Source organism: Condylostylus longicornis, unplaced genomic scaffold (assembly GCF_029603195.1).
Source record: "Condylostylus longicornis isolate FDR11 unplaced genomic scaffold, ASM2960319v2 ptg000130l, whole genome shotgun sequence".
NCBI classification, from domain to species: domain Eukaryota; kingdom Metazoa; phylum Arthropoda; class Insecta; order Diptera; family Dolichopodidae; genus Condylostylus; species Condylostylus longicornis.
In genome coordinates this window covers 1,977,593-2,121,771 of record NW_026578098.1, presented here as the reverse complement: position 1 = coordinate 2,121,771, position 144,179 = coordinate 1,977,593, and the positions used below count along the sequence as shown (strand labels likewise).

At 27.9% G+C, this 144,179-nt stretch overlaps 4 protein-coding genes across 7 annotated transcripts; 2 read left to right on the top strand and 2 right to left on the bottom strand.

Annotated features, from left to right (window-relative positions):
• Positions 1–59,903: 59,903 nt before the first annotated feature.
• LOC129614950 (uncharacterized) lies at positions 59,904–61,486 on the bottom strand. The gene is made up of 3 exons (XM_055529934.1): positions 61,338–61,486; positions 60,395–61,275; positions 59,904–60,327 (listed from the first exon to the last, which is right to left on the bottom strand). The coding sequence occupies exons 1-3, from the start codon at positions 61,413–61,415 to the stop codon at positions 59,949–59,951; spliced, it is 1,338 nt and encodes a 445-aa protein (XP_055385909.1). The 5' UTR covers positions 61,416–61,486; the 3' UTR covers positions 59,904–59,948.
• Positions 61,487–72,825: 11,339 nt separating this feature from the next.
• Positions 72,826–74,039, top strand: LOC129614955 (methyltransferase-like protein 22). Its single transcript, XM_055529939.1, has 5 exons — positions 72,826–72,982; positions 73,081–73,188; positions 73,240–73,425; positions 73,480–73,647; positions 73,702–74,039. Exons 1-5 carry the CDS (start codon positions 72,913–72,915, stop codon positions 73,977–73,979), a joined length of 810 nt encoding a protein of 269 aa, XP_055385914.1. The 5' UTR covers positions 72,826–72,912; the 3' UTR covers positions 73,980–74,039.
• Positions 74,040–75,595: 1,556 nt separating this feature from the next.
• On the bottom strand, positions 75,596–142,761 carry LOC129614958 (membrane-bound transcription factor site-1 protease). Of its 3 annotated transcripts, XM_055529943.1 has the most exons (7): positions 142,109–142,761; positions 79,029–80,229; positions 78,853–78,975; positions 78,547–78,774; positions 77,725–78,467; positions 76,675–77,671; positions 75,596–76,347 (listed from the first exon to the last, which is right to left on the bottom strand). In XM_055529943.1, exons 1-7 carry the CDS (start codon positions 142,412–142,414, stop codon positions 75,881–75,883), a joined length of 4,065 nt encoding a protein of 1,354 aa, XP_055385918.1. In that variant the 5' UTR covers positions 142,415–142,761; the 3' UTR covers positions 75,596–75,880. The 3 variants fall into 3 exon arrangements, with proteins under 3 accessions (XP_055385918.1, XP_055385917.1, XP_055385919.1); XM_055529942.1 differs by having other exon boundaries at positions 78,547–78,975; XM_055529944.1 differs by having other exon boundaries at positions 76,208–76,347; positions 76,670–77,671; positions 78,547–78,975.
• On the top strand, positions 117,868–124,113 carry LOC129614959 (cytochrome P450 6g1-like). 2 transcript variants are annotated; one of them, XM_055529945.1, is made up of 5 exons: positions 117,868–118,291; positions 120,141–120,288; positions 121,284–121,550; positions 123,199–123,726; positions 123,792–124,113. In XM_055529945.1, exons 1-5 carry the CDS (start codon positions 117,975–117,977, stop codon positions 124,077–124,079), a joined length of 1,548 nt encoding a protein of 515 aa, XP_055385920.1. In that variant the 5' UTR covers positions 117,868–117,974; the 3' UTR covers positions 124,080–124,113. The 2 variants fall into 2 exon arrangements, with proteins under 2 accessions (XP_055385920.1, XP_055385922.1); XM_055529947.1 differs by lacking the exon at positions 121,284–121,550.
• Positions 142,762–144,179: the final 1,418 nt, after the last annotated feature.

The following is a 144,179-nucleotide window of genomic DNA, read 5'->3' as shown; positions in this document are numbered from 1 at the left end:
CCTTTTATTGCTGCCTTTATTTTTATTAATCTTGTCATTGTTTTTCCTATTTTTATTTCTGTTATTGTCGTTTTTTAAATTAGTAGTACTATGATTTGTATTAATTTTGTTAGTATTGTTATTGATAAAATTTGTGTCTCTATTGTTTTTCTTTTTTCTACTGTCAAGTCTATTTCTATTATTATTAATAAAGTTACTGTTAGTAGAATTAGTGTCGTGGTTAGGCAGTTTATTCTTAACTTTAATGTTAGATTTATCAAACAATTTTTCCAAAAGAGTACCTGCTTGCCAATGCTTACGATTTAGAATTTTCCTTAGTTAAGACCTTGGTACGCTGGCTTTAAAGGTGAGATATTTTGCCTTCTGCTTGAGAAACGCCGGCGTAATTTTCTTACAAACTACCTCTGTACATTTGAATTTGGTACGTAAGAAATCCTCCAGGCTATTTTCTGTGGTATCTAAAGATAATTTGGAGATCCAACAGTTAAAAATAGGCAGGGCAACGGTGGCAGGAGGTTTAGGGCCAACCAGATCATTTTTGGAATGAGCAACGCTTAATGGTTCGCTTGGGTTGATGTCAGATTCAGTGTTTACTTTCGTCGCTTCCTTCGATACCTCAAGCAATTCGGCATGTAGGGACTTGTCCATTGTTTTGGTAATTTTCTCATCATTGAATTTTATCAACTCGTCAAATTGAGAGCTAAGTTCCCTTATCACGCCTCCGAGGTTTGCGAGACTGTCGATTTTGTTCTTGATCAAAGCGATGTCATCCTGGGCAGAAGCTAGTAATTTATAAGAAGTATCGTCAATACGATTGACACGTGTATCCAGAGCCAATAAGATTTTGTCCATATTTTCGGCAAGAATTAGCCCAACCCCATCAATCTTGTTCTCAAGGATTGATGAGTTGAGATCCGGTGTCTGCTTTTTGACTTGACTTCTCACAATCACCTTTATTTCATCCATGAATGTCGACATCGATTTATTCAACATTTCAAAATTACTCTCCATCTCGTTGAAGCTGACCGCGTTATTTTTTATGCAGTCCACATTCCTGGCTATTGAACCCTGGAAATTATTATTTACTGCATCGATCCGATGTTCAAGTTTGCAGAAATACTCGTCCAACGATTTGTTGACCGAGCAGCAATCCGTGCAGATGAAATGGTTCGCCAAAAATGCATTGTACCAACCACGTGGAGCTCCTAGGCATGTACCATGGAAGGAATTTCTACAAAATCCCTTGCATGACACTATACTTCCATGCCTTTAATACCATGGCAACTAGCTGCAGAACATTTGGAATCCATTCTTCGTAATTTATGAAACGAAAATTACCAGTGTGCACTGTATATTTTTTTATTTTGTTTTATTATTTTGTTTTATTATTTTGTATTTATTTATTTGATATTTGTTATTTATTATTATTTCTCTTCTTTAATTGCGAAAGAAAAGAAAGTGTAAAGTGAATAAAATTTTTGTTTTATAATATTTTAAAAAAAAAAAAAATTTTTTAATATTGTTATTGACACAAGGTTATAAAGATAATTGGGTCAATGTAAAAAAAAAAATTATTAAATTAAATAAAATTAAAATAATGACTCGAGTTGTAAAACTACGAATGACTTTTACGTCTGACCACGTTGAGAACAGAAAACAGAATGAATTCATCTACTGAATTCAATTTCTTAATCTTTAATATCCTGATTTCAATTTTTCTTTAAAATTTACTTTTTTTATAATATAAAAGAAAATTATGTTACGTCTTCAGTTGTTTACTTCATAATGTCGCTTCATTGCTATATAACGGTAATGCACATTAAAAGTAATTACTTAAAGGAAAATTTTAGAATTTCTCTATGAAATTTTACAATTTTAAACTTTAATTTTTGAACGCAAGATTAATAATTTAGAAATGTGTAATATTATACTTTTTATAAATTTAGTAAAAGTTTTCTAAATCTATACAGATTTTTTTGTTGTGAATACCAAAATAACGCTCATAGCTTATTTTGTATTTGGTGATTTAGTTATTAGAAACTGTAAAAATTTATACAAAGAACTTAAAAAACTACATCTTTACAAATACGATCCAATAGAAGAATGGATTGAAAACAAAATTGAATGAACATATTCCATCAAAACTTATAATTTTTTATGTTATTCTTATTTTGCTTTCCAAAGAAAAAAAAGAGTAGAAAAAACACGGATGTACATGATAGGTACATAATATATCATTTGTATGATAGGTACATAACTATGCATATCCAACGAAGAAAAAATTGTCACAACATTCATGAAAAAAACTTGAAAAAAAGTGACATATTCTTGATCAAACGGATATAGTTGAACAATACTTCTATAAGATCATAATTTTTTTCTATATGATTATTTCTGTGCAAATTTGCCAAAACCCGACAACCCATTTTTGACCTGAGTTGAGAATAAAAATAAAACGATAAAGAACCAACATTCTATATTATTCCTTGTTTCTTTCTGTATTAATATTACACAATACAAATAAAATTGAACGACATACTAAATGAAGCATATGCAAATCTTATAAAAACGAACAACATACTCCTATATGCAACATGGATAAAAGCAAATGAGAAGTAAAATAAATGAAATGCTATACATACTAAAGTAATCGAATCAGTTGCCAATATAAATACAATACAAGTAAAATTGAACTATATACTAAATCCAATATTCATAAAAACGAACGACATACTCCAATATGGATTATTGATAAAAGTAAATGAGATATTGATAGAAGTAAATTTTGAAGAAAACAATATGTAATAGGTTTGTAAATTAGTAATAAGTTTTGAACCACAAAATGTCTCTACTTATATAAACCAAAAAGTTTAAAAAGTAGAGAAAAATTTAAAACTTACTTAAAAAACTGTTATAAGAAATTATAAGTAATTTCTTAAATTTAAAGAAATAAAAATTTTAAACCATTTGAGTTTAAATTTATTATTCTTTACAAGAAATTTATGGAATAAAAATAATTATAATTATCTTTATTTTTAATACTCGAACGAAACTGAAATCCTATCCTAATTTTTTTAAACTTTTATTTAATTCACTTTAATATTTTGCTTTAATCCCTAATGTTAACTTATAATGATTAATTTTTTTAGTTTTTTCTTTAATTTAAAATATTTAGGTAAAAAAGCGATCATATTTATTACCATTTTTAAATATTTTACGCATAAGTATAAGCCATATAGTAGCCCAGTTAAATGCTTCCTTTTTTATTTCATACAGGTAGCTTTTCATGAAATCTTGAATGGTTTATAAAAAACTGTGAAATTTCCACAACTTTTTAAAATTTTTTTCAATATTATACGTCTTTTTAAAATTTATTTTTATTAGTTTTCATTTTATATTATATAAATTACAATAATTTTTCTAAACACTTTTTCCCGCTTCGCTTTTATAATATGAATACACCTTTTTCACCACCGTGTACTGGAATAAGTTAAAAAAATAAAACTCCCGCCTTTAAAATTCTAAATATTTTTTCCTATACTTTATATAGGGAAAAATTAATAACTTCCGCTTTTAAAAAAAACATTAAAAAAAAACAGGTAGACATCTATTGCGTACTCTTTGCCTCTCCCAAAAATTCTTATGTGTATAAAAATGAAAATAAGAAGGTATACTGCTGGACTCTTTTAACTAAGGGAATTTTTTGTATACAAATATTTGTGTGATGTAAACGGAGAGTCGAACTACTTATTAGTAGATATACTTTGATTAAAAATCACTATAATGATAAAGTTTATGCATAATTATTATATTATCTAATGCATAATTTTGTTTTAAATTTACTTTAAAATAAACAAAATAAAAATTTTGCATCAAAACTTTATTTTTTTCTTAATAATATGCACAGCACAATTTTTTTTTTATTCACTGTATGAAAAAAAGTGTTGTACCTTCGTAAAAATTCTGGAGCGCTTTTTTTTTAAAACTTTCATATTTCCTTTAAAAATTCCTCTAGAAAGTTGATTTTTTCACCAGTTCAAAGTACAAACTTTAAATTTTCTTTATTAAAATTTTTCTTCGACTATTTTCAGAAAAAAAGTTAGTTTTTAGTTTTTCACTTCTAATTATTTCTTGAAAAATAGCGCACATATGAAAAAAAATCTGTTGTACTATTTCGGTTTGTCGAACCAAGCTCTTTGCAAATAATCAAAATAAATTTCATCCCTCTTGGCTCCAACATTATTCTAGACGTTTCTATTTATATAAACGTAATTAATATATTAATATTATATATATATAGCTACTTCTCAGGTGGTAAAAAGTACGGGTACTTCTAGAAGAGCTAGAGACATGGGACAAAAGGCATTAGGTAGAGTTTTGCCTCTAGGGTCCCAGAAAAATCTGACATTGGAACTTTTTAGCCCCGAAATAGCTCTATTTTAAGATTTTCTGAAAAAATTTTTGTATAACAAAAGCACGTTTTTCTTTTATACTTTTTATAATTAGAAACACAAACCACGAAATAAATGATACGTTTTACGTTATTTTTATTATTAGAAACACAAACCGAGAAATAAATAATATTTGAAAATATAATGATCTCACATATTTTTGTTGCGGATAAACGAATTAATTTTAACGTAAATAAATGTCAGCTTTTATCAGACATCAGATGTTTTGTGATATCTGAATATTAATATTTCATTTGTTATTGTTTTGAACATTACGTTTCGTCAGCAAGCTTTAAAAAAATATATGTACATACAGAATATATGTATGTACGTATGTAGTTAGAATTTTATTTTTATTGTTCCAAACGGAAAACTGTAAAATGCTAAATTTTAATACATTTATATATACATACATATATTTGAATAAAATTATTATTTTGTTTTTGCCTAAACCTTTTCTTTATTTAAAAAAATTACATTCATATGTACATTTATATATTTGAATACAATTATTATTTTATTTTAACCTAAACCTTTTCTTTATTTGAGAAATTTATTTCTATATGTTCACCCGCAGTTTTAAAAAAACTAGGTATACATTCATAATAACGTGTGTTTGTGTTAATAATTTTATTTCTAATTTTTCCAACAGCAAAATTTCAAAATTTTCGATTCTAATACATTCATATGTACATACGTTCATATGTTGGAACGAAAAATTTCAAAATCTTCAATTCTAATCCATTCATATATACATACATACACACATATATTCATATATACATTCATGCACATATTTTTACATACATAAATTATTATTTTGTTTTTGACTAAACCTTTTCTTTATTTGAGAAATTAATTTTTGTAAGTTTACCCCCATGATATAATAATTATGCGTTTAAAATTTATTTCTATTTATTCTACAGTTTTGAATATTATTAAATTCATATAAAAAGCTTAAAAAAATTACTCAGTAAGCTTTAAAAAAAATATACATACTACATACATATTTATGTACTTAAAATTTTTGCGAATTTTTCCAAACTATTATAAGAATATTTTTTTGGAAATTTTCTTTAAACTTTTATATAACATTTATCAGTTATATATTAAAAAAAAAAATAAAACACAAAATTTAAACAAAATAAAAAAAAAAATTTTTAAAATAATCCAAAAAAAGAAAAATACAACAATCCAGGCAAGCATTGATCCAATAACCTTCTGGCTATGAGACTACCACGCTAACCACTAGGCTACGCAGTACCTTGAATTTCCCTTAATAATTCTACATTTTATTCATATATCGTATAACTCATCAAAAACCATCATATTTTACATTATATATATATAGCTACTTCTCAGGTGGTAAAAAGTACGGGTACTTCTAGAAGGGCTAGAGACATGGGACAAAAGGCATTAGGTAGAATTTTGCCTCTAGGGTACCAGAAAAATCTGACATTGGAACTTTTTAGCCCCGAAATAGCTCTATTTTAAGATTTTCTGAAAAAATTTTTGTATAACAAAAGCACGTTTTTCTTTTATACTTTTTATAATTAGAAACACAAACCAAGAAATAAATGATACGTTTTACGTTATTTTTATTATTAGAAACACAAACCGAGAAATAAATAATATTTGAAAATGCAATGATCTCACATATATTTTAATTTCGAAAAATCGAAATAAACTTAAACAAGTAAAAACGTTTCAGTCGGTATGAACCGATTGAATTATACCCTGCACCTTTCATTGTTGTATAGCAATTACTCAAACCTGTGAAACTATTCTATAGAAACTTCACGGATATGTCTGATCTATAACTGAACACACAACTACCAAGTTTCGTGAATCTGACTTTATTATTTTTCCAAATATTTAAAATTAGCTTTTGGAGTTGTACGGCAGGTACCCGAACCTGCCAAGCAATTCCACTAAAACTTCGCTAATATATCTGATCTATAATTGGACACACAACTGCCAAGTTTCATGAATCTAACTTTATTACTTTTCCAAATATTTAAAATAAGCTTTTGGACTTGTATGGGAGCCACTCGAACCTGTCAAGCAATTCCACCAAAACTTCAGAAATATCTTTGACCTATAATTGGACACACAACTGCCAACTTTCATGAATCTGTCTTTATTACTTTTCCAAATATTTAAAATAAGCTTTTGGATTTGTATGGGAGCCACTCGAACCTGTCAAGCAATTCCACCAAAACTTCAGAAATATTTTTGACCTATAATTGGACACACAACTGCCAAGTTTCATGAATCTGTCTTTATTACTTTTCCAAATATTTAAAATAAGCTTTTGGACTTGTATGGGAGCCACTCGAACCTGTCAAACAATTCCACCAAAACTTCAGAAATATCTTTGACCTATAATTGGACACACAACTGCCAAGTTTCATTAATCTGACTTTATTATTCTTCCAAATATTTAAAATAAGCTTTTAGACTTGTATGGGAGCTACTCGAACCTGTCAAGCAATTCCATCAAAACTTCAGAAATATATTTGACCTATAATTGGACACACGACTGCCAAGTTTCATGAACCTGACTTTATTATTTTGCCGAATATTTAAAATTAGCTTCTGGAGTTGTATGGCAGGTACCCGAACCTGTCAAGCAATTCCATCAAAACTTCAAAAATATATTTGACCTATAATTGGACACACGACTGCCAAGTTTCATGAATCTGACTTTATTATTTTGCCGAATATAAAAAATTTGCTTTTGGAGTTGTATGGCAGCCACCCGAACCGGTGCAGATATCCCATTATAATTTTTAGAGCATATGTAGAATATAATTGGACACATGTATACAAAATTTTATATTTGTACCTTTATTAGTTTTTGAAATAATTAAAATAAACTCTTTGAGTTGTATGGCAGTTACCCGAACCCGTTGTCCGAATTGGTCCAATAACAATAGGGTTCGTCCTTGGCACAAAAGAAGCAACTTGTGAAAGTTTGGTGTCGATTGCATTATTCGTTTTTGAGTTATCGTGCGATCGGACGGACGGACGGACGGACGGACGGACGGACGGACGGACGGACATGTCTAAATCAACGCAGAATTTTACGCTGAGCAAGAATATATATATATGTCCATACCCCAGATGACTCCTTCAAGTAGTTACAAACTCCATACCAAAGTTAATATACCCTTCACGAAGTGCAGGGTATAATAAATGTCAGATTTTATAAAAGACATCAGATGTTTTGTGGCAACTGAATATTAATGCTTCATTTGTTATTGTTTTGAATATTATGTTTCGTCAGCAAGCTTTAAAAAAATATACATACACAATTTATGTACGTATGTATCTACCTAAAATTTTATTTTTATTGTTCGAGCGAAAACCTGTAAAAAATGCTAAATTCCAATACATTCATATATACATACATACACACATATATTCATATATACATTCATACACATATTTTTACATACATAAATTATTATTTTGTTTTTGACTAAACCTTTTCTTTATGTTTAAAATTCAATCCTATATGTTTACCCACAGTTTAAAAAAAACAGGTATCTATTCATAATTATGTATATTTGCATTTATAATTTTATTTATAATTTTTCCAACAGCAAAATTTCAAAATTTTCGATTCTAATACATTCATATGTACATACGTTCATATGTTGGAACGAAAAATTTTAAAATCTTCAATTCTAATCCATTCATATATACATACATACACACATATATTCATATATACATTCATGCACATATTTTTACATACATAAATTATTATTTTGTTTTTGACTAAACCTTTTCTTTATTTGAGAAATTAATTTTTGTAAGTTTACCCCCATGATATAATAATTATGCGTTTAAAATTTATTTCTATTTATTCTACAGTTTTGAATATTATTAAATTCATATAGAAAGCTTAAAAAAATTACTCAGTAAGCTTTAAAAAAAATATACATACTACATACATATTTATGTACTTAAAATTTTTGCGAATTTTTCCAAACTATTATAAGAATATTTTTTTGGAAATTTTCTTTAAACTTTTATATAACATTTATCAGTTATATATTAAAAAAAAATAAAACACAAAATTTAAACAAAATAAAAAAAAAAATTTTTAAAATAATCCAAAAAAAGAAAAATACAACAATCCAGGCAAGCATTGATCCAATAACCTTCTGGCTATGAGACTACCACGCTAACCACTAGGCTACGCAGTACCTTGAATTTCCCTTAATAATTCTATATTTTATTCATATATCGTATAACTCATCAAAAACCATCATATTTTACATTATATATATATAGCTACTTCTCAGGTGGTAAAAAGTACGGGTACTTCTAGAAGGGCTAGAGACATGGGACAAAAGGCATTAGGTAGAATTTTGCCTCTAGGGTACCAGAAAATCTGACATTGGAACTTTTTAGCCCCGAAATAGCTCTATTTTAAGATTTTCTGAAAAAATTTTTGTATAACAAAAGCACGTTTTTCTTTTATACTTTTTATAATTAGAAACACAAACCAAGAAATAAATGATACGTTTTACGTTATTTTTATTATTAGAAACACAAACCGAGAAATAAATAATATTTGAAAATGCAATGATCTCACATATATTTTAATTTCGAAAAATCGAAATAAACTTAAATAAATGTCAGATTTTATAAAAGACATCAGATGTTTTGTGGCAACTGAATATTAATGCTTCATTTGTTATTGTTTTGAATATTATGTTTCGTCAGCAAGCTTTAAAAAAATATACATACACAATTTATGTACGTATGTATCTACCTAAAATTTTATTTTTATTGTTCGAGCGAAAACCTGTAAAAAATGCTAAATTCCAATACATTCATATATACATACATACACACATATATTCATATATACATTCATACACATATTTTTACATACATAAATTATTATTTTGTTTTTGACTAAACCTTTTCTTTATGTTTAAAATTCAATCCTATATGTTTACCCACAGTTTAAAAAAAACAGGTATCTATTCATAATTATGTATATTTGCATTTATAATTTTATTTATAATTTTTCCAACAGCAAAATTTCAAAATTTTCGATTCTAATACATTCATATGTACATACGTTCATATGTTGGAACGAAAAATTTTAAAATCTTCAATTCTAATCCATTCATATATACATACATACACACATATATTCATATATACATTCATGCACATATTTTTACATACATAAATTATTATTTTGTTTTTGACTAAACCTTTTCTTTATTTGAGAAATTAATTTTTGTAAGTTTACCCCCATGATATAATAATTATGCGTTTAAAATTTATTTCTATTTATTCTACAGTTTTGAATATTATTAAATTCATATAGAAAGCTTAAAAAAATTACTCAGTAAGCTTTAAAAAAAATATACATACTACATACATATTTATGTACTTAAAATTTTTGCGAATTTTTCCAAACTATTATAAGAATATTTTTTTGGAAATTTTCTTTAAACTTTTATATAACATTTATCAGTTATATATTAAAAAAAAATAAAACACAAAATTTAAACAAAATAAAAAAAAAAATTTTTAAAATAATCCAAAAAAAGAAAAATACAACAATCCAGGCAAGCATTGATCCAATAACCTTCTGGCTATGAGACTACCACGCTAACCACTAGGCTACGCAGTACCTTGAATTTCCCTTAATAATTCTACATTTTATTCATATATCGTATAACTCATCAAAAACCATCATATTTTACATTATATATATATAGCTACTTCTCAGGTGGTAAAAAGTACGGGTACTTCTAGAAGGGCTAGAGACATGGGACAAAAGGCATTAGGTAGAATTTTGCCTCTAGGGTACCAGAAAAATCTGACATTGGAACTTTTTAGCCCCGAAATAGCTCTATTTTAAGATTTTCTGAAAAAATTTTTGTATAACAAAAGCACGTTTTTCTTTTATACTTTTTATAATTAGAAACACAAACCAAGAAATAAATGATACGTTTTACGTTATTTTTATTATTAGAAACACAAACCGAGAAATAAATAATATTTGAAAATGCAATGATCTCACATATATTTTAATTTCGAAAAATCGAAATAAACTTAAATAAATGTCAGATTTTATAAAAGACATCAGATGTTTTGTGGCAACTGAATATTAATGCTTCATTTGTTATTGTTTTGAATATTATGTTTCGTCAGCAAGCTTTAAAAAAATATACATACACAATTTATGTACGTATGTATCTACCTAAAATTTTATTTTTATTGTTCGAGCGAAAACCTGTAAAAAATGCTAAATTCCAATACATTCATATATACATACATACACACATATATTCATATATACATTCATACACATATTTTTACATACATAAATTATTATTTTGTTTTTGACTAAACCTTTTCTTTATGTTTAAAATTCAATCCTATATGTTTACCCACAGTTTAAAAAAAACAGGTATCTATTCATAATTATGTATATTTGCATTTATAATTTTATTTATAATTTTTCCAAAAGCAAAATTTCAAAATTTTCGATTCTAATACATTCATATGTACATACGTTCATATGTTGGAACGAAAAATTTTAAAATCTTCAATTCTAATCCATTCATATATACATACATACACACATATATTCATATATACATTCATGCACATATTTTTACATACATAAATTATTATTTTGTTTTTGACTAAACCTTTTCTTTATTTGAGAAATTAATTTTTGTAAGTTTACCCCCATGATATAATAATTATGCGTTTAAAATTTATTTCTATTTATTCTACAGTTTTGAATATTATTAAATTCATATAGAAAGCTTAAAAAAATTACTCAGTAAGCTTTAAAAAAAATATACATACTACATACATATTTATGTACTTAAAATTTTTGCGAATTTTTCCAAACTATTATAAGAATATTTTTTTGGAAATTTTCTTTAAACTTTTATATAACATTTATCAGTTATATATTAAAAAAAAATAAAACACAAAATTTAAACAAAATAAAAAAAAAAATTTTTAAAATAATCCAAAAAAAGAAAAATACAACAATCCAGGCAAGCATTGATCCAATAACCTTCTGGCTATGAGACTACCACGCTAACCACTAGGCTACGCAGTACCTTGAATTTCCCTTAATAATTCTATATTTTATTCATATATCGTATAACTCATCAAAAACCATCATATTTTACATTATATATATATAGCTACTTCTCAGGTGGTAAAAAGTACGGGTACTTCTAGAAGGGCTAGAGACATGGGACAAAAGGCATTAGGTAGAATTTTGCCTCTAGGGTACCAGAAAAATCTGACATTGGAACTTTTTAGCCCCGAAATAGCTCTATTTTAAGATTTTCTGAAAAAATTTTTGTATAACAAAAGCACGTTTTTCTTTTATACTTTTTATAATTAGAAACACAAACCAAGAAATAAATGATACGTTTTACGTTATTTTTATTATTAGAAACACAAACCGAGAAATAAATAATATTTGAAAATGCAATGATCTCACATATATTTTAATTTCGAAAAATCGAAATAAACTTAAATAAATGTCAGATTTTATAAAAGACATCAGATGTTTTGTGGCAACTGAATATTAATGCTTCATTTGTTATTGTTTTGAATATTATGTTTCGTCAGCAAGCTTTAAAAAAATATACATACACAATTTATGTACGTATGTATCTACCTAAAATTTTATTTTTATTGTTCGAGCGAAAACCTGTAAAAAATGCTAAATTCCAATACATTCATATATACATACATACACACATATATTCATATATACATTCATACACATATTTTTACATACATAAATTATTATTTTGTTTTTGACTAAACCTTTTCTTTATGTTTAAAATTCAATCCTATATGTTTACCCACAGTTTAAAAAAAACAGGTATCTATTCATAATTATGTATATTTGCATTTATAATTTTATTTATAATTTTTCCAACAGCAAAATTTCAAAATTTTCGATTCTAATACATTCATATGTACATACGTTCATATGTTGGAACGAAAAATTTTAAAATCTTCAATTCTAATCCATTCATATATACATACATACACACATATATTCATATATACATTCATGCACATATTTTTACATACATAAATTATTATTTTGTTTTTGACTAAACCTTTTCTTTATTTGAGAAATTAATTTTTGTAAGTTTACCCCCATGATATAATAATTATGCGTTTAAAATTTATTTCTATTTATTCTACAGTTTTGAATATTATTAAATTCATATAGAAAGCTTAAAAAAATTACTCAGTAAGCTTTAAAAAAAATATACATACTACATACATATTTATGTACTTAAAATTTTTGCGAATTTTTCCAAACTATTATAAGAATATTTTTTTGGAAATTTTCTTTAAACTTTTATATAACATTTATCAGTTATATATTAAAAAAAAATAAAACACAAAATTTAAACAAAATAAAAAAAAAAAATTTTTAAAATAATCCAAAAAAAGAAAAATACAACAATCCAGGCAAGCATTGATCCAATAACCTTCAGGCTATGAGACTACCACGCTAACCACTAGGCTACGCAGTACCTTGAATTTCCCTTAATAATTCTACATTTTATTCATATATCGTATAACTCATCAAAAACCATCATATTTTACATTATATATATATAGCTACTTCTCAGGTGGTAAAAAGTACGGGTACTTCTAGAAGGGCTAGAGACATGGGACAAAAGGCATTAGGTAGAATTTTGCCTCTAGGGTACCAGAAAAATCTGACATTGGAACTTTTTAGCCCCGAAATAGCTCTATTTTAAGATTTTCTGAAAAAATTTTTGTATAACAAAAGCACGTTTTTCTTTTATACTTTTTATAATTAGAAACACAAACCAAGAAATAAATGATACGTTTTACGTTATTTTTATTATTAGAAACACAAACCGAGAAATAAATAATATTTGAAAATGCAATGATCTCACATATATTTTAATTTCGAAAAATCGAAATAAACTTAAATAAATGTCAGATTTTATAAAAGACATCAGATGTTTTGTGGCAACTGAATATTAATGCTTCATTTGTTATTGTTTTGAATATTATGTTTCGTCAGCAAGCTTTAAAAAAATATACATACACAATTTATGTACGTATGTATCTACCTAAAATTTTATTTTTATTGTTCGAGCGAAAACCTGTAAAAAATGCTAAATTCCAATACATTCATATATACATACATACACACATATATTCATATATACATTCATACACATATTTTTACATACATAAATTATTATTTTGTTTTTGACTAAACCTTTTCTTTATGTTTAAAATTCAATCCTATATGTTTACCCACAGTTTAAAAAAAACAGGTATCTATTCATAATTATGTATATTTGCATTTATAATTTTATTTATAATTTTTCCAACAGCAAAATTTCAAAATTTTCGATTCTAATACATTCATATGTACATACGTTCATATGTTGGAACGAAAAATTTTAAAATCTTCAATTCTAATCCATTCATATATACATACATACACACATTAATTCATATATACATTCATGCACATATTTTTACATACATAAATTATTATTTTGTTTTTGACTAAACCTTTTCTTTATTTGAGAAATTAATTTTTGTAAGTTTACCCCCATGATATAATAATTATGCGTTTAAAATTTATTTCTATTTATTCTACAGTTTTGAATATTATTAAATTCATATAGAAAGCTTAAAAAAATTACTCAGTAAGCTTTAAAAAAAATATACATACTACATACATATTTATGTACTTAAAATTTTTGCGAATTTTTCCAAACTATTATAAGAATATTTTTTTGGAAATTTTCTTTAAACTTTTATATAACATTTATCAGTTATATATTAAAAAAAAATAAAACACAAAATTTAAACAAAATAAAAAAAAAAATTTTTAAAATAATCCAAAAAAAGAAAAATACAACAATCCAGGCAAGCATTGATCCAATAACCTTCTGGCTATGAGACTACCACGCTAACCACTAGGCTACGCAGTACCTTGAATTTCCCTTAATAATTCTACATTTTATTCATATATCGTATAACTCATCAAAAACCATCATATTTTACATTATTATATATATATAGCTACTTCTCAGGTGGTAAAAAGTACGGGTACTTCTAGAAGGGCTAGAGACATGGGACAAAAGGCATTAGGTAGAATTTTGCCTCTAGGGTACCAGAAAAATCTGACATTGGAACTTTTTAGCCCCGAAATAGCTCTATTTTAAGATTTTCTGAAAAAATTTTTGTATAACAAAAGCACGTTTTTCTTTTATACTTTTTATAATTAGAAACACAAACCAAGAAATAAATGATACGTTTTACGTTATTTTTATTATTAGAAACACAAACCGAGAAATAAATAATATTTGAAAATGCAATGATCTCACATATATTTTAATTTCGAAAAATCGAAATAAACTTAAATAAATGTCAGATTTTATAAAAGACATCAGATGTTTTGTGGCAACTGAATATTAATGCTTCATTTGTTATTGTTTTGAATATTATGTTTCGTCAGCAAGCTTTAAAAAAATATACATACACAATTTATGTACGTATGTATCTACCTAAAATTTTATTTTTATTGTTCGAGCGAAAACCTGTAAAAAATGCTAAATTCCAATACATTCATATATACATACATACACACATATATTCATATATACATTCATACACATATTTTTACATACATAAATTATTATTTTGTTTTTGACTAAACCTTTTCTTTATGTTTAAAATTCAATCCTATATGTTTACCCACAGTTTAAAAAAAACAGGTATCTATTCATAATTATGTATATTTGCATTTATAATTTTATTTATAATTTTTCCAACAGCAAAATTTCAAAATTTTCGATTCTAATACATTCATATGTACATACGTTCATATGTTGGAACGAAAAATTTTAAAATCTTCAATTCTAATCCATCATATTTACATACATACACACATATATTCATATATACATTCATGCACATATTTTTACATACATAAATTATTATTTTGTTTTTGACTAAACCTTTTCTTTATTTGAGAAATTAATTTTTGTAAGTTTACCCCCATGATATAATAATTATGCGTTTAAAATTTATTTCTATTTATTCTACAGTTTTGAATATTATTAAATTCATATAGAAAGCTTAAAAAAATTACTCAGTAAGCTTTAAAAAAAATATACATACTACATACATATTTATGTACTTAAAATTTTTGCGAATTTTTCCAAACTATTATAAGAATATTTTTTTGGAAATTTTCTTTAAACTTTTATATAACATTTATCAGTTATATATTAAAAAAAAATAAAACACAAAATTTAAACAAAATAAAAAAAAAAATTTTTAAAATAATCCAAAAAAAGAAAAATACAACAATCCAGGCAAGCATTGATCCAATAACCTTCTGGCTATGAGACTACCACGCTAACCACTAGGCTACGCAGTACCTTGAATTTCCCTTAATAATTCTATATTTTATTCATATATCGTATAACTCATCAAAAACCATCATATTTTACATTATATATATATAGCTACTTCTCAGGTGGTAAAAAGTACGGGTACTTCTAGAAGGGCTAGAGACATGGGACAAAAGGCATTAGGTAGAATTTTGCCTCTAGGGTACCAGAAAAATCTGACATTGGAACTTTTTAGCCCCGAAATAGCTCTATTTTAAGATTTTCTGAAAAAAATTTTTGTATAACAAAAGCACGTTTTTCTTTTATACTTTTTATAATTAGAAACACAAACCAAGAAATAAATGATACGTTTTACGTTATTTTTATTATTAGAAACACAAACCGAGAAATAAATAATATTTGAAAATGCAATGATCTCACATATATTTTAATTTCGAAAAATCGAAATAAACTTAAATAAATGTCAGATTTTATAAAAGACATCAGATGTTTTGTGGCAACTGAATATTAATGCTTCATTTGTTATTGTTTTGAATATTATGTTTCGTCAGCAAGCTTTAAAAAAATATACATACACAATTTATGTACGTATGTATCTACCTAAAATTTTATTTTTATTGTTCGAGCGAAAACCTGTAAAAAATGCTAAATTCCAATACATTCATATATACATACATACACACATATATTCATATATACAATCATACACATATTTTTACATACATAAATTATTATTTTGTTTTTGACTAAACCTTTTCTTTATGTTTAAAATTCAATCCTATATGTTTACCCACAGTTTAAAAAAAACAGGTATCTATTCATAATTATGTATATTTGCATTTATAATTTTATTTATAATTTTTCCAACAGCAAAATTTCAAAATTTTCGATTCTAATACATTCATATGTACATACGTTCATATGTTGGAACGAAAAATTTTAAAATCTTCAATTCTAATCCATTCATATATACATACATACACACATATATTCATATATACATTCATGCACATATTTTTACATACATAAATTATTATTTTGTTTTTGACTAAACCTTTTCTTTATTTGAGAAATTAATTTTTGTAAGTTTACCCCCATGATATAATAATTATGCGTTTAAAATTTATTTCTATTTATTCTACAGTTTTGAATATTATTAAATTCATATAGAAAGCTTAAAAAAATTACTCAGTAAGCTTTAAAAAAAATATACATACTACATACATATTTATGTACTTAAAATTTTTGCGAATTTTTCCAAACTATTATAAGAATATTTTTTTGGAAATTTTCTTTAAACTTTTATATAACATTTATCAGTTATATATTAAAAAAAAAATAAAACACAAAATTTAAACAAAATAAAAAAAAAAATTTTTAAAATAATCCAAAAAAAGAAAAATACAACAATCCAGGCAAGCATTGATCCAATAACCTTCTGGCTATGAGACTACCACGCTAACCACTAGGCTACGCAGTACCTTGAATTTCCCTTAATAATTCTATATTTTATTCATATATCGTATAACTCATCAAAAACCATCATATTTTACATTATATATATATAGCTACTTCTCAGGTGGTAAAAAGTACGGGTACTTCTAGAAGGGCTAGAGACATGGGACAAAAGGCATTAGGTAGAATTTTGCCTCTAGGGTACCAGAAAAATCTGACATTGGAACTTTTTAGCCCCGAAATAGCTCTATTTTAAGATTTTCTGAAAAAAATTTTTGTATAACAAAAGCACGTTTTTCTTTTATACTTTTTATAATTAGAAACACAAACCAAGAAATAAATGATACGTTTTACGTTATTTTTATTATTAGAAACACAAACCGAGAAATAAATAATATTTGAAAATGCAATGATCTCACATATATTTTAATTTCGAAAAATCGAAATAAACTTAAATAAATGTCAGATTTTATAAAAGACATCAGATGTTTTGTGGCAACTGAATATTAATGCTTCATTTGTTATTGTTTTGAATATTATGTTTCGTCAGCAAGCTTTAAAAAAATATACATACACAATTTATGTACGTATGTATCTACCTAAAATTTTATTTTTATTGTTCGAGCGAAAACCTGTAAAAAATGCTAAATTCCAATACATTCATATATACATACATACACACATATATTCATATATACATTCATACACATATTTTTACATACATAAATTATTATTTTGTTTTTGACTAAACCTTTTCTTTATGTTTAAAATTCAATCCTATATGTTTACCCACAGTTTAAAAAAAACAGGTATCTATTCATAATTATGTATATTTGCATTTATAATTTTATTTATAATTTTTCCAACAGCAAAATTTCAAAATTTTCGATTCTAATACATTCATATGTACATACGTTCATATGTTGGAACGAAAAATTTTAAAATCTTCAATTCTAATCCATTCATATATACATACATACACACATATATTCATATATACATTCATGCACATATTTTTACATACATAAATTATTATTTTGTTTTTGACTAAACCTTTTCTTTATTTGAGAAATTAATTTTTGTAAGTTTACCCCCATGATATAATAATTATGCGTTTAAAATTTATTTCTATTTATTCTACAGTTTTGAATATTATTAAATTCATATAGAAAGCTTAAAAAAATTACTCAGTAAGCTTTAAAAAAAATATACATACTACATACATATTTATGTACTTAAAATTTTTGCGAATTTTTCCAAACTATTATAAGAATATTTTTTTGGAAATTTTCTTTAAACTTTTATATAACATTTATCAGTTATATATTAAAAAAAAAATAAAACACAAAATTTAAACAAAATAAAAAAAAAAATTTTTAAAATAATCCAAAAAAAGAAAAATACAACAATCCAGGCAAGCATTGATCCAATAACCTTCTGGCTATGAGACTACCACGCTAACCACTAGGCTACGCAGTACCTTGAATTTCCCTTAATAATTCTACATTTTATTCATATATCGTATAACTCATCAAAAACCATCATATTTTACATTATATATATATAGCTACTTCTCAGGTGGTAAAAAGTACGGGTACTTCTAGAAGGGCTAGAGACATGGGACAAAAGGCATTAGGTAGAATTTTGCCTCTAGGGTACCAGAAAAATCTGACATTGGAACTTTTTAGCCCCGAAATAGCTCTATTTTAAGATTTTCTGAAAAAATTTTTGTATAACAAAAGCACGTTTTTCTTTTATACTTTTTATAATTAGAAACACAAACCAAGAAATAAATGATACGTTTTACGTTATTTTTATTATTAGAAACACAAACCGAGAAATAAATAATATTTGAAAATGCAATGATCTCACATATATTTTAATTTCGAAAAATCGAAATAAACTTAAATAAATGTCAGATTTTATAAAAGACATCAGATGTTTTGTGGCAACTGAATATTAATGCTTCATTTGTTATTGTTTTGAATATTATGTTTCGTCAGCAAGCTTTAAAAAAATATACATACACAATTTATGTACGTATGTATCTACCTAAAATTTTATTTTTATTGTTCGAGCGAAAACCTGTAAAAAATGCTAAATTCCAATACATTCATATATACATACATACACACATATATTCATATATACATTCATACACATATTTTTACATACATAAATTATTATTTTGTTTTTGACTAAACCTTTTCTTTATGTTTAAAATTCAATCCTATATGTTTACCCACAGTTTAAAAAAAACAGGTATCTATTCATAATTATGTATATTTGCATTTATAATTTTATTTATAATTTTTCCAACAGCAAAATTTCAAAATTTTCGATTCTAATACATTCATATGTACATACGTTCATATGTTGGAACGAAAAATTTTAAAATCTTCAATTCTAATCCATTCATATATACATACATACACACATATATTCATATATACATTCATGCACATATTTTTACATACATAAATTATTATTTTGTTTTTGACTAAACCTTTTCTTTATTTGAGAAATTAATTTTTGTAAGTTTACCCCCATGATATAATAATTATGCGTTTAAAATTTATTTCTATTTATTCTACAGTTTTGAATATTATTAAATTCATATAGAAAGCTTAAAAAAATTACTCAGTAAGCTTTAAAAAAAATATACATACTACATACATATTTATGTACTTAAAATTTTTGCGAATTTTTCCAAACTATTATAAGAATATTTTTTTGGAAATTTTCTTTAAACTTTTATATAACATTTATCAGTTATATATTAAAAAAAAATAAAACACAAAATTTAAACAAAATAAAAAAAAAAATTTTTAAAATAATCCAAAAAAAGAAAAATACAACAATCCAGGCAAGCATTGATCCAATAACCTTCTGGCTATGAGACTACCACGCTAACCACTAGGCTACGCAGTACCTTGAATTTCCCTTAATAATTCTACATTTTATTCATATATCGTATAACTCATCAAAAACCATCATATTTTACATTATTATATATATATAGCTACTTCTCAGGTGGTAAAAAGTACGGGTACTTCTAGAAGGGCTAGAGACATGGGACAAAAGGCATTAGGTAGAATTTTGCCTCTAGGGTACCAGAAAAATCTGACATTGGAACTTTTTAGCCCCGAAATAGCTCTATTTTAAGATTTTCTGAAAAAATTTTTGTATAACAAAAGCACGTTTTTCTTTTATACTTTTTATAATTAGAAACACAAACCAAGAAATAAATGATACGTTTTACGTTATTTTTATTATTAGAAACACAAACCGAGAAATAAATAATATTTGAAAATGCAATGATCTCACATATATTTTAATTTCGAAAAATCGAAATAAACTTAAATAAATGTCAGATTTTATAAAAGACATCAGATGTTTTGTGGCAACTGAATATTAATGCTTCATTTGTTATTGTTTTGAATATTATGTTTCGTCAGCAAGCTTTAAAAAAATATACATACACAATTTATGTACGTATGTATCTACCTAAAATTTTATTTTTATTGTTCGAGCGAAAACCTGTAAAAAATGCTAAATTCCAATACATTCATATATACATACATACACACATATATTCATATATACATTCATACACATATTTTTACATACATAAATTATTATTTTGTTTTTGACTAAACCTTTTCTTTATGTTTAAAATTCAATCCTATATGTTTACCCACAGTTTAAAAAAAACAGGTATCTATTCATAATTATGTATATTTGCATTTATAATTTTATTTATAATTTTTCCAACAGCAAAATTTCAAAATTTTCGATTCTAATACATTCATATGTACATACGTTCATATGTTGGAACGAAAAATTTTAAAATCTTCAATTCTAATCCATTCATATATACATACATACACACATATATTCATATATACATTCATGCACATATTTTTACATACATAAATTATTATTTTGTTTTTGACTAAACCTTTTCTTTATTTGAGAAATTAATTTTTGTAAGTTTACCCCCATGATATAATAATTATGCGTTTAAAATTTATTTCTATTTATTCTACAGTTTTGAATATTATTAAATTCATATAGAAAGCTTAAAAAAATTACTCAGTAAGCTTTAAAAAAAATATACATACTACATACATATTTATGTACTTAAAATTTTTGCGAATTTTTCCAAACTATTATAAGAATATTTTTTTGGAAATTTTCTTTAAACTTTTATATAACATTTATCAGTTATATATTAAAAAAAAATAAAACACAAAATTTAAACAAAATAAAAAAAAAAATTTTTAAAATAATCCAAAAAAAGAAAAATACAACAATCCAGGCAAGCATTGATCCAATAACCTTCTGGCTATGAGACTACCACGCTAACCACTAGGCTACGCAGTACCTTGAATTTCCCTTAATAATTCTACATTTTATTCATATATCGTATAACTCATCAAAAACCATCATATTTTACATTATTATATATATATAGCTACTTCTCAGGTGGTAAAAAGTACGGGTACTTCTAGAAGGGCTAGAGACATGGGACAAAAGGCATTAGGTAGAATTTTGCCTCTAGGGTACCAGAAAAATCTGACATTGGAACTTTTTAGCCCCGAAATAGCTCTATTTTAAGATTTTCTGAAAAAATTTTTGTATAACAAAAGCACGTTTTTCTTTTATACTTTTTATAATTAGAAACACAAACCAAGAAATAAATGATACGTTTTACGTTATTTTTATTATTAGAAACACAAACCGAGAAATAAATAATATTTGAAAATGCAATGATCTCACATATATTTTAATTTCGAAAAATCGAAATAAACTTAAATAAATGTCAGATTTTATAAAAGACATCAGATGTTTTGTGGCAACTGAATATTAATGCTTCATTTGTTATTGTTTTGAATATTATGTTTCGTCAGCAAGCTTTAAAAAAATATACATACACAATTTATGTACGTATGTATCTACCTAAAATTTTATTTTTATTGTTCGAGCGAAAACCTGTAAAAAATGCTAAATTCCAATACATTCATATATACATACATACACACATATATTCATATATACATTCATACACATATTTTTACATACATAAATTATTATTTTGTTTTTGACTAAACCTTTTCTTTATGTTTAAAATTCAATCCTATATGTTTACCCACAGTTTAAAAAAAACAGGTATCTATTCATAATTATGTATATTTGCATTTATAATTTTATTTATAATTTTTCCAACAGCAAAATTTCAAAATTTTCGATTCTAATACATTCATATGTACATACGTTCATATGTTGGAACGAAAAATTTTAAAATCTTCAATTCTAATCCATTCATATATACATACATACACACATATATTCATATATACATTCATGCACATATTTTTACATACATAAATTATTATTTTGTTTTTGACTAAACCTTTTCTTTATTTGAGAAATTAATTTTTGTAAGTTTACCCCCATGATATAATAATTATGCGTTTAAAATTTATTTCTATTTATTCTACAGTTTTGAATATTATTAAATTCATATAGAAAGCTTAAAAAAATTACTCAGTAAGCTTTAAAAAAAATATACATACTACATACATATTTATGTACTTAAAATTTTTGCGAATTTTTCCAAACTATTATAAGAATATTTTTTTGGAAATTTTCTTTAAACTTTTATATAACATTTATCAGTTATATATTAAAAAAAAATAAAACACAAAATTTAAACAAAATAAAAAAAAAAAATTTTTAAAATAATCCAAAAAAAGAAAAATACAACAATCCAGGCAAGCATTGATCCAATAACCTTCAGGCTATGAGACTACCACGCTAACCACTAGGCTACGCAGTACCTTGAATTTCCCTTAATAATTCTACATTTTATTCATATATCGTATAACTCATCAAAAACCATCATATTTTACATTATATATATATAGCTACTTCTCAGGTGGTAAAAAGTACGGGTACTTCTAGAAGGGCTAGAGACATGGGACAAAAGGCATTAGGTAGAATTTTGCCTCTAGGGTACCAGAAAAATCTGACATTGGAACTTTTTAGCCCCGAAATAGCTCTATTTTAAGATTTTCTGAAAAAATTTTTGTATAACAAAAGCACGTTTTTCTTTTATACTTTTTATAATTAGAAACACAAACCAAGAAATAAATGATACGTTTTACGTTATTTTTATTATTAGAAACACAAACCGAGAAATAAATAATATTTGAAAATGCAATGATCTCACATATATTTTAATTTCGAAAAATCGAAATAAACTTAAATAAATGTCAGATTTTATAAAAGACATCAGATGTTTTGTGGCAACTGAATATTAATGCTTCATTTGTTATTGTTTTGAATATTATGTTTCGTCAGCAAGCTTTAAAAAAATATACATACACAATTTATGTACGTATGTATCTACCTAAAATTTTATTTTTATTGTTCGAGCGAAAACCTGTAAAAAATGCTAAATTCCAATACATTCATATATACATACATACACACATATATTCATATATACATTCATACACATATTTTTACATACATAAATTATTATTTTGTTTTTGACTAAACCTTTTCTTTATGTTTAAAATTCAATCCTATATGTTTACCCACAGTTTAAAAAAAACAGGTATCTATTCATAATTATGTATATTTGCATTTATAATTTTATTTATAATTTTTCCAACAGCAAAATTTCAAAATTTTCGATTCTAATACATTCATATGTACATACGTTCATATGTTGGAACGAAAAATTTTAAAATCTTCAATTCTAATCCATTCATATATACATACATACACACATTAATTCATATATACATTCATGCACATATTTTTACATACATAAATTATTATTTTGTTTTTGACTAAACCTTTTCTTTATTTGAGAAATTAATTTTTGTAAGTTTACCCCCATGATATAATAATTATGCGTTTAAAATTTATTTCTATTTATTCTACAGTTTTGAATATTATTAAATTCATATAGAAAGCTTAAAAAAATTACTCAGTAAGCTTTAAAAAAAATATACATACTACATACATATTTATGTACTTAAAATTTTTGCGAATTTTTCCAAACTATTATAAGAATATTTTTTTGGAAATTTTCTTTAAACTTTTATATAACATTTATCAGTTATATATTAAAAAAAAATAAAACACAAAATTTAAACAAAATAAAAAAAAAAATTTTTAAAATAATCCAAAAAAAGAAAAATACAACAATCCAGGCAAGCATTGATCCAATAACCTTCTGGCTATGAGACTACCACGCTAACCACTAGGCTACGCAGTACCTTGAATTTCCCTTAATAATTCTACATTTTATTCATATATCGTATAACTCATCAAAAACCATCATATTTTACATTATTATATATATATAGCTACTTCTCAGGTGGTAAAAAGTACGGGTACTTCTAGAAGGGCTAGAGACATGGGACAAAAGGCATTAGGTAGAATTTTGCCTCTAGGGTACCAGAAAAATCTGACATTGGAACTTTTTAGCCCCGAAATAGCTCTATTTTAAGATTTTCTGAAAAAATTTTTGTATAACAAAAGCACGTTTTTCTTTTATACTTTTTATAATTAGAAACACAAACCAAGAAATAAATGATACGTTTTACGTTATTTTTATTATTAGAAACACAAACCGAGAAATAAATAATATTTGAAAATGCAATGATCTCACATATATTTTAATTTCGAAAAATCGAAATAAACTTAAATAAATGTCAGATTTTATAAAAGACATCAGATGTTTTGTGGCAACTGAATATTAATGCTTCATTTGTTATTGTTTTGAATATTATGTTTCGTCAGCAAGCTTTAAAAAAATATACATACACAATTTATGTACGTATGTATCTACCTAAAATTTTATTTTTATTGTTCGAGCGAAAACCTGTAAAAAATGCTAAATTCCAATACATTCATATATACATACATACACACATATATTCATATATACATTCATACACATATTTTTACATACATAAATTATTATTTTGTTTTTGACTAAACCTTTTCTTTATGTTTAAAATTCAATCCTATATGTTTACCCACAGTTTAAAAAAAACAGGTATCTATTCATAATTATGTATATTTGCATTTATAATTTTATTTATAATTTTTCCAACAGCAAAATTTCAAAATTTTCGATTCTAATACATTCATATGTACATACGTTCATATGTTGGAACGAAAAATTTTAAAATCTTCAATTCTAATCCATCATATTTACATACATACACACATATATTCATATATACATTCATGCACATATTTTTACATACATAAATTATTATTTTGTTTTTGACTAAACCTTTTCTTTATTTGAGAAATTAATTTTTGTAAGTTTACCCCCATGATATAATAATTATGCGTTTAAAATTTATTTCTATTTATTCTACAGTTTTGAATATTATTAAATTCATATAGAAAGCTTAAAAAAATTACTCAGTAAGCTTTAAAAAAAATATACATACTACATACATATTTATGTACTTAAAATTTTTGCGAATTTTTCCAAACTATTATAAGAATATTTTTTTGGAAATTTTCTTTAAACTTTTATATAACATTTATCAGTTATATATTAAAAAAAAATAAAACACAAAATTTAAACAAAATAAAAAAAAAAATTTTTAAAATAATCCAAAAAAAGAAAAATACAACAATCCAGGCAAGCATTGATCCAATAACCTTCTGGCTATGAGACTACCACGCTAACCACTAGGCTACGCAGTACCTTGAATTTCCCTTAATAATTCTACATTTTATTCATATATCGTATAACTCATCAAAAACCATCATATTTTACATTATATATATATAGCTACTTCTCAGGTGGTAAAAAGTACGGTTACTTCTAGAAGGGCTAGAGACATGGGACAAAAGGCATTAGGTAGAATTTTGCCTCTAGGGTACCAGAAAAATCTGACATTGGAACTTTTTAGCCCCGAAATAGCTCTATTTTAAGATTTTCTGAAAAAATTTTTGTATAACAAAAGCACGTTTTTCTTTTATACTTTTTATAATTAGAAACACAAACCAAGAAATAAATGATACGTTTTACGTTATTTTTATTATTAGAAACACAAACCGAGAAATAAATAATATTTGAAAATGCAATGATCTCACATATATTTTAATTTCGAAAAATCGAAATAAACTTAAATAAATGTCAGATTTTATAAAAGACATCAGATGTTTTGTGGCAACTGAATATTAATGCTTCATTTGTTATTGTTTTGAATATTATGTTTCGTCAGCAAGCTTTAAAAAAATATACATACACAATTTATGTACGTATGTATCTACCTAAAATTTTATTTTTATTGTTCGAGCGAAAACCTGTAAAAAATGCTAAATTCCAATACATTCATATATACATACATACACACATATATTCATATATACATTCATACACATATTTTTACATACATAAATTATTATTTTGTTTTTGACTAAACCTTTTCTTTATGTTTAAAATTCAATCCTATATGTTTACCCACAGTTTAAAAAAACAGGTATCTATTCATAATTATGTATATTTGCATTTATAATTTTATTTATAATTTTTCCAACAGCAAAATTTCAAAATTTTCGATTCTAATACATTCATATGTACATACGTTCATATGTTGGAACGAAAAATTTTAAAATCTTCAATTCTAATCCATTCATATATACATACATACACACATATATTCATATATACATTCATGCACATATTTTTACATACATAAATTATTATTTTGTTTTTGACTAAACCTTTTCTTTATTTGAGAAATTAATTTTTGTAAGTTTACCCCCATGATATAATAATTATGCGTTTAAAATTTATTTCTATTTATTCTACAGTTTTGAATATTATTAAATTCATATAGAAAGCTTAAAAAAATTACTCAGTAAGCTTTAAAAAAAATATACATACTACATACATATTTATGTACTTAAAATTTTTGCGAATTTTTCCAAACTATTATAAGAATATTTTTTTGGAAATTTTCTTTAAACTTTTATATAACATTTATCAGTTATATATTAAAAAAAAATAAAACACAAAATTTAAACAAAATAAAAAAAAAAATTTTTAAAATAATCCAAAAAAAGAAAAATACAACAATCCAGGCAAGCATTGATCCAATAACCTTCTGGCTATGAGACTACCACGCTAACCACTAGGCTACGCAGTACCTTGAATTTCCCTTAATAATTCTACATTTTATTCATATATCGTATAACTCATCAAAAACCATCATATTTTACATTATATATATATAGCTACTTCTCAGGTGGTAAAAAGTACGGGTACTTCTAGAAGGGCTAGAGACATGGGACAAAAGGCATTAGGTAGAATTTTGCCTCTAGGGTACCAGAAAAATCTGACATTGGAACTTTTTAGCCCCGAAATAGCTCTATTTTAAGATTTTCTGAAAAAATTTTTGTATAACAAAAGCACGTTTTTCTTTTATACTTTTTATAATTAGAAACACAAACCAAGAAATAAATGATACGTTTTACGTTATTTTTATTATTAGAAACACAAACCGAGAAATAAATAATATTTGAAAATGCAATGATCTCACATATATTTTAATTTCGAAAAATCGAAATAAACTTAAATAAATGTCAGATTTTATAAAAGACATCAGATGTTTTGTGGCAACTGAATATTAATGCTTCATTTGTTATTGTTTTGAATATTATGTTTCGTCAGCAAGCTTTAAAAAAATATACATACACAATTTATGTACGTATGTATCTACCTAAAATTTTATTTTTATTGTTCGAGCGAAAACCTGTAAAAAATGCTAAATTCCAATACATTCATATATACATACATACACACATATATTCATATATACATTCATACACATATTTTTACATACATAAATTATTATTTTGTTTTTGACTAAACCTTTTCTTTATGTTTAAAATTCAATCCTATATGTTTACCCACAGTTTAAAAAAAACAGGTATCTATTCATAATTATGTATATTTGCATTTATAATTTTATTTATAATTTTTCCAACAGCAAAATTTCAAAATTTTCGATTCTAATACATTCATATGTACATACGTTCATATGTTGGAACGAAAAATTTTAAAATCTTCAATTCTAATCCATTCATATATACATACATACACACATATATTCATATATACATTCATGCACATATTTTTACATACATAAATTATTATTTTGTTTTTGACTAAACCTTTTCTTTATTTGAGAAATTAATTTTTGTAAGTTTACCCCCATGATATAATAATTATGCGTTTAAAATTTATTTCTATTTATTCTACAGTTTTGAATATTATTAAATTCATATAGAAAGCTTAAAAAAATTACTCAGTAAGCTTTAAAAAAAATATACATACTACATACATATTTATGTACTTAAAATTTTTGCGAATTTTTCCAAACTATTATAAGAATATTTTTTTGGAAATTTTCTTTAAACTTTTATATAACATTTATCAGTTATATATTAAAAAAAAATAAAACACAAAATTTAAACAAAATAAAAAAAAAAATTTTTAAAATAATCCAAAAAAAGAAAAATACAACAATCCAGGCAAGCATTGATCCAATAACCTTCTGGCTATGAGACTACCACGCTAACCACTAGGCTACGCAGTACCTTGAATTTCCCTTAATAATTCTATATTTTATTCATATATCGTATAACTCATCAAAAACCATCATATTTTACATTATATATATATAGCTACTTCTCAGGTGGTAAAAAGTACGGGTACTTCTAGAAGGGCTAGAGACATGGGACAAAAGGCATTAGGTAGAATTTTGCCTCTAGGGTACCAGAAAAATCTGACATTGGAACTTTTTAGCCCCGAAATAGCTCTATTTTAAGATTTTCTGAAAAAATTTTTGTATAACAAAAGCACGTTTTTCTTTTATACTTTTTATAATTAGAAACACAAACCAAGAAATAAATGATACGTTTTACGTTATTTTTATTATTAGAAACACAAACCGAGAAATAAATAATATTTGAAAATGCAATGATCTCACATATATTTTAATTTCGAAAAATCGAAATAAACTTAAATAAATGTCAGATTTTATAAAAGACATCAGATGTTTTGTGGCAACTGAATATTAATGCTTCATTTGTTATTGTTTTGAATATTATGTTTCGTCAGCAAGCTTTAAAAAAATATACATACACAATTTATGTACGTATGTATCTACCTAAAATTTTATTTTTATTGTTCGAGCGAAAACCTGTAAAAAATGCTAAATTCCAATACATTCATATATACATACATACACACATATATTCATATATACATTCATACACATATTTTTACATACATAAATTATTATTTTGTTTTTGACTAAACCTTTTCTTTATGTTTAAAATTCAATCCTATATGTTTACCCACAGTTTAAAAAAAACAGGTATCTATTCATAATTATGTATATTTGCATTTATAATTTTATTTATAATTTTTCCAACAGCAAAATTTCAAAATTTTCGATTCTAATACATTCATATGTACATACGTTCATATGTTGGAACGAAAAATTTTAAAATCTTCAATTCTAATCCATTCATATATACATACATACACACATATATTCATATATACATTCATGCACATATTTTTACATACATAAATTATTATTTTGTTTTTGACTAAACCTTTTCTTTATTTGAGAAATTAATTTTTGTAAGTTTACCCCCATGATATAATAATTATGCGTTTAAAATTTATTTCTATTTATTCTACAGTTTTGAATATTATTAAATTCATATAGAAAGCTTAAAAAAATTACTCAGTAAGCTTTAAAAAAAATATACATACTACATACATATTTATGTACTTAAAATTTTTGCGAATTTTTCCAAACTATTATAAGAATATTTTTTTGGAAATTTTCTTTAAACTTTTATATAACATTTATCAGTTATATATTAAAAAAAAATAAAACACAAAATTTAAACAAAATAAAAAAAAAAATTTTTAAAATAATCCAAAAAAAGAAAAATACAACAATCCAGGCAAGCATTGATCCAATAACCTTCTGGCTATGAGACTACCACGCTAACCACTAGGCTACGCAGTACCTTGAATTTCCCTTAATAATTCTATATTTTATTCATATATCGTATAACTCATCAAAAACCATCATATTTTACATTATATATATATAGCTACTTCTCAGGTGGTAAAAAGTACGGGTACTTCTAGAAGGGCTAGAGACATGGGACAAAAGGCATTAGGTAGAATTTTGCCTCTAGGGTACCAGAAAAATCTGACATTGGAACTTTTTAGCCCCGAAATAGCTCTATTTTAAGATTTTCTGAAAAAATTTTTGTATAACAAAAGCACGTTTTTCTTTTATACTTTTTATAATTAGAAACACAAACCAAGAAATAAATGATACGTTTTACGTTATTTTTATTATTAGAAACACAAACCGAGAAATAAATAATATTTGAAAATGCAATGATCTCACATATATTTTAATTTCGAAAAATCGAAATAAACTTAAATAAATGTCAGATTTTATAAAAGACATCAGATGTTTTGTGGCAACTGAATATTAATGCTTCATTTGTTATTGTTTTGAATATTATGTTTCGTCAGCAAGCTTTAAAAAAATATACATACACAATTTATGTACGTATGTATCTACCTAAAATTTTATTTTTATTGTTCGAGCGAAAACCTGTAAAAAATGCTAAATTCCAATACATTCATATATACATACATACACACATATATTCATATATACATTCATACACATATTTTTACATACATAAATTATTATTTTGTTTTTGACTAAACCTTTTCTTTATGTTTAAAATTCAATCCTATATGTTTACCCACAGTTTAAAAAAAACAGGTATCTATTCATAATTATGTATATTTGCATTTATAATTTTATTTATAATTTTTCCAACAGCAAAATTTCAAAATTTTCGATTCTAATACATTCATATGTACATACGTTCATATGTTGGAACGAAAAATTTTAAAATCTTCAATTCTAATCCATTCATATATACATACATACACACATATATTCATATATACATTCATGCACATATTTTTACATACATAAATTATTATTTTGTTTTTGACTAAACCTTTTCTTTATTTGAGAAATTAATTTTTGTAAGTTTACCCCCATGATATAATAATTATGCGTTTAAAATTTATTTCTATTTATTCTACAGTTTTGAATATTATTAAATTCATATAGAAAGCTTAAAAAAATTACTCAGTAAGCTTTAAAAAAAATATACATACTACATACATATTTATGTACTTAAAATTTTTGCGAATTTTTCCAAACTATTATAAGAATATTTTTTTGGAAATTTTCTTTAAACTTTTATATAACATTTATCAGTTATATATTAAAAAAAAATAAAACACAAAATTTAAACAAAATAAAAAAAAAAAATTTTAAAATAATCCAAAAAAAGAAAAATACAACAATCCAGGCAAGCATTGATCCAATAACCTTCTGGCTATGAGACTACCACGCTAACCACTAGGCTACGCAGTACCTTGAATTTCCCTTAATAATTCTATATTTTATTCATATATCGTATAACTCATCAAAAACCATCATATTTTACATTATTTATATATATATAGCTACTTCTCAGGTGGTAAAAAGTACGGGTACTTCTAGAAGGGCTAGAGACATGGGACAAAAGGCATTAGGTAGAATTTTGCCTCTAGGGTACCAGAAAAATCTGACATTGGAACTTTTTAGCCCCGAAATAGCTCTATTTTAAGATTTTCTGAAAAAATTTTTGTATAACAAAAGCACGTTTTTCTTTTATACTTTTTATAATTAGAAACACAAACCAAGAAATAAATGATACGTTTTACGTTATTTTTATTATTAGAAACACAAACCGAGAAATAAATAATATTTGAAAATGCAATGATCTCACATATATTTTAATTTCGAAAAATCGAAATAAACTTAAATAAATGTCAGATTTTATAAAAGACATCAGATGTTTTGTGGCAACTGAATATTAATGCTTCATTTGTTATTGTTTTGAATATTATGTTTCGTCAGCAAGCTTTAAAAAAATATACATACACAATTTATGTACGTATGTATCTACCTAAAATTTTATTTTTATTGTTCGAGCGAAAACCTGTAAAAAATGCTAAATTCCAATACATTCATATATACATACATACACACATATATTCATATATACATTCATACACATATTTTTACATACATAAATTATTATTTTGTTTTTGACTAAACCTTTTCTTTATGTTTAAAATTCAATCCTATATGTTTACCCACAGTTTAAAAAAAACAGGTATCTATTCATAATTATGTATATTTGCATTTATAATTTTATTTATAATTTTTCCAACAGCAAAATTTCAAAATTTTCGATTCTAATACATTCATATGTACATACGTTCATATGTTGGAACGAAAAATTTTAAAATCTTCAATTCTAATCCATTCATATATACATACATACACACATATATTCATATATACATTCATGCACATATTTTTACATACATAAATTATTATTTTGTTTTTGACTAAACCTTTTCTTTATTTGAGAAATTAATTTTTGTAAGTTTACCCCCATGATATAATAATTATGCGTTTAAAATTTATTTCTATTTATTTTACAGTTTTGAATATTATTAAATTCATATAGAAAGCTTAAAAAAATTACTCAGTAAGCTTTAAAAAAAATATACATACTACATACATATTTATGTACTTAAAATTTTTGCGAATTTTTCCAAACTATTATAAGAATATTTTTTTGGAAATTTTCTTTAAACTTTTATATAACATTTATCAGTTATATATTAAAAAAAAATAAAACACAAAATTTAAACAAAATAAAAAAAAAAATTTTTAAAATAATCCAAAAAAAGAAAAATACAACAATCCAGGCAAGCATTGATCCAATAACCTTCTGGCTATGAGACTACCACGCTAACCACTAGGCTACGCAGTACCTAGAATTTCCCTTAATAATTCTATATTTTATTCATATATCGTATAACTCATCAAAAACCATCATATTTTACATTATATATATATAGCTACTTCTCAGGTGGTAAAAAGTACGGGTACTTCTAGAAGGGCTAGAGACATGGGACAAAAGGCATTAGGTAGAATTTTGCCTCTAGGGTACCAGAAAAATCTGACATTGGAACTTTTTAGCCCCGAAATAGCTCTATTTTAAGATTTTCTGAAAAAATTTTTGTATAACAAAAGCACGTTTTTCTTTTATACTTTTTATAATTAGAAACACAAACCAAGAAATAAATGATACGTTTTACGTTATTTTTATTATTAGAAACACAAACCGAGAAATAAATAATATTTGAAAATGCAATGATCTCACATATATTTTAATTTCGAAAAATCGAAATAAACTTAAATAAATGTCAGATTTTATAAAAGACATCAGATGTTTTGTGGCAACTGAATATTAATGCTTCATTTGTTATTGTTTTGAATATTATGTTTCGTCAGCAAGCTTTAAAAAAATATACATACACAATTTATGTACGTATGTATCTACCTAAAATTTTATTTTTATTGTTCGAGCGAAAACCTGTAAAAAATGCTAAATTCCAATACATTCATATATACATACATACACACATATATTCATATATACATTCATACACATATTTTTACATACATAAATTATTATTTTGTTTTTGACTAAACCTTTTCTTTATGTTTAAAATTCAATCCTATATGTTTACCCACAGTTTAAAAAAAACAGGTATCTATTCATAATTATGTATATTTGCATTTATAATTTTATTTATAATTTTTCCAACAGCAAAATTTCAAAATTTTCGATTCTAATACATTCATATGTACATACGTTCATATGTTGGAACGAAAAATTTTAAAATCTTCAATTCTAATCCATTCATATATACATACATACACACATATATTCATATATACATTCATGCACATATTTTTACATACATAAATTATTATTTTGTTTTTGACTAAACCTTTTCTTTATTTGAGAAATTAATTTTTGTAAGTTTACCCCCATGATATAATAATTATGCGTTTAAAATTTATTTCTATTTATTCTACAGTTTTGAATATTATTAAATTCATATAGAAAGCTTAAAAAAATTACTCAGTAAGCTTTAAAAAAAATATACATACTACATACATATTTATGTACTTAAAATTTTTGCGAATTTTTCCAAACTATTATAAGAATATTTTTTTGGAAATTTTCTTTAAACTTTTATATAACATTTATCAGTTATATATTAAAAAAAAATAAAACACAAAATTTAAACAAAATAAAAAAAAAAATTTTTAAAATAATCCAAAAAAAGAAAAATACAACAATCCAGGCAAGCATTGATCCAATAACCTTCTGGCTATGAGACTACCACGCTAACCACTAGGCTACGCAGTACCTTGAATTTCCCTTAATAATTCTACATTTTATTCATATATCGTATAACTCATCAAAAACCATCATATTTTACATTATATATATATAGCTACTTCTCAGGTGGTAAAAAGTACGGGTACTTCTAGAAGGGCTAGAGACATGGGACAAAAGGCATTAGGTAGAATTTTGCCTCTAGGGTACCAGAAAAATCTGACATTGGAACTTTTTAGCCCCGAAATAGCTCTATTTTAAGATTTTCTGAAAAAATTTTTGTATAACAAAAGCACGTTTTTCTTTTATACTTTTTATAATTAGAAACACAAACCAAGAAATAAATGATACGTTTTACGTTATTTTTATTATTAGAAACACAAACCGAGAAATAAATAATATTTGAAAATGCAATGATCTCACATATATTTTAATTTCGAAAAATCGAAATAAACTTAAATAAATGTCAGATTTTATAAAAGACATCAGATGTTTTGTGGTAACTGAATATTAATGCTTCATTTGTTATTGTTTTGAATATTATGTTTCGTCAGCAAGCTTTAAAAAAATATACATACACAATTTATGTACGTATGTATCTACCTAAAATTTTATTTTTATTGTTCGAGCGAAAACCTGTAAAAAATGCTAAATTCCAATACATTCATATATACATACATACACACATATATTCATATATACATTCATACACATATTTTTACATACATAAATTATTATTTTGTTTTTGACTAAACCTTTTCTTTATGTTTAAAATTCAATCCTATATGTTTACCCACAGTTTAAAAAAAACAGGTATCTATTCATAATTATGTATATTTGCATTTATAATTTTATTTATAATTTTTCCAACAGCAAAATTTCAAAATTTTCGATTCTAATACATTCATATGTACATACGTTCATATGTTGGAACGAAAAATTTTAAAATCTTCAATTCTAATCCATTCATATATACATACATACACACATATATTCATATATACATTCATGCACATATTTTTACATACATAAATTATTATTTTGTTTTTGACTAAACCTTTTCTTTATTTGAGAAATTAATTTTTGTAAGTTTACCCCCATGATATAATAATTATGCGTTTAAAATTTATTTCTATTTATTCTACAGTTTTGAATATTATTAAATTCATATAGAAAGCTTAAAAAAATTACTCAGTAAGCTTTAAAAAAAATATACATACTACATACATATTTATGTACTTAAAATTTTTGCGAATTTTTCCAAACTATTATAAGAATATTTTTTTGGAAATTTTCTTTAAACTTTTATATAACATTTATCAGTTATATATTAAAAAAAATAAAACACAAAATTTAAACAAAATAAAAAAAAAAATTTTTAAAATAATCCAAAAAAAGAAAAATACAACAATCCAGGCAAGCATTGATCCAATAACCTTCTGGCTATGAGACTACCACGCTAACCACTAGGCTACGCAGTACCTTGAATTTCCCTTAATAATTCTACATTTTATTCATATATCGTATAACTCATCAAAAACCATCATATTTTACATTATATATATATAGCTACTTCTCAGGTGGTAAAAAGTACGGGTACTTCTAGAAGGGCTAGAGACATGGGACAAAAGGCATTAGGTAGAATTTTGCCTCTAGGGTACCAGAAAAATCTGACATTGGAACTTTTTAGCCCCGAAATAGCTCTATTTTAAGATTTTCTGAAAAAATTTTTGTATAACAAAAGCACGTTTTTCTTTTATACTTTTTATAATTAGAAACACAAACCAAGAAATAAATGATACGTTTTACGTTATTTTTATTATTAGAAACACAAACCGAGAAATAAATAATATTTGAAAATGCAATGATCTCACATATATTTTAATTTCGAAAAATCGAAATAAACTTAAATAAATGTCAGATTTTATAAAAGACATCAGATGTTTTGTGGCAACTGAATATTAATGCTTCATTTGTTATTGTTTTGAATATTATGTTTCGTCAGCAAGCTTTAAAAAAATATACATACACAATTTATGTACGTATGTATCTACCTAAAATTTTATTTTTATTGTTCGAGCGAAAACCTGTAAAAAATGCTAAATTCCAATACATTCATATATACATACATACACACATATATTCATATATACATTCATACACATATTTTTACATACATAAATTATTATTTTGTTTTTGACTAAACCTTTTCTTTATGTTTAAAATTCAATCCTATATGTTTACCCACAGTTTAAAAAAAACAGGTATCTATTCATAATTATGTATATTTGCATTTATAATTTTATTTATAATTTTTCCAACAGCAAAATTTCAAAATTTTCGATTCTAATACATTCATATGTACATACGTTCATATGTTGGAACGAAAAATTTTAAAATCTTCAATTCTAATCCATTCATATATACATACATACACACATATATTCATATATACATTCATGCACATATTTTTACATACATAAATTATTATTTTGTTTTTGACTAAACCTTTTCTTTATTTGAGAAATTAATTTTTGTAAGTTTACCCCCATGATATAATAATTATGCGTTTAAAATTTATTTCTATTTATTCTACAGTTTTGAATATTATTAAATTCATATAGAAAGCTTAAAAAAATTACTCAGTAAGCTTTAAAAAAAATATACATACTACATACATATTTATGTACTTAAAATTTTTGCGAATTTTTCCAAACTATTATAAGAATATTTTTTTGGAAATTTTCTTTAAACTTTTATATAACATTTATCAGTTATATATTAAAAAAAAATAAAACACAAAATTTAAACAAAATAAAAAAAAAAAATTTTAAAATAATCCAAAAAAAGAAAAATACAACAATCCAGGCAAGCATTGATCCAATAACCTTCTGGCTATGAGACTACCACGCTAACCACTAGGCTACGCAGTACCTTGAATTTCCCTTAATAATTCTATATTTTATTCATATATCGTATAACTCATCAAAAACCATCATATTATATATATATAGCTACTTCTCAGGTGGTAAAAAGTACGGGTACTTCTAGAAGGGCTAGAGACATGGGACAAAAGGCATTAGGTAGAATTTTGCCTCTAGGGTACCAGAAAAATCTGACATTGGAACTTTTTAGCCCCGAAATAGCTCTATTTTAAGATTTTCTGAAAAAATTTTTGTATAACAAAAGCACGTTTTTCTTTTATACTTTTTATAATTAGAAACACAAACCAAGAAATAAATGATACGTTTTACGTTATTTTTATTATTAGAAACACAAACCGAGAAATAAATAATATTTGAAAATGCAATGATCTCACATATATTTTAATTTCGAAAAATCGAAATAAACTTAAATAAATGTCAGATTTTATAAAAGACATCAGATGTTTTGTGGCAACTGAATATTAATGCTTCATTTGTTATTGTTTTGAATATTATGTTTCGTCAGCAAGCTTTAAAAAAATATACATACACAATTTATGTACGTATGTATCTACCTAAAATTTTATTTTTATTGTTCGAGCGAAAACCTGTAAAAAATGCTAAATTCCAATACATTCATATATACATACATACACACATATATTCATATATACATTCATACACATATTTTTACATACATAAATTATTATTTTGTTTTTGACTAAACCTTTTCTTTATGTTTAAAATTCAATCCTATATGTTTACCCACAGTTTAAAAAAAACAGGTATCTATTCATAATTATGTATATTTGCATTTATAATTTTATTTATAATTTTTCCAACAGCAAAATTTCAAAATTTTCGATTCTAATACATTCATATGTACATACGTTCATATGTTGGAACGAAAAATTTTAAAATCTTCAATTCTAATCCATTCATATATACATACATACACACATATATTCATATATACATTCATGCACATATTTTTACATACATAAATTATTATTTTGTTTTTGACTAAACCTTTTCTTTATTTGAGAAATTAATTTTTGTAAGTTTACCCCCATGATATAATAATTATGCGTTTAAAATTTATTTCTATTTATTCTACAGTTTTGAATATTATTAAATTCATATAGAAAGCTTAAAAAAATTACTCAGTAAGCTTTAAAAAAAATATACATACTACATACATATTTATGTACTTAAAATTTTTGCGAATTTTTCCAAACTATTATAAGAATATTTTTTTGGAAATTTTCTTTAAACTTTTATATAACATTTATCAGTTATATATTAAAAAAAAATAAAACACAAAATTTAAACAAAATAAAAAAAAAAATTTTTAAAATAATCCAAAAAAAGAAAAATACAACAATCCAGGCAAGCATTGATCCAATAACCTTCTGGCTATGAGACTACCACGCTAACCACTAGGCTACGCAGTACCTTGAATTTCCCTTAATAATTCTACATTTTATTCATATATCGTATAACTCATCAAAAACCATCATATTTTACATTATATATATATAGCTACTTCTCAGGTGGTAAAAAGTACGGGTACTTCTAGAAGGGCTAGAGACATGGGACAAAAGGCATTAGGTAGAATTTTGCCTCTAGGGTACCAGAAAAATCTGACATTGGAACTTTTTAGCCCCGAAATAGCTCTATTTTAAGATTTTCTGAAAAAATTTTTGTATAACAAAAGCACGTTTTTCTTTTATACTTTTTATAATTAGAAACACAAACCAAGAAATAAATGATACGTTTTACGTTATTTTTATTATTAGAAACACAAACCGAGAAATAAATAATATTTGAAAATGCAATGATCTCACATATATTTTAATTTCGAAAAATCGAAATAAACTTAAATAAATGTCAGATTTTATAAAAGACATCAGATGTTTTGTGGCAACTGAATATTAATGCTTCATTTGTTATTGTTTTGAATATTATGTTTCGTCAGCAAGCTTTAAAAAAATATACATACACAATTTATGTACGTATGTATCTACCTAAAATTTTATTTTTATTGTTCGAGCGAAAACCTGTAAAAAATGCTAAATTCCAATACATTCATATATACATACATACACACATATATTCATATATACATTCATACACATATTTTTACATACATAAATTATTATTTTGTTTTTGACTAAACCTTTTCTTTATGTTTAAAATTCAATCCTATATGTTTACCCACAGTTTAAAAAAAACAGGTATCTATTCATAATTATGTATATTTGCATTTATAATTTTATTTATAATTTTTCCAACAGCAAAATTTCAAAATTTTCGATTCTAATACATTCATATGTACATACGTTCATATGTTGGAACGAAAAATTTTAAAATCTTCAATTCTAATCCATTCATATATACATACATACACACATATATTCATATATACATTCATGCACATATTTTTACATACATAAATTATTATTTTGTTTTTGACTAAACCTTTTCTTTATTTGAGAAATTAATTTTTGTAAGTTTACCCCCATGATATAATAATTATGCGTTTAAAATTTATTTCTATTTATTCTACAGTTTTGAATATTATTAAATTCATATAGAAAGCTTAAAAAAATTACTCAGTAAGCTTTAAAAAAAATATACATACTACATACATATTTATGTACTTAAAATTTTTGCGAATTTTTCCAAACTATTATAAGAATATTTTTTTGGAAATTTTCTTTAAACTTTTATATAACATTTATCAGTTATATATTAAAAAAAAATAAAACACAAAATTTAAACAAAATAAAAAAAAAAATTTTAAAATAATCCAAAAAAAGAAAAATACAACAATCCAGGCAAGCATTGATCCAATAACCTTCTGGCTATGAGACTACCACGCTAACCACTAGGCTACGCAGTACCTTGAATTTCCCTTAATAATTCTACATTTTATTCATATATCGTATAACTCATCAAAAACCATCATATTTTACATTATATATATATAGCTACTTCTCAGGTGGTAAAAAGTACGGGTACTTCTAGAAGGGCTAGAGACATGGGACAAAAGGCATTAGGTAGAATTTTGCCTCTAGGGTACCAGAAAAATCTGACATTGGAACTTTTTAGCCCCGAAATAGCTCTATTTTAAGATTTTCTGAAAAAATTTTTGTATAACAAAAGCACGTTTTTCTTTTATACTTTTTATAATTAGAAACACAAACCAAGAAATAAATGATACGTTTTACGTTATTTTTATTATTAGAAACACAAACCGAGAAATAAATAATATTTGAAAATGCAATGATCTCACATATATTTTAATTTCGAAAAATCGAAATAAACTTAAATAAATGTCAGATTTTATAAAAGACATCAGATGTTTTGTGGCAACTGAATATTAATGTTTCATTTGTTATTGTTTTGAATATTATGTTTCGTCAGCAAGCTTTAAAAAAATATACATACACAATTTATGTACGTATGTATCTACCTAAAATTTTATTTTTATTGTTCGAGCGAAAACCTGTAAAAAATGCTAAATTCCAATACATTCATATATACATACATACACACATATATTCATATATACATTCATACACATATTTTTACATACATAAATTATTATTTTGTTTTTGACTAAACCTTTTCTTTATGTTTAAAATTCAATCCTATATGTTTACCCACAGTTTAAAAAAACAGGTATCTATTCATAATTATGTATATTTGCATTTATAATTTTATTTATAATTTTTCCAACAGCAAAATTTCAAAATTTTCGATTCTAATACATTCATATGTACATACGTTCATATGTTGGAACGAAAAATTTTAAAATCTTCAATTCTAATCCATTCATATATACATACATACACACATATATTCATATATACATTCATGCACATATTTTTACATACATAAATTATTATTTTGTTTTTGACTAAACCTTTTCTTTATTTGAGAAATTAATTTTTGTAAGTTTACCCCCATGATATAATAATTATGCGTTTAAAATTTATTTCTATTTATTCTACAGTTTTGAATATTATTAAATTCATATAGAAAGCTTAAAAAAATTACTCAGTAAGCTTTAAAAAAAATATACATACTACATACATATTTATGTACTTAAAATTTTTGCGAATTTTTCCAAACTATTATAAGAATATTTTTTTGGAAATTTTCTTTAAACTTTTATATAACATTTATCAGTTATATATTAAAAAAAAATAAAACACAAAATTTAAACAAAATAAAAAAAAAAATTTTTAAAATAATCCAAAAAAAGAAAAATACAACAATCCAGGCAAGCATTGATCCAATAACCTTCTGGCTATGAGACTACCACGCTAACCACTAGGCTACGCAGTACCTTGAATTTCCCTTAATAATTCTACATTTTATTCATATATCGTATAACTCATCAAAAACCATCATATTTTACATTATATATATATAGCTACTTCTCAGGTGGTAAAAAGTACGGGTACTTCTAGAAGGGCTAGAGACATGGGACAAAAGGCATTAGGTAGAATTTTGCCTCTAGGGTACCAGAAAAATCTGACATTGGAACTTTTTAGCCCCGAAATAGCTCTATTTTAAGATTTTCTGAAAAAATTTTTGTATAACAAAAGCACGTTTTTCTTTTATACTTTTTATAATTAGAAACACAAACCAAGAAATAAATGATACGTTTTACGTTATTTTTATTATTAGAAACACAAACCGAGAAATAAATAATATTTGAAAATGCAATGATCTCACATATATTTTAATTTCGAAAAATCGAAATAAACTTAAATAAATGTCAGATTTTATAAAAGACATCAGATGTTTTGTGGCAACTGAATATTAATGCTTCATTTGTTATTGTTTTGAATATTATGTTTCGTCAGCAAGCTTTAAAAAAATATACATACACAATTTATGTACGTATGTATCTACCTAAAATTTTATTTTTATTGTTCGAGCGAAAACCTGTAAAAAATGCTAAATTCCAATACATTCATATATACATACATACACACATATATTCATATATACATTCATACACATATTTTTACATACATAAATTATTATTTTGTTTTTGACTAAACCTTTTCTTTATGTTTAAAATTCAATCCTATATGTTTACAGACAGTTTAAAAAAAACAGGTATCTATTCATAATTATGTATATTTGCATTTATAATTTTATTTATAATTTTTCCAACAGCAAAATTTCAAAATTTTCGATTCTAATACATTCATATGTACATACGTTCATATGTTGGAACGAAAAATTTTAAAATCTTCAATTCTAATCCATTCATATATACATACATACACACATATATTCATATATACATTCATGCACATATTTTTACATACATAAATTATTATTTTGTTTTTGACTAAACCTTTTCTTTATTTGAGAAATTAATTTTTGTAAGTTTACCCCCATGATATAATAATTATGCGTTTAAAATTTATTTCTATTTATTCTACAGTTTTGAATATTATTAAATTCATATAGAAAGCTTAAAAAAATTACTCAGTAAGCTTTAAAAAAAATATACATACTACATACATATTTATGTACTTAAAATTTTTGCGAATTTTTCCAAACTATTATAAGAATATTTTTTTGGAAATTTTCTTTAAACTTTTATATAACATTTATCAGTTATATATTAAAAAAAAATAAAACACAAAATTTAAACAAAATAAAAAAAAAAAATTTTAAAATAATCCAAAAAAAGAAAAATACAACAATCCAGGCAAGCATTGATCCAATAACCTTCTGGCTATGAGACTACCACGCTAACCACTAGGCTACGCAGTACCTTGAATTTCCCTTAATAATTCTACATTTTATTCATATATCGTATAACTCATCAAAAAACCATCATATTTTACATTATATATATATAGCTACTTCTCAGGTGGTAAAAAGTACGGGTACTTCTAGAAGGGCTAGAGACATGGGACAAAAGGCATTAGGTAGAATTTTGCCTCTAGGGTACCAGAAAAATCTGACATTGGAACTTTTTAGCCCCGAAATAGCTCTATTTTAAGATTTTCTGAAAAAATTTTTGTATAACAAAAGCACGTTTTTCTTTTATACTTTTTATAATTAGAAACACAAACCAAGAAATAAATGATACGTTTTACGTTATTTTTATTATTAGAAACACAAACCGAGAAATAAATAATATTTGAAAATGCAATGATCTCACATATATTTTAATTTCGAAAAATCGAAATAAACTTAAATAAATGTCAGATTTTATAAAAGACATCAGATGTTTTGTGGCAACTGAATATTAATGCTTCATTTGTTATTGTTTTGAATATTATGTTTCGTCAGCAAGCTTTAAAAAAATATACATACACAATTTATGTACGTATGTATCTACCTAAAATTTTATTTTTATTGTTCGAGCGAAAACCTGTAAAAAATGCTAAATTCCAATACATTCATATATACATACATACACACATATATTCATATATACATTCATACACATATTTTTACATACATAAATTATTATTTTGTTTTTGACTAAACCTTTTCTTTATGTTTAAAATTCAATCCTATATGTTTACCCACAGTTTAAAAAAAACAGGTATCTATTCATAATTATGTATATTTGCATTTATAATTTTATTTATAATTTTTCCAACAGCAAAATTTCAAAATTTTCGATTCTAATACATTCATATGTACATACGTTCATATGTTGGAACGAAAAATTTTAAAATCTTCAATTCTAATCCATTCATATATACATACATACACACATATATTCATATATACATTCATGCACATATTTTTACATACATAAATTATTATTTTGTTTTTGACTAAACCTTTTCTTTATTTGAGAAATTAATTTTTGTAAGTTTACCCCCATGATATAATAATTATGCGTTTAAAATTTATTTCTATTTATTCTACAGTTTTGAATATTATTAAATTCATATAGAAAGCTTAAAAAAATTACTCAGTAAGCTTTAAAAAAAATATACATACTACATACATATTTATGTACTTAAAATTTTTGCGAATTTTTCCAAACTATTATAAGAATATTTTTTTGGAAATTTTCTTTAAACTTTTATATAACATTTATCAGTTATATATTAAAAAAAAATAAAACACAAAATTTAAACAAAATAAAAAAAAAAATTTTAAAATAATCCAAAAAAAGAAAAATACAACAATCCAGGCAAGCATTGATCCAATAACCTTCTGGCTATGAGACTACCACGCTAACCACTAGGCTACGCAGTACCTTGAATTTCCCTTAATAATTCTACATTTTATTCATATATCGTATAACTCATCAAAAACCATCATATTTTACATTATATATATATAGCTACTTCTCAGGTGGTAAAAAGTACGGGTACTTCTAGAAGGGCTAGAGACATGGGACAAAAGGCATTAGGTAGAATTTTGCCTCTAGGGTACCAGAAAAATCTGACATTGGAACTTTTTAGCCCCGAAATAGCTCTATTTTAAGATTTTCTGAAAAAATTTTTGTATAACAAAAGCACGTTTTTCTTTTATACTTTTTATAATTAGAAACACAAACCAAGAAATAAATGATACGTTTTACGTTATTTTTATTATTAGAAACACAAACCGAGAAATAAATAATATTTGAAAATGCAATGATCTCACATATATTTTAATTTCGAAAAATCGAAATAAACTTAAATAAATGTCAGATTTTATAAAAGACATCAGATGTTTTGTGGCAACTGAATATTAATGTTTCATTTGTTATTGTTTTGAATATTATGTTTCGTCAGCAAGCTTTAAAAAAATATACATACACAATTTATGTACGTATGTATCTACCTAAAATTTTATTTTTATTGTTCGAGCGAAAACCTGTAAAAAATGCTAAATTCCAATACATTCATATATACATACATACACACATATATTCATATATACATTCATACACATATTTTTACATACATAAATTATTATTTTGTTTTTGACTAAACCTTTTCTTTATGTTTAAAATTCAATCCTATATGTTTACCCACAGTTTAAAAAAACAGGTATCTATTCATAATTATGTATATTTGCATTTATAATTTTATTTATAATTTTTCCAACAGCAAAATTTCAAAATTTTCGATTCTAATACATTCATATGTACATACGTTCATATGTTGGAACGAAAAATTTTAAAATCTTCAATTCTAATCCATTCATATATACATACATACACACATATATTCATATATACATTCATGCACATATTTTTACATACATAAATTATTATTTTGTTTTTGACTAAACCTTTTCTTTATTTGAGAAATTAATTTTTGTAAGTTTACCCCCATGATATAATAATTATGCGTTTAAAATTTATTTCTATTTATTCTACAGTTTTGAATATTATTAAATTCATATAGAAAGCTTAAAAAAATTACTCAGTAAGCTTTAAAAAAAATATACATACTACATACATATTTATGTACTTAAAATTTTTGCGAATTTTTCCAAACTATTATAAGAATATTTTTTTGGAAATTTTCTTTAAACTTTTATATAACATTTATCAGTTATATATTAAAAAAAAATAAAACACAAAATTTAAACAAAATAAAAAAAAAAATTTTTAAAATAATCCAAAAAAAGAAAAATACAACAATCCAGGCAAGCATTGATCCAATAACCTTCTGGCTATGAGACTACCACGCTAACCACTAGGCTACGCAGTACCTTGAATTTCCCTTAATAATTCTACATTTTATTCATATATCGTATAACTCATCAAAAACCATCATATTTTACATTATATATATATAGCTACTTCTCAGGTGGTAAAAAGTACGGGTACTTCTAGAAGGGCTAGAGACATGGGACAAAAGGCATTAGGTAGAATTTTGCCTCTAGGGTACCAGAAAAATCTGACATTGGAACTTTTTAGCCCCGAAATAGCTCTATTTTAAGATTTTCTGAAAAAATTTTTGTATAACAAAAGCACGTTTTTCTTTTATACTTTTTATAATTAGAAACACAAACCAAGAAATAAATGATACGTTTTACGTTATTTTTATTATTAGAAACACAAACCGAGAAATAAATAATATTTGAAAATGCAATGATCTCACATATATTTTAATTTCGAAAAATCGAAATAAACTTAAATAAATGTCAGATTTTATAAAAGACATCAGATGTTTTGTGGCAACTGAATATTAATGCTTCATTTGTTATTGTTTTGAATATTATGTTTCGTCAGCAAGCTTTAAAAAAATATACATACACAATTTATGTACGTATGTATCTACCTAAAATTTTATTTTTATTGTTCGAGCGAAAACCTGTAAAAAATGCTAAATTCCAATACATTCATATATACATACATACACACATATATTCATATATACATTCATACACATATTTTTACATACATAAATTATTATTTTGTTTTTGACTAAACCTTTTCTTTATGTTTAAAATTCAATCCTATATGTTTACAGACAGTTTAAAAAAAACAGGTATCTATTCATAATTATGTATATTTGCATTTATAATTTTATTTATAATTTTTCCAACAGCAAAATTTCAAAATTTTCGATTCTAATACATTCATATGTACATACGTTCATATGTTGGAACGAAAAATTTTAAAATCTTCAATTCTAATCCATTCATATATACATACATACACACATATATTCATATATACATTCATGCACATATTTTTACATACATAAATTATTATTTTGTTTTTGACTAAACCTTTTCTTTATTTGAGAAATTAATTTTTGTAAGTTTACCCCCATGATATAATAATTATGCGTTTAAAATTTATTTCTATTTATTCTACAGTTTTGAATATTATTAAATTCATATAGAAAGCTTAAAAAAATTACTCAGTAAGCTTTAAAAAAAATATACATACTACATACATATTTATGTACTTAAAATTTTTGCGAATTTTTCCAAACTATTATAAGAATATTTTTTTGGAAATTTTCTTTAAACTTTTATATAACATTTATCAGTTATATATTAAAAAAAAATAAAACACAAAATTTAAACAAAATAAAAAAAAAAAATTTTAAAATAATCCAAAAAAAGAAAAATACAACAATCCAGGCAAGCATTGATCCAATAACCTTCTGGCTATGAGACTACCACGCTAACCACTAGGCTACGCAGTACCTTGAATTTCCCTTAATAATTCTACATTTTATTCATATATCGTATAACTCATCAAAAAACCATCATATTTTACATTATATATATATAGCTACTTCTCAGGTGGTAAAAAGTACGGGTACTTCTAGAAGGGCTAGAGACATGGGACAAAAGGCATTAGGTAGAATTTTGCCTCTAGGGTACCAGAAAAATCTGACATTGGAACTTTTTAGCCCCGAAATAGCTCTATTTTAAGATTTTCTGAAAAAATTTTTGTATAACAAAAGCACGTTTTTCTTTTATACTTTTTATAATTAGAAACACAAACCAAGAAATAAATGATACGTTTTACGTTATTTTTATTATTAGAAACACAAACCGAGAAATAAATAATATTTGAAAATGCAATGATCTCACATATATTTTAATTTCGAAAAATCGAAATAAACTTAAATAAATGTCAGATTTTATAAAAGACATCAGATGTTTTGTGGCAACTGAATATTAATGCTTCATTTGTTATTGTTTTGAATATTATGTTTCGTCAGCAAGCTTTAAAAAAATATACATACACAATTTATGTACGTATGTATCTACCTAAAATTTTATTTTTATTGTTCGAGCGAAAACCTGTAAAAAATGCTAAATTCCAATACATTCATATATACATACATACACACATATATTCATATATACATTCATACACATATTTTTACATACATAAATTATTATTTTGTTTTTGACTAAACCTTTTCTTTATGTTTAAAATTCAATCCTATATGTTTACCCACAGTTTAAAAAAAACAGGTATCTATTCATAATTATGTATATTTGCATTTATAATTTTATTTATAATTTTTCCAACAGCAAAATTTCAAAATTTTCGATTCTAATACATTCATATGTACATACGTTCATATGTTGGAACGAAAAATTTTAAAATCTTCAATTCTAATCCATTCATATATACATACATACACACATATATTCATATATACATTCATGCACATATTTTTACATACATAAATTATTATTTTGTTTTTGACTAAACCTTTTCTTTATGTTTAAAATTCAATCCTATATGTTTACCCACAGTTTAAAAAAAACAGGTATCTATTCATAATTATGTATATTTGCATTTATAATTTTATTTATAATTTTTCCAACAGCAAAATTTCAAAATTTTCGATTCTAATACATTCATATGTACATACGTTCATATGTTGGAACGAAAAATTTTAAAATCTTCAATTCTAATCCATTCATATATACATACATACACACATATATTCATATATACATTCATGCACATATTTTTACATACATAAATTATTATTTTGTTTTTGACTAAACCTTTTCTTTATTTGAGAAATTAATTTTTGTAAGTTTACCCCCATGATATAATAATTATGCGTTTAAAATTTATTTCTATTTATTCTACAGTTTTGAATATTATTAAATTCATATAGAAAGCTTAAAAAAATTACTCAGTAAGCTTTAAAAAAAATATACATACTACATACATATTTATGTACTTAAAATTTTTGCGAATTTTTCCAAACTATTATAAGAATATTTTTTTGGAAATTTTCTTTAAACTTTTATATAACATTTATCAGTTATATATTAAAAAAAAATAAAACACAAAATTTAAACAAAATAAAAAAAAAAATTTTTAAAATAATCCAAAAAAAGAAAAATACAACAATCCAGGCAAGCATTGATCCAATAACCTTCTGGCTATGAGACTACCACGCTAACCACTAGGCTACGCAGTACCTTGAATTTCCCTTAATAATTCTACATTTTATTCATATATCGTATAACTCATCAAAAACCATCATATTTTACATTATATATATATAGCTACTTCTCAGGTGGTAAAAAGTACGGGTACTTCTAGAAGGGCTAGTGACATGGGACAAAAGGCATTAGGTAGAATTTTGCCTCTAGGGTACCAGAAAAATCTGACATTGGAACTTTTTAGCCCCGAAATAGCTCTATTTTAAGATTTTCTGAAAAAATTTTTGTATAACAAAAGCACGTTTTTCTTTTATACTTTTTATAATTAGAAACACAAACCAAGAAATAAATGATACGTTTTACGTTATTTTTATTATTAGAAACACAAACCGAGAAATAAATAATATTTGAAAATGCAATGATCTCACATATATTTTAATTTCGAAAAATCGAAATAAACTTAAATAAATGTCAGATTTTATAAAAGACATCAGATGTTTTGTGGCAACTGAATATTAATGCTTCATTTGTTATTGTTTTGAATATTATGTTTCGTCAGCAAGCTTTAAAAAAATATACATACACAATTTATGTACGTATGTATCTACCTAAAATTTTATTTTTATTGTTCGAGCGAAAACCTGTAAAAAATGCTAAATTCCAATACATTCATATATACATACATACACACATATATTCATATATACATTCATACACATATTTTTACATACATAAATTATTATTTTGTTTTTGACTAAACCTTTTCTTTATGTTTAAAATTCAATCCTATATGTTTACCCACAGTTTAAAAAAAACAGGTATCTATTCATAATTATGTATATTTGCATTTATAATTTTATTTATAATTTTTCCAACAGCAAAATTTCAAAATTTTCGATTCTAATACATTCATATGTACATACGTTCATATGTTGGAACGAAAAATTTTAAAATCTTCAATTCTAATCCATTCATATATACATACATACACACATATATTCATATATACATTCATGCACATATTTTTACATACATAAATTATTATTTTGTTTTTGACTAAACCTTTTCTTTATTTGAGAAATTAATTTTTGTAAGTTTACCCCCATGATATAATAATTATGCGTTTAAAATTTATTTCTATTTATTCTACAGTTTTGAATATTATTAAATTCATATAGAAAGCTTAAAAAAATTACTCAGTAAGCTTTAAAAAAAATATACATACTACATACATATTTATGTACTTAAAATTTTTGCGAATTTTTCCAAACTATTATAAGAATATTTTTTTGGAAATTTTCTTTAAACTTTTATATAACATTTATCAGTTATATATTAAAAAAAAATAAAACACAAAATTTAAACAAAATAAAAAAAAAAATTTTTAAAATAATCCAAAAAAAGAAAAATACAACAATCCAGGCAAGCATTGATCCAATAACCTTCTGGCTATGAGACTACCACGCTAACCACTAGGCTACGCAGTACCTTGAATTTCCCTTAATAATTCTACATTTTATTCATATATCGTATAACTCATCAAAAACCATCATATTTTACATTATATATATATAGCTACTTCTCAGGTGGTAAAAAGTACGGGTACTTCTAGAAGGGCTAGTGACATGGGACAAAAGGCATTAGGTAGAATTTTGCCTCTAGGGTACCAGAAAAATCTGACATTGGAACTTTTTAGCCCCGAAATAGCTCTATTTTAAGATTTTCTGAAAAAATTTTTGTATAACAAAAGCACGTTTTTCTTTTATACTTTTTATAATTAGAAACACAAACCAAGAAATAAATGATACGTTTTACGTTATTTTTATTATTAGAAACACAAACCGAGAAATAAATAATATTTGAAAATGCAATGATCTCACATATATTTTAATTTCGAAAAATCGAAATAAACTTAAATAAATGTCAGATTTTATAAAAGACATCAGATGTTTTGTGGCAACTGAATATTAATGCTTCATTTGTTATTGTTTTGAATATTATGTTTCGTCAGCAAGCTTTAAAAAAATATACATACACAATTTATGTACGTATGTATCTACCTAAAATTTTATTTTTATTGTTCGAGCGAAAACCTGTAAAAAATGCTAAATTCCAATACATTCATATATACATACATACACACATATATTCATATATACATTCATACACATATTTTTACATACATAAATTATTATTTTGTTTTTGACTAAACCTTTTCTTTATGTTTAAAATTCAATCCTATATGTTTACCCACAGTTTAAAAAAAACAGGTATCTATTCATAATTATGTATATTTGCATTTATAATTTTATTTATAATTTTTCCAACAGCAAAATTTCAAAATTTTCGATTCTAATACATTCATATGTACATACGTTCATATGTTGGAACGAAAAATTTTAAAATCTTCAATTCTAATCCATTCATATATACATACATACACACATATATTCATATATACATTCATGCACATATTTTTACATACATAAATTATTATTTTGTTTTTGACTAAACCTTTTCTTTATTTGAGAAATTAATTTTTGTAAGTTTACCCCCATGATATAATAATTATGCGTTTAAAATTTATTTCTATTTATTCTACAGTTTTGAATATTATTAAATTCATATAGAAAGCTTAAAAAAATTACTCAGTAAGCTTTAAAAAAAATATACATACTACATACATATTTATGTACTTAAAATTTTTGCGAATTTTTCCAAACTATTATAAGAATATTTTTTTGGAAATTTTCTTTAAACTTTTATATAACATTTATCAGTTATATATTAAAAAAAAATAAAACACAAAATTTAAACAAAATAAAAAAAAAAATTTTTAAAATAATCCAAAAAAAGAAAAATACAACAATCCAGGCAAGCATTGATCCAATAACCTTCTGGCTATGAGACTACCACGCTAACCACTAGGCTACGCAGTACCTTGAATTTCCCTTAATAATTCTACATTTTATTCATATATCGTATAACTCATCAAAAACCATCATATTTTACATTATATATATATAGCTACTTCTCAGGTGGTAAAAAGTACGGGTACTTCTAGAAGGGCTAGTGACATGGGACAAAAGGCATTAGGTAGAATTTTGCCTCTAGGGTACCAGAAAAATCTGACATTGGAACTTTTTAGCCCCGAAATAGCTCTATTTTAAGATTTTCTGAAAAAATTTTTGTATAACAAAAGCACGTTTTTCTTTTATACTTTTTATAATTAGAAACACAAACCAAGAAATAAATGATACGTTTTACGTTATTTTTATTATTAGAAACACAAACCGAGAAATAAATAATATTTGAAAATGCAATGATCTCACATATATTTTAATTTCGAAAAATCGAAATAAACTTAAATAAATGTCAGATTTTATAAAAGACATCAGATGTTTTGTGGCAACTGAATATTAATGCTTCATTTGTTATTGTTTTGAATATTATGTTTCGTCAGCAAGCTTTAAAAAAATACACATACACAATTTATGTACGTATGTATCTACCTAAAATTTTATTTTTATTGTTCGAGCGAAAACCTGTAAAAAATGCTAAATTCCAATACATTCATATATACATACATACACACATATATTCATATATACATTCATACACATATTTTTACATACATAAATTATTATTTTGTTTTTGACTAAACCTTTTCTTTATGTTTAAAATTCAATCCTATATGTTTACCCACAGTTTAAAAAAAACAGGTATCTATTCATAATTATGTATATTTGCATTTATAATTTTATTTATAATTTTTCCAACAGCAAAATTTCAAAATTTTCGATTCTAATACATTCATATGTACATACGTTCATATGTTGGAACGAAAAATTTTAAAATCTTCAATTCTAATCCATTCATATATACATACATACACACATATATTCATATATACATTCATGCACATATTTTTACATACATAAATTATTATTTTGTTTTTGACTAAACCTTTTCTTTATTTGAGAAATTAATTTTTGTAAGTTTACCCCCATGATATAATAATTATGCGTTTAAAATTTATTTCTATTTATTCTACAGTTTTGAATATTATTAAATTCATATAGAAAGCTTAAAAAAATTACTCAGTAAGCTTTAAAAAAAATATACATACTACATACATATTTATGTACTTAAAATTTTTGCGAATTTTTCCAAACTATTATAAGAATATTTTTTTGGAAATTTTCTTTAAACTTTTATATAACATTTATCAGTTATATATTAAAAAAAAATAAAACACAAAATTTAAACAAAATAAAAAAAAAAATTTTTAAAATAATCCAAAAAAAGAAAAATACAACAATCCAGGCAAGCATTGATCCAATAACCTTCTGGCTATGAGACTACCACGCTAACCACTAGGCTACGCAGTACCTTGAATTTCCCTTAATAATTCTACATTTTATTCATATATCGTATAACTCATCAAAAACCATCATATTTTACATTATATATATATAGCTACTTCTCAGGTGGTAAAAAGTACGGGTACTTCTAGAAAGGCTAGAGACATGGGACAAAAGGCATTAGATAGAGTTTTGCCTCTAGGGTCCCAGAAAAAGCAAGATTATACCCGCCCTCCCCCTTCACCCCCCTCCCAAGATGTTTTGTAACCGTTTTTTACAAAATGGTTTTACATCCTGTAGGGGTAATTTTTTACTTACTTTTGGAAGTATTAATATTGTATATAAATTCATTTTTGGAAGTGTGAGTTATAACAAAAAATGAAAACTTTCTTAAGAAAATTGTTTTAATAAAATCTACATTGTTTTATAATAAGTGTGTACATATGAATTTAGTTGTGCATTCTTCTCGGGATCTGTTGCAACATGTATTAGAAAGCAAAACATAAGTTTACATTAAACTCCTTGGCAATATATTTTTAGGGTAAAATTTTATAAGAAAATGTTATTCTATTGCATTAAACTTTTTACAAGTAGGGTAAAAGTTTTAGAACGGAAACTCGCTGATATTGATTTGGTAAGGGTGAAGGTTTTTTAATTTTATTTTAAAAAAAAATAAAATTATCAATAAAAAAAGTTGATCTGGCAAATCGCATTTTGCAGGGTTCGAACCTGAGACTTTTTGCATAGAAATCGTATGCAATACGTATTACCCTATATACGTTAGTATTGGTGTTAACTCATTCTACAGTCACGCGTTTTATTCGCATGTATTATAAACTCCAAATACATACGTGCATGAATTGTAGTTTATAATTAACAATAATTTATGGCTAAAAGTGTTTATTGTAGAAGGTATTTTACGATTTTATGCGACATAACTCAAAGTGAAGTTTTAAAATAAATTACTCAAAAGGTATTAGATTTCAAAGGAACTAATTATTTGTTTAATTATGTATTTTTGGGTAATTATTTCTCAGAACTTTTTTATTTTAAGTTTTAAGTTTTATCTTATTATTTATCAGGAAAAAACATATCTATATGTATATTATGGGTGTGTTTTTGAAGAAATAAAGTAAACTTAAAATATCTCAGCCACAGAATGGAACACAATTTCAAAACTACAGGCATCATACTTGCAAGGCTTGCAATGCAAGCACACACGACTAGTATATTATTAACTTTATGTAACAACTTTAAAAAATGCACTAAATCTTACCGATTTTTTTGTCTTTTTTTAGTCAAATCTTACCGATTTTTTAGTCAATTTTTTTTAAATAAACTTTGGTATAATTTTTTTAAAAGCACCTTTGCTTTTAGACTAAATTTTAAAAACTTAATTAATATACTTTATTTTAAAAAAATTTAATTAATATACATTATATATCTTCTTTTTATTTAATAACACAATTAATTAATGTAATATTTCACTAAATTTAAATTAAAATTAAATTTTAAACAACAAATAAATTATTTTACCGCTCAGCTTATTCAATAGACACAAATACAAAAATATTAACATGTCTTGTACATTAAAGGAGTTTATGGGGGAGGACGGTCCACTTACTGAACCCCAAATTCAATTTCAATTTTTAGTACAGTACAATGGGTCTTCTCTTTTTAGACGGCCAAGGATTTTGATATTTTTAACCCCACGCATTTCAGCATTTTGATGATTTTCTATTCTGTTGATATGTTTGATAGTGGATTTCTTAATTTCCTCAGCCACTGTGCTCATATTCAGGTCTTAGTGGATAGTGGCGTTTCTAACATACCAGAGTGCTCTTACAATACTACGCAGCACTCTGTTCTGAACAGTTTAAATAACTAGTCTATTACAATATACAATTAAAAATTTATTGTGTAGAGTGACTTCTGAGAGTCTGCCAACAGCCAATGTGGCTTTCTTATTTGTAATTTAATTACCGTTTGTAATTTAATTTACAAACGGTACAAGATAGCCGTTCGTCGTAACAGATATATATGTATGTAATTAATGATACGGTTTGTAAAGTTGACGTGCAGTAATTTATCTGGATTTACCAATATTCTCTACATTTTCATCCGTATAACTATATCATCTAGCACTTTTTGCACTTTCTCTCCCTTATTGCTCTCCGTCACCGCTCTCCCCCGGGCCAGATTAGGCTGTGCTGTATCTCTGGTATTATCTCTGGTGTACAACAAGTACAGGACAGGACTCAGCACACTACCCTGGGTTTTTAAGTAGGACTCTAGGATTACACAAATTTTATTTTCTTATTTTCTTATCTTCTTATTTAATGCCTGAGCAACGTCCAAGAATACAGTTGAGTATATCTCTTTTATCTCTAGCACGTTTTCGGTGGCATTCTGATTCTATGGTCAACGGTTGAGTGGTTGCTTCTGAACCCAAACTGATGTCTGGTACAAGACGTTTTTCTTCTACTGTTGACATCATGCGGGCTAATAGTAATCTGTCTAGTAACTTAGAAATTATAGGCAGGAGGAATATTGATCGATAAAACTTCATGTTATTTAAAGGTTTTCGCGGCTTAGGTGCCATAAGCGCCCCGAAACTTCCAATTCTTCTGGGAAGTATTGCAATCTTAATACTGAATTAAATAGATATAGTAACTTTTTTTTTGGCAATAACCGCCACACTTTTAGTACTATACCAATGATCATACCAGTACCAGGAGCCTTCTTGTATTTTATTTTAGAGATTTCAATTGCTAGTTCCTTCATTGTCATTCTATTAATAGGTATATTATCACAATTTGGATACTTTCAAAATAAGTCTGACGGGAGAGGGATTTGAAAGTATTTTCTAGATGATTTGCAAAGCAAGAAGTTTTTTCAGTATCAGTAACAGCCCATGAACCATCGTGTTTGATTAACGGAGGGACCTGTATTTTCGGTTTTCTTTATATTTTGTATTTCTTTATATTTTTAGTGATTTTCCATAAATTATCTCCTCCGATATATTACGAACTTTATTTTGAATAGATTTGTTTTTAGCTTCCTTCAGTAGTTTCTTCAGCTGGTAGCTTAATCGATTGACTACTAATACAGTTCCATCAGACGGAGACATTTGCCACTTTTTGCTAGTTTCTGCTGTTGCAACTGTTGTCATTGGAGTATTTAGATTAATACTGCAACCAAGTCCTTTTGGAAATCCACACCAGTTTGTAGTCTTGTTGGAAACTACTAATGGTTCATTTCTAAATATGATCATTTCACTTACAAGCTAAGCCCCTTCGCAATGAAGAAATCAACCAGTCAGGTGTCCTGTTGGCATCACTCGGCCAATAAGTTGTTTTTCTTCTTTACAAGAATTTACATTTTAATTGACTAGCAGCTGTAACAACGCTCTCGCCTTGGGCGTGCTAATTTTCGAGCACCAGTAACTGTTGATGTGGAGTTCGAGCACCAGTTGGCTTTAAAGTGTCCAACTATTACAAAGTTCCTCCCTATGCTCTCAAGAAGTATTTTCTAATCGGCTACATATAAGCTATGTTTTTGTGGGTAATAAATGGATGATATCTTATACTCTTTGTTGTTCATATTTTTTCTATTAGATGTAACTTGCATAGTATCTTTTTCTATTTTTGTATGTACATTGTGTTTGATGTTACTTTTGATTATGATTGATGCGCCTTCTCTAGCTTTATTTTCAGTATGGATTGAATGAACGAAACTCTCTTTAGCAAGATATGTATGTAAGTCTCAAATATTAATGTTTATATATTCATTATGTAGAAACACTTCTAATTCTAGAACGTGGTTTAAAAGTCCGTTCGCGTTCTAGTTCAAAATTCTAATTCAAGTTCATCAAGTTTTTTTAATATAATTTTATGAATTTATTATTATCTATATTATTTGAAAAATTTACATGTGCAGTTTGGGCATACTTACATATATAACTCCAGGTGCTATTACACTATTTTGGTTTTGATGTGGTGTATTGTTACCACCAGTAGCATCACAAAGAAATCCTTTTCTCTGCATCATTTGCAGCAGAACGTCCACCAGCCTGGGCCGACATGTGTCTTCTTTTTTAAAGTTAACTAGCGAGAAGGCACTCCCGATAATTTACTGAATGATTCCCCCACAGTCTGCACATTTTGGATTTGATCTTCTCCGAATGGAGTAGTTTGCAGTAACATGATTTTCGCCACCCTTCCCACATCTCGAATTCCTTGCGATTAAAACTCCGACATTTCTTGCATTGTAGTATTATATTTCCTGTTTTCGGAATTGGTCCTATTTGAACATGAAGGGGGGCAGTTGTATTTTTAAAGTTATCAGTTCACCTTTTGAAATTTAAATCTCTGTTTTCATGATACTAACTGCGTCTATTATTTTGTAGCCTTGGTTTTTAATATTGGATATGATAACCTATTTATAACCAGTGCAGGCCTCTGGCCACTACTTTAATATTCCTATTATTTTTACTTTTATATGAAAATAAAATTCTGTTTTTTCATTATCCAGGTTTCAATGATTGTTTTAACTTTGTTGTAACGTAGTTGATTATACAAACTACATTGATAGATGGACGAACTTCAAAACGATACTTGCTTATGTTTATTTTTCAAAATTCTTTAAGGGCCTGATAGTCTATCTCGATATTTTACTCGGAAAGTAAGAAGTAAGTATCATATACTTGTATAATGTAATTTTCTAATGAGAAGAATTATTTGGTATTGCGTATCTCGTTTCGTTCTAAAATGCATACAAAATTGATTCAGTTTGTTTTTGAAAGGGAGACGTTCAGTCGATATTTTGAGGAAAAAGGCAAAAATCCAATTGGAAAAATGAGTACATAATCATATTGGCAAAGTAAAATATCGATGGTTCAAAACTATCGATAATACCATCGATATTTTTCCACTTCAACTACATACATATTATGTTAATACATATTACATAACATGATAATACAGCAACACCTCGTTTTGCGGCGATAATTGGTTTCCAAAAAATTCGTTGCAATCACAACGTCACAATTCCAAAATATTAAAGATAACATTACAATTCGAAATCAAAGCATTTTTAAGTTGTTCATAAATTTATTTATTAATACCAAAAATTAAGGCCCTTATTATGATCGGGAGAGCGAATGAAATTTTTGATACTATGATTAGCGAATTCACCTAAATTTTAGGCGAATGGGCATTCAACTCTGTCGAATGAAAATTTTGTGTGGCAAGCAGATTTGGATGATACAACTTTTGAACTTATGGGAAATTTTTACGTCGCAAAGTGTAACCATACAAAATTTTTTTTCTGCCGTAATATGAAATATCGCAAAGTGAAAAACTGTAAAGCAGTGTAGTTGAGTATGTAGTAAATTAGTGTCTATATTGATATGCATGAGCTTAAAATAACGTATTTTATACAATTCGGAATGCGTAACAATGTATGTAAAAACTTTTTCAGACACAGTACAAAAGCTGTTTATTTTCGAAGCTTGCGGTTTTACATTTGCGCTTTACTTATAGTTTTAAGAATGAAACATTTTATAAGAAGGAATTGAATTAAACCTTTCAATCATAAAAGTGACAAAATTTTAAATTAGGACAGGTACTAAACCCTGCTGAATTATACTCGAAATTCTGAAATACACTTTTAGGTACTAGTACACATACTTATGTACATATATAGCTGCTTGCTCTCCAAATAATAAAATTAAAAAAAACGGCTTTAAAAATCAGATAAAATAATGAGCTCATTTTTTGTAACATTTTTAATTAAAATTGAAAAACTTGGTAAAAGTGCCTTTAAAAGATTCTTGAAATGTACTACTTTGCATGCAAATTTACAAAAATTTTTTCGTTTATTAAGTAATTACTTTTAACTCCATTTCGTAATTATATTGTAGGTAAATACATATACAGATATTTAAAAGTTTAATATTGTAAAACTACAAGATTTTTGCAAATTTTACGAAAATTTCGGTTCCTTTTCCGTGTGTTTAAGGAATAGGAAATTTTCACGAAGAAAATCCTTGCCTTTCTTACATTCCGTTTCCATGTTATCACTTTGACTATCCAGTACCAGATTATATTTCCTCATATAATCGTAAGACCCAAAAGATAATTCATTAAGATATTTTTGATCTGACTTCTCTGCATTTAAGTTTAATATAAAATTTTTGCAATAATTTTGTGGTAAATATTTTTCGGCCAGCTTTTGCATTACTAAACTTCTATCAGAAGGTATTATTAAAGGAGAATTTTCTGGAAGAGTTTCTAATAAATTATGTGCGAAAACTTTTTTGGAATTCTCATTTAAATTAGTTTTCTTAGCTACCAAGAACGCGCTACGAATATAAAAATATTTAAAAATCTTTATAATGCATTATTGTTTTAAATTCATTTAATACATACTTTACATCAGTTAATAAATCCTCATCTGCTGATCTTTCAAAAATTTTTGGTTTTGGCGACTTTTCATAAATTTTGCTTTTAAAGCGAATGTTATCTTTCATATGAAATTCTCTTTCCGGAGAAATAGTTTTCGTCAGACTTGTATCAAATTCTTTCTCTTCCCTTTGCAAGGGATTAATATCATCCCTAATTAAGAAAAATTGCTTAGAAATTATTTCAGTGAGAATTTTCGGTAAATCATCTTTTATATTCTTTTCAAAACTTCTAAAATCATACTGTATTTGTTTTATATCTACAGACATGTTTTTAATTTCATCCGCCAGTTCAGTAATCCTCGCAGACATATTTTCCGAAGTAGAACAGTTGCAATGATGTAATTTTTCTGTGCCAACTTCAGCGTTTAACTTACTCGCACCAATGTTTATTTTATTTTGAATGTCTATTTCATTTTTCTTTTTAATTTCTGTAGTTTCACAATTTGAAGAATTTTTATCACATTCAGTAAATTGGATCGGCATACTATGTTTAGCAGAATTTAAATTTTCTGTTGTTTTTATCAAATTCGAAGCTATTTTCTTATCAAATTCTTTTTTGAACACTGAAAACGTGTCGGTAGGTAAAGAGCACTGTCCACTGTTCCTATTTGAAACGCATTTTAAAGTAAAATCGTCATGTAAACCAAAATGTTCATTAGATTTCTGATTGCTTTGTAGAACAGAGAGTTCTGGAACAGACGCTTTCGATGGGATCGTCACATTAAAGCCGGAAGAATAAATGCACTTATTTTGTTTTACTGTACTCAGACTTGGAGTTAAAATTTTTTCATCGTTTGTAAATATTAAAGATAGTTCGGGCACAGCAGATTGTAGTTTGGTAGAAGTCTAATAAAACAAATATCCTTTTAAATATATTTATATATATGTATATGTATATAGCTATATACTTGTTCTACTACTGTAGTTGGACTAGGAGCTAGTCTTGGGTAACTATCCTCGTAATCTGCAATATTATTTCTTATCATATCAAAACAGTACTATTTCAATTTTTTATAAAAAAACTACATAATGTATTACATATGTTTACGCAGCTCACAATTCGTAATTGACAATTAATTTCTTCAAATTTAAAATGCAGCGGCAACTATCGGCCGCAAATGAAACAAAGCAAAACACAAACCAAACGCGAAAATGGATGTATGAAGCATAAACTGGCTGAATTGTCATTTTTAGATTCTGCTAAAAAAAGTTCATGTTTACAGTTTTAAATTCCGATTCTTAATTTAAATTTTGCGAAAGTTCTGCCCCAAAATTTGTAGCTAAAAAATGAAGTTGTTTGAAATGGGGTAATTGTATCCTTGTTTTATCGACTGTCAATTTTAACACTTTGTTAAAAATAGACCTGTCTGGTATGAAACTTGAAAAAACTTTAAGAGGACAAAACAATGAGACACGTATTTCTCGCAAAAACAAAAAAATTGAATAAAAAAAAAACATACGGAAAAGTTCAAAACTTTTAAAAACTTAATAAATAGGTGATGAACGCCAAATTTTAAAATATTTATCTAACACAAAGAAATATTTCTTCGGTTATACAAAAAATCGAAAATTTTGATTTTGGATTATAAAGTGCAAAACTTGGAAATTGAGAAACCATTTGTGAATCCGTTTAGTTTATTTTATTTTTAAGTTTTGTAAAACAAATTATGAAAAATTTTTTTTTTGTAAAAATAAAATCTTATATAACAAAGAAAAACATATGTTTTGAAAACTTTAAGATTTTAAAGCACTAAATTTCACTTTACAAAACTTGAAAAAACTTTAAACATTGAGAAAATGAGAACATCATCTATTTTTCTTATTTGAAGCTTTGCATACAAAAACTATAAAGTTTTCTCAGATTCTGCAAAACCTTCAAAATTCTTCGGCTGACAAAAATATAGAGCCTGCACCCTAAGAAAGAGTGACAGTTCACAGCTGACGAATTTGCACATATTCTTATGGGATCTGTAGGGGGCCCTGTTTAACACCATAAATCTCCCACAAGATCAACTTTTAAATTTTTGAAATCCACGTTCTGTTCATTTTTTAAGATTTCAATAAATGCTACATTACAGGAGAAAAAAGAATAATACAATTATTTTTTTTAGAAGTATTTAGTTCCACTAAAATAAACTGAAAATTTTCTTTTCAAATTTTCTTTTCAGAAAATGTACATTTGATATTAAGGTGTTTTCTAATTTTGTATGATATATCTGCCAAAATGAATACTTCTGATGTAATCAGATATATACATATCTATATTTTAAAGCATTATTCATAAAAATTATTGCATATATGAATTCTTTTTACATAAGTATATTAAACGTTCATATGATTCTTTTTAGGTATACATATACATATGTACATATGTGATTTTAGTTTTATTAGGAAATATTTTAACATTGTTAGCAAGGTTAATTCGCTACCCAAACTACAAAATCAGTAATTTTTTTTTTTTTTATTATTGAGAGGAAGGGTGAAAAATATCGAAAAGCAGTAGTGTGGAACTTTAATCCACTAAAAAACACCCTCCTCAAAATAAATTATAAAATTAGTCGGAAACGACTAACAATTAAATTTGCTCTAACCTTTTTGATTATTTAGAAGCTTTTGATCTGGCTCGAGAGGTCTCGTACGTTTATGTCTCTTAACAAAGTTCTGATTGTCAACCAATCGAGCCGCCTCGATGTTGACATGATTGGATAAACGCATTTTAAGATTGGTTGCTCGGGTTTTAATTTCGTCTGGGATCGTGAGATCCCTGTGTATATCGGCATTACGGACATACCAAGAGCGTTTACAATGTCCCGTAATACTCTATTTTGAAATCTTTGAATAGATTGGATATGAGCCTGCGCAGCGCAGCCCCATAACTAAATACCGTAAGCTCAGACAGGCTTAAATATTTGATTATATATCAAAACTCTGTTGTATATTGTCAACTTAGAGCGCCTTCCCAAAAGCCATTCAAACTTTCTGTATTCCTCCTCGAGTTGAGATCTCTTTTTCTTTATGTGCTCCTTCCATCTGAGCTTTGCGTTTAACGTCTTTCCCAAATACTTCGCCATGTTTGCGGACAGAATGAGGACGTCATTTATCCGAACCGAAAATGAATTGTCAATTTTCCTACTAGTGAAATACAATTATAGGCTGAAGTCTTCTCAATAAAAATTTCTCTACCAGTTTTGAAATCATCGGCAACAATGAGATTGGTCTATAAGAAGTCGGCCTGTCTATAGGTTTGCCATATTTGTCCAGCATGACTATCTCTGCAACTTTCCAAATTTCAGGCACGTAATTAAACCTTATACACGCATTTATCAGGCGCGTAAGCATCGTTATACCCCTTTTTGGTAATTCTTTCAAAATATCGGCCGTTATTAGGTCAAATCCTGGGGCCTGTTTAGGTTTAAGAGTCCTGATTTCTTCTATAACATCTCTTTCCTTGACAATTGGAATATGCGGCCAGAATATATCGGCCAAATGATCCGCAAACGCATTTGCCTTGTTCTCGTCAGTTTTTGCCCACGTTCCTTCTTTGTTTTTAATAGGAGCGAGATGTTTGATAGGTTGCTTCATTTTCTTTGTTTTCCTCCGCAGTGAGTAATTGGTTTTCTCACATGCCGTCAAATTTTGAACATAATTGGCAACTTTGTATTTTCTAATACAGCGTCTTAGTTGCTGCGATTCACGATTATATCTGGTTTTATCAGTAGGATCACGCGTTTGCTGCCACCTCTTTCTCGCCGCCTGCTAGTATATGTGGGGGATAGTTAATGCCTGCCTTGCTAATAGCATTAATTTTCGAACTACTCCAAGCCGCATTTTGAATAATTTTGGTGAAGTTTTCGGCCTCCTCATCTATGTGCTGGGTCGTTCTTATTCTTTTCCTTAGATCTATTTTTCGTTCAATCTCTAAGCGAAATCTTGACCAATCTGTAGTTCCATTTATCACAGCAGGTTTCGCTTTTTTCATTACTATATTTTCCTTAAGTTCAAGAATAACCACCGAATGATCGGAGTTAAGATCATAGCTATCATGTACCTCGATGAAATTTTTCGCAATCCGTTTTGTTATGAAGAAATATATTAAATCTGGACACTTATTAACATCGGTTGGCCAATACGTTGGCTTCGCAGTAGAGTGAAAAAGGCACCCCGCGCTGGGAATTGCTGCCCTAAGTTCTCTTCCTTTAGTTGAAGTATGCCTTGAACCTCAATCAGTTTGCTTGGCGTTAAAGTCATCCCCCAATATAAATCTATCGCCTAGGTTTGTCAGAACGTTTTGAAAAATTTCTGCCGTAATTTTAAATCTGGAATGACAATATAATGCAGCCACTCTAAATTTTTGCTTCTTCGAAGTGATCTGAACCGCCTTCATTTGCTCGGTCGCAATGCACTTAAGAAACCGAATCCTGTTTCTTAAGGTCATATGTGTTTCAGTTACGAGGTACATGTCTATATTCTGTGTATGTAGAAAAACTTCAAGCAATACCATTGAAATTCCATGTTGCTATTTTAAAATTACCTCATGCCATCATTTACCAGGTCTTTTGATATTCGATTTTTTCTCTTCGCTCTCTAAAAAGGTCAATCTCCGAGAGATTTTGTCCATCATATCTAGCATGTTCTGCATCATATTTTGCATTTTATACAAAACATTCATGTCACTGGCTCTTGCTTTATTGTTCGTGCCACCGTCATCAGTTTTCGTTTGGAGAACGACTTTGTATGTTACATCCTTTGAGACTATTGTCGAGGTGAATTGCCTCGGTGGGCGGTCAGAATTCTTCTTCAAGTTGTTGTTGCTGTTCTTATTTCTACGTTTTTGCAGTTCCTTAGCTACAAGGCATCCCCTATAGTTTGCTGTTTGGGCCTTCAAGCAATTGGAACACTTTGCTGCAGTACTCTTTAGCTTACTACAATCTGATGTTAAGTGCCTGCTTGCACATTTAACACAATTTGATTCTCTCTGGCAAAATTTTTGTGTATGGCCATACCTTTGACAACTTTTACAATGCGGAATGGTCCTATCCTTTCGAAGTGCCTTTATCCTAACTTTCATCTTGTTTATGTGATCGATTTCATAAATTTTTTTCATCTCCTCGTCATTTGAGAATGTTAACATAAACTGCGGTAAAGGCACCATAATGTTTTTCCCATTTTCTTTTATTTTTTTAATTGGTATTAAAAAATATTGGTTACATCTAAGATCTTGTAGCCCCTAGAGCTTAAGTCTTCTTTTATATTTTCCGGTTTTCAACTGGAGTTAAGATTTCTTACCATGACTTTTATTGGTCTGGCCTGCTTGTTTTCATAGGTATGCCATTCTAGTCCAGATCCATTCATGGCCCCGGTAAGATTCGTGTAATTTATTTCGGGAATTACAATAAGCTTAAATTGATTGTTATTCATCATTTTAACCTTATAATTGATGCCCTTATTTTTTAATGTTGACTCTATTTGATTATAGTAAACCGCATTACTTATGACTACTGGAGGCGGCCTAGAGTTTTTCGTGACATCGCCTCGACTTTTAGAATCAGGAGCATCCGCTTTTTCAGGGTTGATCGTCACCTAAACCACTTCCGGAGATGATTCCGCTTTTCTTTTCCTAATGCACCTCTTTTGCTTTAGGATCCAATCTGTTTCTCTGGCGAGTTCTTCCTCATCTGTTGAGTAGGCGTCCAAGACTGCCCTTACCTGCATTATTTGTGCTGCAGCGTCTTCTTCATTATGACTACTATCATTAGGCCCATTGTTTGTAATTTACACATGTTTCTCTTTCTTTAGCTTCTCATTCTCAGCTCTCAGTTGAAGAACCTCGTTTTTCAAAGCCACACAGAGCTGTTCTAGTTGGCTAATCCTTTTATGTATGTCAGCATTCTGATCATAACTTTTTTTGGCTTGAGCTTTACTCATGTTTATATTCTTATTGGTCTGTGGAGCTTGAATGTTCGGTAGTCCACCTTCTATATTTTTATTCTTTTCTTAAATGAACGCCGGGTTTTCGCGTTCCTCCTGAACGGATCAATCAAATGCAATAAATGGCTCTCCCCAGAATCAGTAGAGCCCACTCCAACGTAGTTGAATTACCACCTGGGGTACTAAATCCTTTTGTTTTGTCCATTGCACAAATGATTAAATTTTACATTTTATACCTACTGCCAGGATTCAAAAACGGCCGTCCCTCAGGGATCAGACGCAGGCCAGGGAGCCGCCTATTCTTGGTCAGACGCTTCTGGATTTACCGCCCGCGCGCTTCCTAACCAACGAAACCCGGATTAAGCGCCGAGTACTCGCTTTCACCCGCTCTCATCAGTCTTACTAACTAAGTTGCCCAGGAGACACCCGGCAGATAATTATGTTACCTACCTTCTGGGAGGTGAGAGTCGGATTTGTGGGCAGAGCTGATGTTTTTAGAGGGAATTTCCCAGCATTTTCAGCTTCGCATGTTAGGATAATGTGAGACTGACCAGGACCCATACCAACCTTTGTAACTTAAAAACTTATGCAAATTTCTTTATAATATTTTTATTATGTTTGTTTTTATATAGGGGACAACTTGAAACGATGCATCTTTATAATAATTATAAAATTTTAAAGCACTATCGTAATTATAAAATTTAAAATCAGTTATTACAAACTTGAATTCTAAACTTGAAACTAAAAAAATTTTTATTAACTTTATTTTAAGTCGCGTATTCTAAACTAAAAAATATAGCACCAATTTTTTTTTTATTCACTGTATTATCATTTTTTACTTTAAATTCTCTCAGATATGTTGTCTGACATGGCGGTACAAAAAATGCAGAAAAAACTCGAATATATATTTAATCAAAATTATAGTTTTTTAACTATAATTTTAATATTTTTATTGAGTTGAAATTTGAATTTTTGATATGTTGTTCAAAAAACTCCAAACTTCATGGAAGTATAAAAATTTTTAGTTAACTTTTCGTATAAAAAACTCGAAATGAAAATAGGCAAAATTCATAATTTTTCTAAAAAAAAGTTAAGAGTTCGAGAGACACGCGTCTGCTCCGTCTGCGTTTTGTTAACTTGGAAGATGATTTTAGTTTAATTCCGATCACTCTGCTGTAATATTAGCCCTTAGTGAAAAAAAGCTAATAAACGGAGCTTACCCTTATTTAGTCAAGAAAACCGCGGATTAGATAGGCTTCAAACGTGATATTGTTAGACGTATAAATCTTAATGCTGAACTGCAAACTAGAGATCAACTAGATTTAAATGAGGAGGGTTTTATCAAGTTGATACAGAAAGCCGCCTGAAAAATACAAGATTCTCTGAATTGAAACCTATATCAAGTAATTATCCTAAGGACATGTTATCCTATATCAAGTAAGATCGTTAATAGTTACAAAAAAAAGAGCTAGACGTAAATGGCAAGAGTTGCTGATGCAACTCTTATCTGGGTGACCCCAGACGATAAAATCAGAAAGACGTGACTTGGAAGGACCTTTTTATTCAAATGAACTGAATTACAGTGTTTCTCTTGTAGAAGATTTTGATATAGATGAAAGTACTATGTCTCTATTTAATGAAAAGAATTTTGCCAAGTAATTAAGTCACTTAAACCGAATAGGGCCCCAGGTTTTGATCTCATTGCTGCTGAGATATTAAGAGAATTAAGAACAAAATATGCAACAATTGACAACGTACATAGAATAACAAATATTGCGATAAAGGCGTTAGAGGAAAGGCAAAGACCCTTTGTATACAATAAAAATTACACACATTTTATTATAAATTACAGTAACCAAACTTACATTTTAATAATTTTTTGACTCCTTTGTATTATTTACTTTGAAATTTAAATGAAAATGGCTACCGATAAAACTTTAAGTAGTTACGAATTATTCACGAAGAATGTGATTATTTGTAGAACTTTCCTAATAATATTTGTTAAAAAGGAATCTCAGAATACCAAAGTTACGAAAATTTGGAGTCAAAATTTATTCGTAACTTCCAAAGTTTAATTTGGTAAATTTTAGGATCTTGGAATGCCATTTTTCTATTATACCCGAAAAAACCATTAAGACAGATCTCAGAATAGGCATATAAATTTTGATGTGAAGTTTGAGCGCCATCAGATAACTTCAATATATGCACTTTGCGAACTATAACTAGACTTTATCGTCAAGTTAATCTTAGATTTTGTCGTATATGTAAACAGTTATTTAGAGCTTTTCTTTTAAAAAGTAACATGATGGACCTTATTCCATCATTTAATTTTTCAAATTTTAAGTATTAAATTGGTATACGTTGCATATATGACCTTTGAATTTCTAAATTCTTTTTTAAAAAACAATCTGAGAGTTCTATTTATCAAGTAACAATTTTGGCAAAAGTAAAATTTTACACTTAAATGAAACTTTATTGAACAAAAAATTAAGTTTGTGGAGTAATAAAATTAGGATGCGGAGTACAACAATAATTCGGTTAGAGCATTCGAATAATCACCTTGCAAAACCTAAGAAACATTGCGTACCTCCAAAATGACTCCAAAATAGCGGGCGGACCGAAATAAGCCTTATGCGACGTTATATAAGCAATTTTGTGGATACCTGCTATGGCTGTTATAGGCGCTATGACTGAACAAAAAGAGCATCGCAAAAGAATCTTAAACAGGCAAGTTCCATTCTATCAGACATTTTTTCGTCTTCATATAAGAGTTCGAGAGACAGGCAGCACAAATACGGAAGATGGGATACCTACGTGTATTAGACAAAATCTGAAAATTAGCATAAGATTATTGTTGCGCCTCAATATCTCACGCTGTACTCCGTAAAAATTTGCTTAGTTATCATACCACACCAATTTTGTATTTGGTGTGGTATAGTAGTAAAATAACGTACAATTTTTTAATAATTCATTACTTGTACATTACTTCGATAATAGAGTTTTATGCGGCATAACGAATTTTCACAACCTATATAAATTTATAAAATAAAGGATTGCCGAAACCATGTGAGTTCCACATTTATCAAATTTTTTTTCTGAAAAATGGATGGCGCGTCTTTACTTTATAACGCAGCGTAGTTATAATAATGCAGTTTAATGTTCTTATAATAATGCAGCAATGCATTGTAATGCAGTGTAAACCCAAAAACTACAAGTAAAGTTTTTCTCAAGTCCGAGCATTGTCAAATTGGCAGTTTACATTAATTAGATATTGGCAGTTTAATATTAAATATTTTTTTCTAGAAAAATCAATGATTCTTAAGATAAGGTATAACGTAAGTGAGTATATTGATTTTGATAATTAAAACAAAATAATTATGCAATAGTAATAATTTAAATTCATGATTCTTGAACTCATGATTTCAATTTAGTTTTATTCAACAAAACTAAAATTCATGTTAAAATTTAAATAAATACTCATATAAAATTCTTCAAAACAGAATTTTTGGACAGCAAAAATCACCTCTTTTGCAGAAAACGAAACGGTACTCGAAACTACAAAAATTTACAATATTTTTTCTACACACACTGCACATACTGGAAACTACAACATCTAATGCTAATATAGCATCTGCAGCTAATATAGTTGGAAATTAATTAAAGTTGAAGCCAAAGCAAAATTTCAAAGTTTCAAAAAATTTTATACGAAATTTTCGGGCTAGAGAAAACTAAAAAATTAAAATAAGGGAAAAATTTTACTTTTTTAAAGTTCAAATACTTGGTTTTCCGAAAGTACATGAAATATAAAATTAAGTAATGTATAGCCTTTTCTTATCTCTTTTAGAAACTGTCCACTTCAAGCTTCTATCTTATTCGGAAGGGAAGCTATTAGCAAAAAAGCTTGTGAAGTAGAAATTTCGTGAAAATTCGTTAAAATCCCTATATTTTGGAAACCGTTGAGATTTGACAACTACTTCCAAGCAAAAATTTTACCCATTTTTGATGTCCTAAACAATAGGTGTTTTTGAAAATGCAATTCTTAAGGTTAGAGTTACACATTTAATTTGGACACGAAGCTTTAAAAGCTTTACAGATCTAACCTTAAGAACTGCATTTTCAAAAACCTCCAGTGATATGTAATATTGTACTCTTTACTGAATTACTTTGCTGTCAGAAAATTTGAATGTGTAAAATTGGCTTTGATAATAAATGCTTTGTGTTAGTAAGCCAAGGCTTATTTAAAACGCCAATAACACTAGTGGCAATACCTACGAAAAGCTTTTTGACACAATTATGTGTTTTGGTAATGTCTTTATATCTAACAAGTCCCAATAATGTCTTTATATCTTACAAGTCCCAATGCTCAGAGAGAAACTTGAAAGCACGACCTTATTTTATATGGGTTTTTTAAATCGAAGTGGCTATTTTTTGAGAAGAAATATTAAAATAAATTCACACTTATTATAAAGCAGGTAAAATTTACAAAATATATTTGAAAAATCAAAAAAATATATTAATATTTTCATTGATAATTATTTTAAAATTATAAAAAAAAGCGGAAAAACAACAAGCACATCCTTCACATTTAAATTCTATTGCACGAAAAAGAAAGAAAGGTAGGAGGAAAAAAAAATGAAAAAAATTTCAAATTCATATTTCAGTATGGTTTCAAATGTTAATGAGGAAGGATGTATGATTTTTTATGCACATTTTGTATTTCCCAATAAGGTAAGTTGAGTAGTGTAAGTGAGTAGTGACATTTCAACACATTTGAATTATCTCATTTCTGTTATTTATACGTTACTTATAAAATTGTTTCAAATAATTTCAGTTAGTTTTTAAGTTATTAAAAACTAACTGAGTATAAATATGTATGTACCTACTTCCAATAATTTTTTTTTAAATAATTATTTTAAAACTATTTAAAACATGTTATATTGAGTGCTTCAAAAATTTTGTTGTGCACTTCTTGCATATTTTATTAGCAGGTAAACAAGAGTAATCTATTTATAAAATGGCCCTGCCTGTGTATGAGTCTTAATAGTAAACGCAAACTGACAAAAATTTACATTAGTACCTACTACCTGTCATTTTACAATCAGAGTTTTTGAGTCGTTGAAAAAAATAAAAAAGATATTCGAATCCGGTCATAAAATATATTATTGTTTTTTTCCAGAACCTTTTAAATATTTTTTTACTTAGGTAATAGGTATATTAAGTCTTAAAAAATTTTCTCACAAATAGAGGTAAAATTTAGAAGTGTGTACAAAATTTGTATTTTAAAAATGATTTTTGATTGTATTTTAAATATTATTTTCTAATTCCCTCTTCAAATTTTTTCTTTACTATTTATTTATATAAATATTCAATAATTATCTTTCATTAATTATATTTTCAACTTGATACCAAATTTACTTCACATATCTGGAGCTAACTTACCCTATAAGAAAAAAAGCTGTTCATTTAAAATAATGAAATGCTTTTAGTAACATATAAAACGTTGAAGGCGAAGGATGTGCTTGTTGTTTTTCCGCTTTTTTTATAATTTTAAAATAATTATCAATGAAAATATTAATATTTTTTTGATTTTTCAAATATATTTTGTAAATTTTACCTGCTTTATAATAAGTGTGAATTTATTTTAATATTTCTTCTCAAAAAATAGCCACTTCGATTTAAAAAACCCATATAAAATAAGGTCGTGCTTTCAAGTTTCTCTCTGAGCATTGGGACTTGCTAGATATAAAGACATTAGTTTTGGCGAATTTTTAAAAATCAGTATTTAATACTCATTTTTTATATTTTAATGTTTAAATGAAGATGTAGAACGAGCGCTATCGTTTGATTCTTTGGATACGGAGCAGACATATTCGAAAAAGAGAGCCATTTTCAGAAAAGTGGAGTAAATTCCTATATTTCATAAAAACACAAATCACAATACTTCAAATTTTCTTACTATAAGTTAAGCTTCTCAATTAAGTGTTGATCAAATTAACAGAAGGAAATACCCGCCCAACTGCCGCACAATGCGTTTAACTGAGGGAACTTTGAATATTTTTTTCATGTTTTCAACAGCAAACTCGATCGAACTCAATTAAAATGTCAAAAATGCAATATAATCGTCTATTAAAAAAACCTTTATACAAACATATTTCATCTGCTGCCGTCCAGACGACGAATTTTCCTAGGTTTGGTTATTTCACACTTTAACTGACTTCACTACAAAAAGAAAAAGGCATAAATAACTTAGTTAGCCAAAGCTTTGTTTATTTTTAAATACTGCAAAAAAAGTTTTTTTTTATTCAAAAATTACATTTTTTAACTGAAAAATTTTTTCAAGAATAATTATCAATATTTTTTTTGAGTTTGACTGAGGAAAAAAGAAAATGGGAGCCAAAATGCAAAAGGAAAAACAGAGGACACAAATTTTTAAATCGATTGGAATTAAACGACAGCCCTATGTTGAACGTTTGTAAATTGTAAATGACAATTTGTGAAATGTTGATACGATACGATATTTTTAATTCTTTAATTGTGTAATGTTACTTTGCTAATATGGAGCTGACAGTTTCGTCAGAAATTTATGCAGAAACTGATTTTGACCCAGTCAAAACTGATAATGGAAGTAAGTAAAAGTTTAAAAATCATGTTTAAAATTAGCAAAATGCAGATAGTTTTTCGTGTAGAAGTTGTATACTATTAAACAGTAAATGTTAATTGTAGATGTTATTTCAAAATTTAGATTTTTCTCCCCACCTGAAAAGGTGAGTGATTTAGATAAAGATGGCGACTTAGATGTAAAAAGAAAGGAACAAAAAATTATTGCAATAGGTAATTTCATTAATACAAATGGAAATGTAACCTTTAAGATTTTTTTTTTAGAGCATTCTGCGTCAACCGTCTTAAAACTTGTTGGTTTACAAGTCTGGCGGGGTGCACTATTGCTAGCAGACTTCCTTTTTCACTGTCGCGGAGATATCTCTAATAAAAACATTTTGGAACTAGGTTCTGGAGTTGGACTTACAAGCATTACAGCCGCTATGTTTGCTAAAACTGTTGTTTGCACTGGTATCCATTTGTTAATTCCAAATATAAAAAAGGACATGATTAATTTAATTCTAGATATAAATGTTGGAGGCATATTAGACTTAATTAGAAATAATATAGAAAAAAATAAGAGATTCCTTAAATGTGATATCGCAGTTTTGGAACTTAACTTCAAATCAGAAAAATTTGAAGAAAATTTAGAAAAATATATAGAAGAATGTGACATTGTTTTGGCTGCTGATGGTAACACAAACATTTGAAAACAAATTTATTTTATCCATTATTTTATCTTCGTAGTAATTTATGATGATGATTTGACCGAGTCCTTTGTATTTACTCTCGATAAATTGCTTAATAAAGAGCGATACAAGAGAAGAAAAATTATTTATATTGCTTTAGAAAAACGTTATGTATTTACAACTTCGGATGTAGACCTATGTCCACCATGTTACGATTTTTTTTTACAGATGATAGCTAAAAAGTCATGGAAAGTTGAAAACGTTGCAATAGATTTTCCTCAGTTTTTTATATATGAAAGATGTAAAGAACTTGTTCTTTTAAAAATCAGTCATTAATAAAATATTTTTATGTTGTTTTATGTCGTAAAACTAATAAATAGAGTAATATTCCTCTTATATCTGCTTTTAGTTTTTTTGCTCCTTACCTCTTACCTTGCATTGTTTCTAGTTTTTTGGCTTCTTATCGAATTTTTTTCGATGCGTCTTTTTGTAAAGATACTTTTTCAATTTGAATAGAATCATAAAAATTTACTGAATAAATTTGTGGATGATTCTAAAACAAAGTACGTACAATACAAAATTAAAAACGGTTCCAATTATGTAATACATATATAATACATACACATATTTGCACTTTATTTTGATGCTAATATACATATATTTCTTAAATGTAAAATATTTAATATAAAATGTTTACTTTATATACCAAACCGCGTAATTTTAATAATAATTTTAATGAAATTTATGAACAACACATGTACCTACATACATGTCCTTCAGTATTAAAATGTTCAGTTTTCGTTACATTAAATGATTAAAACAATATTAATTTTTAAAGAATTTTTTTTGCAACAGAAACGATTTTTCTGCTAATTGAGTTTAACGCTGTTTGTGTGAGTGGCAATACTATTAATATTCGTGCAGGTATTTTTCATGTGACTATGAATACATAAATAAGATTACGAAAAATCAAAAACTTTGTGTATGAAAGACCATGCTATTTGTTTATCTGAATTATATCAAGTTTTCCAATTTTTATAATTTATTTATGTATCTAAAGCTTTTGTTTTTGCTTATTGGGTCCTAAGTCGAATAGAAGTAAGAAAAATATACATACTTGCATATGTAAATTCTAATGTTATGAATGATTCATTATAATGCATTATAATGCATTATAATCTGTTCAAGATATAAATGTTGATAGGAGAACCTTTTTTACAGAAGAAAAATGTTACATGTAAACAATTTACAGCAGAATTTCATTTTGAACAGATCTATAATGTGCATAGCAAATTAGAAAATATAAGTTAGAAATCGCGAAAGATATATTAAAAATGTTAAAGATTTGACAAAACATAACGCAACGATTTTACAAAAATTTAAATTAATACTGATTGCGCTAAAAGAAATTTTTAAAGTATGTACGTACATATGTGTGCACATATAAATGACTTATTTCATTGTGTTACACTACCAAATTTAATGATAATTATGCGCTCAATTTGAAACGTCGTTTGCAAAAGTAGGCAGCTAGGTTGCATTTACAATTAAATTGCAAATTACTTGGATTACAAAATTAATTAAAAAACAACTACATAAAAACAAAGAAAATATTTTAAAATACTAGTTTTTTGATTGGTTTTTGACAAAGCAGAAGTAAATAAAATAATTTTAATAACTTCTTAATTCTGTCCTTACTTATGAAGATTTTTATAAATTAATATAATTTTTATTGAAATATGTTATGGCTATTATAATTAAATCCAGAACTTCAATTTAATTTCTAATATACTGTGATTTTTTAAAAAAAAAAGTAAATATAATATGATTACACTTGCTACCATTGCAAGGAAATTTTGACAAACTTTCTTACTGTTAATTGTTTTGGGACATGCTCTTAAAATCTTAAAAAATTTGCTTTATATGTTAGTTTTTAAAAATCAAATTAATATTTTCTTGACTTGATATGTTTTTGTAACTAAAATTTCATTAAACTTCTTTATATTATAAAAAACCAATAAATAACATTGTTCACAATATGATTATTTAATTACAATGAAATTTTAAATGACATTTTCTTAAAAACGCCTTTACTTTTAAAAAGAAAACAAAATCCAGAATTAAAATCTTTGACATCTGATTATAGCACAAATTTCTTAAAACCCAATATAATGTTTATTATTAGTTATTCTTGCACTTCTTTTTTTTTCAAAAAAAATAATACCGTATATTTAAATTTAAAACCACAATGATCTTAATGATGAGTATCGACGTGAACGACTATTACGGTGGTTATTTGATGTGCCAGTGTTACTACCACAATTTTGAGTGTTTCCACTAGATCCCAAATTTAATATTCTTCTTCGTTTAAACCAATTGATAAAAATAATAAATACTATTAAGGTTAATAAAACTAAAGTAATTAATGAATAACTAAGGGTTTCCTCATCAGATGAATGTATTCTGCTATTGATCACTTTTAAATTATAAGCATTTTGAACACCTTTTTTTATATTATTTTCCAAAAAACTAGTTTCATCAACATATATAGTGCGATGCGATGATTGTTTTTCTCGATTGCTGTTTCTATTTTGGAGATTGTTGATGCCACCTCCTTGTACTACATTTGCGGTACCAAATTGCGATGATGATCCCATTGCAACTACCATAACACCCAAATCAGAATCCTCTTGCATTAAAATACCTACAAAATTAAAGCATTTGTACTAATTAATGAAATTATCAGCTTAATACTGGTATGAGTTAAATTAAAGTGTAAAATAACATACTATGCTATTGCATATGATTGTAATGGCTCGGTTTTAATTAACATTTACAAAAAAAACTCAATATATGACGTGATTATATGTAATTTGTCTTAATGAACGAAATTTATAAAACATAAATGAAAATAATTACATACTACAAAGTTCTTGTGAAAACACTTAAAAGAGGTTGCGATTAGGATAAGTCGAGAATACAACATTTATGATTAATAACAAATTAAACCCTGAACCATTACGTACCTCACCTTTTTGACTTTCTAATTTTCTTAATAAATTGGAATTATTTTCGCCATCTTCACCATTAATTGTGTGATGTGGACCAGCCGCACCAACACCAAGGCCATTGTTCAACATATTTTCATTAATAAGCATGTCGTTTCGCAATTTCAAATCTCGGGGTGCTGTTAAATTTAAAAATATAGGATGCCCCCAATTTAGAGTCAAACATTTGGGTAATACACGTTTTTGTTGAGAATGTCGGGGATCTAACACCTTTGAGTATTGATTTAAATTACTACCAGACATTCTTCCTGGCAATAGTTTTGTTGGGGTAGCAACATCAGATTGTAATATTACATGATTATTTTTGTTCAAATCATGCAACAAACTTGATATGTGATTGGTCATCGTAAATTCTAGTAAAGCATCTAAAAGCCAATAGCAAGGTTTTTCTAAATGTGTTGAGTCCAAACAGTTAGAATCGCCAAAAATAGCTACACGACCTTCTCTTTGATTTAAATTTTTGTTTTCTGTTTTGATAAAATGCTTGAAATTTTGGTTTTTAATATCATTAAAATTATGTGTATCATTAATATCATTCATTTCCTGTTCATTTTGCTGAGGTGGTAAGTTATTATAATTTTCCCCTTGAAGATTTCCACTATCATCTTCACCAGCCCCTGCATCTAAATTGTTTGCTTCTAAATCATTTACTAAATCATCAAATTTTTCTAAATTTTTAATAATTTCGTCATTATCAAATTTTATGGTTTTTTCATTTTTCGTTTTATTCTCTACTTTTATATTTGTATCTTCTAGCAAGGTTCTTTTATTTAATATAGGGTTTCTCTTGACATCTTGCTCTTCAAGATCTAGATCTGGTTGATCGATGACGTTCTCATTAAACTTGTTTTGTTCATATTCAAGAGTATGAAATTTGTACAAATCGCGATCAAGTTGAACCAAACCTAGTATGGGAACGGAAATTTTATACCGAGCTCTTTGTTCATTTGTTTTTAATATCTAAAAATATATAAGATTTCAAAATCATCTTTCAAAGCACAAAATATAAGTACCTCTAAACCTTGATCATGCAATTCTGCCTCTATTAAAATAGTTCCATTCGTTTTTGGAAATCGTATTATGTTAGCTCCACTAGCGTAATACATGCTATGATCTCCTAAAGCGTAGTATCCTTCTCCAACAAAATCACCAAATGCTATACCAAATTCTCTTAAAAGTTCATTTAAAGCGGGAATATTAGAACCACCAGTATCTGGCATCCACCACTGCCTTGTGTTTTCATCGAAAAATTTAATTTTTTTCATCACCGTCGTGTTATACCAATCTGCAAAGACAATGATGCTGAGGTTTAAATTATAAACGTCATTTTTTATTTTAGTGATTTCTTCATCGAAAAATTCTTCTTCTGGATCAACAATTAACAATGTTCCGTAGTTAGAAGCATTAAAACAAGTATACGGTTGTCCCAGAACTTCTATATAATAACCAGCATTTCTTAAATGCGTATACATGTCTTTGAAATTGGTATGGATATGATCGGCCCTCCAATCTAATGGATCCGATTTAATTTTCAAATTGTCTCTCGGCAGATAACCTGGAGGGTACCGTAAACTATGATATTGGTCCCAAAGAATTCTTTTGTGACGTGGAGGTTTTGGTATGATTTTAACTCGAATGGGAAAACTGACAGTACTATTACGTGCTTCAATTTCGTCTGGCCCAGAATGGCTTTGAACAGTGAGGGTTATGTGACCCTGGGCCAAACCTTCAAAATTTAAACCATTTTCGTTTACAACTGGAAAATAATAATAAATATTAAATTATTTTAAAATATTTAAAACAAAGAAACTTGTAACCACTATATGAAAAAGTACCTATATGCACCGCCATCCATCCGGACCATGGCCATAAAAATTCTGAATATGTTACTGAGACGTTTAATAAATGACCATACTGTGTAATATAGGGATGCCATGTCGGTTTGTTAATAACACGCCCTGTTACACCCATTCCATTTAAAATTGTAACATTAGCAATTACAGGTGAACATGAATAGTATAATGACTGCGTACTATATGGCCACATATAATCCTCTGTGAAGTCTAAATAAGGTGGGCTCAATGTAGCTTTCGGAGAATATGTCGAAAGAATTTTCATACTCTTCAAAATGTTTAGCTTACCATGACCTTGTTCAAACATGTTATTGTCTGTTAATCTTGTAGCCCCTTCAATCAAAGCTTGTTTCATTGATGATGGATTTATCATATCAATTTTGTGAAGTACTCCGCTTGCAATCAGTGTGACTAAATTTCAGAGAAATCAAGTTTTACCTATTTAACTTTAAATAAAAGTATACCTGCTCCTGCGACAACTGGCGAAGCAACTGAAGTACCTGACAAAGATCTACACCCACCTCTAATATTACTTCCTTTAACTTGACTTCCATAAGTTACAATATCGGGTTTTAGTCTTCCATAACCTAGTGGTAATTCCCAAGTTGTCATTCCTCTTGAACTAAATTTTGCAATATTTTCCTCAAAATTCATTCCACCAACTCCTATCACATCGCTTTGATCCCCTGGGTTATTTAAAGTCCCATATAACGGCCCATCATTACCAATAGCTGATATCATGATGACTTTATTTGCTGTTAATTCTAGAACTTTATCCACGAATGGATGATCCAAAAAATCTGGGCCCCCAATACTTAAATTTAATATATTTATTTTTTTTAAAATGGCATAATTAAACGCATCTAAAAACCATGATGTATATGATACTTGGTTATTAGTAAAAACTCTGTATATGTGTAATTCTGCATCTGGAGCAAAACCAAGGCATTCTTTTGAACTAGCTATAACTCCAGCAACAAACGTTCCATGACTAACACCGTCGTCAAGTGATTTTTCATTGGTCCAGTTTGTACGTTCTTTGATTTTTTTAAAGTGTGGGTGATTTTTAGACAACCCTGTGTCAAAAACAGCCACTTTAATACCTTTGCCGGTTATACCCAACGACCAAAGCACATCCGCTTTTAGCATTGAAGTTATTTGTCTTGGAATGGCCCGTAATAATCGTCTGTTAGCATGTTTAAAAATATCATCGCTAGTCTGATTTGCTATACCCGAGTTATTGAGCGCATTTAAAATAACTTCGTTAATAGGACCGGAAGAACTTTCGGTTGTTGAGCTTTGATGTAAATTTCGTTGCAGATTTTTAATTGATTCTGCGCTTTTCTCAGCATCGTGTGCAATTTTTTCTATCAATTCGTACAGAAATTTTTCGTCTTCTAGAAACTGCTGTTCTTCTCGTGTACTGTCCGATTCACCTGATTCGTTATCATAATCGTTAATATATTTATTGCTATCTTTTTGTATAGGAACATATTTTAAAGAGCGGTGTACCATGCGTTGTGGTGTCACGCTTTTAACAGCTGGGTGAGATTTTAAAGCTTCCAATCCAGATAAGCTTGTATCCTCTTCCAATAAAATTAAATCGAAATCACTGGGGTAATCACTGGCTGGATTTGAACGTGGTAAAATTTTCCAATTGATTATCTGCAATAAAGGAAGGAAAACAGTAAGTTTTAAACAGTTGATTACTATAATGTGGTAACAAATTATATACATACATATGTAGTTATTTAATTAACAACAAAGTTTCAATGAATACAAAGGGACTCTAATTGTTATTGGATTGTAAAAATGTCGACACGAAAATACACTAAAGAAAATATTCTAAGTCACGGTATGTCTAACTTTAATTTATATTACCCAAAGATGCCAAACGTTCCCCAGTTTTCTTGTTTAAAATAATCTTTTTAATCTTGAAGAAAACTTTAATTTTTCTCTTTTTCAAAAGTTTTTTAAAAAAGATTTGATTATGAAAATGTAACAAAACTTAAAATTAAGTTAAAGATAGTGTACAATGCTCTTAATATTGGTTAACCAATATTGCCATTTTTTTCCCTCCCGGGTACCGAGGCCCTTCGGCCCTTCTGACGTTGACCCATAGGATCTTTTGTGATTCCGATCCCCACTTACATTAACTCTACACCCAGGCCCCTAACAAACCTATGGCAGTATGGCAGCCACATCAAGCTGCGAGGTCCTCCCACAAAGGGTTACAAAGTCCCTCCCCCGAAGCATCTCAGTCGCAGGCGAGCAACCGTTTCGCATTAACAGAATAAGTGCTCCATGGTTTCGTCCTCTTCCAGGCATAAACGGCAGACTTCATTCGCCACACTGCCCATTCTTTTCAGAATTCAACCCTCGAGAGGCAGTGTCCACTGAGAACCCCCACCAATAGCCTCAAATCTGGACGACCGAGCATGGCCAGACGTCGTCCCCCCAGTCCCAGGGGAGGCACAAATTTCTTAGAGTACGACAGGCCCAAGCAATCGTTCCAGTGTTCAAACCTGGCTCGCTTCTCCCATCCACTCACGGCACGCAAGACCATTACTCTTGGCATCCCAAAGCATGGCTCCGGCCCAATGAAAGGAGCCGCCACTCCCTCCCTAGCAAGACTATCAGCTCTCTCATTCCCATCCATATGCATTCCTTCAGCAGCCTGGATTCTACTACATCAAACGATAGGGCCCCAAGAACTAATAATAAATATCCTGATCCTTCTAATGTTCCTTCTGATACAATCCAGAGCACACAACTCTATGGCATATTTCTTGGACTGAAATATCAATGGACAGTACCCCAGGGCGCTTGTTAGGCTTACGCCCTCACCGTACACACCCACGCCCACCGCCTTATTGGTTTGGAATCCATCCGTATAGACCACGGCTCCGAGGCAAAGTTGAGGCCCCCCCCCCCCGTCCCAGATCTGCCTACTTATTAGAATGTTTGTTTTTTTATATTGTGATTTTTGTACAAACATGTGAGATGCTAAAGACTTCACGTCATATATTACACATATTCTTTAAATTAATAAAATCAGCAAGTAAGTATAATTCATGCTTTAATCATAATAACGCATTTGAAATAAAGTAAAAGTAAATCTCATGGAAGCGAGTAAAGTGAAATATTACTGTTACTTTTTTTATGGTTGGTTTTATTCATAAACTCAAGAAGCTAAAAAAGTTTTGTGTTAATTTTTTGAAGATAATTGGTTCCCAAAAGACTTGTAGCAGTCAAAACCCTTCAAGAAAACTTTTCAAAACCAATTCAAGAAAACTTTTTGTATGGAAATGGCCTCACATATTAAAGATATGTTCCAGCTCAAAATCAAAGCATTTTTAAGTATTTCATAAATTTATTTGTTAATACAAAAATTAAAGGAATTAAAATTACAATAAAAACTCAACATAATTCGGTCGTCTACAAATTATACTAAAAATTATACACTGAAATGTTTTTTTATCCCAATGGTATTTTTTACTTCGCAAAGTAAAATAATGCAAAATTTTTTTTCCAGTGGGTTTTGGTAACATATAGAATTCAAATATTCAATTTCAAGAAATTCCATCAATGTGTTCCGTAGATATGATAAAAAATGTAAAATTGGCCCTCAGATCAGTTTCCGAGCCCTGATCTTTCCAAAAAATTTATATGTGCGTTGCTTTAATACGAAAAATTTAAATATTAAATTTCAATGAAATCGGTTGATTATTTCTCTTTATATACGCAAAAATGTATATTTGGCCTCTAGTAAACGTCCAGTTGCTGACGCCTGATTTCTTCCAAAAGGTGATTTCGCGGACGGTCGAGCGAAGCTTATCTATGAAATTTCAAGTAAATTTGTCGAATATTTTCTTCTATAAATTTTCATCAAAATCGGCTCAGCCAAACTTGAGATACTGAAAATAATTTATTTACACTTTAATACCATGGAGAAGTGTGTTCCCACCGAAAACTCGATATGCAAAATTTGTTGCCATCACATCACCTACCTATTGTATACACAATGCGGTCGGTAAAAAGTTAACATTTTATTTTTCTACTTTTCAACTTTTTAAATTCTATTTTTCAGTTTTTTCGATAAAATATTTTTATACCCTGCACTTCGTGAAGGGTATATTAACTTTGGGATGGAGTTCGTAACTACTTGAAGGAGTCATCTGCGGTATGGACATATATATATATTCTTGCTCAGCGTAAAATTCTGAGTCGATTTAGACATGTCCGTCCGATCGCACGATAACTCAAAAACGAATAATGCAATCGACACCAAACTTTCACAAGTTTTTTCTTTTGTGCCAAGGACGAACCCTATTGTTATTGGACTAATTCGGACAACGGGTTCGGGTAACTGCCATACAACTCAAAGAGTTTATTTTAAATATTTCAAAAACTAATAAAGCTATAAATATAAAATTTTGTATACATGTGTCCAATTATATTCTACACATGCTCTAAAAATTATAATGGGATAGCTGCACCGGTTCGGGTGGCTGCCATACAACTCCAACAGCAAATTTTTTATATTCGGAAAAATAATAAAGTCAGATTCATGAAATTTGGCAGTCATGTGTCCAATTATAGGTCAAATATATTTCTGAAGTTTTAGAGGAATTGCAGGACAGGTTCGGGTAGCTGCCATACAACTCCAGAAGCTAATTTTAAATATTCGGAAAAATAATAAAGTCAGATTCATGAAATTTGGCAGTCATGTGTCCAATTATAGGTCAAATATATTTCTGAAGTTTTAGACGAATTGCTTGACAGGTTCGGGTAGCTGCCATACAACTCCAGAAGCTAATTTTAAATATTTGAAAAAATAATAAAGCCAGATTCATGAAACTTGACAGTTGTGTGTCGAGTTATAGGTCAGATATATTTCTGAAGTTTTGGTGGAATTGTTTGACAGGTTCGAATAGGTCCCATACAAGTCTAAAAGCTAATTCTTAATATTTGGAAAAATAATAAAGTCAGATTCATGAAACTCGGCAGTTGTGTGTCCGATTATAGATTAGATATATTTGTGAAGTTTTGATGGAATTGCTTGACAGCTTCAGGTACGTGCCATATATTTTCAAAGCTAATTTTAAATATTTGAAAAAATTATAAAGTCAGATTCATGAAACTTGGTAGTCGGATGTCCAATTATAGGTCAGACATATCCGTTAAGTTTCTATAGAATGATTTCACAGGTTCGAGTAATTGCTATACAATAACGAAAGGTGCATGGTATAATTTAATCGGTTTATACCGACTGAAACGTTTTTACTTGTTATTTTTCAGTTTTTTAGAAAAATATACTGAAAACCACAAAATATATTATGAAAATTTCAAGTAGGTACAAAAACCAAATAGTAAAATTATAATTCCTGACTTGAAAAATTTGCGACAAAAAATGCTTATTAATTTCATTTTGTTCGTACGTCCGCCCGTCGATATATTTACAATACTTCTACACTCTTGCTGATAGAAATATCATACGTACATAGATCTTTACTAGAAACTTATTTCGCTAAAACAAAATTTTTACCTATCACCTTCCCTCTAAGTTATAGCCCTTCAAACCCCTAAAAATGGCATTTTTCAACTAATTATTACAGCAAAACCATAAGCATTTTTCAAATTTTGCAAACGCACAAAAATAGATGTTGGCTTCTTCTACCGCGCCATACCATACTTGAACTTTAAAAAAACAAAAATCGTGCAGGTTATAGCCACTAATTACTAGTTCATTTCGTTAGAAGAAAGTTTTTGACTACCTCTTAAGTTATTGTCTCACGAAATTTGTAAAATTTAAATTTTTGGTACTTTATATTTCCCGAACCGTAAGCTTTTCCAAATTTCTACAAACGCAGAAAGCTAACGAAATATTCTATGCCACTAAAAAATATAATTACTTTTTTCCAACTTTATCATTTTTCAGTTTCTGAAAAATTTGATTTCAGTGTACGTAGCGACATCTAACCAAAAAATATTTCAATCACGTATCTCTTACTTATCTTCCTCTAAAAGTTACAACCTTTCTTAAGTTTTAATCATGAAAGTGCTTTTAAAATTTTATAAAAGTTATAAAAGATGCGTCGTTTCAAGTTGTCCTCCATATAAAAATAAACATAAAAAGGAACTTCTATAAGTTCTAAAGTTTCTGATGCGGTAGTTTAGGTAAATTAGCGAATTAGAAATATGTGAAAATAATTCCTAATAAAGCTATAATCATAAAATACCCAAAAAAATATATTTGGACTTTTAATATAAAAAGATATGCAAAAATTTTTATGAATTATGAAGCATATAAGTTTATTAATATAGTATACACATGAAAAATATATATGTACACTACATCAAAAAATTGTACATATAGCAAATGTTTTTAGCAAAATTGATTTTTTTTAACAAAAAAAGAATTTTTTTAACTTCAATTTCAGAAAATAAATAAGAAAACTTAATAATTATTTAAAAGTAAATTTGAAAAAATTGTAACATTTTTAAATTTTTAAAATTTAATAAAAACATAGTCAAAAAATTGTACATACAACAAGAAATTGCACATACATTGCAAATATTATGAAAATAAAATAAAATTAATAAAAAGTACGGTTTCCTTTAATTTTTAAAACTGCTGATAATCGATTTTTCATTGATAACGCCAACTTTTTTGTATCTTCAGATGAAATTTTGTTCAATTCTTCGGTTATTTTGCACCTTAGGCTTGCTATACAGTAATTGGCAAAACCCGTTTCACGTTGTAAAGAAGCCAGTTTCTAATAATATATGACGAATGCTTTGGATGATTATCATGAACAAGCATAAAATCACCAGCAATTCCGATCTTCCTAGCGCTTTTGACCAAATTTTGTTTCAAAATATTCAAATATCCCATCTTGTTCACAGTTGACTCCGCGAATACTAGCTCTCCCACACCATTTGCTCCAAATACCCCCAAACCATAACGTTTCTGCGTCCATGTTTGATGGTGGGGAATAAATTTTTGTTTTCTAAAAGGGTATTGACTTTACACCAAACGAATCGTCGGCCATCAGACCCGAAAATGTTAAATTTTGACTCGTCAACAAATATTACTGACTCCCAAAAAGAATCAGGCTTTGAAACAAATTGTTTGGCATACTCTAAACATTTTTCAACATCCGTTTTAGATAATAAAGGTTTCTTGAGTGAAACACAGCCTTTAAAACCTTTATCGTGAGGAAATTACGCACAATTTGAAGATTTACAAACATGCTTAGGGGACTTTTTAGACAAGCTGCTATCTTAGGACCACTAGTTTTTGGATCAACTTTCAATTTTTCGCTTTGCATGCTCTGAAAGTATGTCTTTGCGACCTCTACCAGGAGATACTTCAAAAGAAATGTTTGTCTTATAGTTTTTTATAACGCTTTGTATGGTAACTCTTGGTCTTTCGACGATTTCTGCAATTTCAGCATAACTTTTACCTTGCTCTTTCGAGTTTACAATTAGTTTTCGTACATCTATAGGAACTTTGGATCGGTTACTATTCATTTTAAAGCAAATTATTTTAATATTCTAATATGGTGTGTTATGATATACTATACCCTGCCGCGGTTCAAAATTTTTAAAAAAAAATCAGTACATTTTTGAATCTTAGAAGACATATAAATTATTTAGTCGCTCATTTGGCGCCTGAAACTAACGGTTCTACAATTTTGGTTTTTGTTTGTCATCTGCATGTGCAATTTTTTGGTGTATGTACAATTTTTTTACTATGTTTATTTTTAAATTTTAAAAAATTTAAAAATGTTACAGTTTTTTCAAATTTACTTTTAAATAATTATTAATTTTTCTGAAATTGAAGTTAAAAAAATTCTTTTTTTGTTAAAAAAATATCAATTTTTCTATTTTGATGTAGATTGTACACAGATTGTACAATTTTTTGATGTAGTGTAGATATATATGTGCAGTGCTGTAGTCGTAAAATTAGCATAGGGTATACGCTTGAGAATATCACTTTTTGGTAAAAATAAACAAGGTTATTTTTAATTATATTTTTATTAAAAAACAAACACCAACTTTTCATCAACAATTAAAAAGAATTTAAATAAGCTTTTAAGCCAGTATCAATAAACTTACTTAAAGAAGTTTTCAAAATTATATTTTTTTGAAAATCAATGTTATTTTGTCAACAGCTGTTGCTAACTTCAAATAAACTACAGAATATGCAAAATTAACGTCCACAATAACGTAGTTTAGCATGGTTACCATAGCAACTTTAGTTAAAGAAGAGTATTTGATAAAATTCAAATATATTTTCAATTGTATAGAATTGGAAGAGAATCGTTTTAAATCGAAAACCAAATTGTTTATGTATTAGTTTACATCACTGCTGGATAAATACAGCATTGGTAATAAGAGAACATCTATCTTGAAGAAGTCGTTTTTACTTTTTTTTATAAATGATTTTAACATCAGAAAATATAACTTTATTTTTATTTAAACTTTAATTTTTTAACATATTTTCTATTAAGCAAACATAATAATTTTTAAATATTAGGAAAGTTTAAAGTTTTCATTTCATTGTGGTTTTAAACAAAATTACTAAATTTCAAAATTTCAAAACATTTTCAAAAATTAAAGGTTCGGTTATATTCGTTTTCCGTTTTTCGTTAATGGAGGCTTGTTTGATTATTAATTTGAATATAGTTGATATATTTTTCCCAAGAAATTTTTACTAAATGAATGAAATATTTTGTGTGAATTGTTAATTTGAAAATTTTTTGCAATTTTTAGTACAATTTTTATCATCATTTTTTTTTTACTATTACAAAGAAAGAAAATAATAAATTTTTAATAAAAAATTTGAACAAAATCATAGGGTATACGCTATTTTTAAGTAAAACCACTAGGTATACGCTATCTAAATTTTAAAAGCATAGGGTATACGGCGTATACCCCCGTATATCCTCCACTACAGCACTGTATGTGATCATATCAGAAGTATGCATTGTGGGAGATATATCATACAAAATTAGCACACTCGTTAATATCAAATGTACATTTTCTCAAATTTGAAAAGAAAAATTTCAGTTGATTTTAGTGCAACTAAATACTTCGAAAAAACAATTCCTTTATTTTTTTTTCTGTAGTGTAGCATTTATTGAAATCTTAAAAAAATGAACGAAACGTGGAAGGTCTTTTTAAATCAATTTTTTAATGTTTTAATAACACAAAACTTTAAGAATGTTAGCACTAGTAAAGTAGAAAAAGATTGAATTTTAACTTTTTCTAATTAAAAATTTGAAAAAAGTGGATCTTGTGTGAGATTTGTGATGTTAAAAAAGGCCCTCTACATCTCCCATGAGAACACGTGTAAATTCGTCAGCTGTGAACTGTTACTATCTCTTAGGGTCCAGGCCTGTATTTCTGTGAGCCGTGATCTGACCTATAATTGGACATACGACTGCCAAGTTTCATGAATCTCACTTTATTATCTTTCCCGAATATTTAAAATTAGCTTTTGGACTTCTATGCAGCTACCCGAACCTGTCAAGCAATTAAACAAAAACTTCAGAAATATTTTTAATTTATAATTGGAAAAACGATTGCCAACTTTCATAAATCCGATTTTAATATTTTTTCAAATATTTAAAATTAGCTTTTGGAGTCGTACGACAAGTACCCGAACCTGTCAAGAAATTTCACTAAAACTTCAGAAATATATCTAACTAATGTCTTTATATCTAACACGTCCCAATGCTCAGAGAGAAACTTGAAAGCAGGACTTTATTTTATATGGGTTTTCTTAAATCGAAGTGAAATTTTTGAGAAGAAATATTAAAATAAATTCACACTTATTATAAGGCAGGTAAAATTTAGAAAATATATTTGAAACATCAAGAAAATATATTAATATTTTCATTCATAATTATTTTAAAATTCTTGAAACAGCGAAAAAACGACAAGCACAACCTCCGCCTTCAACGTTTTATATGTTACTAAAAGCATTTCATTATTTTTAAGTGAACAGCTTTTTTTTCTAATAGGGTAAGCTAACTCAAGACATGGGAAGTAGCTGTAGTGTCAAGTTGAAAATATAATTAATGAAAGATAATTATTAAATATTGATATGAATACATAGTAAAGAAAAAATTTGAAGAGGAAATCAGAAAATAATATCTAAAATACAATCAAATATTATTTTTTCCAATACAAATTTTATATATACTTCTAAATTTTACCTCTATTTTCATTTCAGAAAAATTTTTAAAATTTTATATATTACCTAAGTAAAAAAATATTTAAAAGGTTTTGAAAAAAAACAATAATATATTTTTATGACCGGATTCGAATATTTTTTTTATTTTTGAAATAAATAGTATCTTAGCAAATTACTCAAAAACTCCGATTGTACTATTAAAATTCATACACAGGCAGGGCCATTTTGTAAATAGATTGCTCTTGTTTACCTGCTAATAAAATATGAAAGAAGAGCACAACAAAATTTTTGAAGCACTCAATATAACATGTTTGAAATAGTTTTAAAATAATTATTAAAAAAAAATTGATTGGAAATAGGTACATATATATTTATTTTTAATAACTTAAAAACTAACTGAAATTATTTGAAACAATTTTATAAGTAACCAATAAATAATCTAAATGAAATAATTCAAATTGTTGAAATATGTCAACCTATATTACTTTTATTATTATTTTTGTTAGCCGACACTACTCAACTTACCTTATTGGGAAATACAAAATTGTTCTTTCTTCTTTTATCTTGTTCTTTCCTCTTAATGTCTTTACATCTAACAAGTCCTCTTAGAAATAGTAAAAAAAGTCCAAGAGGACTTGTTAGATGTAAAGACATTAATTTAACCTACAATTGGACACACTATTGCCAAGTTTCATGAATCTGACTTCATTTTTTTTTCGAATGTAAAAAATTTGCTTTTGAAGTTGTATGGCAGCCATCCGAACCGGTGCCGCGATACCATTAAAATTTTTAGAGGATATGTAGAATGTAATTGGACACGCCAGTCATGTCAGTAAACTCAAGTAAGGTCAATTCGAAAGACGACACCTCATTTCCGTCGTCTTTCTTTTATAAAATTTAACAAGATTTTCCGTTAACTTAAAATAATAAAATTCTTTCCCATAAATTTCATATTTCTTACAAATTTGCATAATACAAAAAAACTCATAATCAACAGTAATTACTTTCACATAAAAAATTGTTTTCACAAAAGCTAAAATATCAAATTACTAAAATAAATTTAACACACTTAAAGTAATTACTGCTGAATAAATAATTTTATGCTTCCAAGTACCTTAAGTTAATAAATTCAATTTTAAAATCAATTATTATTAAGTTTACTCTAGAATAAGTCGGTTAACTGTTATTCCGAAGAATAAGGTTAAATAAAAAAATAAGTAACTAAAATTTAAATTTGGGTGTTTTTATTTTTTTATTACGGAAAAATAAAATAAACGTAATTGGCGCAGAACGGTAATTCTGCTATCCAAAGATAGACAGTTTAGTGATCGAACCATCTAAGTGTTATAAATTTAAATTTATAAACAACTTAACAATTTAAACTAAAGTTTAAACTTTGCCAAATTTTTTTTTTTTCCAATTTGTAAAATAATTTAAAATTTTAAAATAGTAATCAAAAATAAATAATAATAATTTAAAACTTTAAAATAGTAAAAAAAATAAAAAAAAAAAATCTGATGTGATCAGCACATAACCGACCGCATTGTGTATTGTCTAGTTAAATGAAAGTGTTACAGAATATTATAAAAATGTCTGTTAAATACTTCTTTTCAATTTTTAGGACTTTAGTAAGCTTATAGTTAATATACCTAGAAAAATGTAAATTTGGCTCTTAGTAAAATTTCGCTTTGTGCTACCCGAATTCCCTGAAATGCTCGCCAGTAAGTTTCGATAACAACCAGAACTCAAATATCAAATTTCAAGAAATTCCATCAATTCGTTCCGTAGATATGGTGAAAAATGTAAAATCGACCCGCACATCAGTTTGCGAGCCCTGATCTTTCCAAAAAATTTTTATGTTCATTGCTTTAGTATGAGGAATTCATATATTAAATTTCAATGAAATCGGTTGATTATTTCTCTTTATATACACAAAAATGTATATTTGGCCCGTAGTAAACGTCCAGTTGCCGATGCCTGATTTGCTGCAAAAGCTAGGAATTTTCACGGACGGTCGAGCAAAGCTCATATATGAAATTTCAAGTAAATCGGTTGAATATTTTCTTCAAAATGGTGAAAAATGTAAAATCGGCCCGCAAATCAGTTTTCGAGCCCTGATTTTTCCAAAAAATTTATATGTTTATTGTTCTAATACGAGGAATTCATATAATAAATTTCAATGAAATCGGTTGATTATATCTCTTTATATACATAAAAATGTATATTTGGTCCGTAGTAAACGTCTAGTTGCCGATGCCTGATTTCTTCCAAAACATAGAACTTTTCGCGGACGGTCGAGCTGAGCTTATATATAAAATTTCAAGTAAATCGGTTGAATATTTTCTTTAAAATGTTCAAAAATGTAAAACAGGTCCGCTAAAAAGTGCAGTTCCCGAGGCCTGATATATACCAAAAGTTATAAGACAGGTTGCTAAAAATAGTCTACTTACACTTCCCTACTATGGAGAAGTGCATTCCCACCGAAAACTCGATATGCAAAATTTGTTGCCATCACATAACCTACCTATTGTATACACAATACGGTCGGTAAAAAGTAATATAAAGTTTTAAAATAATTAATCATAATAAATTTAAACCTGAAAAAATTAAAATAAAAACAAAAATCGAATGCCAAAAGAAAAAAACAAAAATAAAAAGTGAAAGACTTTTAATTTACGAAATTCCTAAAAAACAGAAACAGAAATGGCATTAATTAGTGATAACACAAATAATAAAAATAATAATAATAATAGTAATCAATTTACTCTAACTGTCAGTGATTTATTAAGAGATGCTCAACGCATCCACGAATTCAGAGGAGGTGACGATTACGCTTTGTCGTCATTCCTAAGAGAGGTTGATACTATATTACCTCTATTCAACAGTAATCCAGACCTAAAGCAATATGTCTTTCAAAGAACTATAATAAACAAGATACAAGGACCAGCCTTAGAAGTCATAAGAACATTAGAACCAGATGCAACCTGGAATAACATGAAAGAAATTCTAGTCAACAATTTCGGCGTCAGGGAGACTTATCATCAGCTGTACCAGGAGGCTCTATCTATAAAGGTTCAATCTGTAAGTTCAGTAAGTGAATTTTTTAATAAGTTAAAAGTTATATTAGGGAAATTAAATGAGAAGTATGAATTCGATGTAAATAAACCTAAAGAATTTAGCCCTAAAACAAATGAATCTGTAATTTTAGGAATTTTCTTAAGTAATATAGATGCAAATTTGGCGTCTATAATAATAAATAAAAACATTCAGAGCTTAAGAGAAGCCTACAATACTTTAACTAGTTTAAATTTAATAAGAGAAAGAAATTCCAACAATAACTATGGCAATCGGTTTGATAATAAAAATAAATCTAGTAATATTCCAAAAAATAATAAAAGTTTTAATTCAAACTCAAATTATAATCAGAGAAATTTTAATTTTCCAAATAATAATAGATATTTAGGACACTCTAACAACTCAGGACAGACTAGATTTAATCGTAGCAATAACAACAACCATACTAATAATTACAATAATAATAATAATAATAATAGTTTCAATAATTGTGGACGAACAAGATTCAATAATAATTATAGAGCTAATCACCAGGAACCGATGGAAGTAGATCATATTCAGGGTGAGGTAAATTTTCTTGCGACTGGGCAAAAGCGAATTTACCGATAGTAGAACTAACAATAGAAAATGAGAAAATCAGATGTTTAATAGACACTGGTTCTTCAACCACTCTTTTAGATCATAATAAACTTCCTAGATATAAGAGGTACAATATTAAGAAACCTATCCCTTATAGCACCATAAATAGAACTATATATGTCAATAAAGAAATAAAAACAAATTTGCCTTTAGAGTTTAATGAAGATGCAGAAATGATCAGGAAACTAGTGAAATTTGACAATAAGGATTTTCATGGCATAATAGGTCAGAATCTTCTTAGGCCTCTAAAAGCAATAATTGACATGGAAAATGAGTTCTTACAAATAAATAATAATAAAATTAAAATTTTAGATAGTTGTCCTTATAATGTAAATGAAATTCACCAACTAGATTACAGTAGTATAAGTAACAATGACTTTGAAAATTTGAAGAAATCTCTAAACTCTGAAGAAAAGACTCATTTAAATAAATTACTAAATAACTATAGCGATCCCTTCTTTAAAGAGGGAGACCATTATTAACTTACACTACAGAAATACAACATCAAATCATAACAACTATTGACAGACCGATATATTCTAAAATATACAGATACCCTCAAATACATGAGAAGGAAATATCGAAACAAATATCCGACATGCTTAAGCAAGGAATAACAAAAGAAAGCAACTCACCTTACAATAGTCCTTTATGGATTGTTCCCAAAAAAGGCGACAATTCAGGACAGAAGAAGTGGAGAATTGTGATCTACTACAGTAAACTCAATGAAGTGACGGTTGACGACAAATTCCCAATTCCTAACATCGAGACCATATTAGACAAAATTGGCAGGGCACAATATTTCACCACTCTTTATAAACAAAATATGTGTTGTCTATCTCGACGATATACTAATTTTCAGTACAACTCTAGCAAGAACATATTAACAGTATAAAGTTGATATTTAATAAATTACGCACATTTAATCTTAATATTCAATTTGATAAATGCAATTTTTTTCGTAAGAAACCGAATATTTGGGCCATATTCTAACACCAGAAGGAGTTAGACCGAATCCCAAGAAAATTGAGGATATCCGTAAATTGAAATTACCGGAAACTCAAAAACAAATAAAATCGTTTTTAGGTATGTCTGGCTACTACCGAAAATTTATTCGAGACTACGCTAAGGTAGCCCAGCCTATGACTCAGTACCTAAAGAAGAATGTGAAAGTGGACACAAACGACTCTTATTATATAAACTCTTTTGAAAAATTAAAAAAACTGGTTACTGAAACACCCATACTTAAGTACCCTGACTTTAACAAAAAATTTAAATTTGTAACGGATGCCAGCCAATATGCTATTGGTGCTGTTCTCCAACAAGACAGCCACCCAGTATGTTTCGCCAGTAGGACCCTCAACGAACATGAGAGGAATTTTGGAAAGCAACTGAAAAAGAACTATTAGCAATTGTGTGGTCGACGAATTACTTTAGGCCCTACCTTTACGGTGTTAAGTTTGATTTACTAACTGACCATCAACCATTAAAATGGTTACACTCGAAAACACAGGGTAAAGACGTTAACCCAAGACTATATCGTTGGCTACTGAAACTAGGGGAATACAACATTAACATTGTAAAAGGTAAAGAAAACAAAGTGGCTGATTTTCTCAGCAAAATAAATAATGAGACTCATGAAATAAATGCAATCGAGACGATTGACTCAGAAAGGGGGTGTGTCGAAGATACAAATTCTTTACACAACAATGTTGACGAAACCGAAACAGTACATTCTCAACAGGAAGACCTTAATAACCATATACCGATACTGGAGACGGTTGTGAACCGATTTAAAACACAACTTATTTTAACAGACCAAAAAATTAGAGAAATGGAGACAATACATAAGAATAGGAAAATTTATATAAATTAGCAAGACTTACAAAACAATCTATCCGACATTCTAAGAAGATACATAAAACCGGGTAAAATAGGAATTTACACAGATAACATTTTGCAACAAAAATTAAGGAAACTGTTTAGTGACATTAAGGGAATAAAATTTGTCAAATGTTCATTTCATGCAAAAGACATGAAGACAGAAGACGAAACTTACAAACAAATAAACAAATATCATAGACTAGAGACTGGACATACCGGAATTTTGGAAAACTACGAGGGCTTAAAACGACATATATACTTCCGAACCTCAAAGTTCTTATTCAAAAATGCATTAACAATTTTGACACTTGTAATGGAGCAAAGTATGACAGGAATCCAGTAAGAGAAAAATTCAAATTCACTGAAACTCCTGAAAATATCAAGCAGATTATACATATGGATGTATACACGAATTCTAAATCAAATTTCCTTACCTTCTTAGATAAATTCTTTAAATTTGCAACCGCTTACTATCTCGAGGACAGAAATAACCAAACTGTAATTGAAAAATTAAGGGAATACAAATCACAAAGAGGGCATTTTAAAAAATTAGGAACAGACAATGAATTTCGTAGCATAAATATAGAGGACTTCTTAAGAAAAGAAAATATAGAACTTCATTTAGTTAAACCGAATTCTCATACCGGGAATTCTGACATAGAACGATTACACAATACACTTAGCGAAAAAATTAGAATGTTAGGAATTGAAAATAAGGACCTTAATATTAAAGAAAAAATTTTTAGGGCTTTGGAGTGGTATAATAATAGTTATCATTCCACAACCAAGGAAAAACCAATAAATATTCAGGAAGGTGAATGTGACATAAAAACAATTTATAATAATATCCTTAAAGAAAAAACTAGGTCTCTAAATAAAAATAATGCTAAAAGAGAAAATTACCAAGATGATAGAGTAGAAGGTTATATAAAAAATTATAAAAGTGTTAGGCACAAAGAACAATCTAAATATATAAAACATGCTCTTGATAACATTCATTCCTTCTAATATTAAGAGAAAATCAAAATTTTCAGGTAAAATTAACCTTCAAAATGCTATTGCTGACAATAATACTGACATTTTGCCAGGGACATCTAACAGTAGAAAAAATTAATACAGGACTTGGTTACTCAGAAATAAAACTGGACAATGTTAAAATAGTTAAGACTTATGATACAATTTTACATATAGTTAATATTGAAGAAATTTCGAATATTTTAAATACTTTTGAAGCAAACATAAAACTTGCGAACTTAAACGAAAGGGAAAACACTTTACAATTTCAAGTACAGACAATTCGTACAAAATTACAAACACTAGTTCCACACAGACAAAAACGGGACTTAATCAATTTCGTAGGCACAGTACACAAATGGCTTTATGGAACAATGGACAACACCGGCAGATTAGAAATTGAAAAACACTTAAATGTTATAAATCAAAATAATCATATGACAATAACCAACATTAACAAACAAGTAAAGATTAATCAGAATTTTACTGAATCTTTCGTGAAACTTAAAGAAGCAATAGAACAAGACAGAAATACAATTTCGAGAAAATTTAACATGATTCGAGAACATGACAAACAATTACTTACACAAACAATTTACACTTACTATGCATTAAAATTAAAAATCTTACAAGACAACATAGAACACTTACAAGATAACATATCATCAGCAAGATCAGGTACAATATACAGTAGTATACTAACAAATGAGGAAATCATCGAATACGATATTGATTTTGACAAATTGCAAAATATTAAATTAGGGGCTCTAATAAATGACAAAAATAACTTAATCTTCGCCATAAATATTCCAAAAGAACTTATAACATTAACAAAGTCATTACTAATACCAATGACCGATAAAACTAACAGAGAATTAAAATTTACTCCAGAAAACATTTTAAAATTTAATAATAAAACTTTTACCTATGTAAAAAATACGGATTTGAAAAATTTAAAATTATCAAGCCATTGCCTCGTAAAAAGAAATTGCAATAAATCATTTAATAATATATCAAAGTTTTGGAAATTGAAAAAGGTTTAGTAATTGCCAAGAACCAAAATAATGTAAATCTTTCTAGTAACTGTGATGAAAGATCTTTTCTTCTCAAACGAAATTATCTAATTTTAATAATTGTTCTATAAGTATAAATAATTATTCAATAAAAAACGAGCAAAAAGAATTTAAAGATAGATTTTTATTACTAGATTTAAAAATTAATATTACAAATCTAAACAATGAATTAAATTTTGATAACATTATCCTAAGTTAAATTAAAAATCTTAGTAAAATTACAGAAATTAAGTATAACAGAAAATCTTATTATATATATGAAATTATAACATTTATATTTATAATTACTATTTTGATCATAATTGTAATATTCGGTTGGAAGTACAAAATTTTTAAAATTAAAATTAATATGAGGACTCAGGAGAGTCTTAAAACAAGGGAAGGAGGAGTCATGTCAGTCAAATTTAACAAAATTTTCCGTAATTTAAAATAATAAAATTCTTTCCCATAAATTTCATATTTGTTATAAATTTGCATAATACAAAAAAAACTCATAATCAACAGTAACATAAAAAAATTGTTTTCACATAAAAGCTAAAATATCAAATTACTAAAATAAAATTTACACACTTAAAGTAATTACTGCTGACTAAATAATTTTATGCTTCCAAGTACCTTAAATTAATAAATTCAATTTTAAAATCAATTATTATTAAGTTTACTCTAGAATAAGTCGGTTAACTGTTATTCCGAAGAATAAAGTTAAATAAATAAATAAGTAACTAAAATTTAAATTTATGTGTTTTTATTTTTTTATTACGGAAAAATAAAATAAACGTAATTCGCGTGTACAAAATTTCATATTTATTAGTTTTTGAAATATTTAAAATAAAGTCTAATGTATGACAGCTAATCAAAACAACACAAAAGAACTAACTTGTGAAAGTTTGATGTCGATTGGATTTGTTTTTGTTATCGTTCGATTGGAAGGACGGACGGACATGTCCAAATCAACGCATAATCTTACACTGAGCAAGAAAATATATATATGTCCATATTACAGATAACTCCTTTAAGTAGTTACAAACTATCTAATAACACAATTTGTTTCTTTTAATTTAGAGTCTTTTTTGAATTAAAATATACTGAAATTTATCATTTCAAATGAGTTTCTTTTTCGTTGAGGTCGAGAAATTTTGAAAATAGGTGATTTTTTTTTATTTTGTGTGATTTTTACATTTTAACGGCAATGACAGGTCAGATATTATTTCTTTTAAGTGTTTTTGAAGTATATTTTAAAATTTTATAGAGACCTGGCAAAAAAAAATTATTATAGAAAGACGCTCAAATATAGGTGGTATCACAGATACACCACTAAGCAGCTAGATATATACGCTGGATATTCAACGTATTGAAAATTTTTTTTACATATAGATTGAATTCGACGTTTTTCGAATTCGCAAACTAGAGAGCCAAAGTATAAAATGGTTCCACAGCATATTTTGATATTTTGTTGGTATCTGTGGGAAATTCCCATATTATATATAAATCTAAAAGTGATGGAAATACAATGAACTAGAAAAGTTTTCGATTCGCCACTGTCAAGCGTCAATTACGTACTGCGTCAAAAACTGGTAGAGAAGTCCGTCCTTTGATAGGAAGAAAACCTAGCAATTTCAAAGCACACATTTTATCTGAAGAAAGGTTTGATCAGCCAGTCTATCTGCCCTTTTGTGGAGCGTCAAGGGGACGTGCGCTAAGTAATTCGAAGGCATAACAACACAGAACACGTTGGTCTCGCAAACTATGCAAAGTACCCCTGTGTTTAATTGATAAAAAACTGTTTCGAAATATTATAAAAAAAATTAAAATGCAATATTTAAAAAAATTAATATGATAAAATAACTATGAAATTAATAAAATACCCTGAGGATACCATCTCAAAAAACCATTTTCCAATTAAAATTAAAAAAAAGATTAATAGTGTTTATTTGCATTAATAGTGTTTATTTCCATCACCACAACCAAATAATAAAATATATGTAAATTACAATTCTGCCCGAAAAATGCTTTAATCTTTTTTCACTTGGAAAATTGCTATTTTATAAAATATTTAGAGTTTTAACCAACTTTATTAATTTTCTTAGCAACTTTAATAAGAAGTCTTTTCGATTTCTAAATAATTTATTTTGTTCAAAAAAAGCAAATATCTATGTGAACAATATCTATGGAAAAACTGTTTGAGTTGTATGGCAACTATCCGAACCCGTCGTACGAATTGGTTCAATTACAATAGCAGCTGTTCGTGTCAGAAAAGAAACAACTTGTGAAAGTTTGGTGTTGATTGCATTATTGGTTTTTGAATTATCGTGGAATCGGACGGACGGATGTACTGAGCAAAAATATATATGTACATTTGCCTACACCGGAGACGACTCCTTCAAGTGGTTACAAACTCCATACCAAAGTGAATATACCCTTCACGAAGATGCAGGGTATAGTGAGAATTCAACCTTTGTGTGTCAGTTCCAAAATTTATGCAATTATTGTAAAGTTGAATGTTTAGGTACCATTTCACTTATGTTGCGTTTAAACCAATTACTTTCTTTATCAATTATTTTTGCATTGTTAAAATTAAAAGCGTGATTATGTGTTAAACGATGTGTTGCTAATGCTATTTTTTCAGTTTTGTCGATATGAATAAGTTTGCAATCATTAGAAATTATTTTAATTTGGTTTTAAAGTATTGTCTGCTTTAACCAATATAGTATTTATCACAATTTTTGCAATTTATTTTATAAACTATGTTGGATTTCCCTTGTCTTTAACGCATGTAAATATTTTTAAAACTCTTTTGTCAATATAATATATAAAGTTGCATTGAAAAGTTTATATATTGTAATTATAGATATATTTCTCTAAATACGTTTTCAATTTTCTTGTTTGTTTCAGCGAATAAATGAAATTTTAAATGTTTGAAGTTTTTTCATCTACGGTAACTGGACTTGTGTTTATTCTATTGTTATCATTAAATCTTGTTACATTAAATGAATGAATTACTTTATTGATGAAAAATTTTGGGACAATCTTTTTGTTTTAAAATATCTTTCATTAATGTAACATTTTTAGATAGGTATTGTGCAGAGCTTGTGATAAAGCACTCAGTTTTAGATATGAAACGACCGGGAGGGCGTGGGTTCTGCACATTACACACTCCACAGTGGTTCCAATATATCCTAAAAATATTCAAGAAACTGAAGCACAGCCTCGGATAACGATTGATAACACGGTAGCTAACATTGGCACTCATACACGGACAAAAATTGGACAATTTAATGTAAGAACCATGATGGAGTTTTGAAAATTGGCTCAAACTCAGAGGATGAAGAAGAGATATGGGGTTAGAGTTCTGGGAGTATGCGAAACAAGATGGCCCTGTATTGGCGAAATGACAACTGCAGAAGGCAATAAGTTGATATACTCTGGTAGCAACAGTGGCGAAAGTAATGGTGAGAGTATTATAATAGACCATAGCATATCAAGTAGCCTGATGAGCTGGAAATCAGTCTCAGGTAGAATACTCCTGGCTAGATTCTACACCAAAATTGGAAAATTAACAGTAATCCAATGTTATGTCCTTACAGAAACAACAGATGAAGAATTAAAAGATGAATTCTACGCCTAGCTTAGGAAAACTGTGAATGACATCCCGAAAACAGATATTGTTATACTGATAGGTATAACAATATCTGTTTTGATAGATTGTGATACTGACCTTAATACAAAAACTGGCTCCAGAAGTGAGGTCGATGCGTACAAAATAATAGATCCACACGGCACAGGTTTCAGAAACAATAATGGTGAGCGTCTCGTGGACTTGTGCACATAATTCAACTTGGCTATAGGTGGAACCCTCTTCCACCATAAGAAGGTCACCAGGCACTAGTACTAAAAACCAACTTGATCACATATGTATCAGCACCAAATGGAGACAATCTCTATTAGATGTACGAACACAGAGAGTAGCAGATATAAATAGTGATCACATACTCATAACAGCGGATCTAAGATTAAGACCAAGTGCTCTAAGATATGCAACTGCCTCAAGAAGACTTCATAATTTGCCGGATGCCGCCTTAGCAAGCTTTAGTCTATTTTCAGCGTCTTCTTCGACCCCTCCGGTTGTCGATATTATACTGCCAAGGTAGTTGAATTGCTCAACATCTTGTATAGCGGATAGTGTTTGCTGCTTTGATTCGGAGTGATTTGGTTTTTCTTGTATTTATTTTCAGACCGACCGCTGCTGCTTTTATATGCAGGTCACTCAATTTTGCTTGCATGTCTAAATGTGTGTGAGACAGCAGAGCGATGTCATTCCAAATCCTCCAGGCGGCTCGTTAAAGTCTATTGTATGCTCTTGGAGTGGTTGTTTACTTCCGCATTATTTCGTCTAGGGCTATGTTGAATAGTAGCGGAGAGAGTTGACACCCCTGTCTTACACCTTTGTATAAAGCTTGTATGAGGTTCGTTATTTTTTGTGGTATTCCTCTACCAGTTAATACTCTCCATATGGCCTCTGACCTTACTGCGTCGAATGCTCTCTCAAAGTTGACGAATGTTAAAGCCCAACTTCTGCGGGGGAGCCAACTTCTTCAAAGTATTCTCTCCATCGCCGCAATTGTTCAGGTGTGGAAGTTAGTAAATTGCTATTTTTGTCTTTGATTGGCCGATTAATCGTGGTGTTGTCGGCGAGCGTTTTAATTTTGCTGTAGAGGGTGCGTAAATGATTTTGTTCGGTTGCTGCTTGGGCTTGTTGTAGTGTCTGCGTTTGTCTTTTCTGGCAGACTTCTTAACTTCTTTTGCAATTTTGTTATATTGTGCTCTTAGTTCGGGCGTGGGGCGTGTTAAATTTTCGATCCTGAGCTTTCTACGTCTTTCAATATTTGTCTATGTCTCATCAGAGATCCAGATCTTTCTTTCTGGTTCCATGGTTCCTAATATTTCTTCACCTATTTCGCTTATACATGATTGTATATTCTCTGGGTTTATGTGCCTCTCTTAGTCTTGGATCTTCGATACAAATTCCTGCTTTGTATCCTCCAATCGTAGTCCTGTAATGCGCAGTTTTCGTCTTCTTGAGGCAAGATTATGGACCATATTTTTTTTTTAATTGTATTTGAACGTCATTAATTAATTTTACTTTATTTTAGTAAATTACAGTAATTTTTTGATTTCATCAAAAAGTACAAGAACAAATGCACCACCTGTACCTCTGAGAATATTTGTGAACGCTCCCTTGAAGAAGGCTGATGAGCCTTCCTGTTTGGCTATTGTAGCCCAGCAATGTAAAGTATTTTTGTAAATAATTTCTGTCTTCTTACGCCCTGATTGCATCTTCATACGACGACGCACTGTATCGAATGGATATAAAACGATACCCGCGACTGTTGTAACGACTTGAGCGATGGCCTAACTGATACAAATAGGTGTGTTTTTAGGATCAGGGAGCATGCCTTTAGCTGTAAAAGCCGGAGTACACGGCACGGTAAATAATAATACCTTGAACTGAAACGCCAAATCCACGATATAAGCCAAGAATACCAACTGTTTTGAAAATTTTGCTTAAACAGTTGCCGAGGCCTGAGAATTCACGTTCTCCGCCACTTTTACCGATATCAGCAGCCAGTCTTGTACGGGCAAAATCTAAGGGATATACAAAGCATAACAAAGTTACCCCAGCGGCAGCACCACAAGCTAAGTTACCTATGAAATAGCGAGTGAATTGTGTATTTTTGTCAACGCCTAAAAAGAATTGCCCCTAACAGAGTTCGTTAGAGAAGCTTTGTGAAAGGCCTATGCTCCCAAGGAGAGTAAAGCAGGAACAAAAAAAAAATTGTGCAGAATATTAAATTATAGATTTTATTCAGCATATTAAATATTATATTCTTTTTATGTTGTAATGAATGATTGAGAGAATATCAAGAATAAAAATCACATTTATATAAGACACAACAGGTCGCACAGTTAATTCACGTTTATGTTTTTTTTAATTCATAAAGTTTTAGTGCTACACAATTTGGCTTTTTCATACTTTTCTGTCTATTTTTATGCAGTTTGTTTAACATTTAACATTTTTGCTTCATTTCGATAAACCGATGTTGGAACCTTGTTGTCATATACATTTTTTTATTATTCAACATTTCAAACATATATTTTACGTAATTATTTTTGTACGTAAGGACTTATCACTGTTTTGGACGCATCATTATAATTTTTAAAAAACTGTTTCGTCACGTCATAATTTGAAGTGAATCGAATTGATAAAATTTTTTAACATTGTTGTAAAAGTTAGTTATTATATTAACGTTTTTATTTCGAATGATTTCGATTATTATATGCCAAATATTTTATCATGTTAGGAATCGATATCCCTTTCTTTGTTAATAGGATACATATTTTTAAAACTAAAGCTAACATTCTCTCAAATTCACTAGAAAGTTTTATTGAAGTAAAATTGTAGATATATTTCTCCTCATTATGGATACAGACATTGTTATGTTTAAAAAAATTTTTTTTCAATGGTTGATAATTTTTTCGAAATATAATTCTAATGCTTATTTTCTAGATGATGATAACAAAAGAATAAACACAATTCCAATTGCCGTAGATGAAACAAAACTTCAAATATTTAAAATTTAAATTTTTCCCTGAAATAAACAAGAAGACTAAAAGTGTGTTCAGAAAATTTAATTGTCAACACAAGTTTATATATTACAATGAAAAAAGGGTTTCAAAAATATTTACATGCGTTAAACATTTTTTTTTTTCATCGAAGGAAGGAGGAAAGCGTGAATGTTACTAACATGCCATTCCCTGACAACCATAGTTAGTTATGTGTTTTACCACCAAAACCGCGTCTTATATTTAGACCCTAGTCCCTTTAGATCAATCATTAAATTTTCTTTGATATGGTGATTTGGTGGAGCGCATTTTGCGCCAAATCAGAAGGCAAAGTCCTCTTTAACCTTCTGGGAGAATCCCGGATAACAAGGAGTCTCTACATTGACATGTTGCTCTAGACGAACTGTATGTCTCACCGCCCTTTCGTTAATTTCGTCTACTACATATGGAATTTATCTCTGTGAAAATATCCATTTCGCAAATACCAAGGAGCATGCACCATATTCGCAAAACCCTATTCTGGAACGTTTGTATTCGCTGGACATGTATTAGTTTGGCACATCCCCACAACTGGATACCATACAACCAAACCGGTTTAATAATTTGGTTATAGAGCAGGAGCTTATTCAGTATCGGCAACGTTGACTTGCGACCTAGGAGCCAATACATTTCTTTATCTTTTAATTCTAATTCTGTTTTTTTCTTCTCAACACGTTCCTTCCATTTTAGCTTGACATCCAGTGTCATTCCGAGATATTTTGCCGCCTTTTTCTGCGCAACATTTACCCCATTTTTGTGGTAGCATATGTAGCCACAATTGTGTTTTCTGTTTGAGGCACATCTCTTGTAAAGAGTAGATACAGTATTGGACCCAAAATACTGCCCTGAGGCACATCTGCTCTTATTTCTCTTAATGTGGAAAAGTTCCCCTCCATTTTAACCCTAAATAATCTGTCGGTTAAATAAGAAGTAGCCGTGTCGTTCGCGAACGAACTAATCTTAAAGAATGAATCACTTCACTGACCTTAGCTGATTAGTTCACTCTTTTAGTTATAAAAAAAAATTACAACATATACATTGGTAATTGATGTACATTTTATATTTTCCCTTATTTCTTTCTGTATTAATATTACACAATACAAATAAAATTGAACGACATACGAGTACTCTTATATGCAATATTGATAAAAACAAATAAAAAGTAAAATAAATGAAACTCTATACATACAAAACTGACCGAATCAGTTGCAAATATAAATACAATGCAAGTAAAATTGAACGATATACTAAATCCAATACAAATAAAAACGAACGATACACTCCTATATGGAATATTGATAAAAGCAAATGAGAAGTAAAATAAATGAAATTCTATACACACAAAAATGACCGAACAATTGGTAATATAAATACAATACCAGTAAAATTGAACGATATACTAAAACCAATACAAATAAAAACGAACGATATACTCCTATGTGGAATATTGATAAAAGCAAATGAGAAGTAAAACAACTAAAAACGGTATGAACCGACTGAATAATACCCTGCACTTTGACAATTTGAGTTTAAAAATTTGCTTTTACAAATTACTTGAACCTGTCACTTAATAGAAATTTCACGGATATTATGTCTTACCTGTAAGTGGCCACCTGACTCCAAATATTTAAAATTAACTTTCGGTGTTGTATGGCAGCTACCCGAATCTGTCAAGTGATTCTACCAAAACTTCAGAAATACATCTGACCTAAAATTGGACACACGACTGCCGAGTTTCATGAATTTACCCTTAATATTTGTCCATATATTTAAAATTAACTTTCGGAGTTGTATGGCAGCTACCCGAACATGTCAAGCAGTTCCACCAAAACTCCAGAATTACATCTGACATAAAATTGAACACACGATGTTCCAAGTTTCATGAATCTAGCTTTATTATTTTTCCAAATATTTAGGATTAACTTTCGAAGCTCTATGACAACTACCCGAACCAGTGCAGCCATTCCAAAAAAATTTTCAGAATATATGTGAAGTGTAATTGGACACCTTTGCAAAATTTGATATTAATATCTCTATTACTTTTGGAAATATTTAAAAAAAACTTTTTTGAGTTGTATGGCAGTTACCTGAACCCATTGTCCGAATTGCTCCAATTACAAAAGCAGTCGTCGCTGGCACAAAAGAAAAACTTCTGAAAGTTTCTCAATAACATTTGTAATTCTATGAACTTGAGCAGTAGTGGAATGTGCTGCTCTAAACCCAAATTGGTGGTTCGGAATTAATGACCTCTTCTCAATTATAGGTTCCATTCTTTTCAGTAATAAGTTTTCAAAAAGATTCGATAAAATTGGTAGCAGAGAAATTGATCTATAAGACTTGGTCTCATTTAAAGATTTACCAGGTTTTTGGTATCATTATAACTTCTGCCACCTTCCAAGCATTAGGCACATATTTTAACCTTAATGCAGAATTCGTTAAAAAGGTCAACATTGGTATATCCTTTTTTAATTGATTCAGTATCTCAGAGTTAATTAAATCATAGCCCGGTGCTTTTCTTGACTTTAAACTTTTTATTTCTTCCACTATTTCTCTGACATTTTCTATTGCAATATTTATGTTTGAGTATGTTATTTGGCCTAAAAATTTGTTTAAGATGATCTGCAAATATTTTAGGCTTATCCTTATTTTCTATTGCCATTTGCCATCTGTTCCCCTTGTAGGGGGGACATGTAAAACTGGCTTTTTAACATTTTTTGGGCCCCTCCACAAGGAATAATTACTTTCTTAGATTCTAAGTGAGCAGATTGAGTGGAATTTTATCATATTCAGTATTTCTCTCGGGTAAGTTATACCCACGGATTAATACTCATATTGTTTTGTATTATTCCAGGCAGAGCTTTGTATGATTTTATTAAAATTCTCTATATCATAATCCAAATCATCTTGGGCTCGTACTTTAATTCTTAAGTTTATTTTATTCTCTATCTTTTCTTTAAATCTAGCCCAATCAGTGGATTTATTAAGCAACATGGACTTATTTTGTTTCTTGCTAACTGTCTCAGTTAAATTTAATATAACTGCAATAATCCGAATCCAAATCATAGTTATCTTCTAAACTAATGAAATTTGGCGAGATTTTCTTGACAATAAAGAAGTCTAGAAGATCTGGTATTTTATTTCTATCACTTGGCCAATATGTCGGTCTACCAGTGACAACAAATCTCTTTAACAGCTCTCCTTAGCTCTCTTCCTCTTGTTGATGTCAATCCAGAACCCCAATCAATATTTATGGCATTTTAGTTACCTTCCAGAGTAAACCTTTCTTTAAGGAAATTCAGGGGATCTTTGAGTAAACCATTTTTTATTACATATATCGGAGGACAATAAAGTACACTAACATCGAAATTTAGTTTATAAGACTCATTATGAAATTCATTCATTTCATTATGAAATCATTATATATAAAAATAATATTCATTATTATATTCATTAATTATATATAAAAATATTATTCCTTATCAAAATTCATCTTTTGATTCATTTTTAGGATGCGCCGCTTTATATTATATATAATTGCTGTTTTAAATGCGTCTCCGTTATTAAACATATATCAATGTTTTGGGTCCTTAGGAATTCTAATCCTTTCTAATACTCAATTTTTATTGAGAACGCAATTTGCGTTACACGTCGCAATTCTTATTTGATCTTCGTCCATTATTTTTTATTCTTTTTGGCGTACATACATACACATTATCATGTTTGTCTTCCAATCTGTTCGTTTATAGTTTTTATCAAATTTTGCATCATTTGCATTATATATGTATTGCTTTCAGCAGGTTTTGATTATATGTTTCACCCCTCACCATTTGGGCATATTGTACTCCATGCACTCTTTTACTCAAGTAGTTGTTTTTGGGGTTTTGGAGATTTGGGGAGCATTTTTTGGTTATTTTTATTTGTAATTTTATTTTTCCTTTTTCGTAATTCCTTTGCGACTATATAACCCCTGTAATTCGCAGCATGTGCCTCAGAGCAATTGGAACACTTTGGAGCTTCGATTTTTTGCTTACTACAATTTACCATTAAATGAGCACCAGAACACTTGACACATTGAGCTAAACGCTGGCAAAACCTCTAAGTGTGTCCATATGTCTGACACCTTCTGCACTGAGGAACTAAATTATTTTTCCTTAGTGACTCAATTTTAACCTTCATGTGCTGAAGTACATCTATTTTGTAAATTTTATTTATGTGCTCCGTATTTTCAAAGATTAACATGAAGAGGGTAGTCGGATCATAGTGATCTTGTTTCAAGAACTTTAAAGCCCCTCTCTTTCAGCTCATTTTTAATATCTTCAGGTTGGCAAGAAGGATGCAAGTCTCTAGCCATAACCGTGATGGGTCTTGTCTTTATATTTTTGTAGGTATGCCACTCACTTTCTGTAATCTTGTTCTTAATCAACATTGATTTTAAGTTGATTATTATGCATCATGTTGATCCTAAAGTTTCTTTTGACTTCTTTGAGTATCTTCTTTATTTTTGGATATTCTTTCACATTACTTAATATAGCAGGAGGGGGTTTGATCTTTCTTAAAGTGCATTTATCTGCACAGATTTTTCTATTTTGCTCACCTTGTCTTCACACTTATTTCAGGTGACACATCTGAGATACTGGATTATTCTCATATTTAAGTGGCACTTATCAGCTTTCTGATCTTTTATTTCATTAACTGCACCCATATTGGTATTTTTCCGTGAGACCAGCTTCCGAAGAGTGTTGATTTTTCAGATTTACTGAACTGGGAATCCTTTTGTTTTATTCATTGCATTGATTGTGTTTTATTTCGGAGTTTACCTCTCCTAGCCTTTGGCAATAAGTACATTGTGCAAGGCATCTCGCCCCGTTTCTGCTGTCCCTCAGGGATTTGTCGCACACCAGATAGCCGTCCATTCTGGATCAGACGTTTCTGGATTTGTACTGGATTTTTGTGGACTTTTACCACAAGCAATCCTACTGCGAATATTTCGCATCTCCATCCGTCGGGGAAGACATGCGTTAAAGATAAGGAAGAAAAAATAAACCAATCCAACATAGTTTATAAAATAAATTGCGATAATTGTGATAAATGCTGTATTGGTTAAACCAGACAATATTTTAAAAGCAGATCTAAACAACATTCTAATGGTTGCAAACCTATTCACATGGACAAAACTGAAAAAATAGCATCAGAAACACATCGTTTTACACATAATCACACTTTAGATTTTAACAATTCAAAAATAATTGATAAAGAAAGTAATTGCTTTAAACGCAACATTAGTGAAACATTCAACTCACCAGCAATTGCATAAATTTTCGAACTGACACACAAAAATTGAATTCTAACTATAGATCGACTCTTGCAAATTATAGTAAAATAAAGTATATGCATTAATTTATGTATTGCAATTTTGTTAACTTCTAAAAACAAATAAATTTAAGGTGAATCTCCAATTTTTATTGTTAATATGAGTATAGCTTCTGCTTTTTTTTATTACTTTTTCTTTATTTTGACTATGTGTTACATAATTATCTTGTTTTATATACAATGTTAGATATAAATTAAGTACTTTTCTGTATATTGTATTTTGAAACTTTTTATTTTTTTTTTTTGGTTTGACTTAGTAACAAATGTAATATATTAATATTGTGCAGTATACCTGCAATGAGTTTGCATAATTTTTGAAGAAATTTTTAAAATTTAAATAATTACATCTAGAATATTATCAATTCTGCTACTAATTGTAATGTGATTATTAAAAATGCTATTGTCTACACATGCTATGACAAAATGTATATACGAGTATGTACATATGTTAACGCAGTCAATACTTTTAATAAAAAAAAAACCTAGTGTCCTTTTGAAAAAAAATGTTGAAAATCAAATCATATGAACTGAATAAGATTTTAAAAATCTTTAAATTTTTGGAAAATTTTTGAATTATGTATTTATTATAAGCATTTCTAACAAAAATATTTGTATTTATGTTTGTATTTTTCATAAATATGCGCACACAAAGAAACGCTTTTTATTAATTTCTATTTTTTCTATTTTTTAATATTTTAAAAAGAATATTGTTTATAGTTAGAAATTATAATTTCACTATTTGGTTTTGCATCTACTTGAATATTTCTGAGCAAAAAACTGAAAAGTAGAATTTAAAAAGCTGAAAGGTAGAAAAATAATGTGTTCACGTTTTTTTGTATGATTTCCTAAGTTTATATGAGGGGCTCAGAAGCAGAGTGGCGTAAGCCACAAATAAAAAAAAAAATTCTTTTTGCTGCAATCGGCTATGTACATCTTCTAGAATCAGTGATATTAATTTCCAGTTTCGAAATAGGTTTCTTCCTATTTATTTTTCATGAAAGTACTTTTGCTTTTGAAAAAATTTCCTGATTTTTGAAAAGCAAAGTGGCTTAACCCACATTCTGGCTTAAGCCACTCTGCTTTTGAAAAATATCAGAACTGTTTTCAGAATTTTACACAACGTTTTTTGCTAATTGTTTTAAGTTAATTTGTATTTCTGGAAAAAGAAAAGCTATTTCCGGAAGAAATTATACAGTTTTTAAATTAGAATAGTTTATTTTTATATTTTATCATAAAAACGTAAATATTTTCTATTAATTTTTAGTTTCTAATTTAAACATGACCACAAAAATGAGAGAAAAAATAATATTAGCCTAATTTAATAATTGGCCTCATTAAACTAAATTTAACTTTCGTATTAAGTTTAGATAAATTTAACTTTATTAATTTGGACCCAGTGGCGTAACATTTTCATGGTACTTGTGTCATTTTTTAGACTCTTATATCATAGAAAATTTTGACTTGTCATTGTACGCTAATTGTTAGCTAATACATTTATTAAATAAATTATTATTAGAATGCACATTTCTTGATTAAGATTGAAAATTTTTAGATTTTGATATTTTTCTCAAAAGAAATTTTTTCTCTAAAGAAGTGATATAGAGAAAAAATTAAGTAAATAGATATACATATGTATAAATAATTCAAAATCACAAACACGATAAAGTTGACCGTGATAGCTATGGCTAATATTGACAGTACAATATTAAATAATCTATTTTAATATTATATCTTTGGGAATCGAAAGTGAGTTAAACTTTACTACAAATTTACAAAAACAAAGTGACACTTTCTGTTTTATGAAAAGTAGGATCTTTATATAAAATTCCTTAAAGGTTATGACTTACACAATTTCAGATTGGTCAACGTCATAAATTTATAAATTGGAAAGATTTAGTTTTTTAGCATTTCATTTTTTTTGTACTAAAAGTCCAGTAAAAAATTTTTCAAGCTCAAATTTTTACTTCTTTTTTTTTGTTTTCACGCTTTGATTTAAGCTGATACTGAAAGCTTTTAAAAAGTTTTATTTTGAAATTTCGTGGATGGTTCGTAAAACCTTCAAATCTCAGAAAGAATTGAGCTTTAACATCTATTTTCAAAAATATTCTTTACGTATCTTCAATTTAATGTGTAAAAATACTAAAAAATATTTAATTCAATATTTTAAAAAACAAAACTTTAAATTATTTATTAGTTGAATTGTTGTCCAAAATAAAAAAAAAGTACAATTTTTTTCTTTGTGGTACCATGATTTTAGGTTCCCTGTACCATTTTTTAGAGTCCAATTTGGCAGCGCTGTTTGTCTTAAGTTAAGTTGTTTCCTAAGTTAATGTATTTACTATTTTTTTAGTTATTATTATATCTATTTTCTTTTTTTTTCTATTCTATTATATTAAGAACTGTACATAAAGAATTTAATAAGATTTGTTTTAAACAGTTTTCCAAAAAATTTTTGAAAAGGATTTCTTATTAGTTTCATTCTATCCGTCCGTACCTCTGTCCGCCTGTCAGTCCATCTGTCTGTGTGTCTGTTAACAAAACTTCTACACCCTTGAAGATAGAAAGCTTAAATTTCATGTGTACACATTCCAAAAATGACTAATGAAACAATTTTTAAATGCTATTTTTATATTAATCTATTATTTTTAAGAATAACATTTGATTTTATAATATTATGATAAATAAAGTTGGATCAAAACAATGGTTTGTATTGTAGCACTTTTCTCTTCAACAAGTGAAAAATACTGCTTTTAAATACAGTCAATGTATACATATCGCACTATTAAAATTATTTTCATTCATACACCAAACTATTTATAGGATTACATATATTTAGGATGAACGATTTATGCAGTCTTTGAAATAAAGCAAAAATTAATATAAAGAGGGGTTAACATAACGCTCGATTTTAAAGTTTAATTGTGTGAGTTAAGAAAAATAATTATATTTTTTAATGCCATGGAATTTACCGTCAGCTTTTTGCGTTTATAGAAATTTGAAAAAGCTTGAGGTTTTGGAAGTATAAGATGTCAAAAATTTAAATTTTACAAATTTTAAGAGGCGATAAGTTGAGAAGGGGTGAAGATGGAAAAACAGTTTCTTCTAACGAAATGAACTATTTGCTAATGTTAATAAGGAAAAAAATTACTTTAGATAACGGTAAATTTGAACAGCCATTTTGTTTTTATAAAGTTTAACTATAGTATATTGCGCTAGGGGAAACAAGCCACTGCCTTTCTTCGTTTGTAAAATTTGAAAAATGCTTATGGTTTCATTGCAACAAATAGTTAAGAAGGGCCATTTTTAGGGTTTTTGGGGGGTATAACTTCTAGAGGGGGGGAGATAGGTAAAAATTTTGTTCTACGAAAATAAGTTTCTAGTAAAGGTCTATGTACGTATTAAATTTCAGCTTTCTATCTTCAAGGGTGTAGAAGTTTTGTAAACAGACACACGGACAGACTGACGGGCGGACGGACAGAGTGAAACTATAAAGCACTTTTTTCAAAAAATTTTTGGAAAAGTGCTAAAAATATGTACAATATTATAAAAAAAAACCACTTGGATTAACCCACAAATTTTTTAACATTTTCATTTATATGCAATGCCAAAGTGGCATAACCCAAAAACAAAACCGGATTCTTTAAATTTAGAGTAAAATAGTAATAAACCAGCTAAAGAATAAAAAAACCGAGAATAACAATATATTGTTTTAAGTCAATACAGTAAAACTAATTTTTGCTGGTTCTTTAAAATTTCGTTTTTTCGATTGCATTTTTTGCAAAATAATGTGAATGTGGCCACTCTGCTTCTGAACCCCTCATATAATACTCGTAGTTTCTGCTAATATTAATAAGTTAATTATAATTTTTTTTATAGCTAAAAATTTAACTTTTGCAGATGTATTGGTTAAATTATATGTACTTATATACATAAAACATAACCAATAAAAACGAATTATTATTTCTGTGCTATGGTATTTTTCAAATTTTAAATAATTTTGTAGCATATAAACAAAGTTTTAAAAATCTTTTAGAAATCAGAACTTTAGACATGCTATGATTTTCGAACGTATATTTTTTATTAAATACAATCCTATTTTTGTAGAATTCACAGTTTTAATTTTTCGAAGATATTTTGTATGAATTCCAAGTTAGCACTGATTATTAAAAATACCCAATATTTTTTTCAACGAAAATTTTCCAATTTAGTATTTATTTCAACCTTTTTCTTGAAGTCAACCCTTTTAAGTGGCAATGAGGAAAGTCTGTATCGATTGAATTTCTATATATTTTATTTATTTTTAATGAAATTTATTTTGAATCAAAACTTCCCTCTTTTGGCAATTTTTGTGAATATCAAAATAAATATCTACAATTTATATAAGTTTTATACCTTACTGTACTCAGAAAGGCAGTGGGTTTCAATGAATTATTTACCATAGAGGTTTGTTCTTTAATATACAAAATTTGTTAAAAAGAAGAAAAAATAGAGTTGTCAACTCTGTGATACCAGTTCGAATTTGTTATCCTATGTGAAAATAAATCTACCATAATTGACTATGGGACAGACTATGACATTAACTTGCCATATTATCATATTAATTTATGCAAAATGTCAGCACTGTATTTTTCAAAATACTGTGTGTGCCGAACTACTATTGAAGTTGTATGGCATCTACCAGAAAGAGCCAAGCAATTTAACGAATTTCATCAAACACATCGGCCCTACTAATATATTCACTTGCGTGAAATATCAATAATACACCTTTTATAGTTTCTTAGATATAGCCAAATAACTTTTGAAGTTGTACGGCAGCTACCAGAAGAAGCCCAGCAATTTCAACTACTTTTATCAAACACATTGGCCCTACTAATATATTCGCTTGTGAGAAATTTCAATACCACAGTTTTTATAGTTTCTGAGATATTGCCAAATAACTTTTGAAGTTGTATGGTAGCTACCAGAAGGGAAAAGTAATTTTAACGACTTTTTCAGACACATTGGCCCTACTAATATATTCGTTTGTGTGAAATTTCAATACCATAGCTTTTATGGTTTCTGAGATATAGCCAAATAGCTTTTGAAGTTGTTTGGCAGGTACCAGAAGGAGCCAAGTAATTTCAAGGACTTTTATCAGACACATTGGCCCTACTAATATATTCATTTGTGTGAAATTTGAATACCACAGCTTTAATAGCTTCTGAGATATAGCCAAATAAATTTTAAAGTTGTATGGTAGCTACCAGAACCAGTACCCCGATCATGTCAAATTTATATAGCGTTCTGGCACTTACTACAATAAATCATTTGGTGAACTTTGTATTGGCTCAATTAGTATTGGAAATTTGGCTCTATTAGTATTTGAGTTATCGCTGGGACGGATGGACGGACGGACAGACAAAGCCAAGGGGGTTTTCGTTTATGCACTTTGCGCTGAAAATCGTACATTAGAAACAAAATTTCTAAGTTGCAGCGTTAAACAGTATGCAAAAACTTTAGCTAAGCTTTTTTTGTTTACACAATCTACAAATTCTGAAACTTCTAAATAAACTGTCGTTCAAAAATATTATAAATGACGTTGTTTATGAAAGAATATCCCAATACTTTTCGCTTTCCAATTCACTGCAAAATAAGGAAATTTTAACAAGATTTGAAGACTTAAAGAAAGCATACTTTAATATATTTCTGCCATCTGAATCTCCCATTTTAAAATTTAAATTTTTTTTGAATTTTAAATTAAAAAAGAAAAAAAAATTTCATGAGGCAGCGACAAAATTCACACTAGAGTTCAGCGCTACATTTCTAAAATTTCTTTATTACAGATTGAATTTCCGAACGCATTTTATTGCAGCCAGTAATTTTCGAACGACCTATATTTCTAGTGTGTGTAGCGTAAATTTTCTAGAACTCAATAAACGAAAACCCCCTAAATCAACTCAGAATTCGACGCTGATCAAAAACATACACTTGAGTCTATATCTCAGAGCATTATTTCTTAGCGTTAGAAACGGTAAGGCAAAATTTAGTATACCCTTCGAACATACGTTCGTATGGGTATAAAAAGGGGAGAATTTTACAAACTTTACGTTATTTTTATTACATTAACAAAATATAATTATTTCTTATAGTTAGCTGCTAAATTTTTAATTTTAGATTTCTAATATTTTCTTACTTTTTTTAATTTCTTATATTTTTTGTATATATTACATTTATAAAACTTCTTTATACATACAATTAAGAAATAGTCTTAGATGAGAATGTAATATTTTTTTAGGTATAATGAAATAACCTAATAAATAAAAATAAGTAATTAAAAAAATTTGAAGTTTGAAGCTTAACCAAAAATCAGTTTAAAACGAGAAAGATTATCTTTTCTATAAAAGGAAAAATTGTTTTGGCAGGTCTTATAAAAATTTATTTTATTTTGTGGATTTGTAAGAATTGTCCGCTCGAGAAACATTGGAGCCGTGATAACGGGACATGGTTTATTGGCGAAAATGCCAGAAGTGAATGATCCCTGACGGTAGTAGAAAAATCTGAATAGGTTTATAGCTATATACCCTATAACCAAGTATGAAATGTTACATAATAAGAAAATACATGCGGTAGGCATATCTAGCAAAGTGTCGGCAGAGATCACGGCTGTCGGTGAGGGGTTGATTGAATGTTCAAGACGTTCAGAGAAGTCGCCAATAGAAAAGGAAAGATCACTTAGCGAAATTAATAACCCCGTTTCACAAGAGCTCAAAGGCTCCAAGGTTTCTCCCCATGGAAGAAGTTAGAAGGAAAACCATAGAAGATCATAAAGAAAGAAGTTCTGAAGAAGACAATAAAGGTAAAACATCTGAAGGTAACGTAAAAAGTCTATTACTTCAGAAAAGTTGACCAATCATCGATCGTGTATAAGTGATTCGGAAAACTTGTGTAAGGAGCTGAGAGAAGAGATTTGCAAACTCAGAGCAGAAAATTTAAAATAATTAGGACAGCAGAATGCAGTTTCAAATGACACCGAAAAAGACAAAAATAGGTGTGGTCGTACACGAAACAGATGAGGAAGAGTTCGGTAGAAATTAGATTCTTAAAACATAAAGAAACTCAAAGAAGAGGAAAGTTTCACCAGAAATGGAACTGGCACTAGAAATGAATTGCACTAATGTAGAGAAATCTCCACCAAAGAAAAAGTCTCAACTTAAAAAACATAAACCCCAGCCGGTAATAGTTAGTAAGATAACTAATTTCACGCAGTTAATAAGGATCCTCCAAAAGGACAGCGTTGACGTGTAGGAAATCATGATGATTAAAATTAATGTTGAAAATGAAAATGAATATAAACAATCAAACTGTTAATAAACTGTTAATAAAAACTAAATGGAATGACATACTTATGAAAATAAATTGACGACGCCAATTAAAGTGATGGTCAGAAACCTACAACCATCATATGTGTAGATATCATAAATAAAATTACAAAGAAAAAAGAAAATGATGTAAATGCTATTAAAAAATGGCTCCTTCTCGTGTTGTCTCTCGATTATATCAAAGACATAAATAAAATATATTAATAAAATATATAATAGTATAATATCTTCAACACATCAGAGTAAAAGTTGAGCCTCTTAGAAGTAATTGTTCCATTCGCAATACAAGAGATGCCAGAGGATCGAACAAACATAAATATTTTGCTAAAGAGGAGCTAAATATGCTAAATTATTATAAAATTGCTAAATAAATATAAAAAAGATAATTTTCAGACCAGAGGTGCAAACTGCAACGAGGCACACCATGGTAACTACCGAGGCAGCTTAGTGGCGAAGGAATTACCAAAAAAAAGAGAATGAAAAAATATCGACTTAAACGGGTACTGGGTAATCATAAAAGGACCCCAAGAATAATTATTGCTTTTGCATTAAAAAAGGTAAAAAATTGTGTCAAGTACATACAAGTAACTTCCAAATTGCAGAAGTTTTGACTATAATATAGTCTTTGAATTCCAATACAGATAACAGCTGCTTTAATTTTTGTTTCAACATATTAAAGCCAAGTACAAAATTTTATTAACACGCTCTATACCTACATAAATAAATAACTAACTTTAATCAAAATTTGTGCTAACTGGACTCGCTAATAAGAAATGTAAATACGTGCGATCAAAATCATGCAGTATCGTCATGTACTTTGAAACGGAAATTACGAAAAATGTAATTATTTTGTTTATCTTTCTATTCAAAATCACTTTGATTTACATTATCTAAAAAGGTAAAATGTAAAATATTAAATAATGTCATAAAACATCTTCAAGATACTTATATGAAAAATAATTATATGGTTTACACTCGTCGCATGTCAATGAAACGATAATTAAACATACAAATTGATTTTTAAGTACATGCTTTGGATAAAATTTTAATAGACTATCAATTATTTTCGAATATTATATCAAACTAATGTTAAAGTATTCGACTTTTAACTGTAATATCCGACATAAATTTAAATTTAATTAAATATAAAACATAAATGCTAGAAGTAAAGTTTTTAAAGTAAAAAACCACATTTTTTGAAATTCGGGACACCGCAAATCTTATTTTTTCACCATATTTTGATTAGCCTCACCATATTTTGATTAAGCAATGACGCAGTGTACATAGATTATTGATTCTTCATTAAGAAAGAGAATATATGTATTAAAAAAAATAATTATTTAAATTATTAATACTGTGCTTGGTTGTTCTCATATATAACATGTTAATATATGTACAAATCTTAGATTTTGTTTTAAATAATAAAATTTTTTGCTTAGACAAACACGAATTCTTCAGCTTAAATTTAAAACAAACTTTTTATTGTATAGAAATTTATACAATGTTATAAGAAATATATATACTACGTTCAGCACTCTTTTAAAGTATTAAAAGAACAGAAAAAAGTCACTACATACAATTTCAAGATGTGCTAACACGAATAACTTTGGTCAATTATCTTATATTTTTAATTCTTTTCTCTTTGTGATTGTGATTGAATTCAAATAAACCTGTGCACTCAGACAAACCTACAAACACCAATAACGTTATATATGATTTTTCTTGCCAATTTAAGATTAAATATGTAAGAAAATTTAATAATTAATTTAAGATTTAACTGAATTCGTAATAAGTTTTCTAAATGAAAAAAGTTCTCACAATGAAGCTATAATAAGTTATATATAAAATGACAATGTACAAAAAAACAAAAGCTTGATGAGATGTGTATATAATTTATCAGCATATCTGCAGAAATGATTTGACAATTATTAAGTGTTTACCCAAAATGATTACGGATGAATTAAAATTTATATAAAAGTAACTTAAGCTATTTTATGAATTTCATTAAAGTATTAATGTTGTTTTGTTAAAGTTCACAAGTGCTTTCTCTGTTTAAAAAATTTTTATTACTGAATATTATAAAAATATAATAAAAATTGTCAGTTTTATATATTGGACGAAGGAATTGAAATGGAAATTCGTACAATAACTTTTTTATTTTTTATAATAGCGGTTTGCTCTTTGATATACAAAATATATCGAAATTATTTATCATACTGGAATAACCGGAAAGTACCATCTGTGAGGACATTTCAAAAGTTTTTTGATGTGTTGTTCTTATATAAAAAATGTCCTGCAATAGCTTTTAATGAAATCTATGAAGATCGTAACACCAGAAATGAGCCAGTTGTTGGAATTCATATATTTCACAGACCAGCTTTAGTCATCAAAGACCCTGAGCTAATAAAAAAAGTTTTGATTAAAGACTTCAACTACTTTCAAGACAGGTGAGTTTGACATAAACGCATTAAAACTTTTATCGTAATAAATCCGTTTCATACAAGAGACAAAGAAAAAATAGCGCATAACAGCAAAACGATATTTGGAATCAAAATTATTTTTCCCTTTACTTCGGAATTTTTCGAAAATTATTTATATTTTACTTCGGAAGTTCATTGAATATAAATTGCTAATTCAATAAATGTACTCTATTGCATATACACGATGCAGGACATGACCTTTCAATAGACCAAAAAGGAAGAAGTTACCATCTTTTTCTATTTTGGAATTTTTTTAATTTCAACTTTAATTTGGTATTTTTTTAACGGGAGTGTTTTCGTTTTATACTGAAAAAAACATATGGTGCGGTCAGCACATAATCGACCGCAATGTGTATTTTCTAGTTAAGTGAAAGTGTTACAGAATATTATAAAAAATGCCTGTTAAATACTTCTTTAAAATTTTTAGAGCATAAGTAAGCTTATAGTTTACATACCTAAAAAAATGTAAATTTGGTAAATTTATTTCGCTTTGTGCTACCGAAATTCCCTGAAATGCTTGCCAGTTAGTTTCGGTAACAACCAGAACTCAAATATTAAATTTCAAGAAATTCCATCAATTCGTTTCGTAGATATAGTGAAAAATGTAAAATCGGCCGGCAGATCAGTTTTCGAATCTTTTCCAAAAAATTTATATGTTCATTGTTTTATTACGAAGAATTTAAATATTAAATTTCAATGAAATCGGTTGATTATTTTTCTTTTTATACGCAAAAATGTATAATAATCCGTAATAAACGCCCAGTTGCTGACACTTGATTTCTTCCAAAAGTTAGTTGTTGCCATAACATAACCTACTTGTTGTATACACAATGCAGTCGGCAAAAATAAATAAATTATATTTCTTATTATATTAATCCGTATTTTATAAATTTTTGATATCGTTTTTCTTCTAGACCTCAGGTTTTACGAGTCTAACATTTTAGTAGCTCTTAGATATTCATAAATAGTTCAATTGGTTAGAAGAAATATTTTTTTTCATCGTCACCCTCTATTAAGTTATCGCATTTTGAAAGTTGTAAAATTTGAATTTTTGTCACTTTATATTTCCGAAACTGTCTTTTCCAAATTTCTATAAATGCAGAAAGCTAACGGTAAATGCTATGCCATTAAAAAATATAGTTATTTTTCTTAACTCGAGCAATTAGCCCTTAAATTCGAGCATATGTTACTGCCTCTTTAAATTTTCCTTTACTTTTTTTCAAAGAGTGGATAAATCGTTCATCTTAAATGTATGCAATACTTGAAATAGTTTCGTATATGAATGAAAGTAATTTTAATAGAGTAGTAGGTATAAATTGATTTAAAAGCAGTATTTTCACATGTTGAAGCGAAAAGCGCTATATTGGAAACCATTGGTTGGACCCAACTCTATTTTGTTCAGTTTTACTATGAGTGTCTAGCATGAAAGGAGGTTCAAATTTTCGACAAAAATGAGAATTACACATTTTTCACAAAAATTTATATTTGTGCTTATTTTTATTATGTGATGATTTGATCAGCTTTTCTGTTGCGTCTCAATTGAATTTGCATAAGCCTTTAGATTTAGGTGCAACCTTTAAAATTTTTGTTATAATCAAGGGCCAGCAACCATATATTTCTATATAATATAAGAAAGCAATCACTAAATTTATTCGAAATTTTATATTTCTGACACATGCTGGTTCTAAAAAGAACAAATTAACGAATTTTTCAAGGGAATCAGAGCCTGAAAGCTAGAGTTTAATGAAAATCAATTACATGTTGCGAATCGTAAATATTTTATGAAGATTGTTTATTTCAAATATTTATTCCACAGGTTTACAACAGCAGATATACATAGGGATTTATTAGGAAGCAACAATTTATTTCTACAAAAAAACCCTCGTTGGAAAAAAATGCGTACTAACTTAACGCCGGTTTTTACAAGTGGCAAAATAAAACAAATGTTTTCATTAGCAAATGATGTAAGTACTCATATGTGATTAAAAAAATTTAATTTTCATAATATTATGTTTTTGTTTCCTACAAAGACTTATTATGCAAATATTAATTCAATTATAACTACAACTGAATTAAATGAGAGGTTAAAACATAACCTTTTATACACATATCTACATGGGGTGGTTAATATTATTATACGGTGGGTGGTTAATATTATTATGTTGCTTCCCAAATAATTTCAGGGGTGATTCTTTGATCACATAAGGTGGCAAATAACTTCAGGGGTGATTCTTTGATTGAAATGTATGAAATATGCATTTTTCTCATATTTTGAAAGCACATTTAACACGTTATATTGGCAAAAGCATGAGATATTAATGTTATATGAATTAACTTTTAGCTCTCATCGTAGCACATCGAATAGAACAAACAAAAATAAAGTTGGGTCAAACCAATGGTTTGTATTGTAGCACTTTTCCCTTCAACAAGTGAAAATTCTGCTATTAAATACAGTCTATGTACACCTATAACACTATTAAAATTATTTTGATTCAATCGAGCATTATGTTAACCTCACTTTATATTAATTTTCGCTTTATTTCAAAGACTGCATAAATCGTTCATCCTAAATATATGCAATGCTAGAAATAGTTTCGTTTATGAATGAAAATAATTTTAATAGCGTAGCAGGTACACATACTGTATTTAAAAGCAGTATTTTCACTTGTTCAAGGGAAAAGTGCTACAACACAAACCATTGGTTTGACCCAACTTTATTTTAAAGTTAAGCTTCACATATTTAGAAATAAAGTTAACAAGTTGTGGTAATTCGGGATAAATCGACTAAACTGTTTGATTCTGCTTTCCAACAAATTTATTATAGCTTTTGATAGCTTCTTATAATTAAACATATTTCAAAAATACAGCACTCATAATTATTGGCGCACATCAGTTTTGATTTCAATATCTTTAGTTTGTGTTTTATAGTTTTTTATATGTATTTTATGTATCTCATTAGATTGGGAAAGAGCTTGACAGACATATACTTGCATTAACAGAAAATTCACCAAATGAATCCGATCAAGAAGTTAAAGGTATTGCGCAATTATTTACAATAGATGTCATTGCTAGTATCGCATTTGGTATAGATGCCAATAGCATGTCCAATCCTAAAGCAGATTTTTTAAAACATGGACGAGAAATTTTTAATTTTACAAGGTGGAGAAGCTTTGAATTCTCATCACTGTTCTTTTTACCTGATATAGTCTCCTTTTTAAATGTTAAGGTAAGTAAAAGATGAAAAATATTGGGCTTTTGTAGCAATTAGGTGGTTTCAGATAATGGATTTATACCTTGTGACGTCGTAGTCTACGATGTGAAAAGATACATTTTGTTAAGGCCAAATAAAAAGTTGGGAAATCATCTTTCATGTTCCTATAAAATATAATAACATCCTTTACCAGTTTCGAAGATATAACAGTTTTTTCTTGAAAATGTTTTAATGTCTCGACTTTCTTTAAGACAAACGCTAATAATATACATATTAATTTTTATAAAAATAATATACTAAATTTGCCTTACCGTTTGTAACGCTAAGAAATAATGATCAGAGACATAGAGTCGAGATATATTTATCTTTATTTGTCCGTTCCACCGTTCGTCCGTCCCTTCGCCCGTCTGTTCCGACGATAACTCAAACACTAATGAGCTAAGTTCACCAAATTTTCACAAATGATTTATTATATTAAATTCCAGAACCCTATTTAAAATAGATATGATGGGGGTACTAGTTCAGGTAGCTGCCGCCATACAACTTCAAAATTTATTTGACTATATCTAGAAAACTATAAAAGCTGTGATATTGAAATTTTGCACAAGTAAATATATAAGTAGGTCCAATGACTTTAATAAACGTCGTTGAAATTGCTTGACTTCTTCTGGTAGCTGCGATACAACTTCAAAAGTTATTTGGCTGTATCTCAGAAACTATAAAAGCTGTGATATTGAATTTTCACACAAGTAATTTGGTTTTTACCGGCTGAAAGGTTTTTACTTGTTTTAATCTGCTCTTTCTTTATAAATTTGTATCCAAAAAGTAATAAAAGAGAATCAAAGTTTATTTTACTTAAAAACAAACAAAAGCAAGAATAAGAAAAAAAGAGCTCTTCACCGGCCTATATATTTATTAAAAGAGATATATAGGGATTATTAATATAATTAATAATCTCTAATAAATTTTCGGTTTTCATTTATAATAAATCCTAAAAAACTGATTTTTGTGATATATAGACGTATGTTTCTCCTAAACCATGAAAGGTACCAGATTGAAGAAACATTACTACTATTCAAATAAAAAAAAGTAAGATATTAAAAACAATACTTTTCGAAAAAGAACCGTTATTTCACATTTAAAATATTAATTTTTTAATCTAAGTTTAAAAAAAATACTTGTTATTTTGTTTCACAATATTCTTATTGATGTTATTGTTGAATTTAAAAATATTTTTATTTTTTATTTTCCTTGACTAGTTTCGCACATTTAAGACATCGCCAGAATATTGTTTAAAATATTAAGTTTTTTATTAATATATGTTCATACATATAAATACGAAAAAATTAAATTAAGTGCAATTTAATACATTTCAAAATTGAATTAAGAAAAATGAGAAAAAACATCTAAATAATAATTACAAACATACAGTTTTAACACTTAAAACAGACAGAAATTACATTATATATAGTTATGTATGACTATGTAATCTTCTAATATTATCTTCAGATTTAATGATATTGAGATAATTTAATACTTTACTTAAAAATAAAAAATTTTTATTAAGTAATAAAAATTCAAAACTTTTTATTTTTTAAGTTCGTTAAATTAGATAGTTATTTTATTAAAAGAACATCCATACATTACGTTCATTTTTTTAAAGGTTTTCACAGAAAAATCAACGCATTTTCTAAAATCATCATTTCGACATATAATGCAAGAACGTGAAAAATCGAATATGCAAAGAAATGACTTAATAGAAGCGTTATTACAAATACGAAAACAACAAAAATTCGAAAAAGATCAAAATAAAATATTAGATGAAACATCTTTGATAGCTCAAGCGGCTACTTTTTTCATAGCTGGATACGAAACAAGCTCAACAACAATATCATTTGCATTATGGCAACTTACGCTAAACCCTGAGATACAAGATCGACTTCGTCTAGAAATAAAGAACGTTCTTGAGAAAAGTAATGGAAAATTGACATATGATTTAATACACAATATGGAATATTTAAATATGGTAGTGCAAGAAACACTCAGATTGTACCCGGTATTACCATTTTTAGATAGAATTTATAAAGATCCAGGAGGGAAAGATTACACTTTAGAACCATTTTGCAAAGGGTCGATAAAAAGTGGAACACCAATTCATATCCCAATATACTCTATACAACGCGACGAAAATGTAGGTATTGATATGCAAGAAAAGATAAAAAGAAGGTAAAAACAGTTTTATTTTTTTTTTATTAGTATTTTGAAAACCCCAACAAATTTGATCCAGAAAGGTTTACAATTAACAATAAGAAAAAAATAGTTCCTTATTCATTTATGCCATTCGGTGTGGGCCCAAGGAATTGTATCGGCGAACGTTTTGGATTATTACAAACGAAAATTGGATTACTATACTTTTTGAAAAGCCATAAACTTGAAATATCTGAACGAACTTTAAAGGAAACAAAATTAAACAATAAAGCTTTACTTTTACAATTGAAGGATGGTATTTATGCTAAACTTGTGAGAGATCCTCTTGTTATATAGAAGCAATATTGTCAAATAAATAAGTATTAATGGCATAAAATTTCTTATATTTCATTTTATTACTAAATTTTGAACAAGTTACGGAGTGCAGAAAAAAATTATGCAGAACAAAAAATTTCTACTTAATTTTAAAATTTAATTTTATATTTTTTGTAGAAAAAGTAGCACATTTTTTAGGGTGGACAAACATTTATTGACTCACTTCGAACGATTAACTTATATTAATATTACTCGTAACTTAAGTATTACCAAACAAGTTGTCCTGTTTCTTGAATAGGCTATAACTACCGCAACATTTTTGCGACACTTTCATATATCCTTATAAATATATTTATACAGAATGTTTCGTATAAGGCAAATAATTTCAAGAATGATTCTTTGATCATTTTGCAGCAAAAAAATGTTTAGGGTGGGGGTCATACTCGTTTTCGAGCTGCAGCCTCTATACATTAAATGCTTATAACTTCGGAATCATGAAACTTACAGCAACCATCGAGAGGCGATTCACAGGCGATAAATTGCTCTTTATTTTCTGTTTCACAATCAATTTGATTTGAGCTGTAGTTTTCGAAATAAAATTCGCCAAATTCAGAATTTTTTTCTTTCTTTTAAAATTTGTTTTTAAAAACTTGAAATTTTTCGAAAATTTGTATTATTTTTTTTTTTGCTTTTTTTCGATTAGATCTAACCATATAACATTTTTCTCTATCTCTCATAGTTTTGCCAGTAAACGTGTTAAATGTGTTTAAAAAACATGTGTAAGAAAAACATGCAAGGTAAAAAAAAATCTGATGTGATCAGCACATAACCGACCGGAATGTTTATTGTCTAGTTAAGTGAAAGTGTTACACAATACTGTAAAAATGCCTGTTAAATACTTCTTTCCAATTTTTAGAGCATTAGTAAACTTATAGTTAAATTACCTACAAAAATGTATATTTGGCTCTTAGTAGAGTTTCGCTTTGTGTTACCCAAATTCCCTAAAATACTCGTCAGTTAGTTTCGGCAACAACCAGAACTCAAGTATCAAATTTCATGAAATTCCATCAATTCGTTCCGTAGATATGATAAAAAATATAAAATCGGCCCTCAGATCAGTTTCTGAGGCTTGATCTTTACACAAAATTGTAAAAATAGATGCATTGTTAAATACAAAAAATTTAAATATTAATATCCCAAAAGTTGATCAATACGTGCCCTAGTCGAAATAGACTTAATTTAAAAATTTATTTTAAAATTTCATCAAAATCGGTTCAACGAAACTTTATATACACGCGTGCACACACAGACCGACAGACCGCCAGGTTGCTAAAAATAGTTTATTTACAATTCCCTACTATCGAGAAGTGCGTTCCCACCGAAGTCTCGATATGCAAAATTTGCTGCCATCACGTAACCTACCTACTGTATTCACAATACGGTCGGTAAAAAGAAACAAAAGCTTTTAAAGCGAATACTCTCCCAAAGGAAATTTTTTTACATTTTGCAGGTACACCTTTGATCATATCAAAATTTAGGTGTTTAGCATGAAAACTTTTAAAATTATTTTATGTTAGTGCATTTGCCGATTTAGTTATTAGTACAGCATTTTTGTTCGTCACTCTTAATAATAATGTCGTTGCATCATAATGAAAATGAAAAACAACTTGAACAAGACTATATCTAAAGATTCACATATTTTTTACAAAACTATTGTTAGCAATATTGTAGAGTACTATATTTAATTTTCATAATTTTTATATTTGTCTATAATCTTCAACTATCGTATGTTTATTACTGCACATGCATTGGTCTAGTGGTAATATAATCGCTTAAAATGGTCGGCCGTGGTTCATTAGATATTTTCTATTATATTTTAAATAAAGTTGGGTCAAACCAATGGTTTGTATTGTAGCACTTTTCCCTTCAACAAGTGAAAATTCTGCTTTTAAATACAGTCTATGCATACCTATCACACTATTAAAATTATTTTCATTCATATTTAACTATTTCTAGGATTGCATATATTTAGGATGATGCATTCATGCAGTCTTTGAAATAAAGCAAAAATTTATATAAAGAGGGGTTAACATAATGCTCGATTTTAAGGGTTAATTGTGTGAGTTAAGAAAAATAATTATATTTTTTAATATCACGGAATTTACCGCTAGCTTTTTATGTTTATAGAAATTTGAAAACGTTTGTGATTTTGGAAATATAAGGCGCCAAAAATGCAAATTTTACAAATTTCAAGAGGCGATAACTTGAGAGGGGGTGGAGATGGAAAAAAATTTTCTTCTAACGAAATAAGTCTAGAAGAAAAACGAAATCAAAAATTTGGAAAAAAAGACTTTAGATAACGGTAAATTTGAACGGCCATTTTGTTTTTCTAAAGTTTAACTATAGTATATCGCGCTAGGGGAAGCAAGCCGCTGCCTTTATGCGTTTGCAAAATTTTAAAAATGCTTATGGTTTCATTGCAACAAATAGTTAAAAAAGGCCATTTTTAAGGTTTTCGGGGGTATAACTTCTAGAGGGGGGGAGATAGGTAAAAATTTTGTTCTACGGAAATAAGTTTCTAGTAAAGATCTATGTACATACAAAATTTCAGCTTTCTATCTTCAAGGGTGTAGAAGTTTTGTAAACAGACACACGGACAGACGGACGGACGGACGGACGGACGGACGGACGGACAGAGTGAAACTAATAAGCACTTTTTTTCAAAAATTTTTTGGAAAGTGCTAAAAACTACAGTAATCTTTAACAGAAAGTTTATCATACAAAACTTATTTTAATTATGTTTGTATATAAATGCGTTTTGCTAAACTTTTAATGTAAGTAATTGATTACTTTTTTAAAAAAATTATTAAAGAACAAAGAAAGTTTCGTTTGTATTGATTTACCTAAATATGTAACTTAAAAAAAAATTTTTTTTTATCAATCATCATGTATGTTTTTTTTATCAATTTATCATTTTAATGGTTTTTCATTGATTGCACTTAACTACAATTTATTAGTATATTTCTGAGATACACCCAAATTATGTCAATTATACAGCTCATTGAACTCAATCAAGGATAAACAGATATTTAAAATCTAATATTTAAATCTAATATTAAAACTTTTATACATTGCAGAAGTACTGTTTTACGGAAAAATTCAAGCAAAGCTAATAAACCAAAAGTACATAATAAACAAAGGTGAAATAAACATATTTAAAAAAAACATACATAATAAATAAATTTATCACTTTATCTATTAAGTAAAATAAATTTATCATGGGCGCTTATGATAGCTGATATAAAACTTTAACCGTTCTTTTAGATATTAAAAAAATTAAAACTACTATTATTATATATTAAAATTAACTACTATGAGATGAGTATTGGCCACTAGAGTTTCTTACATTACCTACTTAGATATAATAAAAAGTAAAATTCAAAAATAACAAAAAAATATCTGATACTTATTCACATTTCTGAAAATCTTGCAAATTTTTGTAAATTTTTTATTTTTGTTTGTAAATAATTGTTTATTTTTTTTTGCAAATGAGAAAAAAATCTCAAAATTTTAGTTTTTGCTATATTATCTATTTTATCTATTTCTATCTATTTTTTGAGTTCTTAAAAATTTTTTTAAAAAAAGTCTTTCAATTTTTAATAGTGGAAATCGAATATATTTTTTGGAAGCAGAATGGGGCGCACTTTGCCCACGGCTGATGTAACGCATTACGTATTTCTAGCAACGAAGGAGCCACAGTGGCCTCAGAGATAAGACACGCGCTCTAAATGACTGCAAATCATCAAAATCAACTTAGACTCATGAGATGGCAACCTAAAAGAGTCAGACTAGCCCAAACTCTGAAAAATTATAACGAAAAGGCTCCACACAAACTATCACAATTCCCCGATACCATCCTAAATTTTTCATTTTATAAAAGTTAGACAAAAACATTCAAATGTATGAAAGTAATAGATATAAGTTTAGTATTTCATATATTGTCATATTGTACAGAGTGCCTCGTAACAAAGTGCACTGCTATATGCCATTGTATAGGCCCTCATTAGTAGACAAAATCTTTGTATGGACACGATGTTCACAGCTCAACAGGTTCGGAGTTACAGTCAATATCGACTGATTTTTTCCTTTTTGAAATTTTAAGTATAAGTCCGCGACTGTTGAAGGCAGGCACATTAACAAATATGATTTGGAAACCTCAGAGTAAGGGCTTTCTTAAGAATATCTACATTTAGTGTAATTTGTTCACATTTCGGAAACACATGACTATAAAATTCGAAAAATTTGGAATTTTAACTTTTATTTTCATTTTAAAAAAACGTTAATTTCCTAGGTGAAATAACATTGGAACTTTCTCCAATTTTAGCACAGGTACCCTTGACATTTGAGCTTCAATTTGGTGTATAAGTCAACACGCTACATGGTCTGGTTTAGGAGTTATTGAGAAAAATACAGTAATGCAAATCTTATTTTATACCAAATGTTTTCCTTCAATGACTTAGAAAAATGTACAAAACGCGTTCAAATTGTGTTTCTCTTCTGTTATGCAAATGTTCAACTTAACAACCGAGATTCATTTACATTTACAAAAATTAATGACCTAGAGAATAGCAAATAGGGGTTTCTCATTGATACAGCCCTGTAAGTCAGTTTTGATTTTAATAATCTTTATCTGATTCTGAGTTTCCAGGAATGAAATGGTATATATGTGTTTCCCGTTTTGTTCATCGACAACTTTAATGAAATAACCAATCGTTGTTATATTATATTTCTTAAAAAGGGAATGGAAAGGAAGATGAAATAAAATATAAACAAAAGAAATAAAAAAATAATGAAATTATCAAAAAAATTTAGTTCTTTCTAATAACCTGGTTTTTATGTGACGTATTTTATGTTATGATATTTGTCTAAATATGATTAGAATAAAAAGAAATTTATACATAGAAATATAAAGAATGTTTGTAATTTTGTTCAATAATCAATTTGTTTGTAAATTTTGAACACTAATCTTTTTTCAACTTTGCTGAAAAATTTATAAGAACATGAAAAAAAATATGTTAATTTTTCAACCGCTGGTTCGTAATGTCATTTCAGTGTTATATAACTTAATGGTAATATAAAAAGTAATTTTCCAAAGGAAAATATTAGGATTTCCCTATGTAAGGTTTTTGAAGAATCTTTATTAAAGAATTTCAAACTTTGATTTTTAAACAAAAGATTAGTTTAGAATAAAGTTGGGTGAAACCAATGGTTTATATTGTAGCACTTTTCCTTTCAACAAGTGAAAATACTACTTTTAAAATACAGTTTATGTATACCTATCACAATATTAAAATTATTTTCATTCATACACGAAACTATTTCTAGGATTGCATATATTTAGGATGAACGCTTTATGCAGTCTTTGAAATAAAGCAAAAATTTATATAAAGAGGGGTTATATAATGCTCGATTTTAAGGGTTAATTGCGTGAGTTAAGAAAAATAATTATATTTTTTAATGTCATGGAATTTACCGTTAGTTTTTTACGTTTATAGAAATTTGAAAAAGCTTGCGGTTTCGGAAAGAAATGGCGTTAAAAATTCAAATTTTACAAACTTGAGAGGGGGCTGAACTATTTGTTAGTGCCCAAAAGCTACTAAAATTTCAGGCTCCCACATTCTGGGGTCTAGAAGAAAAACAACATCAAAAATTTGAAAAAAACGGATTTTATATAACGGTAAATTTTAATGGCCATTTTGTTTTTTTAAAGTTCAAGTATAGTATACCGAGATATAAGAAGCGTCCCACTGCTTTTCTGCGTTTGTAAAATTTGAAAAATGCATATGGTTCAACTACAGTAAACAGTTAAAAAATGGCATTTTAGGGTTTTGGGGGGGTATAACTTTTAGAGGGGAGGAGATAGGTAAAAATTATGTTCAACGAAAATAAGTTTCTAGTAAAGATCTATGTACTTATAAAATTTCAGGTTTCTATCTTCAAGGGTATAGCCGTTTTGTAAACAGACACACGGACAGACGGACGGGCGGAGACGGACGGACGGACGGACGGACGGTCGAACAGACGGACAGAGTGAAACTAATAACCACTTTTTTCAAAAAATTTTTGGAAAAGTGCTAAAAATATAATATTATTCTTCCTAAAAATTCAGTAAAAATTTTTTAAACCCACATATGTAAATATTATAAAGTTTTTTTTTGTTGTGAAATATGTATTCACAATAAAATTATGAAATATAATTGTAAAATAACATTTTTTGTTAATTAAATATTTGTATTTGGTGCCTTAGTTACTGCAACTGTAAAAAAGTATACAAACAACCGAAAATACTACATATATTTTTATATTTACGAATATGATCCTATAGAGAGATGGATTAAAAAACAAATTTTCGGACATTTATATAAAAAATTATAATTTTTAACAATATTCTTTTATTGCTTCTTTTTAAAGAGAAAAAGAAGAGTAGAAAAAAATATATATATATATGTACATATATATACAAGTCAAGGTATATCGTTTATATAACTACGCATATTCAACGAAGAAAATATTGTTACAACATTTTTGAAGATTTAAGAAAAATTAAAACAAAACAGGTAAAGCAAAAATGATAACGTCTTGACCTACTACATAGGTTTTAACAATATATCTACGAGTATATGATCATAATTTTTATTCTATATGATTATATTTTTGATAATTTCTCTACTTTGTTATCTCTGTATGATTATATTTTTATACTTTTCTTCTTATAATTAAACTAATAAATAGAATATCAAATATAAAATTTCCCTTCCTTTTACTTATTTACTTATTTTCATTTACTTAAGTATTAAATTTTTATCTAACAAATGTTAAAAAAATTGTAGGTACATACATATTATGTAAATGTGTAATAATTTTTAATCGAGTTTTCAAAATTCTTTTGGAAAAAAAAGTAATACATACTACAGCAAAGAAGAATAAATCCGTATTTTGCATGCATAATTATGTACATAAGTAAATACTAGCATCGTAACAATATATTTATTGATATGTTATGAACTTGATATAAGGGTTGTTATCACTCTGTGAGGGTTGTTATCACTTTTTTATGTACTTTCCAAAAAGTACAATTTTATGAAAATATGCGAACAAGAATATTGAAGCGGATAAAAATTCTTGTTTAGAATATTTAGAATTATAATTTTTGTATTTTTATTCTATTTATAGGTTAATTCTCATATACATACATATGTAAATACATAACATAAACGTGTATATTATTGTATGATACATCATTTATATTCAAAACCAGATTGTACAAAAGGTTACCCGCACGAAGGGAAAAAAATTACCTTTACATTTTGAAAAATTTGCTAGCTAAGGAGACTGTTACCAAATAATGTGATGCTGTTATATAGACCAAAGCACTTACTGACTGTTATATAGACTTAAATTTTTTGGGAAATTAAAACTTTGGGTCCCATAAAATCTGACATTGCAATTTTTTAGCTCCAAAATAGCTCTATTTTAAGATTTTCTGAAAAAGTTTTTGTATAACAAGAGCACGTTTTTCTTTTATACTTTATATTACTAGAAACACAAACCAAGAAATAAATAACACTTTATATTATTAAAAACACAAACCGAGAACAAGAAATAAATAATATTCGAAAATATAACGTTATGACCTCACATATTTTTAGTTAGAAAAATCGAAATAAGCTTAAATAAATGTCATCTTTTATCAAAGACATCAGATTTTTTGTGGTAACTGAATATTAATGCTTTATTTGTTATTGTTTTGAATATTATGTTTCGTCAGCATATAAAATTTCATTTTTATTGTTCCAAGCGAAAAACTGTAAAATGCTAAATTCTAATACATCCATATGTACATACATGTAATTAAATAAAAATATTATTTTATTTATGCCCAAACCTTTTCTTTATTTGAAAAATTTATTCTTGTATGTTTAATCCAATGATTTTACAATTTTGTGTTTAAAAGTTATTTCTATGCGCCAAACTACAGTTTTGAATATTATTCAATTCATATTGGAAATTAAAAAAAAACTCGTTACGAAACTTACGAAAAAAAAAAAAACGATTATGTAATATAAATTCTTGCGAATTTTTCCAACCTATTATAACAATATTTTTTTGGAAATTTTCTTTAAACTTTTATAATAATATTTATATATTACATAAATAAAAATTTAAATAAAGTAAAATAATCCAAAAAAAGAAAAATATGACAATATCCAGGCAAGAATCGATCCAATAACTTTCTAGTTATCAGACTACCACGCCACCCACCAGGTTACGCAGTACCTTCAATTTCCCATTATAATTCTATATTTTATTAATATTTCGTATAACTCTTCAAAAACCATTCTATTTTACATTATATATATATAGCTACTTCTCAGGTGTCAAAAAGTATGGGTACTTCTAGAAGGGCTAGAGACATGCGACGAAAGGCATTAGATAGGGTTATGCCACTAGTCCTTCCACCAATGCTCTGCAAGAATACACCAACATATATGTACGTTGTTTTTGCGTTTTTGCAAAAACAACTGAATTTTTCTATCCTTTAGCATTTACGGAGTTGTTGCCTATAAATTTATTTAAATGTTCGAATTGTTTTTGGTTCGTTTTTTTCACGCTTAAATTACTATTAAACAAAACAATCTATTTGTATATTGGCGCAACCATCGAATATTTTCGCTTATATTCTTTATCTTCGGAAGAATAGCATAGAAAAAGAAAACGAAAAAAAAACAAAAATTCTGAATTCTGCCAACATTTATAACATTTAAAATACATAATAAATTGTATACAGATTTGTTGCAGAACTTTTTTATTTTTGCGTAATGTTTATTTGCTAATAAGTTTAATAAGCCTGTTACATATGTGTGATGACTGTTAAGAGATAACATTCTTTTCTAGATAATTTATTTGTAATACATATTATTGTTTTGTTATTCATTTTCCGCAAAATGAATAAAATCAGCAAAGAAATGTAATTCGTGCATGATTGCATGAGTCATATTAATGCATATAAAATAAAGTAACATTCAAAAAAGTTTCTTTATGTTTGGTTTTTAAGTTAAGTTCTTTATGTTTGGTTTATTTTTGGTTTATTTGCTTGTGGTAAGAGTCAACTAAAATCCAGTACCAATCCAGAAGCGTCTGATCCAGAATGGACGGCTATCTAGTCTGCGACTGACCCCGGAGGGCCAGCAGAAGTTGGGCGTGCTGCTGGGAGAAGTAAACTCCGAAATAAAACAAAAACAAATGCAATGAACAAAACAAAAGGATTTTATACCTCAGGTGGCAATGCAGTAAATCTGGAAAATCCACACTCTTCGGAGGCTGGTCTCACGGACTCTAGGGGAGATCGCTACAGGCTTGCATCCTTCGTGCCAACCTGAAGATATTAAAAATGAGCTGAAAGAGAGGGGCTTTAAAGTTGTTGAAGTCGTTTATAAAATTAGAAAGCAGAATAAAGAAAACAAGATCACCATGATCCGATTTCCCTTCTTCATGTTAATCTTTGAAAATTCGGAGGACATAAATAAAATTTACAAATAGATCTACTTCAGCACATGAAAATTAAAATTGAGTCACTAAAGAGAAATAATTTAGTTCCTCAGTGCAGAAGGTGTCAGACATATGGGCACACAGATATTTTGCCAGCATTTAGCTCAATGTGTCAAGTGTGCTGGTCCTCATTTAACGATAAATTGTAGTAAGCAAAAAATCGATGCTCCAAAGTGAAAATTGCTCTGAGGCACATTCTGCGAATAACAGGGGTTGTATAGTAGCAAAGGAATTACAAAAAAGCTAATGTGGTCAGCACATAACAGGCCGCAATGTGTATTGTCTAGTTAAGTGAAAGTGTTACAGAATATTATAAAAATGTCTGTTAAACACTTCTTTTCAATTTTTAGGACATTAGTAAGCTTATAATTAACATACCTAGAAAAATGTAAATTTGGCTCATAGGGTTTCGCTTTGTGCTACCCGAATTCCCTGAAATGCTCGCCAGTTAGTTTCGGTAACAACCAGAACTCAAAAATCAAATTTCAAGAAATTCCATCAATTCGTTTCGTAGATATAGTGAAAAATGTAAAATCGGCCGGCAGATCAGTTTTCGAACCCTTTCCAAAAAATTTATATGTTCATTGTTTTAATACGAAGAATTTAAATATTAAATTTCAATGATATCGGTTGATTATTTTTCTTTTTATACGCAAAAATGTATAATAATCCGTAATAAACGCCCAGTTGCTGACACTTGATTTCTTCCAAAAGTTAGCAGATTTCGCGGACGGTCAAGCGAAGCTTATATATGAAATTGCAAGTAAATCGGTTGAATATTTTCTTCAAAATGGTCAAAAATGTAAAACACGCCCGCTAAAAAATGCAGTTCTCGAGGCCTGATATATCCCAAAAGTTGATCAATCCGTGCCATATTCGAAATAATCTTACATATAAAATTTCATCAAAATCGGTTCAGCCGAACTAGAGATACACGCGTGCACACACAGACCGACAGACCGACAGGTTGCTAAAAATAGTTTATTTACACTTCTCTACTATGGAGAAGTGCATTACCACCGAAAACTCGTTATGCAAAATTTGTTGCCATCAAATACAACAAATCGGTCGGTAAAAACGAAAAATAACCTTTCAAAACATAAACAAATGAAAATAATACCAAAAAGTACTCCCAACACTCCAAAAACCACAAAAATAACTACATTGATTAAAGAGTGCGGGGAATACTATATGCCCAAGTGGCGAGGGGTGAAACGTATAACCATACCAAAGAACGAAGAGATCTACCACCTCAAAAACCTGCTGAAAGCAATTCAAATATAATGCAAAATTTGATAAAAACTATGAAGGAAATCTCATTGAGATTGAACAGATTAGAAAACAAGCATGATAATGTTTATGTATGTACGCCAAAAAGAATAAAAAATAATGGACGCAGATAAAATAAGAATTGCGACGTGGAACACAAATGGCGTTCTTAAAAAAAGCGCATGTTAGAAATATTTCTAAGGACCCAAAATATTGATATATGTTTAGTAACAGAATATAAAGCGGCGCATCCTAATAACGAGTCAAAAGATGGTTGCGCTATTTTGATAAGGAAAGATATAAAACATAATGAAATAAGTAAAGACGAAAGAGACAACAGTCAATTTGTTGCTGTACGAATAGTCTTATAAACAAAATTTCGATGTTGGTATACTTTACTGTCCTCCGGGACGTGCTATAAAGGGTGGTTCAATCAAAGATCCCCTGAATCTCCTTAAGAAAGGTTTATTCTGGGAGGTGACTATAACAACATCAAACATCAAACATATTGATTGAGGTTCTAGATTGACCTCAACAAGAGGCAGAGAGCTAAGAAAAGCTATTAAAGAGATTGGTTGTCACTACCAATTCACTGGTAGACCGACATGTTCGCCAAGTAATAAAAATAAGATACTAGATCTGCTAGGCTTCTTTATTGTCAGGAAAATCTCGTCAAATTCCATTGGTTTAGAAGATAACTATGATTTCGATTCGGATCATACTGCAGTTATATTAAACTTAACTGAGACAGTTACCAGGAAACAAAATAAGCTCACGTTGATTAATAAATCCTTTGACTGAACTAGTTTTAAAGAAGAGATAGAGAATAAAATAAACTTAAGAATTAAAGTTCGAACCCAAGATGATTTGGTTTCTGAGGTGGAGAATTTTAATAAAATCATACAAAGCTCTGCCTGGAATAATACAAAACAATATGAGTATAAATCCGTGGGTATGACTTACCCAAGAGAAATAAAGCCTCAAAAATGTCAAAAAGCCAATTTTTATTCCCTATTAGGGGAACATATGGCAAATGGGCAATAGAAAATAAGGATAAGCCTTAAAAAATCATCTTAAACACATTTTTAAACCAAATAATATACACTCAAACATAAATATTACAATGGGAAATATGAGAGCAATAAAGAGAAATAGTGGAAGAAATAAAAAGTTTAAAGTCAAGAAAAGCACCCGGCTATGATTTAATCAACTCTGAAAAACTGAATCAATTACGAAAAAAGGGTATAACAATGTTGACTTTTTTAGCAAATTCTGCATTAAGGTTAAAATATGTGCAAAAGTTATAAAGATACCAAAACTTGGTAAACCTCTAGACCGATTTCCCTGCTACCAATTTTGTTAAAACTTTTTTAAAAGCTATTACTAAAAAAAATGCGTCCTATAATTGAGGAGAGGTCATTAATTCCGGATCACCAATTTGGGTTTAGAGCTGAATTTTTAACTACCGATCAAATCCATAGAATTACAAATATTATTGAGCAAGCCTTAGAGGAAAAGCAAACTTGTGCAACAATTTTTGTAGACGTGGCACAGGTTTTTGACAAGGTTTGGCACGAAGGATTAATATACAAGTTATAAAAAATATTACCAAGGCAATATGTAGATATTCTCTCTTCTCATTTAACCGACAGATTATTTAGAGTCAAACAGGAAGGGGAGTAAACCTAAAATGCCAAAAATGGTGAAAATAAGAAAACCTATAATCGTTGCTGAACAAACATATACGCAATTATAAGTAACGCAGAGATAAATTTGATTTCTCCGGAAAAATTTTATATATGTAGCTTTTTTACTTATACATATTCTTAGTTTCTCTAAAATTATAGGATTTCCCTGTGATATAGGGACTTAAAGTAAATCACCACAGGTGAGCACGCACTTCAAAATTTGTCTTCAAAAATATTTGAAATTAATTCGCTTCGCACTAGGGGCTTCTAGTATTTTTTAAAATAATTTGTAGAATTTTATGAACTTACTTTACAGATAGTTTAGATTTTTTCACTATATCACTATAAATGCTATATTCGAAAAACAAAATACTTATTATTTTGATTTTTCATTTGCCAAGCTTGTCACAAAGAATTTTCAATCGACAGATTTAACAGCTCAATCGCCAAAATTTTAAACGATTTCGCTAATCATGATTCCAAAAATTTCCATCGCTTCGCCGATCATTAAAAGGCTAAAGATTAAATGTTTACAAATAAGTGATTTTATGTTTATTATTGCCAGGAGTTGAGTGATGGGTTCATTTTTTTTAAGTAGCGCATTTTGATTATTAAATTTAAAATATTTCTAGTGGGAATTGCTGATTTATTGTTTGAAAAGTGCTGAACATAATAGAAGAGCTGTTCATTTTGATTGGAAAAGGGGAGCTAGCACTGAGGGTTTGGGAAGAAATAATCTTCAAAACTTCTAAAAATTTGAACACCATATTTGGTCGATTTGTAATTGCCACATCTGAAGAAGAATTTCTGCAACTGTTAAATTGCTGCTTTAGTAGTGAATGTGATAAACTGAGAAATTTCTTTTCGTAGTGTTAGTGAGTTTCGTCAAGTTTAATAGACAGTGCACTCACACTGTGCAATTCCCGTTTTTGATATTGGTGAACTGAGAGGCTTTTTCTTGGTGTAGGTGAATTTCGTCAAGTTTCATTAAGGCTGGTAGCAGTTTTCGAATTGTCAAATTAGTATTACCGTGTGCTAAGAATAAGAGCTTTATAATGAGTACAAAACTTTATGAAGATATTAAAATATTACTCAAAAAAGAATTTAGTGCTTTTAGTCAAGAATTAAATGTCAATTTAGAAGAAAGATTGCAGAAAAATAAAGAAGAAATTGTCCAAGAGGTAAATAAAGGTATCGAGCAAGCCAATACCGGAATAAAACAGTTGGAGTTAGAAGTTGCAACACTGAAAAACAACATAGCCGAATTAGTAAAAGATAAAGTGACAAGGAAGATATTGCCATCAAATTTATAAAAGAGTCGCTCAAGGTACCGGTAACGTTAACTGATATTAACTACGCCAGAAGAATAGGTCACAAACCTGAAGGCGTTGGGTATAACAGGCCAATCCTTGTAGCCTTAGTTTCCCAACTAAAAAAACAAGAAATCTTTAATAACATCAAGCAATTAGAAGGTAGCAAATACTATATTAAAGGTGATTATACATTCAAACAAAGATCCAAAAGGGCTCACTTAATCAAAATAAAAGCCGAATTAGAAAAAAAAGGCAAAAAAGTTGAACTAAAACAAGGCAAATTGGTTGTAGATGCTGTTGCTGAAACAACTTCTAATCCAGAGAACCAGAAAAGAAACAGATCTACGGACGAATCACCTGAGGCCGAGGTTAAAAAACAGAAGAGCAGAGGCCAAAGCAACTCAGCGACCCAAAACTCGACTATTGGAGATTCTGAACATAGTGAAATATACGACATAGCTTAGTACAACGTTCTGAATATTTGCCGATTATTGATAACAACACGGATTGTAATTGGACTGGACTCGATTAACTAATTAGGAAAATTACTTAAAGGAGAAAGAGGAAGGCAACGGGAAACCACCTCTTTATATATATCTATCCCTAGTAAAATAGCATCAGAATTAAACAACACGCACATCAACATGCAAAGCACACGCAATATAGATATGCAGGATATAACAAACACGGTAGAAATAATAAACACAAATACAGCACAAATAAATACAAACTTCAACAACGGACTGAAGATAGCAACATGGAATGTTCGTAGTTTGAGACAAGATGGAAAACTACAGAACTTGGAAATCGAGAAGGAAAGGCTGGATTTAGATATAGTCGGGGTAAGCGAAGTACACTGGAAAAACAGCGGCGAGATCAATACGGAAAACAACTACTTCCTATACTCAGGTACTCAAGAAGACGAACATTGCAGGAAAGGGGTTGGATTTTTGCTAAGCAAGAAACTAAAAAAGTCACTCAGCAATATCGTCCACAAATCCGAGAGAATAATGATGATACAATTAAAAACCAAGGAAAATTTCATTAACCTCGTCCAGGTATATGCTCCAACGGCAGATAGTACAGATGAGGAATGTGAAGAATTCTATATCGAAATTGAAGTTCTACTAAAAAACGTCAAAAGAGAGCATGTTACGTTAATCATGGGCGATTTCAACGCCAAAGTAGGAAAAGAGCAAGTTGAAAATGTAACTGGCGAATATGGACTTGGAGTAAGAAATAATAGGGGCATGAGATTAGTCGAATTTTGCATAGACAATAATTTGTGTATCACCAATACTCTTTTTCAAATGCCAAAACGGAGACTTTACACTTGGACATCCCCCAGAAGCAACAACGAAAGAACTATAAGAAACCAGATCGATTATATACTTATCAACACACGTTTTAAAAATTGTATTAAAGTGGCCAAAACATACCCAGGAGCTGACATAGCATCGGATCACACTCTTTTAATGGTGAAAATAAAAATAACTCTTAAAAAGTTGTGCCGGAGAAAAGTCAAGCAGAAAATGAACTTCACCAAATTGGCGGATCCAGAAATAAAAAACAGAGTTTGTCAAAAAATAAAGGACTCACAGATACAAATTCGTAGTTCTTTCATATACGAAGAGAATGCAAACCGAAAATGGGAGATTTTCAAAAAACCTTTGGTTGAAGTATCAACGATGTTAAAAGAATGCAACAACAGTGTGAAAAAGGAGGAATGGATGACAAACGTGATCCTCAGACTATTTGATGAAAGACGAAAGTGTAAGAACATCAACCCGGAGAAGTACAAGGAACTTAACATAGCAGTAAGAACAGAAATAAGGCAAGCGAAAAACAAGCTGTGGGAAGCACAATGTAAAGAAATAGAAGAGCTAAGCGAGAAACATGACCATTTCCACATGCACAAAAAAATCAAAATGGTAACTAATTCAGCAAGGAAAAAGCATCATGGTACCTTGGTAGACAATCATGGAAATATACTCACCAACCCAGCTGAGAAATTGAATTTATGGAAACAGTATGTTACCGAACTGTTCAACGACAACAGAACAGATATAGAAATAGATTCCGTTTCAGAAGGCCCGTCTATATTAGAATCTGAAGTCCGTGCAGTTATTCAAAAATCTAGAAATCGCCTTGCTACGGGTCCTGATGAGATTCCAAACGAGTTACTGAAGTTGCTGGACGAGGAAGGTACGAAAATGTTGACAGAGTTGTTCAACAAAATTTATAACTCTGGAATAATCCCGTCGAAATGGTTAAGATCTACCTTCATCACTCTACCCAAGAAGACAAAAGCAAAAACGTGCAGTGATTATCGCATGATTAGCCTGATGAGCCATACCCTGAAATTGTTTTTGAAAATCATACATGAGCGGAACTACAGGAAACTGGAATGCGACATTAGCGAGACGCAATTTGGTTTCAGAAATAGTTCGGGCACCAGAGACGCTTTGTTCATGCTAAACACGTTACTGCAAAGATGTAATGACGTAAATCTACCTGTACATAGCTGCTTTATTGACTTCGAAAAGGCTTTTAACAAGGTGAACCACACCAAGCTGATAGAAATATTAAACCAAAAACAAATCGACTCGAAAGATATAAGAATAATCAAAAACCTATACTGGGACCAAATAGCAGACATTAGAATCGAGGATGGGATCGAACAAAATATCAGCATTAAAAAAGGCGTAAGACAGGGCTGTATTTTCTCACCTCTATTGTTCAATGTATATGCAGAGTCAGTCTTTAATGAAACTCTAAATGATTTGAACTTGGGCATAAAGGTAAACGGTGAGACTATCAACAACTTAAGGTTTGCGGATGATGCAGTACTATTTGCCGAGTCGGCACCTGATTTACAGATATTGCTTACAAAATTGGACGAAAAATGCATCAAATATGGCCTCAGTATAAATGTAAAGAAAACCAAGTACATGGTAATAGGTAACTCTTCAAACTTAAATAACACCATAAAACTGCGCAGTAAAAATATTGACCGAGTAAATCAAATAAAATATCTCGGTACGATAATTAATTGCAATATTCAAAATAGTAATGAAATCAATGCAAGAATCGAGCAGGCGAGATGCACTTTCAGAAAAATGCAAAATATCTTTTGCAAGAACAATATAAACTTGGCGCTGAAAATGAGAATTTTAAAATGTTATGTTTGGTCAACTTTATTGTACGGTGTAGAAACCTGGACGCTAACCAGAAAAGAAGAAAAAAGAATAGAAGCCTTCGAAATGTGGTGTTTCAGGCGTATATTAAAAGTAAAATGGTCGGACAGAGTTACCAATGTGTCTATCCTGCAAAGAATGAACACGTTGCCTCAATTACTATACATAGTGAAAAGTCGGAAATTAAGCTATTTGGGTCATATAATGAGAAATGCTACCAAGTACATATTGCTCCAATTAGTTCTACAGGGTAAAATTAATGGTAAGAGAAGTAGAGGCCGCAGAAGAACTTCATGGTTGTGCAATTTGGTTTCATGTTTCAATACTACACCAAACAGGCTACTGAGGGATGTACAATCAAGATCGAAAGTCAAGATGATGCTAACTAACCTTCGAAACGGAGAAGCACTATAAGAAGAAGATTGCCAGCACACTTTTTAAAATGATGGCGCTTCAAAAATGTAGATAAACCAAAAAATATGTATATTTGATCAACATCTTAGTTCATATTATTCGAGCCAAATGTTATAATCATAGTTAATTAATTTCCGATAGTCGAAAAACCTGGAAAATTTAACATTAACCAAAAAAATCTGTTTAACTTACCAAGATGTTAATATTTTAATTAGATATTAACAATTCAAAACTGCTTTGTCTACCCAGTCTATGCGATTTGAAAACCTTCACAAACGCATTATTGTTAAAACGAGTTCAATAAAATCAAAAACAAAGAAATTCATGTAATATTTAAAATTGATTAAGATTAGAGTTGTATGCATACTAAAATTCTAATCAAGTGTTGACAGTATTTAAAATATGAAAAATAATATAATTAAAATAAATTTTAGGACAGAGGAACTGAAAAACTAAGCAAAAATCCTTTTCATATAACAAAAGCAAATCAAAATATACTTTTTCCAAAAAGATTAATGTTATATTTACTTATTATTTAAAGGAAAAGAAGATTCACTTACTTTAGAATGGTTCAATGCTGCTTTTAAGTAGTTTTCTCTTGCCACGGTTTTGTAATAATTATTAAATGCAACAATATATTCATTTTGAACAACTTTGGTCATAAATTTTATTGTAACACGATGATCTGAAAAGACTGAATCATTGCATTTCTTATGCAGTCCAAAGTTTTGTGATATGTAATCTTCATTTTGATAGCTATTTGGGTTTGCCGCTGTTTCTGTATTTATATTGGCTAAAGACGAAATAGCTGGCGTCGTTAACAATAATGTGATTAAAGCTAAACGACATTTCACCAAAAAAAACATCACGACATGTACGTATTCAATTTAATAATAAATTAAAGTAGTGATTATATTTTCCTTAGTCATAACAACTATTCCCAAAATTTTTTAATTTTCTTTAAAAATTTTGTTTGGAAAATGTTAACACTGCAAATTTTAGTAGGATTTTGTTACATTTATAATTGTTTATTTACTCCGGATTGAAGGTACTCGTGTTTTTCTAATTACTCGTGTTTTTCTAATTTAATGCAATTCAAATACAGATGAACACATTAACTTCTACGCTTTTGATATTTTTGCGCTACCACTTTTATTTTATTTACTAAGTTTTTTTTTGTTCGATTACGCTCCGTATATCAATAAAAATTTGCTTAAATCTAACTGTCAAATCTAACAACTGTCAAATCTCACAATCTAACTGTAAAATCAAATGTCAACATATTAAGTTTTATATAATACATATTTTACACTAGATATTTTTGTATTCTTTGCTTGACATATCCAAAATATCAAAGCATAGAGCAGGTATGTCAAACTCATTTATATTCACGGGCTATTTTAGTGTTGTCGCACATTGCTTGGGGCCGCACAATAAAAAAACTTGAACTACTAAATTATACTCAAAATTTGTATTATCAACACAAAGAAATATAAAACGTACAAATAATACAGTAATGCAAAAAAAAAATAAAATCATTTTTTTAAAGAAATTTAGCAACGTTTTTGTGTTACTAAATCATCGAAATTTGGTTGAATTTAATTTGCAGTTGTAATTTTTAATATCTTCAATATTAGTCAAACATGTTGATCTGTTAATCTTCTTTCAGGCATTTTATTATTTTTTCATATTGAAAATAATTATTCACACAAAAATGTGCTTCCGAACATTGCAAAAACACGCCTAATTTACCCAGCATTTACACATACAAGTTACTTGCAAGCAAGTTTGTATAATATTAATTGTCAATTAGTTTTTTGAAATGTCAAATTACTTGCTATTATGACGTAGGCGTTTAGCAAGTTAATTTTTGAAAATGTCTTTGAGAAGAAAACAACTAGCAATGTATATAATTGTTTATAAATTTTAGAAACCATAAGTTTGCTAAGTTTAATTTTTTCAAAACAAAATTCAAAAATTTTAAATTAAAAAAAAAAAAATCAAAACAACAAATTTTTTTTTGTGAATTTCTCAATATGTCAAATTACTTGCTCAAATTACTGGCAGCAAAATTTTCTTGCAAGTTGAACTGCAAGTAAACAAGCAAGTAGAAATATTTCAATGTGTTAGTAAAATTTTTGTATGTATTGCAACTTTCTTGCAAGTAACTTGTACGTGTAAATGATGGGTGAATTATAGGTAAATAATTATAAAAATTAATAATTTCCCCTTCTCTAATTGTTTTAATAAACAATCGCACAATATTTCGATTTAAAGTGTTGCAATATCAACAGAAAATGGAAAAAGTAAATAGGTTAAATTCAGTTTGACATCTATTAAAGTCTAAAAATCTTTCAAACTAGGTTTTTAATAATTTATTCTAATTAGAATATTCGGAAAATTTCAAATTTACTTAACTGGTATACTGCTTAATAGTATAAGAAAATTAAACTGGTTCAAATATATAAGTATTAGATTTATAAAAATATATATTTTTTCATTTTAAATATCTGTAAAAAAAAAACAAATTTAAAAAAACTATTATTTTTTTTTCTCTTTGAATAAATTTATTTAATGAATTATAAAATATAAATTTTGGTAAAATATTTGAAACGCAAACTTCTTCATTAA

Coding starts and splice junctions, on each gene's coding strand:
- LOC129614955 (XM_055529939.1), top strand. CDS start 72,913: ATGGAGCTGACAGTTTCGTCAGAAATTTATGCAGAAACTGATTTTGAC. Junction 72,983..73,080: donor AGTCAAAACTGATAATGGAA/GTAAGTAAAAGT, acceptor TGTTAATTGTAG/ATGTTATTTCAAAATTTAGA. Junction 73,426..73,479: donor TAAAACTGTTGTTTGCACTG/GTATCCATTTGT, acceptor ATTTAATTCTAG/ATATAAATGTTGGAGGCATA.
- LOC129614958 (XM_055529942.1), bottom strand. CDS start 142,414: ATGTTTTTTTTGGTGAAATGTCGTTTAGCTTTAATCACATTATTGTTA. Junction 80,230..142,108: donor CAGCATTGAACCATTCTAAA/GTAAGTGAATCT, acceptor CCTTTATTGCAG/ATAATCAATTGGAAAATTTT. Junction 78,468..78,546: donor ATGGATGGCGGTGCATATAG/GTACTTTTTCAT, acceptor ATTATTTTCCAG/TTGTAAACGAAAATGGTTTA.
- LOC129614950 (XM_055529934.1), bottom strand. CDS start 61,415: ATGATAAGAAATAATATTGCAGATTACGAGGATAGTTACCCAAGACTA. Junction 61,276..61,337: donor CAACTACAGTAGTAGAACAA/GTATATAGCTAT, acceptor TTGTTTTATTAG/ACTTCTACCAAACTACAATC. Junction 60,328..60,394: donor GATTTATTAACTGATGTAAA/GTATGTATTAAA, acceptor TTATATTCGTAG/CGCGTTCTTGGTAGCTAAGA.
- LOC129614959 (XM_055529945.1), top strand. CDS start 117,975: ATGGAAATTCGTACAATAACTTTTTTATTTTTTATAATAGCGGTTTGC. Junction 120,289..121,283: donor TGTTTTCATTAGCAAATGAT/GTAAGTACTCAT, acceptor GTATCTCATTAG/ATTGGGAAAGAGCTTGACAG. Junction 121,551..123,198: donor TCTCCTTTTTAAATGTTAAG/GTAAGTAAAAGA, acceptor ATTTTTTTAAAG/GTTTTCACAGAAAAATCAAC.